Below are 144,179 nucleotides of genomic sequence, written 5' to 3' on the forward strand. Positions count from 1 at the left end.
AACTTTTTCTTGGGGTGCTTGACACGAGTCGCTCCAATCATCATCCTACAATCAACAAGTAAGGCAATTAAGTCTAATGACACATCATGGAATTTAAACATTCTGGATAGTAATAGATCAGCAAAACGAGACATATTAAATTTAGCCATCTTTTTTGAATTTTCAACAAGCACAACATCTTTCCTTCTAGAGCTTAAGGCTAAACCAAACACAAAATCCATGGAAATATCAAGTAATGTTTTAGATGTATTGTGGTGGTAAGTAGCACAATTATGAACATAAGATTCTACATCTTTTTTCTTCTTTGGCCAATGAAAATATCCATGCAAAACATCATCACTCTTTGGAAAACCAAAGTGTCCTTTATGTGAATCAACAATTAAACCATTGCCCAAAACAAAGCAAAAAGTGCAAATCCCATTGACTTTGAACCAAAACCCCTTGAGCAAGTAGTGTTTCACATAAGAAGTTTTCAAATGTGCCTTATAACTTTCCAGTGATTCCTTATCTCTATCAAACAAAGTTTTAGTAAAATCAAAATTAAGGAATCTTGGATGTATGGAGGCAAACAAATTTCTAACACATCTAGCAAGTACGTCATTAATAGAAACGTGGCAAAGAAATCTAGAGAATAATAATGCATGCTTTTGGAATAAAAGTGAGTATAAAGTGACTCCCCTTCCTTTCTCTTGCATACTATCCTTTTTAGTTACCAAGAGATGTTGCACTTTGACACCTTGGGCTGGTCCTTTCCACTGTATCACTGATTGTGGTCCCTTTGTTTGGCTACAAACTGAGTTAGAGGATTGGAGTGGTGATTGCAATTCCAAATATGGAGGTTCCACTTTTCTCTCTATGATTTCTTCATTCTTTGAGGCTGGTTTGAGAGCTTGCATCAATGTCAATTGAATTTCTTCTACTTGTTTAGGATACAAACGAGACAAGAAATATATAACTTCATTCATGTGAAACACATAAGTGTTCCTCATTCCATCAGAACTTATTTTTTTGTCAAATTGCAATGGTCTACCTAACAAGATATGAGCAGCTTGCATTGGGATATTACCACACAAGATTTCATCAGAGTAACTGTTAATGGATAAAGGAATAAGATCCTGTTTGGTTACTCTAGCTTCTCCTACATCAGTTAACCATTGCAAACAATAAGGATTTGGATGATTAAGCAAAGGTAACTGGGGAAATTTAACCATAGCTGCACTAGCCACATTTGTGCAACTTCTAGAATCTATTACCATAGCACAAGCATTCTCTTTAATTGACCCTTTAGTACAAAATATATTTTCTCTTTGAGACTCATCTTCTTTTAAAGGGTGAACATTCAAAACCTCCTTAACAACAACAGTATGAGTAGACTCACTAGCAACATATTTAGAATCAGAATCTAAAGGTATGAATGGTTCTCCCTCAACATGTTCATTGAGAGTTTCAAAATGGTCACATACCTCATCCTTAGACTTATATTCAAGACAAGAAGCAAAATTTTCAGATTGTTTTGTTATCTTAACTACCCTTTTGTTAGGTAATAGGAACCAGTACACGTGGAATCCAGAAAGGGTAAATAGTGGGCTCATCACAAGGCCCATAACGACGACCTTAAAACATCATTGGTGGAAGAAACAACAAAGACCAATAATAAGTCCATTCGATAGAGGAAAATATTATAGTGGCCAATTTCAAGTGATATCATGGATCGAAGACAATGCTTACAAGATTCGAGGTCGAATCATTTTCAAGAAGGGGAGGATGATGCGGCCCAACATATGAAGATCCATTAAGAATACTAATTGGGCCAATCACAAGGCCCAAGTCCAAACAATTCAGGCAACTCTTCATTGGTGATGTTCAAAGATGGTGGAAATCCAAGTCAAGCCCATTTGCAAAATATGAAGAATAACTCAAGGCTTTTTTATAATTGTTTAAGTGCTGATTTTGGTGATTAAATTAGGCCCAAATCAGCCCTATTATTTTTGGTCATCATTAATTTAAATTGTTTGGCATAAAAGAGAAAACACTAGTTGTATTTAGAAAGGATTCCTTAAATCCTATTCTAAATAAAACTCTATTTACTTGTTTTCTAGATTAGGTTTAGGACTCTTTTTCCCATTGTATTTAGATTACAATGCTGCCCTATACCTATAAATAGGGCACATCCATATCAGTTTGAGGGAGGCTTTAATTCAATAAAATTCTTAAGTTTTTCTTTACACTTGTGTAAGAAACCTTATGGCTAATTGTGGACTCAATTAGTGGCTAGTCGTGGACTCGACTAGCAAATTGATTCGTGGACTCGAATCAATCTTACTTTCTTCAACCTTAGATTTAGGTTCGTGGACTCGTTCTTGAATCGAAGGAAACTAGATCCGACTCTAGTTGATTGAAGATTACAACATCGAGGTACTTGAAGCTACATGGGATTCTTCCAAGTCTTTGAGGATTCGAGACAAAGGATTTCTCGTGAGGTTTAAGGTATTTTGATCCATCTCTATCTTCACATTGAGAGCATTCTTGGGACAATATTCCATCTTTATTTGAACCTTGGATTAGGTTCATATCATTAGGGCAATCACGAGCTATGTGGCCTCTCCCATTACATCTATAACAAATCAATTCTCTATCATGTTGAGGTCTCACTGCCTCACTTACCTTTTCCTTACCTTTGTCTTGTGAATCATCTCTTGGAGGGGGATGTTCATCACGCCTTTTAGGGGTGGAACTTGTGTTGTTCCATCTTGATGCACCATTGTTGGACTTGTACAATTTCATCTCTTTGATTTTTGCCTCAGATTTACGTGCAGCATACAAGGCATCATAAAGGGTGTCATATCTCTGAATACTCATTCCACATCGAATTTCTAAGTTCAATCCATGTACGAAACGAGCAACAGTTTTTGTCTCTTCTTCATGTATGTCTCCCTGTTTAAGCAAAATATTTGTAGTTTGGTAGTACTCATCAACTGACTTTTTTCCTTGCACCGTTCCCTGCAATTTTCTTTCAAGATCATAGAAAAAAGATTTAGGACGAAAGGTTAGGCGCATATCTTCCCTCACTTGAACCCAAGATTCATAGGGAATAAAATTAACAACTCTTTCTATATTTCTTTTTCGCCACCAAGATAATGCATACCCCTTAAAAGATGTAGCAACTATCCTAATTTTTGTAAGATCAGAATATTGCTTTAAATAAAAAAGAGTTTCAACAGCATTCTCCCATTCTATGTATTCGGTAGGTCCTTTCTCACCGGTGAAGTTAGGAATTTCATGTTTAATGTTTCCCAACTCCGCATTACGCTGCTGGATCCTTTGACATATAGGATCCACTCTTCCTACTGGTGGCAGGTGTCGCTCATCATTGTGTGGTGGTTGCACTTACTGTGAGCGTTGCTCCAAATTATTCATTCGTTTGAGTAACCTGTCTATCTTTTGTTCTAATGTCTGGGGAAAGTTTGGAACTTGATCAGCCATCTGTATAGGAAACAAAATATCTAAAAAAAAAAAAAAACAAGAAGATGTGTGAGTAATCACGTTAGTGAAGCCAAAAAGTTGGCTCGCTCCCTCACTATTCTCAGCTCGCAGGTAAGAGGTGGATTATATGGCTCTGGGGGTGCACTACAAACTCTTATAAATACACACTCCACTCGTGTATCGCTCAAGGTGGCAGATACTCTCACAAGCCTTTTTCCAAAAAGGAAAATTCTAGTCCGGAACTCAAGTTGGTATGGATTCAACCTCAAAGTTCAAGAAAACGTACCTTGGAAAACTTCACAAGCCTTTGAGAGTAAGGTGTATCGCGAGGTAGGTAATAAAATTGAGAGCAAGAAGCAAAGAAAAAGGACAATACAAGTAAAGAAACTAAGCAAGATTTGAAAGAAAAAAAGGAAACCAAAGAAGGAAGTATGGCAGAAAGATATGCAAGACCAATATCAAAAGATAGAGACAAATAGAATATAAAAGAGGTTCACGTGTACCACAACCAATTAGGAATCTATCAAGAACTCCTTCCAACCTTATACTTTTCCCCTTCCTTGTCCCTCCAAAATTCTCCTACCAGCCAAATTCTTTCCCCAACCTTATTCTTCTTCTTTATAGCTTTCTCTTTTTTTTTGCTTTTTTTTTTTTTCAACTTTCTTAATTTTTTTTTGATTTTTTTTTTGATAAATAACCTCCAAATAATAACTGTAAATATCACCAAAAATTTTGGACCAAGAGAATCCACACAACCCCTTCAAAACAGAATCAAGAATTTCAAGAATCGCCTTGAAAAACAGAAACAATTCCCTGACTTTGAAGATCAATATCTCACTAACCAGAAGGAATTAGACAGTGTATAATATATCAAAAGAACGCCCCAGAAAAGATATACAACATATCCAAATTTCAGATAAAACTAACCAGTGGATCTCGAGATATAGGTAATTCTTTGAAACTGGTCACAGCTCGCGGAAATCTGGACAGGGTGTGATTGAGATGTGATTGCGCGTAAATGCGCTTTGGATATAGGTAAGGGTGAGATTGGGTTGTTTTTTTGACAGAATATATGGTAATATGGTGCTTAGGAGGTGTGAGGTCTCGTTGATATTGGACGGGAAAAATGAAAAACTCTTTCGGGATTGTTTTTCAAGAAACTGGAGAACATGTATCAAGATTCAAGAACACAACCAAGAATGCAAAAGAAAATTTTTTTTGGGGTTTTTTTTTAATGAAAAAGACACGAAAAAAGTAGTATGTAAGATAAGAACGAGATAAACCTAGGGAACCAAAGAAACCAAATTTCCAATGATAATGAGACAAACCTAGGCTCTGAATACCAAATTGATATGAACCTAGTCCAAGATTCAAATAAGATGAGTATTGTCCCAAGAATTGCTCTCAATGTAAAGATAGAGATGGATCGAAATACCTTAAACATCACGAGAAACCCTTTGTCTCGAATCCTCAAAGACTTGGAAGAATCCCATTGTAGCTTTAAGTACCTCGATGATGCAATCTTCAATCAACTAGAGTCGGATCTAGTTTCCTTCGATTCAAGAACGAGTCCACGAACCTAAATCTAAGGTTGAAGAAAGTAAGATTGATTCGAGTCCACGAATCAATTTGCTAGTCGAGTCCACGACTAGCCACTAATTGAGTCCACAATTAGCTATAAGGTTTCTTATACAAGTGTAAAGAAAAACTAAAGAATTTTATTGAATTAAAGTCTCCTCCAAAACTGATATGGATGTGCCCTATTTATAGGTATAGGGCAGCATTGTAATCTAAATACAATGGGAAAAAGAGTCCTAAACCTAATCTAGAAAATAAGTAAATAGAGTTTTATTTAGAAAATGATTTAAGGAATCCTTTCTAAATACAACTAGTGTTTTCTCTTTAATTCTAAACAATTTAAAATAAATGATGACCACAAATAATAAAGCTGATTTGGGCCTCGGATCTTGTGATTGGCCCAATTTGTAATCTTAATGGATCTTCATTATGTTGGGCCGCATCACGGCAAAACCAAATCATGGACGAAGGGTTCTCGTCCTTAATCCACGCGACACGCGCTTTAGATCAGAGGGTGGCAGCAATCGAGACCATCCTGGGCACTCGCGGGGCATCCAGTTCCGGAGCAGGAAACCAAGGTAGACCCGAACTTTCCAATCACCACGTCACCAGAAATCCAGTTTACCCCAGCAAGGACAACACGTGGGGCCACGTTCCTAACCAGGAGGCCAAAATACAGGGTGTCCAGGGATGAAAGAATGGATTAACACACAGGCTTCGGGGATGAAGCCTCTTGTAAGGGGGGGAGAGTGTAACACCCCGTGTTACGACCCCTAAAACCAATTAATCGTTTAATCATTTACCCAAAGAAAAGAATTAAATTCCAGTAATTAATTAAGAAAGGTCCACCATGGTCCATGGGCCCTTATCCCTAAAACCAATCACCTAGTCCTATAGGAAATAGAACTAGCAAACCCATACAACTTGGACCCTAATTAGGACTCTTAAATATATAAATAGGGGGCCTAGGAGGCACTTAGAACCCACACCACAATAATCTCTCACCACACAAGAAGTTCCAAGAAATCCCCTAGGAGAAATCAAGAAAGAAGGAATATTAAAGAAAGACCCTTCATAGCCAAGGAAATTAATTAAGGCTAAAAGGTAACCCATGTCTCAACAAAACCTATTTTCCTTGCTATAATTATCTTCTTTGGCCTCCTCTCTATACTTGTGTCTTGACGAATCGTTTATGATATTGATGATATGTTCTTGATGATTGTGAGATGATTTTATGTGTGATCTTGATGATCTTGATGATGATAAGAGGTTCTTGATGATTATGTGATGTTCTTGACGAATCTTGATGTTTTGATGATTTAAAGATGTACTATGATTTTTTTGATTTGAATATGATTAGAGCCCTAGGATAAAATTGGGAATTTCGTATTGTGTTATTCTTGATATAATTGGGTGGGATTTCGCATGTTCGGGTGTTGATTATGTTTAGAAGTCATGATAGGATATGTGCTATATGATTATTGCTTTTGATCCGTTAATTGCCTACGTGGTGTCATCAATTGCGTTTAAAAGTGTCTAAGCATGGTTTCGGGTTCCACAACGGGTCCCGGGACGTTTATTTTGACAAAGAGTCAGTGGGGGTAGGTGGGGGTAGGGGGACCCGCCACCTACCCGCTGCCCGGGAAGGGCGTCGCCGGCAGCGGGTAGGCGACTGCCCGCCGCGCACCCGCTGCCCGGAGACTTGTCGCCGACGGGTGGTCCTCCACCCGCCGGCTACCCGCTGGAAATTGTCCAACTTGGGACTCCGGCTTCCCCGTTTGACGTTTCCCCGACCCTCGTGGTGTCCCAACGGACTCCGTTTATCGTGCCAAAGTCTAGTTTGATGTTTCGGGTACCGTTCGTAGGATAAATGAGTCTCATATATCGCATGCTAGTGAATTGGTATTCCGTTGACCTAGGTAAAGGAAGTATGAACCCCTTAGGATTATTCCTAGTATGGGGATGACCACGCATAGGTTTCGTTATACGTTTTCTCCCCTTTTCCCAATGTGTTAATGTGGGTTGCATGTGCTTGCTATGTGTTATGTGTGCATGATACCCCAATTTGGTTGTGATCAAATTGGTTATTCCTGAGCAGCGGTTCAGAAGCTGGCTGCGGTCAGAATTACACTCTTGGGCTGCGGTCCACCGTTTGGTTGCGATCAAACGTTTTACATGAGCTACGCTTCATATTCCTGGCTGCGGTCAGATAACTACACTTGGGCTGCAGTCCACTGTTTAGTTGCGATCAAACATTATGATGAGCTGCGGTTCATCGGTCGGTTGCGATCGACCCCTTCGTATTGCGATACGAGGCAGGGTGCTGCGGGGCCGTGTCAGAGCTATATGCGATGACCCTCATGTATGGGCATGCGATTGGTCCTGTGGCGCCACCAAAGTGTGCTTGTGTGTGATGAGATACGAATTGGAATGATGATATGAATGAGATGAAGTGAATCTGTGACCATAGGATATATGCTAGTATCTTTATATGCTTGATTATAACTGTTGAATGTGCTTATCCCTATCTGTCGAGTCTATTCTTGGTTTTAAAACTAGTGTCTCTTAAGTATATATCTTACTGCTTCAAAATGGTTTTTGTATATATATATATATATATATATATATATATATATATATATATATATATATATATATATATATATATATATATATATATATATATATATATATATATATATAATGTATTTCAACGCGTTGGAGTGGGTTACCGGCATCTCTCGCTGAACAGATATATTTGACTTTCAGGCACAGATGAGTAGACACTGGAGCGCGCTAGAGATTTGGAGCGTAGAGTAGATAGTTTTCCTTTCGGCCTGCGTGCCATGCTTACGTATTGACATTATTGAGGATTTTTGTTAGTTAGCCTGTGCACCTCAGTTCTCTAGCTCCGGTGTGGCATAGCGCCATGTACTCTTATGTTATGTTTTGGGATTTAATGAGAATTTACCTTTATTTTATAAGTCTTAAATGTTTTAAAATTTCGGGGTGTTACAATCTCTGTCCCTCTCCCTCTCGCCTCTCCGCCGACCAACGCCACCCAACACCACCAACAGCCATCCCACCAGCCACCGCCACCAGCCAAGCCGCCGACGGTCACCCAGGCGAGCCCACACCATACACCGTCGTCTGCACCGCCTGGAGGCCACCTGCGACAGACCCGCTGCCACCACCGCCCGGAGGCCACCCGGAGAACACCGAGATTGCCGAACCCCCACGCCATCACCTGCATCGCCCAGGCCAGCTGACCCGCGCCGTCGACCCCGGAACAGTAAGCCGCGCCACCGCTCCTCGCCGCCGGAGTTTCGCCGGAATCTCGCCGGAGCCTCACCGAAGAGAGCATCACCCAAGAAACATCACCCAAAGGAGTCTCAAAATGCTGAAGAAGCCCATTGGTATCCGAACCCCGGAAGGGAACAACGCCGATTACACGGTAATCGGAGGTAAAGCCCTCGAACTTGACCAATTCTCTCCGGAGCTGGTCGATATGCTTAAGTTTCAAGGACTCTTGGATACGTATCTCACCATTAAAGGGGATACATACCCCGAATTGGTGAAAGAGTTCTATCATCATTTGGTAGCCGTCAAGCGGGGTGATAAACTGGAAATCACCGCTAAGGTCCTAGGCAAGGAAATCGCGCTTTCTGAGGGCCGCCTGGCCAAACTCTTGTGACTGACCACCATGGGTGGGTCATACTACGACCGGAAGGGGTGGATCGGTACCCAAAACACAGGGTATAAGAATTACCTCGGGTACCTAATCGGAAAGGAAGAAGGCTTCACCTCGGCCACCCGGCCAAACAGGAAATGGCTAACCGCTGAACAAAAGATACTAGTCATGATTGTAACTGATAGCTTGTTGCCTACGAACAACAAAAGCAAAGATGTGGGAAGTTTGGAGTGTACTTTTGCCTACTTCCTAAAGCACAGAATCAAGTTCAATCCACCGGCGCCCGCACAACCAAGGGGAAACCCAAGGGGCCAAAATGAAGAATCCATCAACGAGCGCATCCTCGCATAGCTCACCCGGCAGAACTAAATCATGGACGAAGGGCTCTCATCCCTAATCCATGCAACACGCGCACTAGATCAGAGGGTAGCAGCAATCGAGACCATATTGGGCACTCACGGGGCATCCAGCTCAGGAGCAGGAAACCAAGGTAGACCCGAACTTTCCAACCACCACCTCACCAGAAATCCAGTCTACCCCAACAAATACAACACGTGGAGCCACATTTTCTAATCAGGAGGCCAAAATACGTGACGTCCAAGGGTGAAAGAATGGATCCACGCACCGGCTTCGGGGACGAAGCCTCTTGTATGGGGGGAGAGTGTAACACCTCGTGTTACGACCCCTAAACCGAACTACTTAATTAATTACTTACCCTAAAAAGGGAATTAAAATCCATTAATTAGCTAAAAAGGGTCCACCATAGTCCATGGACCCTTATCCCTAAAACCAACCCCTTAGTCCTATAAGGAATCGTGATTGTTGCTTTTAATCCGTTAATTGCCTATGTGGTGTCGTTATTTACGTTTGAAAGTGTCTAAGCATGGTTTCGGGTCCCGCAAAGGATCCCGGGACGTTTAGTGTGATAAGGAGTCAGTGGGGGTAGGTGGGGGTAGGGGGACCTGCCACTTACCCGCTGCCCAAAGAAGCACCGTCGGCAGCGGACAGCCGACTGCCCGCCGGGCACCCGCTGCCCAGAAAGTTATCGCCGGCGAGCTGCCGGCGGGTGGCCCTCCACCCACCGGCTACCCACTTTGGGTCTTTGGCTTCCCCGATTGATGTTCCCCAATCCCCGTGGTGTCCCAACGGACCCCGTTTGCCGTGCATGAGTCTAGTTTGATGTTCCGGGTGCCATTCGTAGGATAAAAGAGTCTTAGGCATTGCATGATAGTTGAATCGGTAACCCGTTGGCCTAGGAGGAAGATGTATGAACCCCTTAGGACTACTCTTTGTGAATGATCACACAAAAGTTTCTTTATACGTCTCCCCCTTCCCAATGTGCTAATACGTGCTACTATGTGTTATGTGATGCATGATACCCCAATTTGGTTGCGATCAAATGGGTTGTTCCTGAGCTGCGGTTAAGAAGTTGGCTGCGGTCAAATTGGTTACTCATGAGCTGCGATTCATTCTCCTGGCTGCGGTCAGTGATTCACTTCTTGGGCTACAGCCCACATGGGCCTTGTGTGCTATGGTCCACCGACTGAATCGCGCCAGCGGTGTGTAGGGCCACTAGCCTGAGGAAGGCCATATCCCACCGAATGAATGATCAGGCGGTGTGTAGGGCTATGGTCGGTTGCGATCCACCGAGTGATGGGCCAGCGGTGTGTAGGGTCGTAGTATCCGAGGATCATCGCCCACCGAACGAGTCCCTCAGGCGGTGTGTAGGGCTTGATCCGCTACGATCCACCAACTGTGCTCGTCAACGGTGTGTAGGGTCGCAGTCCCCAAAAGAGAATCGCAGTCCACCGACTGAGCGCGTCAGCGGTGTGTAGGGCTGCGATCCGCCGTCGAACTATCGGCGGTCTATACGGTTGGTTGCGATCAACCCCTTCATGCTGCGGTATGAGGTAGGGTGCTGCGGGGCCACGTTAGTGCTATATGCATTAACCCTCATGTTCGGGGCATGCGATTGGTCCCGTGAAGCCACCAGAGTGTGCTTGTGTGACTTAAATGATGATTGAATGATCATGTGAATGATTTGAAAGTGAACCGTGACCTTAGATACATGTTCTTTATGATATTATCTCTATATAACTGTTTATCATTGTTGAATGTGCTTATCCCTACCTGTCGAGTCTATTCCTGGTTTTAAAGCTAGAGTCTCCTAAGTATATATCTTCCTGCTTCAAAATGATTTTCATATATCTGTATATATATCTACATATATTTTATTTCAACGCGTTGGAGTGGGTTACCAGCATCATTCGCTGAACAGATATATTCGGCTTTCATGCACAGATGAGTAGACCCCAGAGCGCGCTAGAGATCCAAAGCGTAGATTAGTTAGTTTCCCTTTCGGCATGCGTGCCATGATTATATACTGACATTGCTTTGAGGATATTTAGTTAGTTTAGCCTGTGCATCTGAGTTCTCCGGCTCAGATGTGGCATAACACCCTGCACTCTTTTGTTTGGTTTCAAGATATAAGAATTCACCTTTGTTTGGTTGTGCGCTCTGGGCGTAGGCAAGCAAAAACGGCATTGGTAGTGCCTTGGCTTCTCCGGCAAACAGAGTCAGCATCCCTCTTCTTCCAAAAGCTCCGGTGACCTCTGTCTTCTCATCTTGATCGACGACGGCAATTGAGCAGAACGACGAGGCCTAACAGACTAGTTCCGGCGGTCCCTTTCTCCCCTCGGCGAACTGCAATTTGACGGCAGCATCACAAAGCAGCGGTGACAACAATCTTCTCCGGTGAGCTCCTCTTCCGGCGGTGGTCGTCTGTTCTTGGAGTGGTGGGATGTCGGCAGTGGTGGCATTGGTTGGCTCTCCGGCAGCGAGCAGGAACCACGGGTAGTGGTGTGTATGACATTCCACCCGCTGCTTCTTGGCATGCAGTTCATCGAAGAAGGAAGTTGAGGTGAGAGCTGTTAGTAGTTTTTGTTGTTTGTTTAGTGTTAAGTAGTTAATTGTTAATTAGGTTCTTAAAAGGTTATCAAGTCTAGTGGTAAGTTTGTGTTTAGCATTAAATTTGACCGGGGTTCAAATCTTACCTTAGCATTTAGTTAGTTTTATTCTATTTTAGCTTAACCATTAGTTTAATAGTTGTGATTAAATTATCAATAGGGTGCTTAGCTTAGTTAGACAGTGGGGGTGGTTATTGCTAATTAGAAGCCAAGGTTTGAATCCCTTATGATTAGTATAGTTTTAATTAGTACCTCCTTTGTTGCTAAAGTGAAGGCCCGGTTTATTTCAATGGTTCCCGGTAGAATGGCTTTATGAGTTGAGCCTATGTTGGCGTTGTTTTGGATGGTTAAGCGGATGAGGTAACCCATGCTTTACAAAACCTATTTTCTTACTTATATGATGATTCTTAGCTTCTATTTGTTGTTCTTGTGTCGATTTGTGAGATTTGATGCATGATCCTGTGGTGATGCATGTTTAGAGCTTGTTCTTAGGGTTCTTGAATGACATTGCTTGGCTATTTCTTGGGTTCAAGTCATATTGTTTTTGTGTGTGAGATTTTGGGTGTTTTGGACTTGAACGTGGCCTTGTTGTTGAAAATCCCCGAAGGGATTATTGTGTACAGGAAGGTGTACCCGCGGGTGGAATGGCGGGCAGGGCCCTACCCGCCGCCCCACCCGCGGGGAACAGGTGTCCTTCGAGTGTGTACCCGCGGGCGGAACCACGGGTGGAGGTCCACCCGTAGCCCCACCCGTGGGGGTACGTTATTGGAGTTGGTCGGGGATTTATTCCCCGTGATTCTTTCGTCTCGGTATTGATGTTTTGACCTCTCGTTGTTGATTTATTGGGCTATTTGTGAGTCTTCTTGATGTTTCGTATGTCTAGAATAGTGTGTTAGGAATCTATGTAGGATTTGGTGTCTTGAATCGTGCTAAGGGTCCAACTTTGTGATTCGTTGGGCTAATGTGTGTCTTGAATGTTCTTTGGAACTAATTTTGGTTTACCCGTTTGACAAGTATGCTAGTTTGATGTTGATATGCTAGTGTGTGTGGTTTTGTTCCTTCTTATTGAGATTGAAAACTTGTGTTGACAATCATTTGGTGTTGGGTTGTAACCCTATGATTGTTGAGTATGGTCTCATGTCTTTATTGTGATCCCTTGATTGATTCCTATGATATGATCGTGTGTAAATCGTTGTACCCTTTGTTGATACTTGATTGAGGCTATTGTTGAGCCTTAGTCTTCTTGGTAATGATGATGACCTTGTGTGACTATGATTGAGATTGGTGGCTTGTTATTTGAGCTTTGCTCACATGTTGGAGGTTGTGTGAATGAAATTAATGGTACCCTCATGTACTTAGAGTTTGGTGGTAATGTGGGTGGTTGTAGGTGGGGGGACGACGGTTCCCGAAGGCAAAAGGTTGGACTCTGAAGTACAAGGTGGCACTAGGAGGTAATGGTTGGAACTGAAATAAGGCCGGGGATAGCCATAAGGTTGGAACATGGCATAAGGTTGGAACTATGAAACTTGTGACATGTAGTTGTCACCAAGTGTTTGTGAATTCCTTGCTTATGAGCATGTCTTGACGTATTCTACTTTGTGATCAGTAGAATGCATCCTGAGTTGTGTTGTCTTTCATGTTTGTGGTCTTGTTGTTGTTGAGAGGATGGTGATCCTCGTTTCGTTTGAGAGTGATTGGTGAGTCTTCAGTGTTGACTTCTCTCTTTTGTTTTAAAATGATATATATATTGTATTCCTGTTCCAAATGGCTTTGATTATATCTATCTATATATGTTATTTAACGCGTATTGATGGGTTACCAGCAATATTCGCTGACCGGGAGTTATCCCCATGTTTTACAAGTTTTGAGTAGATGCCGAGCACGCTAGATGTGGATGCCAGATAGAGTAGCTACCATGTTTAGATGTTACCTTTTGTTAGCCTGTGTGCCTTGACTAGTGGCATGTGTGCCTAGACGTTTTCTGTTTTGATGACTTGATAGTTTTCCGCCTGTGCACCTATGTTTGAGATAGGTGTGACATAACATCTCTCCGATTTTTATTTAAGTTTCTACTATTGTTTATCTTGATGATTAGGTGTTTTCCTTTGATATTAAGTTTTAAAAATGTTGAAAAATCGGGCGTGTTACACAACACCTCGCTACCCATTGGAAAAACAGAACTTCCTACATTTAAATGCACATATCCGATTGGGTGGTTAGCTAGAGCAGAGCAGTAATTTGCCATTCATCATACCCGAGAGGATTGGAAGGTCCCAACAGCTTTCGCTGGTATGGAGGGGGCAGCTCTACATTGGCTCCGATGGCTACAACAACAAAAACCCACTCTTACTTGGACTCAATTCACGCAAGACCTTTTGGAAGAATTTGGTGGAGAATTGCCTAGGCCACCGTTTGAACAACTTGCCGCTCTTCATCAAACGGGCTTGGTGGTTGAATTCATCAGTGCGTTTTGAGCTCGAATTGCCCAAATTCCTAGACTTGCTCCTCACATTCAAATAGGGCTTTTTCTCAATGGCTTGAAACCTGCAATTCGGGTGCGGCTCTGACCGAATGATGTGACAAATCTTCGAACAATGATGCGTGTCGCTCGCGCTACAGAAGGAAAAATTGAATTTCTCTTCACAGGCCAGCTCCTTGGACGCAATCTGCAAGAAGAAAATGCAGCCTTCCAGATAATTCCTTCACATTGTGGGTCTACTTGGTCTAATGGGCATGGGAAGAATTACCAAACCAATTCTTTTTCGAATTATTCACAGCCCAAACGCATTCCAACCCAGTCTCAATTCTCTAGTAGAAATTAAACATCTTCCTATTCCTCCCAAACACAACTTGCGTTTCTTGTTATGCAGTCTTCAGTGCGTAATTACAGCACGTCAAAGTTACGAGCTCCAGCACGACATTATTCTAACAAAGAGTATCTGGACATGCGCACCAAAGGACTTTGCTGCCGTTGTCAACAACCCTACAGTCCGCTTCATGTATGCCAAAAAAAACCTTGCAAACTCTGATTGCAGCAGAGGATGACGAGGACGAAACGAGCGACGATAGCGCCTGGTGTAACTGACGAAATCAAAACCGGACAATATAAGGCAATGTTTCCAACCTAGCCTTGTGGACAAAGCTGTTTCTTTGGTGCGTGGCAATGATACGCACCCAAAATAAGAGATAGTTTACTTAGAAAAAGGAATGAAGAAAATCAGGCAAATCAGAATACATAAGGAAAAGCTTAACTCCAGGAATTTGACAAGAATAAAATCAAAGGCACAATCCTACCAACGATATCTCATTTTCTATAATTATTTATTTCCTAGCACTATAAATTAGAACCTCTAGATGAGAGTAAATTAGCCAATCTTAATCCTTAGTCCTTAAGCTTTAGTAGCTAGGCAAGAGTCTAAAACTCTTGTGGGGCAAGAGCCTAAAACTCTTGTTGGGGAAAGTCTTGTGACTTCCTGTTTCTTTCTTTCAGTTTCTAGTCAATAAAAATACATCATTGTTTTCTTCTCTAACATACATCTACAATTCAGAAATTACAAAACAACCTTAAATATCATCACAGACTATTATACAGTGTGTTCAATTCTTGAATGATATGCATGGGCAGTATACCTTGGAAGAAAGGCATAGGGCAATCTCTAAAAGAAGAACACATACACACAGGAAAAAGACAAATACTACAACATTATATTTTTACTTGTCAAAGAAATGAAATAAAATACCAAAGCAGAAAACAAGAGATTCAATATTAGGCTCATATCAGTATGGGTGACGTCCATCATGTTCATTTCATCTTCTTAAGTTAACAAGCAGGAAAAAAAACCCATGTTTCATTTCTTACATTTTTATCTTACACTTCTAAGATTGCTAGAACAGGCAACTCCATGTTTCAAATAATGTGGATTGAGTATACTATAATACTTAAAGAGTGAACAATATAACAAAGCATAGAAACTGCATGCCATAAAACTTACCAGGAAAGAAGAAGAAAATTATTAAAGGTGAATAAGTAGTGCCAAGAATGTTGTCCAAAAGCCATACTCACCCCTACAAATCAATAGTGTTCAATTTGTTTATTGAAGCTTGGAATTTAATAGCATGCACTCACCATGACGATAAACCACAAAAAAAAATAAGGAGAGAGAGAGGCTTACTTGATCCATGCGATGAGAGTTGAAGGGGCTTGCAAGGCAAACAAAGGAACAAGAAAAGATTTGTGAATAGAAATTCCCTTGGCAAGCATCAAAACCCTAAGGAAGATAATTAAAGAAATTTGAGAATAAAACATATATGCAAGTCTTGGCACTCATATTACTAAACAACATTGACCTAAAAACGAGTATAGCATTGTATTAAGGATATGGCAGTGTTAGGAACAAGTGTATTTAGGTTTTGATGATACCAAATTGTATTAGGATGTAGACCCCTGTTTTTCGTTTAATAGAAAGTCTCGTATGACATAGGCATGAAATGTTAAACCATGCATGAGACTAGTAGGATAGGTCTACATGAAGATTCGAAGATGATCGAAAGATGCTTGCAAACGAAAGAAGGAAGACGAAAGATGAGGACAATCTTTTGTTCCTAAGTAAACAAGTCAAGGACAGACTTGTTGAAAGAAAACTCTCATTGAAGGAAAAGAATGTTGTCTATCAATCAGCTGGGCAAATCATTCGGACAAAAGGTGTCCTAGGAATGATTTTCACTATAGACAAGGAGCATTAAAAGAATTGTACTATTTTGTCAGAGAACAAGGACAAAAGCCATAATGCTTTTTGCTCCAACGTCTACACAGTACAAGTGCATTTAATGTCCAATGCCCACTGAGAAATACACACTGGTTATAAGGTTTGAAATTTTCATCTCCCTCCAACAGATGGATTTTTTCACCTATAAATACCTCTCTTCACCATTGAAGATGGTGCTGGTTAACTCATTCTCTCAATCTAAAAGAACAGCTCTTCAAAGCAGTTCCATCCTCTTAGCTTTTCATAACCAGTGTTTGTTGTGAAGTTTTTTAAAAGGCATATCCATCCTCATACTTCACATCCTGAAGTTGTCTTGTTTGTCTCTCAAGTGAAGATCTGCCAAGACATCAAGACAACCTTCTATCCTTGGAGAAATATCAAATCTCTTTTCCAACAACTCAGCTCAGGAAGTAGTTGATAGAGGCGGAGTAAACTCTAGGAGTTGAAAAACCTTTCAAGTGGCTGTCCGGCTTAGTGATCAAGGAAGCCAGCTTGAAGTAGTTTGTACTAGGAGTGATAATGCAAACCCTTTCACGAGTTGTGAAAGAAGAGTGGAGTAGGCACAGTTGGCCGAACCACTATAAAAATCTCTCTGTCTCTCTTTCTTTTCTTATCGTCTTTACTTTCGTGCTCTGCATATCATATCGACCAAACACGTTATTTTTATAAAACACGAAAGATTGCAAAGAAAACTTAACTAAAAACAATATTTCTGCTGCACACATCTTCGAAAGGAGAAAATTGAGAAGAATCGATTAGAGTCTATTCACCCCGCCCCCCTCTAGACTCTCTCTGACCTTATCGGGACCAACAAGTGGTATCAGAGCGGTTACGTTGTACGGTAACCATTTTGCGTTACTGTCTGGTAGATCCCTTTTTGCAAAAATTTGCATAAGTAAAATTGTAATTTTTCCTTCTTTGCACAAAGTTTTCTTAAAAAAAATTGAAAGAGATCATTCTAACCGTTCAAGGCCTCTTGCCTTTAATCTTTCAAAGTTTGATAACTGGAAAGTGAGAATGCAGGCACATCTTTCGGCTATTCATGACGAAATGTGGGACGTGATAAGCGAAGGTCCCATCGTTGTTATGATGGTAAACACTCAGTGATAAACATTATTTTAGTGTTATTTTTAATAATATTTTTATATTTAATTTACAGTAATTGATTAATTTTATATCTATTTTATTTATTATTGTGATTAGTAGCTTTCTTAATATTATTCAATTTTAGGTTGTTTTACTTATTAAATTTGTTTTATTATTTGAATTTTGTCAGTCTAATAATTCCTTGATCCTAATTTAATAATAATAATAATAATAATAATTTTAGTTGTACATGATCAGTAGGAGTTTAATAAAAGTAGATTAGTTATATATGGACTCTAATAAGATTATTATTATCATTATCATTATCATTATCATGATGAGTGACTCGGGAAAAAGCCACGTACAATTGACAGTGATTAAAGACTAGTTTTTTCAACAATAAGCGAACGTGAGTTAGTGTTTGACCCTGGCTTTTGTTGATAGTCATTGCATATGCTAGCATCAACGGGAATTGTTTACGCTGTAACTTGAACGGCAATCTCGTATCAGAAGGGGTGAGAGACATTTGTGATATAAGAACTTTGTTTCCTTGCTGTGTTCCATTAACTATTCTTGCTTCGACAATATGATCCGCCAATCTTGTAACGATGAAGTGCTATCGTTGCAAAGACCAAGAGAGTTGTCTATGTTCTGCAATAACATAACATGTGCACCAACCTTTATTGTCAATGAATGATTAGGAAGTCCAGACAATCTAAAGGTATTTAAAAATTCAGGAGTGTGTACTTGTGAGAGATTATCACCAACTTATTCTTCCTTACACAAAGAGCCACAGCTTAAATACGCTCGAACTTCTGCAGTGTTCATGTCACACATATACTGATTAATTTGATCAACATCTAAAGTTTGTGAGAGGATCGTTCGTCCTTCTAGGTGCGACTCTTCTAGCATTCTATACTTCGTTGTTGGGAAGATGCTTTCAACTATAGTTGCAATTGGATCAGGTCCACACTTCAACATAAACCTTGGTGGAATATCGATCCCAAACAAACCATTGTTTACAAACCCTGTAATCCCATCTCCGATGTCTGCAATCCATCATGAGAACCAATCAATCGTCTGTCTATCTTCGTTTTAAGCTAAGCTCTGTAGTCTCAAGTTCTTCGTGAGTCTCAATACCTTGAAATTCCTCAGAGGTATGAAGAATTAATAGTGGCTCCCACAACCATTGGTCTCGTTGCTTTTGGAATAACTGGAAGAATCCGTCTAAAATCACCGCCCAATACTACTGTCCTTCCACCAAATGTTTTCTGATCACTACCAGGTATGGTAAACCTCAATATATCCCTCATGGTTTTGTCTAAATGCTCAAAATAGTATTTGTGTGCATGTCATTTGTGCTTCATCTCATATTATCAATTTGCTCCTGACTATAAGTTCGCAAAAGTCACTACATTGCGAGATATTGCATGTAGAATCTTCATTCACTGAAAGTGGTATAGAAAATCGAGAATGCGCCATCCTGCCACCCGGCAATAGCAAAGATGTTATTCCATTTGAAGCAACGTTTAGAACAATAAGGATCTTTTTTTTATTTCCTTTTCCATTTTCCGTGAATTAAGGATCTTTTTTTTTTCCTATTTTACTGCTAACTTTTTAACTGATTATTATTAGTATTATTAATTAGAACGGAGTGACTTTTTTCCTTTTCTATTCTTTGGGCGGGAATGCAAGGAAGGATCATTTTGTTTTTAATAAGAGTATATATAGACTATAGAAATTTTATAAATATATATATCCTAATAATAAAACATCAATTACATTATATGGTTTTAATTTTACATAAAATAGAAAAACATGTTACAGTATATAGACTTTATAGTAAATAGTAAGATATGCTAAAATAAAAATTACCTAATTAAAAAAAATAATTTTCTTTCATGCCTCAACATAATCACATATTATTCCCATCTATAATCAAAATCATATTCACCTTCTTCTTTTTTTGGGACAATCTTGCCTTTCCTTTTCCATTTTCAATGAATTGATGATCCTTATTTATTTTCTTATTTTATTTCTAACCTTTTTATTGATTATTATTAGTATTAATTTATCAATCAATTTGTTTCCTTTTCTATTTTCGGTGAATTATGGATTCTTTTTTATTTTATTATTTTACTGCTAACTGTTTTACTAATTATTATTAGTATTAATTAATTAGTGAATTTCATTTCCTTTTCATATTTCCTGAATTAAGGATCTTTTTTTTTCCTATTTTACTTCTAACTTTTTTACTGATTATTATTAGTATTATTAATTATTAATTAGTAACTTTTTTCCTTTTTTATTCATTGGGCGGAAATGCATGGAAAGATCATTTTGTTTTTAATAAGAGTATATATAGACTATAGAAATTTTTTAAATATATATCTTAATAATAAAAATTCAATTACATTATATGGTTTTTACATAAAATAGAAAAACATGTTACTGTATATAGATTTTATAGTAAATAGTAAGATATGCTAAAATAAAAATTACCTAATTAAAAAAATGATTTTCTTTCGTGCCTCAACACAATCACATATTATTTTCATCAATAATCAAACCATACTCACCCTTTTTTTTTTTAATACTATCATCTTCATTTTCCTAAGCATCCATTTTAATTTTAAGAAAATCAGGATATCACATCAAACTGGAAACTACATAGGAGGATTTATTTTTATTAATAGTATACATTATTATTATTATTATTATTATTATTATTATTATTTTATTAATATTATTAATATTATTATTGTTATTATTAATTTACTTCCATATCCTTATTATTATTATTATTATTATTATTATTATTATTAGTAATTTTTTATAGGATTTTATTTTTTTACTAGTATTCTTATTATGACCTTTTTTTTTCTTTTTCTTTTTTTTTTTTGGTTTTTTTTTTTTGTTTTTTGTTTTTGGTTTGCACAATCTTGCCTTTCCTTTTTCATTTTTTTATGAATTAAGTATCAGTTTTTATTTTCATATTTTACTGATTATTATTAGTATTAATTAATCAGTAAATTTCGTTTCCTTTTCTATTTTCAGTGAATTACGATTCTTTTTTATTTCCTTATTTTACAATTAACTTTTTTACTGATTATTATTAGTATTAATAAATCAATGAATTTCATTTTATTTTTCAATTTTCGTGAATTAAGGATCTTTTTTTATTTTCATATTTTATTGCTAAGTTTTTTTACTGATTACTATTAATATTATTAATTAGTAACTTTTTTCATTTTCTATTCTTTGGGTGGGAATGCAAGAAAGGGGGATTTTGTTTTTAATAAGAGTATAGATAGACTATAGAAATTTTATAAACATATATCTTAATAATAAAAGTTCAGTTACATTATATGGTTTTTACATAAAATAGAAAAACATGTTACAGTATATAGACTTTATGGTAAATATTAAGATATGCTAAAATAAAAATTACCTAATGTAAAAAAATAATTTTTTTTCATACATCAACACAATCACATCTTATTTTTATCTATAATCAAATCCATATTCACCTTCAGTTTTTTTTTTTTTTTTTAATACTATCATCTTCATTTTCCTAATCATCCATTTCAATTTGTAGGAAATCAGGATACCACATCAAACTGGAAACTACATAGGAGGATTTTTTTTTATTAATAGTATACATTATTATTATTATTATTATTATTATTATTATTATTATTATTATTATTATTTTATTATTATTATTAATTTAATTCTATATCCTTATTATTATTAATTAATGATTTTTTTTATAGAATTTTCCATTTTTTACTAGTATCATTATTATGGCCCCATTTTTATGTTTGTTTGACAATCTTGCATTTTCTTTTCTATTTTCAATTAATTAAGGATCTTTTTTTATTTTCCTATTTTATTGATTATTATTAGTTTTAATTAAGTAGTGAATTCCATTTCCTTTAGTATTTTCAGTGAATTACGGATTCTTTTTTATTTTCATATTTTACTGTTAACTTTTTTACTGATTTTGATTAGTATTAATTAATCAGTGAATTTCATATTCCATGAATTAAGGATTTTTTAATTTTCCAATTTTACTACTAACTTTTTACTGATTATTATTAGTCTTATTAATTATTAATTAGTAACTTTTTTCCTTCTCTATTCTTTGGGCGGTAATGCAAGGAAGGAGGATTTTGTTTTTGATAACAGTATAGATAGACTATAGAAATTTTTTAAATATATATCTTAATAATAAAAATTCAATTACATCATATGATTTTTACATGAAATAGAAAAATATGTAACAGTATATAGACTTTATAGTAAATATGAAGATATGCTAAAATAAATATTATCTAATTAAAAAAAATGATTTTCTTTCATGCCTCAACACAATCACGTTTTATTTTTATCTATAATCAAATCCATATTCACCTTCAAAAATTTTTTTTTTTGAATACTATCATCTATATTTTCCTAATCATCCATTTTAATTTGTATGAAATCGGGATACCACATCAAACTGGAAACTAAATAGGAGGATTTTTTTTTATTAATAGTATACATTATTATTATTATTATTATTATTATTATTATTATTATTATTATTATTATTAATAATTTAATTCAATATCCTTATTATTAATAATTAGTAATAATTAGTAATTGTTGATATGATTTTCCTTGTATCCTTAATTATGAGGTGATAATTGGATTTAATAATAATAGTTATGCATATTGATTAGAATGATGATGAATCAATGATAATGGATAGGGATTATTAATAGAAGTTATAGAATAGAAGGTAAGTGTGGTGGAGTGGTTAAAGAGATGTGGTTTAGTAGGAACGAGATTTGAGTTTGATTTTAATCATCAACATTTTAGTTTCCAGCTTATTACTATTATTTTTTGTGTAAATGGACGAAATGATGATTATGGAGATGGTTGAGTGATGATGGGATTTGGACTAAGTTAAGTAAGGATGGGATGATCGAATCATTTATGTTAAGAAGAGAAGCATTGAAGAATTATATTAAAAATGGTTAATACTATTATTGTTGATAATAATAGTATGAGTAACGAAAAACGGTCGGTTGATCTACAGGTTTCCCGTTAAAGTGGTTAGCTCGGGAGTGAGCTCTAGAATCAAGTGCTTGGCTTTGGAGTACGATTAAAGGTATAACTCCATGGATTCCCAATCTCTTTTTGACTCTGTGAAGTCATTGTTATGAAGATAGAAATGTGTAGAAATGATAAAGTATTGTGTGTTTGAGTGCTCCGTTTGTGGTAACCCGTGTAGTGGTTGGGCCCTTGTGGCTCAGCTACCTATTGTTTCGGACCAGGTGTCACGGGCCCTTGTGGCTCGGTACCTCGGGTTCGTCTTGACTCGCGTTTGGGCTTTGATTTCGTTGAATTTGATTTAAAAATGAGCATGTTATGATAGAAATTATTTTGAAATTGTTTACAGTAATGTGCAAGTGAGTTGTATCGGACTTAGATTGCCTATTTGATCTTTTGATGCAATTTGAGTGATAAATAGAGAAGCATGATCATTAAGTGATTAAGAATTATTAGAAAAGCATGAGTAAAATGAGTTGTATGTTCAATGGAATTTGAAGTCTATTTTGATGGTAGAAATATATAGAGTTTGATGTATTGCAAACCGAGCACGATATTGTGTTCTTAAGAGATCTATGTGAGATATATATATGGAATTGAAGCATGTTGTATAGTATTTTGCATTTCCAGTCTATCATGTTTTAAAAGTGCATAAGTAGCCCACGTGAGCCTAAGTATTATTTTCAAAAATTCATGAGCATGTGGTATATCATTGTCTTGATGCATTGAGAAGTTGTTGAGATGTTGCATGCATGAGATCGATGCATGAGAGATATATTTATATATTATCTATATCGGGGGGGTTTTGGAGGACCCCATTTGGACTATGTCCTCTCAGAAGATTATCACGGACATTGCGGTCCCAGTATATGTAACGCGGTGTATTTTCACGTTACGAGCTTGGAAAAAGCCCACCAAGCTTGGAATCCGGGTCAGGGGGTGTGCACGCTAATAGTTCGATATCTGATTCCATAGAGTTTGAGCATAGTTCGACCACCCGCCGTGCACCCGCTGGTACACGGGACGCCCACCAACGGGTGGTTGACCACCCGCCACCCGCTAGTACGGGCGCGGCGGTGCGACGTTTTGTCTCGTTTTGTGTTTTCCCGCGCCCCGTTGTGCCCATTTGATCTTTATGTGTCTCGTTTGATATTTCGGGTAGCGTTTTTGTAACACCCCGAAATTTTGAAACTTTTAAAACTTATATAACAAAGGTCAATTCTCATTAAATCCCAAAATAGAGTAATACTAAATATACGAGTGCGGGGTGCTATACCACATCTGAGCTGGAGAACTCAGATGCACAGGCTAAACTAACTAAATATCCTCAATACATCATCATGGCACGCAGGCTGAAAGGAAAACTATCTATCTACTCCAAGTTCTTCTAGCGTGCTCTGGGAGCTAATCATCTGTGCCTGAAAGCCAAATATATCTGTTCAGCGAATGATGCCGGTAACCCACTCCAACGCGTTGAAATACATTATAGATAGATATATATAGATATATGAAAATCATTTTGAAGCAGGAAGATATATACTTAAGAGACTTCTAGTTTTAATACCAGGAATGGACTCAGCAAATAGGGGTAAGCACAATAATCAATGATAACAGTTATGCAGAATCATCATAAAGAATACGCAACTAAGGCCACAGTCTATTTCCAAATCAATCATATCATCATCCAATAATCATTTGTGACACTCAATCACACTAAGCTGGCGCCACGGGACCAATCGCACGCCCCGAACATGAGGGTTAGCGCATATAGCACTAACACGGCCCCACAGCACCCTACCTCATACCGCAGCATGAATGGAGTTGATCGCAACCAACCCTTTAAAGACCGCTGACGAACTCAACGTCGGACCACAATCCTACACACCGCTGACGCGCCCAGTCTGTGGACTGTGATCCCCTTTACAAGGGGGGACATACGACCCTACACATCGTTGACGGGCACAGTCGGTAGACCGTAGCAGATCAAGCCCTACACACCGCTGAGAGACTCAGTCGGTGGGCGAAGATCTTCGGAGACTACGACCCTACACACCGCTGGCCCATCTCTCGGTGGATCGCAGCCAGCCGTAGCCCTACACACCGCCTGATTACTCAGGTCGGTGGACTATAGCCTTCCTTGGGTTTATTGGCCCTACACACCGCCTGGCGCGTCCAGTTCGGTGGGACATCGTACCCGAGGCCCATGTGGACCGCAGCCCAAGAAGTGAATCACTGACCGCAGCCAGGAGGATGAAGGCTCATAAGTAACCAACAGTGGACCACAGCCCTATATAATATTTATATACTTGACCGATCGCAACCAGCCTGGTTAACAGTTGGGATGGTTCTCAACCCATCCAACTGCCCGTATAGCCAATTTGATCACAACTAAGTTAGGGAATCATGCATCACATAACACACCATAGCACGTAATAGCACATAATAGTACATTGGGAAGGGGGAGATACATAAATAAGCTTACGTGTGATCATTCACATACTAAGAATAGTCCTAAGGGGTTCATACGACTTCCACCTAGGTCAACGGGTTACCGATTCAACTAGCATGCAATCCCTAAGACTCTTTTATCCTACGAACGGTACCCAAAACATCAAACTAGACTCAAGTACGACAAACGGGGTCCGTTGGAACACCACGGGGAATGTGGAACATCAAATGGGGGAAGCCAAAGACCCGGGGTGGGTACGGACCAGCAGGTAACTGGTGAGTGGGGGTCACCCGCCGGCTGCCCGTCGGAGATCATCGCCCGGGCAGCGGGTTGCTGGCGGGCGAATGCCTGCCCGGCGCCTACCCGCTGCCTGGCGGTGATTTTCGGGAAGCGGGTAGGTGGCGGGTACCCTACCAATCATCTTATCAATCATCAAGAATATATCACAAATATCATAGGGGAATTAATCAAGACACAAGCATATAGAAGGAGGCCAAGGAAGGAGATTATAGCGAAGAAAATAGGTTTTGTTGAGACATGGGTTACCTCTTAGCTATGAAGGATCTTTCCTTTAAGATTTCTTCTTTCTTGATTTCTCCTATGGGAATCCTTGGGAATTCTTGTGTGGTGAAAGTTATTATGGTGTGAGTTCTAGGTGCCTCCTATGTCCCTATTTATATATCTAAGAGTCATACTTAGGATCTAAATAGTTTGGATTTAGCTAATTCTATTTCCTATAGGAGTAAGGGTTAGTTTTAGGGATAAGGGTCCATGGGCTTATGGTGGACCCTTCCTAATTAATTAATGAAATTTAATTCTTCTTTTTGGGTAAACGTTTAAATAATTAATTGGTTTAGGGGCCGTAACACGGGGTGTTACACTCTCCCCCCCCCCCCTCCCCCACCCTTAACGGGAAGCTTCGTCCCCGAAGCTTTGGTCCTTGCTAAGTGACCTCTTCCCTTATCCTATGCTTTCGCCTTGGTTACCTTGTGTGAAGAGTTCGGGATAGCGTTCCTTCATTGTGTCTTTGAGTTCCCATATTGCCTCTTCGATCCCGTGGTTGGTCCAGAGGATTTTTACCATTTCTATTGTTCGCTGGCGGGTGGTTCTTGTCTTGGTGTCCAGGATCCTTACGGGTTTCTCTTCGTAAGTTAGTGTGTCGTCAAGGTCCACGGCCTCGGGTTGTAGCACGTGGCTTGGATCGTGTATATATTTCTTTAGTAGGGATATGTGGAATACGTTGTGTACCCGCTCCAGTTCGTGTTTTCACGTATGCATGTAACTCAAACCTTCCGTACTTAACTTTTGAATTATTCTAAGCAAGTTTGACGTATTGCATGTAACATTTATCATACGGTCGACGTGACACGAAATCTTATTTATAGTCTTAAATATTATTGTTAAATATTGAGTGAACCATCTCCTTTAAATATTCAAGATATTCATGTCATCCTTACACCTCATCTGAGCATTAATTCCACACGTGCATATGATTTAAATTACTGTTTGGACATAACTCTTTACACCTATTTATTCCGCTGTGCATTTCACTTTAATTACTTCTCTATTTACTTGTTACTTAGAGATGAAATTACCAAAGAGTTATTCATTGTGAAAAAGTTTAAAAAGTCTATTCACCCCCGCCCCCCTCTAGACTTTTTACCACCCTATCGGGACCAACAATTGGTATCAAAGCAGTTGTCTATTTGAGTCAATTTTGACTGCTAGACAGATCTCGAAAAATCAAGATGATGAAAAGAGATATGGCTCTTGCCCAAAATCTATTGTTTTCCTTAGAAAAATTTGATGATTGGAAAATTCGCATGCAGGTACATTTATCCGCATTACATGATGAAATGTGGGAAGTAATCACCAGTGGTCCTATTGAAATTTTGCAAGTCAACACTTCATCCGTACAAACAAGTGAGACTCCGCAATACATTCCAAAACCGAAAGTGGAATGGTCTCGTGAAGATAGAACTAGAAATAACTTGGACAATATTGCCAAGGATATTTCTTTTAAGGCTATCGATGACACGATATTCCCAAAAGTTCGAAAATGTCAATCCGCGAAAGAAGTTTGGGAAACGCTCATTCAAATTGGTGAAGGAGACGAGCAAGAAAAGGATAATAAGCTCACCATAGTGTGCGCAAATTCTTTGGATGAAACAACAACTGAAGGATTATGGTGTGAATTGTGAAAATGTCAACATACTGTGTGACAATACAAGTGCCATAGCCATAACACATAATCCCGTGTTACATTCAAGAACAAAACACATTGATGTGAGACATCATTTTATCCGGGATCATGTTGAAAAGAAAGAATTGACAATTGAATACATCCCGACCGAAAATCAAATAGCTGATATTCTCACAAAGTCTCTGTGTGAATCAAGATTTTCTAAACTGAGACACGAGATGGGCATGATTGAATTGAGCTAAGTTTCTAAACTCTATTTAAATTAAAAGCTCAATTTTTCATCTGAAAAAAAAAAAAATTGTTACTTTTCATGCCTATGTGTCCCACATGCAAAATATGTCACATCTTGGCATTTATGTCTACCTATCTTAATTGCATGTTGATAAAGCACATAATGCATGCATGCCTCTCTAACCGTGTATATATATATATATATATATATATATATATATATATATATATATATATATATATATATATATATATATATATATATATATATATGGACAAATAAAATTTAATTAGATTTACAAAATCTTTACCATTTAAGAGTGACAAGTTAGTATGATGATGATTTTATCTTAAATGAGAACACCTTTTTATGGCAGTTGCACATAATAAATTTTCTAAAAAGAATCAATTTTCTTTTTCTCCCAACTACATAAACGTGTATATATGTACATGCATATATTATTTTCGGAACAGATTTAGTACTTTGTGAATTTTATTTCAGGTAAAATCAGTCCGAGTATCTAAATTTTTTGCGCCACATTAGCAGACATATTGGATGGAGAATATATAACCTAAACTAACTACCAGTTAGGTCAAAGTTTGGAAACCCTTGGAATCTCAAAAATAACCCTCACCTCTTAAAGTCAAAAATTTAATTTTGAGGATATTTTTGTAAAGACACCCCCTTTCCACCCAACCGGTCGAAAAGCCACCTTTCCACTCAACATTCTCCAAAACTTTCCATCTTCCATAGCCGAAATTTCTCTCAAGCTCCATCTCTCTCAATCTCAATCAAAAATACCAAACACATTATGGCAACCATTGGAGATTCTAGCTCTCAACCGAATGAGGAACAATCTACACAACTTAATCTCACCAAGCTAGCAATTGGAATCAAAGCCAGAGGAAGCTTTGACCCTCACGGATTTCTCAAGGAGGCTAAGAACTCCGAACTAGCACAAAAAATCATCCATGCACTTCAAAGTAGCTATCTAATGAGGTTATGTTCCTATCCATACTCTAGATTTTATGATGAAGATGTAGCAGATTTTTATGTGAATGCCAAAGTTGTTGGTTCGACCATTGAGTCCACCATAGCATGGGTTCGAACCAGCATTGTTCTTCGTTTACGTTTTTTTTGGAGGCAGCAAATAAGGTTTTAAGGAAAGAGTGTTTCGTTCAACTCGTACAAAAACATTTTCCCTTCATCTTCTTCTTTCGGTTCAAATGGGATTATGCTTTTAAGCAATAAACCCTTATTTTGTTTCCTTTGGTTGGAATTATAACCTGTAGGATTATAAATTCCATTTTGGTTTATATATATATATATATATATATATATATATATATATATATATATATATATATATATATATATATATATATAGGCTTCAAGTGAGAGCCTTTTGTTAGGTAGGAACCTAAGAACTAATTTAAGCCATCCAAAAATTGGTAATCAATGAACAAGATCATATTACAATTTAATTAGCCGTATAACCATATTCAATTACAAGGTTAATGATGTAATTCTCTTCAACATCCACTTAAAAGGAAAGATTTGATCTTCATATTTTCCTAGATTTTTGGTGCCGAAACTAAGGAAGTATTAGTTAGGAGTTTGGAATCAATTAGGAGAATACATCTGGATTGCGTGCGTAGGCGTAGACATGAATGATCCTCTCTTTCCGTTTGGGTTTGGACTCACCAGTGAAGTATAGGCTAAGGCCTAAGGGGTTAGAGTTTTAGCATTCATTATAGTTAAAATATTAATGAGCAGAATAATTTGAGTTAGGTTACAGTGTGCTTTTGGGTTAAAATGTGTGTGCCATAATGAGCAGAAGTAATGTGTTCATAAAAAGATATAAAACAGTTTGATGTGGTAGACTACGGTATGCACTTGGATTGTGTTGTGTGCACTTGGGTCAACGAATTTGTGCATATGCACCAAAACCAGATTGGTATTAAATACTATGATGTGCACTTGGGTTAAACCGTGTGTGCCGTAACGTCAATAATGAGTATGTGGATTAAAAGACGCAAAACAAGTTGGTGCGCACTTGGGTTGAACTATGTGCACTTGGATTGATAGATGAGGGTGTGCACTTGGGGTTGAACTGTGTGCACTTAGGGGGTTGAACTATGTGCACTTGGGTCACACTGTGCGAGCCATAATTTGCAGAATTAGTTTGAGTAGTTCGAGTATGAAAAGATGTAAAACATTGTGGTGTGCACTTGGAGTGTGTTATGTGTGCCATAATGTGAAAAAATACTGAAAGAATGAATTCACGAAAATCAGATTGATGTTAAAGACTATGTTGTATACTTGGGTTAAACTTCATGTGCCATAACGTAAATAATGAGTGTGGATGAAAATACATAAAACAAGTTGGTGTGCATCACTTGGGTTGACTGTGTGCACTTGGGTTACACTGTGTGTGCCATAATTTGCAGAATTAGTTTGTGTATGAAAAGATGTTAAACATTTTGGTGTGCAGTTGGATTGTGTAGGGTGTGCAATTAGATAGAACTGTGTGTGCACTTGAGTTAACGAGTTTGTGCCATGATACTCAAGAAAACTAATATACGAAATATTGTGAGGTTAGCGAATGTGGTGCATGCACATGTATAGGACTGTGCATGCACCAATACCCCCTAAACATGTTTAAAAGTAAACGCGTGACAAACGTTAATGATCAATCATTGGTATGCGAATAGATACCTAGGTTACACTCAAAAAATTAAAAAATAAAATAAAATTCATGTCATCCTATGAATAGTAAACGTGTTTGTATATGGTACATTCAGCAAATAATTAATATAGTACATTACTATTATTATTATTATTATTATTATTATTATTATTATTATTATTATTATTATTATTATATTATTATTATTATTATTATTATTATTATTATTATTATTATTATTATATTATTATTATTATTATTATTATTATTATTATTATTATTATTATTTTATTATTATTATTATTATTATTACTGTAAGTCATCACCGTCATCCAGATCATCATCTTCAATCAACCAACAACAACCCAAAATCATTTTCCTCAAATCTCCAGCCATCATCTTTATCATTCATTCCAGGCAAACATCTTCGTCCAATCACAACACCACCGTCTTCAACTATACCACCATCATCTTTATTCTTAATCACCTCATCATCTTTCATAAAGAAGACGGCCATTTGCTGAGCCGTTCTCCGTGGTCTGCTACTCCGAAAAGATGTTGGTAGTAACGAAAAAGCAGCAGCGATAGCCCACTTGGCTAGTAGATACTGTGACTAGATAGATAAGGCTATCGGCTAGTTTCTTCTCTCCAACGCAATACGGAACTAATGTTCGAATGGGAAGAGAATCCGTTTATCAGTCACCCACACCAACCGATCAGGACTAAAAAGTCTAAAATACCCCCCTATTTTCCTTAAATAAAACCCCTCCGCATAAATTAATCCCATTAAATGTATTAAAAATATAAACCATTGATTAATCAAGATTAAAGACTAAGATTAGTTCCTTGGTTCCTACCTAAAAATGGGTTCCTACCCCCGATTTTACCCGAAGGTGTATAGTAAATAAACTCCGGCCTGTGAAACTTGTCGGCAAAGATTGGGATTCGAACTCAACATTGTAGTTACAATTAATTTTGTATCATTAGCTATATTGGCAAGGATTACCGGATTCTAGTCATTTTAATTTCTCTATTGGTTGTTTCAAATTACACCCATACACATTTACAATATATAAATTATTAAAATAGTTATATGTACACACATGTGTGTGTTGTGATTTTCATCCCTTGAACAACGAAACCAACCGCGATTAGCCTATAAAAAAAATCAAATATATGTAATTTTTATTAAAACAATTACTAATCAAACAAGTAATATGAATCAAATTGCATTCGAGAATCACGGTTTTGTTGTTTGAAAGACGAAATGACAATTTTTTTTTGTAATGATGAAAGTGTTAAGAAATCAGAGAGATAATGGAGAAAGAGGGATCATCTCTTCATTCCTCATCCATCGCAGTACAATGATATGTGTTCAAGATACAATAAACACATACAATAATGAAGGATAATTACATTTGTTACATACGTTACAAAACTATTATTAATGTCCACCATAAATCTATTTATAACACTCCCCCTTGCACATTATTCGACTATTATCTTGCCTCTTTAAAAGCTTGCTAGGAAAACCATGTGGGAAAAACCTAGACAAGAAAAGAGTTCAATAGATAGTATATTTAAATATATTCATGTCTCATTAAAAACTTCACTAGAAAAACCACATGAGAAAAACCTAGTTGAAGAAAATAGTACATATATGATATATGTAAAACATGTATTGGTTGCCTCATTAAAAACCTTAACTTAAGAAAATCCGGTGGGAAAAAACTTAGTTAAGGGAAAAAGAGTACAACCATAAGCCTTCAAGGCACAATCTGCATAATCTTTAGGATTTTGGGATTTGTCCATTTAAGCAATTATTTTGCAACGTTTCCCTATAGTTATTACTATATCATACTCATGCCTCGTTAAAAACCTCATTAGAAAAATCCAGTGGGAAAAATTAGTTTAGGAAAAGAGTGCATGATGTATGTGTATTCTTGTTTTAGATTAGCTGCCTCATTAAAAACCTTAGATTTAAAGAAAAACCCATGGGAAAAAAACCTTATCTAAGGAAAAAAAGTACAGCCGTTAGTCATCAATCTTCAGGATTGATTCATGTAAAATTATACTCCCCCTCAAAATAACAATCTTTAAGTCCTATACATTAAATTTCCAAAATGTATAGAGAAATTGTGTAAATAAATATGTACAACTGTCAATGGAATTTCATACTCTATAATAATCTCTAACTCTTCTGGAGCTCACGTGAGTATAACATTGACATCATAATGTCTATTCAAAAGTATTTCATTATATATCCTTTTATCATTTCTGCAACATAATCTTTATTGTCCCTTTATAGAACAATGAGGTAAATATAGTACAACCAGTTTTGGAACTTGGCATTATGGGGATACAAAAATAATAGTCAGAACCCAAGTAGCCCATTGTATATTGACTTGTCTAAGTATCCAATAAAAATTCATATATTGGCTAACTGATGTATAAAAATTCTTTAAGGAAAAACTCGATCTTCAAGTCGAGGTAATACTTAGCTTTCACAAGCTTTTATTTCAAAAATCTCCGTCTTTAGACATGAACTGATATCATCAAGCTCTTTAGATATTTCATTGATGCTTATACCATCAATATTGACAGAGATAATAAATAAGTCATGTATCAACTCTTTATTGAGCACATAATGGTACATATTATTCCTTCTACATGAGGATAATAACCTCATTCGCAACTCTTTTAAAGAGTAAATAATGGAACATCAAAATATTTAAATAAATCCTCATTTTGAGAATTATAAATCCATCAGGGATTTCTCAAGATAAATTTAACTGCATATCTAAATTTATCATTCTACCAATTGTATTATGTATCGGAACTTAATGCCACTAAAGATAAGAAGTTAAGACTTCTTCCATGCATGAGTCATAAGTCATGAGCCATTAGTTATCCAAAGATTATATAATCCTCTTATGAAAAGGCTATGAACTTATAGTATATTCCCACACAAACTAAGTTTTAGATGTATTTTTTTAAAATGCAATGACACTCAAAATTAATGGTAGTCTTGGATATTGTAAAAGTCATTTGTGATTTAAAACATGTGTTTATTGGAATTTGTAAGAATTCTAGATTTGTTGCAGTAGATGTAAACACAATAAATGCCATCTGACTTGCTAATCTTGTTTGTATCAATCAATAATCAATAATTCTACAAATTCATCAAAACTACGTAGTTTTAACTAGGCGGGAAATTGAAAATTATTTTTATTTACCAAAAGTTGTGGCTTTATTATATATATATAATATATATATATATATATATATATATATATATATATATATATATATATAGATTTATATATATTGAGAAGAAGAGAGAGGAATGAATGCTTTGTGATTCAAATTGATAATTAAAATAATTGAATACATAGCCTATTTATAGTAAAATAATAAAGCTAAATTTTAGGAAATAAAGCCCATGATTCCACATTTTCATGTACTCTATTTCCATGTACTGCTGCACATGTATTGCATACATAACCCACTTACTCATTTGTCTTATTGACTTGGTTTAATATATTATAATAATATTATTATAACAAAAATATATGGTCCATATTATACTAGATTACGGAAATCATTATTTGATTAATTTATTTCCCAAGTTACAGTGATTGTTTTTTTCGTTTCAAAGGAAAAAAAATAGTGATTTCAATTTTATATATCCATGTTATGTTATACAAACTCTAAGAAACAAAATCCACTATGAGAACAAACTTAATAGGGATTAGGACAAATTATACAGCAGTGTTTTGATTATAAATAATGTATATTACGTTTTAGAATAATGTACATTATATGTTAGAATAATGTAAATTACGTGTTAGAATAATGTACATTATGTATTAAAATAATATACATTACGTATTAAAATAATGAAACATCTGGGTAATATAATATACATTATGTTTTAAAATAATGTACATTATGCTTTAGAATAATGTAACCACAATAGTCAGAGGACCATTTGTGGTATTAACTCTTTTAAAAATAAAAAGTAATGAAAGAGGAATGACAAGTCGTATTATGCGTGGGATGGAAAGAAGGTTGGGAATGAAGATTCCCGTGGTTGTCGTTGTCAAAGGATGGAAAATCGGAATCAAATGTCGTGAGGTCAAACACAAGTCCACAAGTGCAATGGGAAACTACGGGAGAGCATTGTGCAAGGGGGAGAATGCTAAGCAAAGAAATGAAACTAGTGAGATGGTGTTAGGTGAATTGGATTCCCATCCCTTGTGTGTGTGAAGTGAATCAACCTAGGAGTGCAACTAGTGGTGCATAGCCTATGTTAGATGACTTCCAATACTGTTCACCACTCGGTTTACTAAGCTTTTCCTTAGTATGGAGCACCTTTAAGTGACTATGGTCCTAAGGGCATTTCTACAAACACCTTGTCTACACCTTCCCAACTCCGGCCTTTAGGATCTTAGAGAGGGGCAATGCAAGAAGGAGGAGCTTAGGATCAAGCTACAATCTCTTGCTAGCTCAATCCTTCTCAAACCTACATGAATGTGGTGCACTCACATCCAATGAGTCCATAAAAGGTTCTCTTACAACAAGGCAACAACACATCATCACAAATCCATAGATCAATACACATTAAACACAAGAGAATAAGATCTAATTCACAAGGGATTCAAGCCAAGCATAGCTAAATAAATCAACATTGCAATATGAAATCAATCAAAAATTAGAGAATGAAAGCTATAAGAGACTACCAAATTAGATTGCAATAGTTTATCTCTTCTAGTAGTAACAACAAATTAGTAGTAACAACAAAAAATAATACATATACATTTAATTAATTTAGAATTAGATGTCTATATTGCTTTGTTTTTAAAAAGTATTGATTATTAAAAAATTTAAAAGAAATATAATTTCATTAGTTATATTATCTTTATTTTCTACAATTAAAAGATTCCTTACCTTCAAATTTATTAATTTATTATATTCACTACATTGTCCATTGTCATCTTTTTACATTATCTTCTAATTAAATCAAAGTTATAATACAAAACATGTTATATAAATTTATTTACCAAGTATTTTATACAAATATAATAAATATTAATATTTTGTTCAATACTTTCACATGATAACCTATGACACACATCTCACAACACATGAAACATGTAGGGGAAAAACTACCAGTACTAAATATCAATAGGTGTTTGTAAGATAAAGAGTTCATATTCTAACTGAAATATCCGTCATATACATAGCAAGACAAATCTAAAGCTCCCTACACCATAATCTGGCATGATGAATCTTTCTATTTTGTCACCAATTCCAATAACCTAATTGCACATGACACAATACTAATAAAAAAAAAGGGCATGTACTAAAGATGAAAACAATGACAATGTTACCCAAAATAGAATTAAGAAGAATTAGAGAAATTTAAACCAAAAGTAGTATTTATTTAGACCATCGCTTAAAGAGTAAGTATTTAGACTAACGTTATTACAAAGTTGCAAACATTTATTTTAGTGACAATTCTAATCAATCTCTCATATATTATATTGAATTTATATACTTTAAATTACCGATTTAAATAAACAAATTGAATATTGATTTACCTATGCATAAACATCTCCTATATAATATTGCATTGATATTTTTTGAAATACTCATAGTGATTATCTCATTCGCGTAACAAAAATAATCATTGAGCATTATCTCATTCGCGTAAAAAAACTAGTAATAATAATAAAAAGTGATTGCAATAAATGTTTACCAAGTAAGTCTATATAATATAGATTCTTATACCATAAATGCATTATTATATCTTTTACGACTTTACCGAAATTAGTAATTGATTAAATTATTTTCCATATAATAGTGATTTCCTTTTTAAATGGAATGCCAGAATGGAAATTAAAATATATGGTCCATATCTAAGTCTATATTATTAGGATTATATTATTTATAGTAGACTAAGCTAGGACATATTATTCGTGTTAGACTAAGATTCTATCTAGCTTCTATATATTCGCTCTCTGTACTCTTAGACATCATTATTGAATACAACACTGTTAGGAACACTTGTATTAAGATTTTGATGATACCAATGTAATCTAGAAAGTAGACCCCTAACCATTATTATTTTTGATCGCTGCTTTCGTTCTAGACGAAAGTTGCCATAACTCATTTGTAATTCGTGTTAAGCTAGCCAAACACACGAAGGCGAGTTATGATTAGTTGTTAGGGTAATCAAGATGAATGAAGACACGGAGCATGAAGCTGTTCAACGAGAGTTTAAGAGGAGTTGTCATTTAACACGAAAGGAAAGTCTTGTTAACGACAATCCTTCAAAGACATCTCTTCTCACCAATAGCAAGAAGAATGTCTCCTCTGTCTGACTTGACAACATCCTAGGATAAAAAGGACCTCAACTTGTGGGACACGCATATCAAGGAACATTAAATGAAGATGTACTATTTCCTGGAGCTAAAGGACAAAACCCCAAGACTCTCCATGCCATCAACGGCTACAAAGTACAAGGTCATTAATGGAGCATTTAATGCAAGAAGCTCCCAGGTCCTTACCCACTGGTCAATAGGTTTGAAAATTTCATCTCCCTCCAACGGGTGGAATTTTCCTCACCTATAAAAGCCCACCTTCATCAACTTAGAAGGTGCTGGTTCTTATCACTCAATCTATCTATGCGCAAAATCTCTTAAACGCTCTCAGATCTCTCAAGCTTTTGTCAACCAGTGTTAAGGTGTAAAGATACTTGAAGAAGTTCACTGATACTCATCTTACACCTTAAGAAAGTCTTGCTATTTGTACGAAGCAATCATCCCTCTCAGTCAAGACTTCATTACGTTGGAGAAATCAGAAATCATTTTCTACCAACCTCAACTCAGAAGAAGAAGTTGATAGAGGCGGAGTAAACCCGAGGAGTTGAAAAACCTACGAAGGCTGTCCGACTTAGTGATCAAGGAAGTCTTTGTGTAATTTTACTAAAGAGTGATAGTGCAATCCTTCCATAAGTTGTGAAAGAAGAGTGGAGTAGGCAAAGTTGGTCGAACCACTATAAAAATCTCGTCTCCCTATCTCTTTACTTTTGCTTTCTATTTCTGCATCATTTTATCTTTCGCATCACTACCAAAACCTTCGTTATAACCAAAAACTGTGCAAAGAAAATAAACGAAGTTAACATTTCCGCTGCGCCAAAAACACCGAAAGGTCGTTTTTAGGGAAAAACACGAAAAGAGTCTATTCACCCCCCCCCCCTCCCCCCCCCCCCCCTTCGTGATATGAACCTAGTCCAAGGTTCAAATAAATATGAAATATTGTCCCAAGATTACTCTCAGTGCAAGATAGAGATGGATCAAAATACCTTAAACCCTCACGAGAAACCCTTTGTCTCGAATCCTCAAAGACTTGGAAGAATCCCATTGTAGCTTCAAGTACCTCGATGATGCAATCTTCAATCAACTAGAGTCGGATCTAGTTTCCTTCGATTCAAGAACGAGTCCACGACCCTAAATCTAAGGCTGAAGAAAGGAAGATTGATTCGAGTCCACGAATCAATTTGCAAGTCGAGTCCACGACTAGCCACTAATTGAGTCCACAATTAGCCATAAGGTTTCTTACACAAGTGTAAAGAAAAACTTAAGAATTTTATTGAATTAAAGCCTCCCCAAAACTGATATGGATGTGCCCTATTTATAGGTATAGGGCAGCATTGTAATCTAAATACAATGGGAAAAAGAGTCCTAAACCTAATCTAGAAAACAAGTAAATAGAGTTTTATTTAGAAAAGGATTTAAGAAAATCCTTTCTAAATACAACTAGTGTTTTCTCTTTACTTCCAAACAATTTAAAATAATGATGACCACAAATAATAAAGCTAATTTGGGCCTTGAATCTTGTGATTGGCCCAATTTGTACTCTTAATGGATCTTCATTATGTTGGGCCGCATCATCCTCCCCTTCTTGAAAAATGATTCGACCTCGAATCTTCTAAACATTGTCTTCGATCTGTGGCATCACTTGAAACGGGCCACTATAATACTTTCCTCTATCGAATGGAATTATTATTGGACTTCCTTGATTCTTCCACCAATGGTGCTTTGAAGATGTAGTTATGGACTTTTTAATGAGCCTACTATGTTCCCTTATTGGATTCCGTGTGAGCTGGTTCCTATTATTCTCCCCTTCTTGAAAAGGATTCGTCCTCGAATCCAAATCTTCAATGAAAGACAAATTAGCAAGCTCACTTTGTGTTTTATCACGCTCATGGAAATTTTTCATGGGATGCTTGACACGAGTAGCTCCAATCATCATCCTACAATCAACAAGTAAGGGAATTAAGTCTAACAACACAGCATGGACTTTAAACATTCTGAATGGTAATAGTTCAGCAAAATGAGACATATTAAATTCAGACATATTGTTTGAATTGTCAACAAGCACAACAAATTTCCTCCTAGAGCTTAAGGCTAAACCAAACACAAAATCCATGGAAATATCAATTAATGATTTAGATGCATTGTGGTGGTAAGTAGCACAATTATGAACATAAGATTCTATATCTTTTTTCTTCTTTGGCCAATGAAAATATCCATGCAAAACATCATCACTCTTTGGAAAACCAAATTGTCCCTTATGTGAATCAACAATTAAACCATTGGTCAAATCAAAGCAAAAAGTGCCAATCCCATTGGCTTTGAACCAAAACCCCTTGTGCAAGTAGTATTTTCCATAAGAAGTTTTCAAATGTGCCTTATAACTTCCAAGTGATTCCTTATCTCTATCAAATAAAGTTTTAGTAAAATCAAAATTAAAGAATCCTGGATGTATGGAGGCAAACAAATTTCTAACACATCTAGCAAGTAGGTCATTAATAGAAACATGGAAAACAAATCTAGAGAATTTTAATGCATGCTTTTGAAATAAAAGTGAGTAAATAGTTACTCCCCTTCTTTTCTCTTGCTTATTATCCTTTTTTGTTAGCAAGCGAGGCTGCACTTTGATAGCTCTGGCTGGTTCTTTCCACTGTAACACTGATAGCGGTTCCTTTGTTTGGCTACAATCTAAGTTAGAGGACTGGAGTGGTGACTCCAATTCTAAACGTGGAGGTTCCAGTTTGCTCTCTTTGATTTCTTCTTTCTTCAAGGCTGGTTTGAGAACTTGCTTCGATCTCAATTGAATTTCTTCTACTTGTTTTGGAAGTAGAGGCTTAAGCACATGTATAAATCTATTATAGGTGACATTGCATGTGTTGTTGAGTGCATTATAATAAAAATGTCTATCATGTTGCCATGACCTTCCAAGTGAAACATGTGCAGTACGCATTGGCACAATATCGCATAGAACCTCATCATAATACTTGCCAATACAAAAAGGAATAAAAACTTGTTTAGTCACTCTCACATCCCCAGAATCAATAAGATTATATGGTTGGGGGTGATTGATAAGAGGTAACTTAAGGTAGTCCACCATGGCTGCACTAGCAAAATTCATACAGCGATCCGAATTTCTAATGATAATGCATCCCTTTCCATGAATGTTTCCCCTAGTATAGAGTGGCAGTTGCACTCGCTTAGGGTGTTGCTCTAGATTAGTCATTCGAGTGCTTAAACCTTCCATGGCAAAGGCTAGAGTATCTATTTTATGCTCTAATCTCTTACGTGTGTTTGGAACCTCTTCAGCCATCTGTGATATGAATCTAATCCAAGATTCAAATAAGATGGAGTATTGTCCCAAGAATGCTCTCAATGTAAAGATAGAGATGGATCGAAATACCTTAAATCTCACGAGAAACCCTTTGTCTCGAATCCTCAAAGACTTGGAAGAATCCCATGTAGCTTCAAGTACCTCGATGTTGCAATCTTCAATCAACTAGAGTCGGATCTAGTTTCCTTCGATTCAAGAACGAGTCCACGAACCTAAATCTAAGGTTGAAGAAAGTAAGGTTGATTCGAGTCTACGAATCAATTTGCTAGTCGAGTCCACGACTAGCCACTAATTGAGTCCACAATTAGCCATAAGGTTTCTTACACAAGTGTAAAGAAAAACTTAAGAATTTTATTGAATTAAAGCCTGTTTAAAACTGATATGGATGTGCCCTATTTATAGGTATAGGGCAGCATTGTAATCTAAATACAATGGGAAAAAGAGTCCTAAACCTAATCTAGAAAACAAGTAAATAGAGTTTTATTTAGAAAAGGATTTAAGGAATCCTTTCTAAATACAACTAGTGTTTTCTCTTTTATGCCAAACAATTTAAATTAATGATGACCAAAAATAATAGGGCTGATTTGGGCCTAATTTAATCTCCAAAATCAGCACTTAAACAATTATAAAAAAGCCTTGAGTTCTTCTTCATATTTTGCAAATGGGCTTGACTTGGATTTCCACCATCTTTGAACATCACCAATGAAGAGTTGCCTTAATTGTTTGGACTTGGGCCTTGTGATTGGCCCAATTAGTACTCTTAATGGATCTTCATATGTTGGGCCGCATCATCCTCCCCTTCTTGAAAATGATTCGACCTCGAATCTTGTAAGCATTGTCTTCGATCCATGATATCACTTGAAATTGGCCACTATAATATTTTCCTCTATCGAATGGACTTATTATTGGTCTTTGTTGTTTGTTCCACCAATGATGTTTTAAGGTCGTAGTTATGGGCCTTGTGATGAGCCCACTATTTACCGATACTGGATTCCATGTGTACTGGTTCCTATTATTCTCCCATTCTTGAAAAGGATTCGTCCTCGAATCCAAATCTTTAGTGAAAGACAAGGTAGCAAGCTCACTTTCTGTTTTATCACGCTCATGGAACTTTTTCTTGGGATGCTTGACACGAGTCGCTCCAATCATCATCCTACAATCAACAAGTAAGGCAATTAAGTCTAATGACACATCAAGGAATTTAAACATTCTGGATGGTAATAATTCAACAAAATGAGACATATAAAATTTATGCATCTTATTTGAATTGTCAACAAGCACAAAATCTTTCCTCCTAGAGCTTAAGGTAATCAAACAGAAAATTCATGGAAATATCAAGTAATGATTTAGATGTATTATGGTGGTAAGTAGCACAATTCTGAACATAAGATTCTACATCTTTTTTCTTCTTTGGCCAATGAAAATATTCATGCAAAAGATCATTACTCTTTAGAAAATCAAAATGTCCCGTATGTGAATCAACAATTAAATCATTGCCCAAAACAAAGCAAAAAGTGTCAATCCCATTGACTTTGAACCAAAACCCCTTGTGCAAGTGGTATTTGCCATAAGAAGTTTTCAAATGTGCCTTATAACTTCCAAGTGATTCCTTATCTCTATCAAATAAAGTTTTAGTAAAATCAAAATTAAGGAATCTTGGATGTATTGATGCAAACAAATTTCTAGCACATCTGGCAAGTAGGTCATTAATAGAAACATGGCAAACAAATCTAGAGAATTTTAATGCATGCTTTTGAAATAAAAGTGAGTAAATAGTTACTCCCCTTCTTTTCTCTTGCTTATTATCTTTTTTTGTTAGCAAGCGAGGCTGCACTTTGATAGCTCTGGCTGGTTCTTTCCACTGTACCACTGATAGCGGTTCCTTTGTTTGGCTACAATCTAAGTTAGAGGACTGGAGTGGTGACTCCAATTCTAAACGTGGAGGTTCCAGTTTGCTCTCTTTGATTTCTTCTTTCTTCAAGGCTGGTTTGAGAACTTGCTTCGATCTCAATTGAATTTCTTCTACTTGTTTTGGAAGTAGAGGCTTAAGCACATGTATAAATCTATTATAGGTGACATTGCATGTGTTGTTGAGTGCATTATAATAAAAATGTCTATCATGTTGCCATGACCTTCCAAGTGAAACATGTGCAGTACGCATTGGCACAATATCGCATAGAACCTCATCATAATACTTGCCAATACAAAAAGAAATAAAAACTTGTTTAGTCACTCTCACATCCCCAGAATCAATAAGATTGTATGGTTGGGGGTGATTGATAAGAGGTAACTTAAGGTAGTCCACCATGGCTGCACTAGCTAAATTCATACAACGATCCGAATTGATAACGATAATGCATCCCTTTCCATGAATGTTTCCCCTAGTATAGAGTGGCAGTTGCACTCGCTTAGGGTGTTGCTCTAGATTAGTCATTCGAGTGCTTAAACCTTCCATGGCAAAGGCTAGAGCATCTATTTTATGCTCTAATCTCTTACGTGTGGTTGGAACCTCTTCAGCCATCTGTAGATGAGAAACAAAATCTAAAAACAAGAAGATATGTGAGTATTCATGTTAGTGAAACCAAAAAGTTGGCTCGCTCCCTCTCTATTCTCAGCTCACAGGTAAGAGGTGGATTATATGGCTCGGGGGTGCACTACACACTCTTACAAACACACACTCCACTCGTGTATCGCTCAAGGTAGCAGATACTCTCACAAGCCTTTTTCCAAAAAGGAAAATTCTAGTCCGGAACTCAAGTTGATATGGATTCAACCTCAAAGTTCAAGAAAACGTACCTTGGAAAACTTCACAAGCCTTTGAGAGTAAGGTGTATCGCGAGGTAGGTAATAAAATTGAGAGCAAGAAGCAAAGAAAAAGGACTATACGAGCAAAGAAACTAAATAGGATTTGAAAGAAAAAGGAAACCAAAGAAGGAAGTATGGCAGAAAGATATGCAAGACCAATATCAAAAGATAGAGACAAATAGACTATAAAAGGGGTTCACGTGTACCACAACCAATTAGGAATCTATCAAGAACTCCTTCCAACCTTATACTTTTCCCCTTCCTTGTCCCTCCAAAATTCTCCTACCAGCCAAATTCTTTCCCCAACCTTATTCTTCTTCTTTATTGCTTTCTCTCTTTTTTTTTTTCAACTTTCTTGATTTTTTTTATTTTTTTTGATAGATAACCTCCAAATAACTACTGTAAATAACAACAAAAATTTCGGACCAAGAGGAACCACACAACCCCTTCAAAACAGAATCAAGAATTTCAAGAATCGCCCAGAAAAACAGAAACAATGTTCTTACTTCGAAGATCAATATCTCAATGACCGTAAGGAATTAGCAAGTGTATAATATATCAATAGAACGCCCCAGAAGAGATTTAAAACATATCAAAATATCAGATAAAACTAACTAGTGGATCTTGAGATATAGGTAATTCTTTGAAACTGGTCACAGCTCGCGGAAATCTGGACAGGGTGTGATTGAGACGTGATTGCGCGTAAATGCGCTTTGGATATAGGTAAGGGTGAGATGGGGTTGTTTTCTTTACAGAATATGTGGTAATATGGTGCTTAGGAGGTGTGAGGTCTCGTTGATATTGGACGAGAAAAAGGAAAAACTCTTTCGGGATAGGTTTTCAGGAAACTAAAGAACATGTATCAAGAGTCAAGAAAATAATCAAGAATGCTAAGAAAAATATTTTTGGGGGTTTTTTAATGAATAAGACACGAAAAAAAAAACTATATAAGATAAGAACGAGATAAACCTAGGGAACCAAAGAAATCAAATTTCTAACGATAATGAGACAAACCTAGGCTCTGAATACCAAATTGATATGAACCTAGTCCAAGGTTCAAATAAAATGGAATATTGTCCCAAGAATGATCTCAATGTAAAGATAGAGATGGATCGAAATACCTTAAACCTCACGAGAAACCCTTTGTCTCGAATCCTCAAAGACTTGGAAGAATCCCATGTAGCTTCAAGTACCTCGATGTTGCAATCTTCAATCAACTAGAGTCGGATCTAGTTTCCTTCGATTCAAGAACGAGTCCACGAACCTAAATCTAAGGTTGAAGAGTAAGGGCGTATACAAGCCTTTGAGAGTAGGTAATAAAATTGAGAGCAAGAAGCAAAGAAAAAGGACAATACGAGCAAAGAAACTAAATAAGATTTGAAAGAAAAAAGGAAACCAAAGAAGGAAGTATGGCAGAAAGATGTGCAAGACCAATATCAAAAGATAGAGACCAATTAGGAATCTATCAATAACTCCTTCCAACCTTATACTTTCCCCTTCCTTGTCCCTCCAAAATTCTCCTACCAGCCAAATTCTTTCCCCAACCTTATTCTTCTTCTTTATTGCTTTCTCTTTTTTTGCTTTTTTTTTTTTCAAAATTATTGATTTTTTTTTTTATTTTTTTGATAATTAACCTCCAAATAACTACTGTAAATATCAACAAAAATTTCGGACCAAGAGGATCCACACAACACCTTCAAAATAGAATCAAGAATTTCAAGAATCACCCAGAAAAACAGAAACGCTGTCCTTACTTCAAAGATGAATATCTCAATGACTGTAAGTGATATGAATCTAGTCCAAGATTCAAATAAGATGAGTATTGTCCCAAGAATTGCTCTCAATGTAAAGATAGAGATGGATCGAAATACCTTAAACCTCACGAGAAACCCTTTGTCTCGAATCCTCAAAGACTTGGAAGAATCCCATTGTAGCTTCAAGTACCTTGATGATGCAATCTTCAATCAACTAGAGTCGGATCTAGTTTCCTTCGATTCAAGAACGAGTCCACGAACCTAAATCTAAGGTTGAAGAAAGTAAGATTGATTCGACTCCACGAATCAATTTGTTAGTCGAGTCCACGACTAGTCACTAATTGAGTCCACAATTAGCTATAGGGTTTCTTACACAAGTGTAAAGAAAAACTTAAGAATTTTATTGAATTAAAGTCTGCCTGAAACTGATATGGATGCACCCTATTTATAGGTATAGGGGCAGCATTATAATTCTAAATACAATGGAAAAAAGAGTCCTAAACCTAATCTAGAAAACAAGTAAATAGAGTTTTATTTAGAAAAGGATTTAAGGAATCCTTTCTAAATACAACTAGTGTTTTCTCTTTAATTCCAAACAATTTAAATTAATGATGACAAAAAATAATAGGGCTGATTTGGGCCTAATTTAATCACCAAAATCAGCACTTAAACAATTATAAAAAAGCCTTGAGTTCTTCTTCATATTTTGCAAATAGGCTTGACTTGGATTTCTACCATCTTTGAACATCACCAATGAAGAGTTGCCTTAATTGTTTGGACTTGGGCCTTGTGATTGGCCCAATTAGTACTCTTAATGGATCTTCATATGTTGGGCCGCATCATCTTCCCCTTCTTGAAAATGATTCGACCTCGAATCTTGTAAGCATTGTCTTCGATCCATGATATCACTTGAAATTGACCACTATAATATTTTCCTCTATCGAATGGACTTATTATTGGTCTTTGTTGTTTGTTCCACCAATGATGTTTTAAGGTCGTAGTTATGGGCCTTGTGATGAGCCCACTATTTACGCTTACTGGATTCCATGTGTACTGGTTCCTATTATTCTCCCATTCTTGAAAAGGATTCGTCCTCGAATCCAAATCTTCAGTGAAAGACAAAGTAGCAAGCTCACTTTCTGTTTTATCACGCTCATGGAACTTTTTCTTGGGATGCTTGACACGAGTCGTTCCAATCATCATCCTACAATCAACAAGTAAGGCAATTAAGTCTAATGACACATCATGAAATTTAAACATTCTGGACGGTAATAATTCATCAAAATGAGACATATTAAATTTAGGCATCTTGTTTGAATTGTCAACAAGCACAAAATCTTTCCTCCTAGAGCTTAAGGGTAAACCAAACACAAAATCCATGGAAATATCAAGTAATGATTTAGATGCATTGTGGTGGTAAGCAGCACAATTATGAACATAAGATTCTACATCTTTTTTCTTCTTTGGCCAATGAAAATATCCATGCAAAACATCATCACTCTTTGGAAAACCATTGCTCAAATCCAAGCAAAAAAAGCCAATCCCATTGACTTTGAACGAAAACCCCTTGAGCAAGTAGTATTTCACATAAGAAGTTTTCAAATGTGCCTTATAACTTCCTAGTGGTTCCTTATCTCTATCAAATAAAGTTTTAGTAAAATCAAAATTAAGGAATCTTGGATGTATGGAGGCAAACAAATTTCTAACACATCTAGCAAGTAGCTCATTAATAGAAACATGACAAACAAATCTAGAGAATTTTAATGCATGCTTTTGAAATAAAAATGAGTAAATAGTTACTCCCCTTCTTTTCTCTCGCTTACTATCCTTTTTTGTTACCAAGCGAGGCTGCACTTTGATAGGTATGGCTGGTTCTTTGCACTGTACCACTGATAGCGGTTCCTTTGTTTGGCTACAAACTAAGTTAGAGGACTGGAGTGGTGAATGCAATTCCAAACATGGAGGTTCCACTTTTCTCTCTATGATTTCTTCATTCTTTGAGGCTGGTTTGAGAGCTTGCATCAATGTCAATTGAATTTCTTCTACTTGTTTAGGATACAAACGAGACAAGAAATATGTAACTCCATTCATGTGAAACACATAAGTGTTCCTCATTCCATCAGAACTTATTTTTCTGTCAAATTGCAATGGTCTACCTAACAAGATATGAGCAGCCTGCATTGGGATATTATCACACAAGATTTCATCAGAGTAACTGTTAATAGATAAAGGAATAAGATCCTGTTTGGTTACTCTAGCTTCTCCAGTTAACCATTGCAAACAATAAGGATTTGGATGATTAAGCAAAGGTAACTGGGGAAATTTAACCATAGCTGCACTAGCCACATTTGTGCAACTTCTAGAATCTATTACCATAGCACAAGCATTCTCTTTAATTGACCCTTTAGTACAAAATATATTTTCTCTTTGAGACTCATCTTCTTTTAAAGGGTGAACATTCAAAACCTCCTTAACAACAACAGTATGACTAGACTCACTAGCAACATATTTAGAATCAGAATCTAAAGGTATGAATGGTTCTCCCTCAACATGTTCATTGAGAGTTTCAAAATGGTCACATACCTCATCCTTAGACTTATATTCAAGACAAGAAGCAAAATTTTCAGATTGTTTTGTTATCTTAACTACCCTTTTGTTAGGGCAATCACGAGCTATGTGGCCTCTCCCATTACATCTATAACAAATCAATTCTCTATCATGTTGAGGCCTCACTGCCTCACTTACCTTTTCCTTACCTTTTTCTTGTGAATCATCTCTTGGAGGGGGATGTTCATCACGCCTTTTAGGGGTGGAACTTGTGTTGTTCCATCTTGATGCACCATTGTTGGACTTGTACAATTTCATCTCTTTGATTTTTGCCTCAGATTCACGTGCAGCATACAAGGCATCATAAACGGTGTCATATCTCTGAATACTCATTCCACATCGAATTTCTAAGTTCAATCCATGTACGAAACGAGCAACAGTTTTTGTCTCTTCTTCATGTATGTCTCCCTGTTTAAGCAAAATATTTGTAGTTTGGTAGTACTCATCAACTGACTTTTTTCCTTGCACCGTTCCCTGCAATTTTCTTTCAAGATCATAGAAAAAAGATTTAGGACGAAAAGTTAGGCGCATATCTTCCCTCACTTGAACCCAAGATTCATAGGGAATAAAATTAGCAACTCTTTCTATATTTCTTTTTCGCCACCAAGATAATGCATACCCCTTAAAAGATGTAGCAACTATCCTAATTTTTTGTAAGATCAGAATATTGCTTTAAATAAAAAAGAGTTTCAATAGCATTCTCCCATTCTATGTATTCGGTAGGTCCTTTCTCACCAGTGAAGTTAGGAATTTCATGTTTAATGTTTCCCAACTCCGCATTACGCTGCTGGATCCTTTGACATATAGGATCCACTCTTCCTACTGGTGGCAGGTGTCGCTCATCATTGTGTGGTGGTTGCACTTGCTGTGAGCGTTGCTCCAAATTATTCATTCGTTTGAGTAACCTGTCTATCTTTTGTTCTAATGTCTCAGGCAGGTTTGGAACTTTTTCAGCCATCTGTATAGGAAAAAAAAATCTAAAAACAAGAAGATGTGTGAGTAATCACGTTAGTGAAACCAAAAAGTTGGCTCGCTCCCTCTCTATTCTCAGCTCACGGGTAAGAGGTGGATTATATGGCCCTGGGGGTACACTACACTCTTACAAACACACACTCCACTCGTGTATCACTCCAAGTGGCAGATACTCTCACAAGCCTTTTTCCAAAAAGGAAAATTCTAGTCCGGAACTCAAGTTGATATGGATTCAACCTCAAAGTTCAAGAAAACGTACCTTGGAAAACTTCACAAGCCTTTCAGAGTAAGGGTGTATCGCGAGATAGGTAATAAAATTGAGAGCAAGAAGCAAAGAAAAAGGACAATACGAGCAAAGAAACTAAATAAGATTTGAAAGAAAAAGGAAACTAAAGAAGGAAGTATGGCAGAAAGATATTCAAGACCAATATCAAAAGATAGAGACAAATGGATTCACGTGTACCACAACCAATTAGGAATCATTAAAGAACTCCTTCCAACCTTATACTTTTCCCCTTCCTTGTCCCTCCAAAATTCTCCTACCAGCCAAATTCTTTCCCCAACCTTATTCTTCTTCTTTATTGCTTTCTCTTTTTTTCTTTTTTTTTTTCAACTTTCTTGATTTTTTTTGATAAGTAACCTCCAAATAACTATTGTAAATATCAACAAAAATTTCGGACCAAGAGGATCCACACAACACCTTCAAAACAGAATCAAGAATTTCAAGAATCACCCAGAAAAACAGAAACGCTGCCCTTACTTCGAATATGAATATCTCAATGACCGTAAGGAATTAGCACGTGTATAATATATCAAAAGAACTCCCCAGAAGAGATCTACAACATATCCAAATATTAGATAAAACTAACCAGTGGATCTCGAGATATAAGTCATTCTTTGAAACTGGTCACAGAACGCGGAAATCTAGACAGGGTGTGATTGAGACGTAATTGCGCGTAAATGCGCTTTGGATATAGGTAAGGGTGAGATGAGGTTATTTTCCTATCAGAATTTGTGGTAATATGGTGCTTAGGAGGTGTGAGGTCTCGTTGATATTGGACGGGAAAAAAGGAAAACTCTTTCGGGATTGTTTTTCAAGAAACTGGAGAACATGTATCAAGATTCAAGAACACAATCAAGAATGCAAAGGAAATTTTTTTAGGGTTTTTTATGAATAAGACACGAAAAAAAGTAGTATGTAAGATAAAAATGAGATAAACCTAGGGAACCAAAGAAACCAAATTTCTAACGATAAAGAGATAAACCTAGGCTCTGAATACCAAATTGATATGAATCTAGTCCAAGATTCAAATAAGATGAGTATTGTCCCAAGAATTGCTCTCAATGTAAAGATAGAGATGGATTGAAATACCTTAAACCTCACAAGAAACCCTTTGTCTCGAATCCTCAAAGACTTGGAAGAATCCCATTGTAGCTTCAAGTACCTCGATGATGCAATCTTCAATCAACTAGAGTCGGATCTAGTTTCCTTCGATTCAAGAACGAGTCCACGAACCTAAATCTAAGGTTGAAGAAAGTAAGATTGATTCGAGTCCACGAATCAATTTGCTAGTCGAGTCCACGACTAGTCACTAATTGAGTCCACAATTAGCTATAGGGTTTCTTACACAAGTGTAAAGAAAAACTTAAGAATTTTATTGAATTAAAGTCTGCCTAAAACTGATATGGATGCACCCTATTTATAGGTATAGGGGCAGCATTATAATTCTAAATACAATGGAAAAAAGAGTCCTAAACCTAATCTAGAAAACAAGTAAATAGAGTTTTATTTAGAAAAGGATTTAAGGGATCCTTTCTAAATACAACTAGTGTTTTCTCTTTAATTCCAAACAATTTAAATTAATGATGACCAAAAATAATAGGGCTGATTTGGGCCTAATTTAATCACCAAAATTAGCACTTAAACAATTATAAAAAAGCCATGAGTTCTTCTTCATATTTTGCAAATAGGCTTGACTTGGATTTCCACCATCTTTGAACATCACCAATGAAGAGTTGCCTTAATTGTTTGGACTTGGGCCTTGTGATTGGCCCAATTAGTACTCTTAATGGATCTTCATATGTTGGGCCGCATCAGTAAGGAATTAGCACTTGTATAATATATCAAAAGAACGCCCCAGAAGTGATCTACATCATATCAAAATTTCAGATAAAACTAACCAGTGGATATCGAGATATAAGTCATTCTTTGAAACTGGTCACAGAACGCGGAAATCTGGACAGGGTGTGATTGAGACGTAATTGCGCGTAAATGCGCTTTGGATATAGGTATGGGTGAGATGGGGTTATTTTGCTGACAGAATTTGTGGTAAAATGGGGCTTAGGAGGTGTGAGGTCTCGTTGATATTGGACGGGAAAGAAGGAAAACTCTTTCGGGATTGTTTTTCAAGAAACTGGAGAACATGTATCAAGATTCAAGAACACAATCAAGAATGCAAAGGAAAATTTTTTGGGTGTTTTTAATGAATAAGACACGAATAAAAGTAGTATGTAAGATAAGAACGAGATAAACCTTGGGAACTAAAGAAATCAAATTTCTAACGATAATGAGATAAACCTAGGCTCTGATACCAAATTGATATGAACCTAGTCCAAGGTTCAAATAAATATGGAATATTGTCCCAAGATTACTCTCAGTGCAAGATAGAGATGGATCAAAATACCTTAAACCTCACGAGAAACCCTTTGTCTCGAATCCTCAAAGACTTGGAAGAATCCCATTGTAGCTTCAAGTACCTCGATGATGCAATCTTCAATCAACTAGAGTCGGATCTAGTTTCCTTCGATTCAAGAACGAGTCCACGACCCTAAATCTAAGGCTGAAGAAAGGAAGATTGATTCGAGTCCACGAATCAATTTGCTAGTCGAGTCCACGACTAGCCACTAATTGAGTCCACAATTAGCCATAAAGGTTTCTTACACAAGTGTTAAGAAAAACTTAAGAATTTTATTGAATTAAAGCCTCCCCAAAACTGATATGGATGTGCCCTATTTATAGGTATAGGGCAGCATTGTAATCTAAATACAATGGGAAAAAGAGTCCTAAACCTTAGCTAGAAAACAAGTAAATAGAGTTTTATTTAGAAAAGGATTTAAGAAATCCTTTCTAAATACAACTAGTGTTTTCTCTTTACTTCCAAACAATTTAAAATAATGATGACCACAAATAATAAAGCTAATTTGGGCCTTGAATCTTGTGATTGGCCCAATTTGTACTCTTAATGGATCTTCATTATGTTGGGCCGCATCATCAATAATAAGAACCAGTACACATGGAATCCAATAAGGGTCTATAGTGGGCTCATCACAAGGCCCATAACTACATCCTTAAAGAATCATTGGTGGGAGAAACAAGAAGGCCCAATAATAATTCCATTCGATAGAGGAAAGTATTATAGTGGTCCATTTCAAGTGATATCATGGATCGAAGACAATGCTTACAAGATTCGAGGTCGAATCATTTTCAAGAAGGTGAGGATGATGCGGCCCAACATAATGAAGATCCATCAAGAGTACCAATTGGGCCAATCACAAGGCCCAAGTCCAAACGATTAAGACAACTCTTCATTGGTAATATTCATAGAAGGTGGAAATCCAAGTCAAGCCCATTTGCAAAAGATGAAGAAGATTTCAAGGCTTTTTTATAATTGTTTAAGTGCTGATTTTGGTGATTAAATTAGGCCCAAATCAGCCCTATTATTTTTTGTCATCATTAATTTAAATTGTTTGGAATAAAAGAGAAAACACTAGTTGTATTTAGAAAGGATTCCTTAAATCCTTTTCAAAATAAAACTCTATTTACTTGTTTTCTAGATTAGGTTTAGGACTCTTTTTCCGATTGTATTTAGATTACAATGCTGCCCTATACCTATAAATAGGGCACATCCATATCAGTTTGAAGGAGGCTTTAATTCAATAAAATTCTTAAGTTTTTCTTTACACTTGTGTAAGAAACCTTATGGCTAATTGTTGACTCAATTAGTGGCTAGTCGTGGACTCGACTAGCAAATTGATTCGTGGACTCGAATCAATCTTACTTTCTTCAACCTTAGATTTAGGTTCGTGGACTCGTTCTTGAATCGAAGGAAACTAGATCCGACTCTAGTTGATTGAAGATTGCAACATCGAGGTACTTGAAGCTACATGTGATTCTTCCAAGTCTTTGAGGATTCGAGACAAAGGGGTTCTCGTGAGGTTTAAGGTATTTCGATCCATCTCTATCTTTACATTGAGAGCAATTCTTGGGACAATACTCATCTTATTTGAATCTTGGACTAGATTCATATCAATTTGGTATTCAGAGCCTAGGTTTGTCTCATTATCATTGGAAATTTGGTTTCTTTGGTTCCCTAGGTTTATCTCGTTCTTATCTTACATACTACTTTTTTCGTGTCTTTTTCATTAAAAAAAAAACCCCCAAAAAAAATTTTCTTTTGCATTCTTGGTTGTGTTCTTGAATCTTGATACATGTTCTCCAGTTTCTTGAAAAACAATCCCGAAAGAGTTTTCCCTTTTTCCCATCCAATATCAACGAGACCTCACACCTCCTAAGCACCATATTACCATATATTCTTTCAAGAAAACAACCCCATCTCACTTTTACCTATATCCAAAGCGCATTTACGCGCAATCACGTCGCAATCACACCCTGTCCAGATTTCCGCATTCTGTGACCAGTTTCAAAGAATGGCCTATATCTCGAGATCCACTAGTTAGTTTTATCTGAAATTTGGATATGTTTTAGATATCTTCTGGAGCGTTCTATTGATATATTATACACTTGCTAATTCCTTACGGTCATTGAGATATTGATCTTCGAAGTAAGGGCAGTGTTTCTGTTTTTCTGGGTGATTCTTGAAATTCTTGATTCTATTTTGAAGTGCTTGTGTGGAACCACTTGGTCTGAAATTTTTGGTGATATTTACAGTAATTATTTGGAGGTTATTTACCAAAAAAATCAAAAAAAAATCAAGAAAGTTGAAAAAAAAAAAGCAAAAAAGAGAAAGCAATAAAGAAGAAGAATAAGGTTGGGGAAAGAATTTGGCTGGTAGGAGAATTTTGGAGGGACAAGGAAGGGGAAAACTATAAGGTTGGAAGGAGTTCTTTAATGATTCCTAATTGGTTGTGGTACACGTGAACCCATTTTATATTCTATTTGTCTCTATCTTTTGATATTGGTCTTGCATATCTTTCTGCCATACTTCCTTCTTTAGTTTCCTTTTTCTTTCAAATCTTATTTAGTTTCTTTGCTCGTATTGTCCTTTTTCTTTGCTTCTTGCTCTAAATTTTATTACCTATCTCGCGATACACCCTTACTCTCAAAGGCTTGTGAAGTTTTCCAAGGTACGTTTTCTTGAACTTTGAGGTTTAATCCATATCAACTTGAGTTCCGGACTAGAATTTTCCTTTTTGGAAAAAGGCTTGTGAGAGTATCTGCCACTTGGAGTGATACACGAGAGGAGTGTGTGTTTGTAAGAGTGTAGTGTACCCCCAGAGCCATATAATCCACCTCTTACCCGTGAGCTGAGAATAGAGAGGGAGCGACCCAACTTTTTGGTTTCACTAACGTGATTACTCACACATCTTCTTGTTTTTAAATTTTTTTTCCTATACAGATGGCTAAACAAGTTCCAAACCTGCCCCAGACATTAGAACAAAAGATAGACAGGTTACTCAAACGAATGAATAATTTGGAGCAACGCTCACAGCAAGTGCAACCACCACACAATGATGAGCGATACCTGCCACCAGCAGGAAGAGTGGATCCTAGATGGCAAAGGATCCAGCAGCGTAATGCGGAGTTAGGAAACATTAAATATGAAATTCCTAACTTCACTGGTGAGAAAGGACCTACCGAATACATAGAATGGGAGAATTCTGTTGAAACTCTTTTTTATTTAAATCAATATTCTGATCTTACAAAAATTAGGCTAGTTGCTACATCTTTTAAGGGGTATGCATTATCTTGGTGGCGAAAAAGAAATAGAGAGAGAGTTGCTAATTTTATTCCCTATGAATCTTGGGTTCAAGTGAGGGAAGATATGCGCCTAACCTTTCGTCCTAAATCTTTTTTCTATGATCTTGAAAGAAAATTGCAGGGAACGGTGCAAGGAAAAAAGTCAGTTGATGAGTACTACCAAACTACAAATATTTTGCTTAAACAGGGAGACATACATGAAGAAGAGACAAAAACTGTTGCTCGTTTCGTATATGGATTGAACTTAGAAATTCGATGTGGAATGAGTATTCAGAGATATGACACCCTTTATGATGCCTTGTATGCTGCACGTGAATCTGAGCCAAAAATCAAAGAGATGAAATTGTACAAGTCCAACAATGGTGCATCAAGATGGAACATCACAAGTTCCACCCCTAAAAGGCGTGATGAACATCCCCCTCCAAGAGATGATTCACGAGACAAAGGTAAGGAAAAGGTAAGTGAGGCAGTGAGGCCTCAACATGATAGAGAATTGATTTGTTATAGATGTAATGGGAGATGCCACATAGCTCGTGATTGCCCTAACAAGAGGGTAGTTAAGATAACAAAACAATCTGAAAATTTTGCTTCTTGTCTTGAATATAAGTCTAAGGATGAGGTATGTGACCATTTTGAAACTCTCAATGAACATGTTGAGGGAGAACCATTCATACCTTTAGATTCTGATTCTAAATATGTTGCTAGTGAGTCTAGTCATACTGTTGTTGTTAAGGAGGTTTTGAATGTTCACCCTTTAAAAGAAGATGAGTCTCAAAGAGAAAATATATTTTGTACTAAAGGGTCAATTAGAGAGAATGCTTGTGCTATGGTAATAGATTCTAGAAGTTGCACAAATATGGCTAGTGCAGTTATGGGTAAATTTCTCCAGTTACCTTTGCTTAATCATCCAAATGCTTATTGTTTGCAATGGTTAACTGATGCAGGAGAAGCTAGAGTAACCAAACAAGATCTTATTCCTTTATCTATTAACAGTTACTCTGATGAAATCTTGTGTGATAATATCCCAATGCAGGCTGCTCATATCTTGTTAGGTAGACCATGGCAATTTGACAGAAAAATAAGTTATGATGGAATGAGGAACACTTATGTGTTTCACATGAATGGAGTTACATATGTCTTGCCTCGTTTGTATCCTAAACAAGTAGAAGAAATTCAATTGACATTGATGCAAGCTCTCAAACCAGCCTCAAAGAAGGAAGAAATCAAAGAGAGAAAAGTGGAACCTCCATGTTTGGAATTGCAATCACCACTCCAATCCTCTAACTCAGTTTGTAGCCAAACAAAGGGACCACAATCAGTGATACAGTGGAAAGGACCAGCCCAAGGTGTCAAAGTGCAACCTCTCTTGGTCACTACAAAAGATATTAAGCAAGAGAAAAGAAGGGGAGTAACTATTTACTCACTTTTATTTCAAAAGCATGCATTAAAATTCTCTAGATTTGTTTGCCATGTTTCTATTAATGATCTACTTGCTAGATGTGTTAGAAATTTGTTTGCATCCATACATCCGAGATTCCTTAACTTTGATTTTACTAAAACTTTATTTGATAGAGATAAGGAATCACTGGAAAGTTATAAGGCACATTTGAAAACTTCTTATGGCAAATACTACTTGCTCAAGGAGTTTTGGTTCAAAGTCAATGGGATTGACACTTTTTGCTTGGATTTGAGCAATGGTTTAATTATTGATTCACATAAGGGACAATTTGGTTTTCCAAAGAATGATGATGTTTTGCATGGATATTTTCATTGGCCAAAGAAGAAAAAAGATGTAGAATCTTATGTTCATAATTGTGCTACTTACCACCACAATGCATCTAAATCATTACTTGATATTTCTATGGATTTTGTGTTTGGTTTAGCCTTAAGCTCTAGGAGGAAAGATGTTGTGCTTGTTGATAATTCAAACAAAATGGCTAAATTTTATATGTCTAATTTTGTTGAACTATTACCATTCAGAATGTTTAAATTTTATGTTGTGTCATTAGACTTAATCGCCTTACTTGTTTATTGTTGGATGAAGATTGGAGCAACTCGTGTCAAGCATCCCAAGAAGAAGTTCAATGAGTTCCATGAGCGTGATAAAACAGAAAGTGAGCTTCCTACTTTGTCTTTCATTGAAGATTTGGATTCGAGGACGAATCCTTTTCAAGAAGGAGAGAATAATAAGAACCAGTACACATGGAATCCAATAAGGGTCTATAGTGGGCTCATCACAAGGCCCATAACTACATCCTTAAAGAATCATTGGTGGGAGAAACAAGAAGGCCCAATAATAATTCCATTCGATAGAGGAAAGTATTATAGTGGCCCATTTCAAGTGATATCATGGATCGAAGACAATGCTTACAAGATTCGAGGTCGAATCATTTTCAAGAAGGTGAGGATGATGCGGCCCAACATAATGAAGATCCATCAAGAGTACCAATTGGGCCAATCAGAAGGCCCAAGTCCAAACGATTAAGACAACTCTTGTTGTGGACAACCAAAGGCTTGGAGACCCACTTCAAATAAGAGAAGGTCCAATTACTCGTTCAAGAGCCAAAAACTTACAAGAGGCCATGAATGGACTGATCCATACACTTAGGCAAGAAGATGGCACCAAGATACTTGATGGACTTAACATGGAAGATACCAAGTGGGTCAATATCTTAACCTTGCATTTGGAGGCCTTAGAAGTTGCCATTTAAATACCAACAAAGAATCAAGGCCCAACTAGAATTTGAAGACCAAATTGTTGAAGAATGTGCCAAGCTGGTTGTGCTGAATTGAAATAATAAGTTGGGCATAAAATAAGTGGGGAAATCCTTTAAGAGTGGTCCAATTTCGTGGCTCAAGCTTAGGAGAAGACAAAAGGAACTAAACTCAAGTCACATGGAAGAATTAAGTGTCATTTACTTCAAAATTCAATAGTAGTAAATTTCTGAATTTAAGTATTTTTATGTTACAAGCTAATGAGTAAATGCACCTTCTTTGAACGTGTATAGCCCTTTTTAAAGGGCTAAAGAACTCATTTTATGGTAGATTATTGAAGTTGAATTCATTTGGATATGTGATTTGCACTTCCATTTCCTTTCTAGCATTCTAGGAAGAATTTCTGACTTATCAAGGATATTACCCTCCTTGTGGCGTCCCAATTGGCCTTATCACCCTTCAACCCGGTGTGGCGGCTTCCCTATTCATCCATACACGTGCTTCAACCATTTCCCATACCCTACATCAACCACAATCCACAAAAACAACCCCTTCACTTCAAGAAATCAGTAGACAGAAATTGGGAAAACGGATCGTGACTTGAGCTGTGGAGTTCTAGGCCTTTAAATCCAATATCAAGCCGGTGGAATCCACATCATTTTGGTATCAGTTTTTGCCAAAGAATAGGAGAAGAACTCAATTTTTCTTTTAAAATTTTAAAAGCTTCATCTTGCCTCTCTCCCCAAATAAACCCAACATTCTTTTTTATCACCTCGGTTAGTGGAGCAGCAATAGTACTAAAGTCTTTCACAAAACGGCAATAGAAACTAGCTAGACCGTGAAAGCTTCGTACCTCACTAACTGTCCTCGGTGTTGGCCATTCAAGGATAGCCTTAACTTTAGCTCCATCAACCTCAATTCCATTTGCACTCACAATATAGCCAAGAAAATGAATTGAAGATGTACAAAATTCACACTTTTCAAAGTTGGCATATAGTTTATGCTTCCTTAAAATGGTGAATATTTTGTGCAAGTGTGTGGCATGTTCATTCAAATCATGGCTGTAAATAAGAATATCATCAAAGTAAACCACCACAAACTCACCAATATACTCCCGTAGCACATGATTCATGAGCCTCATGAAAGTGCTAGGAGCATTTGTGAGTCCAAATGGCATGACAAGCCATTCATATAGACCTTGTTTGGTCTTGAATGCTGTCTTCCATTCATCACCCTCACGGATTCTAATTTGGTGATAACCAGATTTTAAGTCCACTTTAGAAAACACGCAAGCACCACAAAGTTCATCAAGCATATCATCTAAACGGGGGATGGGAAATCTATATTTCACCGTAATCCTGTTGATTGCTCGACAATCAACACACATCCTCCATGTTCCATCCTTCTTTGGCACTAGTAGTACGGGCACTGCACATGGACTAAGGCTTTCTCGAATTTGCCCCTTAGCTAAAAGTTCCTCCACTTGCCTTTGAATCTCCTTAGTCTCCTCAGGACTACATCTATAGGCTGGACGATTTGCAATTGGTGCCCCAGGTACCAAATCAATATGGTGCTCGATTCCTCTCAAAGGGGGCAATCCCTTAGGAAGTTCCTTTGGAAAAACATCACCAAATTCCTGCAAAAGAGAAGATATTTCCTTGGGCATATGTTCAAGGCTAGTATTTTCAAGGTTAGCCTCTTTAAAAAGTATTAAGTAAATAGGTCTCCCCTCTCTCAAAACTTTTTCCACGGTTTTTCCAGTACAAAAGAAATTTTGTTTCTTCTTTTTCTCCTCTCTTTTTTGTGCACTCATTTCTTTTATCGCGCCTTGTTTTCCACTCAATTCTTTTTCACTCAATTTTTCTATTTCACTCATTCTTTCATTTCCATTCTTTTTTTCTTTTTCTCTCTCTTTCTTTTCATCCTCAAAAATCTGTTTTGGAGATAAAGGTACAAGTACAATTTTTCTACCATTATGAAAGAAAGAATATATGTTGGTGTGTCCTTCGTGAGTTGTCTTCTTGTCAAATTGCCAAGGACGCCCCAACAACACATGAGCAGCTTGCATAGGCACCACATCACACAAAATGCTATCTTCATATTTTCCAATAGACATGGGCACCATCACTTGCTTGTCCACTTTAATCTCCCCCGTTTTGTTTAACCATTGCAAAGAATATGGGGTAGGGTGTGATCTAGTTTGCAAACCAAGCTTATTTGCCAATTCAGTGCTAGCAACATTAGCACAACTTCCACCATCAATGATCACCTTGCAAACTTTCCCATGAACATGACAACGTGTGTGGAAGATGTTCTCCCTTTGTGCCTCATCTTCTTTGGCTTGAGCATTCAACATTCTCCTCACCATCAAGAACTCCCCTTCTACAGCTTCTTGAATTTCAGCACTTTCTCCTTGTGAATCCTCATCGCTCAGTTCTTGATCTTGGTCAGATTCAGTTTGAATATCACCAAAATCATTAATTATCATTGTTTTCTTATTAGGACAGTCTTTGGCAATGTGTCCTCTTCCTTGGCACCTAAAACAACGAACACCACTTGGTTTAGTTGAAGAAAATTCAACTTTACCTTTACCTTTATCAATAGCTTCTTTCGGTTTGCCAGCTTCTCCTTTGGAGTCATTTTTCCATTCCTTTTGTCCCTTGCTAGCTTTCCAATTTGAAGTGTTGGATTGGGCCCTCTTTTTCCTCTTCATGAGCTTTTTCTCAATTTGGACAGCCTTTTGAACCATCTCCTCATAGTCCACAAAATCATGCATTTCCATCTCCTCACGGATGTCCCAATTTAGCCCCTTGATGAAACGGGCAATGGTGCTTTGTGGATCCTCCTCCAAACCAAGCTTTGTCATCAACTTCTCATTTTCATGGTCATATTCAGCTACGGACATCCTCCCTTGCACCAAATCTTGGAGTTGTTGATAGAGCTCACGGTAGTACCAAGTTGGAATGAATTTCTTGCGCATGGCTATCTTCATTTCTCTCCATGATTCAATAGGACGGTCTCCACTTCTTCTCCTTGTCAACACTAACTTATCCCACCATAAAGTGGCATAATCAGTGAATTCCAAGGCTGCCAATTTCACCTTCTTCCTCTCTGAATAATTGTGACAATCAAACACCCTCTCTACCTTACTCTCCCACTCTAGATAGGCATCCGGATCACTCTTCCCCTGGAAATTAGGCATACTCATTTTAATGTTGCCCAAATCATCATCTACATCCCTTCTTGCTGCCCTCCTTCTCCCTCTTTCTCTCCTTCCCATTTCTATCTCACTATCCTCAATCTCCTCACTATCATAACCCGTAGAAGACTCAATTCCCTCTCTCACATTCCCTTGGGCTCTCAAATTATTTCTCCTCTGTTCTCCCTCATTCCCTTGTGCCCTTTGATCATTTCCTCCCTCATTTCTATTTTGTTCCCTCTCCAATTCTAACCTCTCCAAACGGTCAGCCAGTCCACTCATTAAATTACCAAGCCTAGTAAACTCCCCTTTCATAGCATCCACCATAAACTTTGTATTTGGACTCATGCTTGACTCATTATTAGATTGGCCAGACCCCGACATATTGAGCTGCAAATAGAAACAAAAGTGCAACAACAAGATAAAAGATTAAGTTGGACCTCACTTCTCTCCCTCACACTCACTCTTTTTAGGGGGGGTGATCACTCAAATTTTACCACTCGTGTATGAACACTCACTATGCTCACAAGTTGAATTCAAGGACCTTTCTTGGAATTCTAAGAACAATTTCAACTCAAACAAGGAGATACCACACACAAGGACGTAAGATGACAAGAATAAGAAAAGATAGGCATGAAAAAAAAGTGGATAGACAAAGTATATTTTATGTGTGGCAACAAAAAAAAATGAACAAAACTCAAAAGACAAAACTAGAAGATGATAGTCTCCAGAAAAACCAGATTCTGCCAGTGTATTTCTCAGAATTTTCTGTGTTTGTGTATGGATTATTTTGGCAAAATTTTTTCGTGGAAGGGAATATTGATGAGTTATCTATTACCACAAAAAAATTCAGATCAAATAAACAAGAGGAACTATTTTTTCAGATTTTTTTTTCTAGCAGCGCAAATAGGTCAATTCTGGTAGATGTAGACTATAGGAAGGTTTGATGTGACTTTCAGTGTCTATAAACATATATGGATCTTTTTGAATGAGTTTAGACACTAAGAGATATATAGGAGAAACAATATATATAGAACAATTGACAACAAACCAAGAAAAGAAAGTTTTTCATGCAAACTTGCATTCAATTCACAGATTTTGACGTGGAACAAATTGGCACAAGAAACTAAAGAAAACAAGTATTTCGTGACCTGATTTTGATGAGGATGACAACCAAAGCTCTGATACCAAAATGATGTGGATTCCACCGGCTTGATATTGGATTTAAAGGCCTAGAACTCCACAGCTCAAGTCACGATCCGTTTTCCCAATTTCTGTCTACTGATTTCTTGAAGTGAAGGGGTTGTTTTTGTGGATTGTGGTTGATGTAGGGTATGGGAAATGGTTGAAGCACGTGTATGGATGAATAGGGAAGCCGCCACACCGGGTTGAAGGGTGATAAGGCCAATTGGGACGCCACAAGGAGGGTAATATCCTTGATAAGTCAGAAATTCTTCCTAGAATGCTAGAAAGGAAATGGAAGTGCAAAGCACATATCCAAATGAATTCAACTTCAATAATCTACCATAAAATGAGTTCTTTAGCCCTTTAAAAAGGGCTATACACGTTCAAAGAAGGTGCATTTACTCATTAGCTTGTAACATAAAAATACTTAAATTCAGAAATTTACTACTATTGAATTTTGAAGTAAATGACACTTAATTCTTCCATGTGACTTGAGTTTAGTTCCTTTTGTCTTCTCCTAAGCTTGAGCCACGAAATTGGACCACTCTTAAAGGATTTCCCCACTTATTTTATGCCCAACTTATTATTTCAATTTAGCACACCCAGCTTGGCACATTTCTTCAACAATTTGGTCTTCAAATTCTAGTTGGGCCTTGATTCTTTGTTGGTATTTAAATGGCAACTTCTAAGGCCTCCAAATGCAAGGTTAAGATATTGACCCACTTGGTATCTTCCATGTTAAGTCCATCAAGTATCTTGGTGCCATCTTCTTGCCAAAGTGTATGGATCAGTCCATTCATGGCCTCTTGTAAGTTTTTGGCTCTTGAACGAGTAATTGGACCTTCTCTTATTTGAAGTGGGTCTCCAAGCCTTTGGTTGTCCACAACAACTCTTCATTGGTAATATTCATAGAAGGTGGAAATCCAAGTCAAGCCCATTTGCAAAAGATGAAGAAGATTTCAAGGCTTTTTATAATTGTTTAAGTGCTGATTTTGGTGATTAAATTAGGCCCAAATCAGCCCTATTATTTTTTGTCATCATTAATTTAAATTGTTTGGAATAAAAGAGAAAACACTAGTTGTATTTAGAAAGGATTCCTTAAATCCTTTTCTAAATAAAACTCTATTTACTTGTTTTCTAGATTAGGTTTAGGACTCTTTTTCCGATTGTATTTAGATTACAATGCTGCCCTATACCTATAAATAGGGCACATCCATATCAGTTTGAAGGATGCTTTAATTCAATAAAATTCTTAAGTTTTTCTTTACACTTGTGTAAGAAACCTTATGGCCAATTGTGGACTCAATTAGTGGCTAGTCGTGGACTCGACTAGCAAATTGATTCGTGGACTCGAATCAATCTTACTTTCTTCAACCTTAGATTTAGGTTCGTGGACTCGTTCTTGAATTGAAGGAAACTAGATCCGACTCTAGTTGATTGAAGATTGCAACATCGAGGTACTTGAAGCTACATGTGATTCTTCCAAGTCTTTGAGGATTCGAGACAAAGGGGTTCTCGTGAGGTTTAAGGTATTTCGATCCATCTCTATCTTTACATTGAGAGCAATTCTTGGGACAATACTCATCTTATTTGAATCTTGGACTAGATTCATATCAATTTTATTGAATTAAAGCCTCCCCAAAACTGATATGGATGTGCCCTATTTATAGGTATAGGGCAGCATTGTAATCTAAATACAATGGGAAAAAGAGTCCTAAACCTAATCTAGAAAACAAGTAAATAGAGTTTTATTTAGAAAAGGATTTAAGAAATCCTTTCTAAATACAACTAGTGTTTTCTCTTTACTTCCAAACAATTTAAAATAATGATGACCACAAATAATAAAGCTAATTTGGGCCTTGAATCTTGTGATTGGCCCAATTTGTACTCTTAATGGATCTTCATTATGTTGGGCCGCATCATCCTCCCCTTCTTGAAAAATGATTCGACCTCGAATCTTCTAAACATTGTCTTCGATCTGTGGCATCACTTGAAACGGGCCACTATAATACTTTCCTCTATCGAATGGAATTATTATTGGACTTCCTTGATTCTTCCACCAATGGTGCTTTGAAGATGTAGTTATGGACTTTTTAATGAGCCTACTATGTTCCCTTATTGGATTCCGTGTGAGCTGGTTCCTATTACTTCTAGACTCTCACTACAACTCTATCGGGACCAACAAGTGGTATCAGAGCCAAATACCTTGAACGGTAAAGGCTTTGCATTTACTGCCTGGTAGATCCCCATCAAAATTCTGAAAAATTGCACATTTTCAGCTTTGCACGAATTTTTGCAAAATGGAAAAGGATCATGCTAACCGCTCCAAACAGCTTGCTCTTAGTCTTGCTAAATTTGATGACTGTAAGATAAGAATGCAGGCCCTTCTTTGCTCCATACATGACGAAATGTGGGACGTCATAACAACAGGACCAATAACAGTCATGATGGTGAACACACAAGCCGCAGCACAAGGAGAGGGTGTCGAGCAGATGATACCGAAACCAAAAGATCAATATATCTCGGAAGAAAGAACAAGGGAAAATATGGACAATGTAGCCCGAAACATCCTCTACAACTCTCTTGACGATTCTCTGTTCCCCAGAGTTCGGAAATGCAAGAATGCCATGGAAATATGGAAAGTTCTGATGGAACTGGGAGAAGGTGATGAACAGGAGAAAGATAACAAACTGACTGTAGCTATGAAGAAGTTTGAAGACTTCAAAATGCTTCCAAATGAAACAATAGTGGATATGGAGCTGAGGTTCACCAGACTCATGGGAGATCTGACAGATCTCGGGAAGGAACTATCTGAAAAGGAAAAGAATCTGAAGGTACTTCATGGTCTGCCAAAATCTTGGGAAATGAAAGTCATCACAATGAGAGACAATCGAGATATAAAGATGACGAGCACAGCCAAAATTTTCAGTGATCTCAAGGCAAACGAGTTTGAGCATGAACCAAAAGATGTCGAAGAATTAGAAACCAGAAATGTAGCTCTCGTGGCCAGCCAACAAACAACATCATCTAACAGGTCAAAATCTAACTCTTGTGATTTCTTATCTAATGAACAGTATGCACTATTTGTCAGGAAAATGAAGAGGTTCATGAGGAAGAACAACTTCCAAGACTCACATCGTTCGGGCCACTGATAGCAACACGAAAGTTCACCTCAAACCTCAAAAGCAGAAACCTCGGACTCGCAATTGATGTGTTACAACTGTCGAAAACCAGGGCACTTCAAGGCCAACTGTCCTCATCCAATAGGGAGCAAACATCAAGACAGCAACACTACCAAAAGCCCATCCAAGGAGACTGGAGAAAGATACAAAAGAAATGATAAGCCAGAATCATCAAGCTCCAGAAACGAGAGAAGAAGAAAGGCGATGATAGTGAACGAAACCTCTGACAGTGTTGAGGCCGAAAGTAGCTCCTCGAGCTCGAGCTCCGATGACGAGAGCACTGAAGAGGAAAAAGGACTACTATGCCTGTTCAGCCAAGAATCTGAAGATCTATGTTTTATGGCTGACGAAGATGAGGTAAAATCTCACTCATCCTCTTGTTATTCAGCTGAGTCAGTTCTGTAGGGAGTCAAACCTCCAATGAATATGTTACAGAAATGATGAGGAGGTTCAAAGTGATCAAAAGCACATACTCTAAACTTAAGGAGGAGAACTCTCGGCTCATGATTAGCTATAATGCGCTAAGGCAAGTTCGAGTTGAGAACATAATGCTGGCCATTGCTAAGGAGAAACTTGAGAAAAATGTTCTCGCTCTGAAGGAGCAGTGCACAACAAGAGAAAAGAGAGAGCAAGAACTGCTTGAAGTCTTGGACAAATTCAATAACTCATCCAATCTAATGGATCGAATGATGAATGAATCCAGACTGCCCGGGGAAAGAACGGGAATTTGTTTTGACCCTAGCTCCTCTTCACAAACCTGCTTGAACAAATCCACGAATGCATATTCACACGAAAGCTTTCAAGCTGCATTTGTTCAAGGTACAACCCAGGTGTCTGAGCCAATGACGAAAGTTAACTACGATGCCACACCACAATTAACAAGCCTACCGAGAGGAAAGGCTGTACAAAGAATTGTGGATCCTCGAAATGAAAAATCTTACAAAGGCAATCCTAGACAAAAATATGTCAAAAGGAATGGACCAAATGGAAATAGACAGAATCTACACCATAAGAAAGGTCAGCCTGCTAAGAATATTCAATCAAGGAAAAGGCCGAATGTTGACCAGAGGCAATATCGTCCTAAAACAACACGAGAGAATACTGATCAAGGGAACCCGAAAAATGGACGAATCAGACAACCCGAAAGATCCGTCAAAAGATCTGGCTATGGCAATGGATGGACTGGGCTTTCAGAAGAAGATTGGTTTTATTACCCAGAACCTTTGTCTAAAGTTGAACTACAAAGAATTCATCTGCGTAAACAAACCAATCATCTCAAGTATTATGAAAATCCCCCTCAAGAATACTTGCGCGAGAGGTATAATGCTAAAAACTTTGCCAAAATCCACTATGATTATCGCACATCTAATGGATATAGAGGACGAAGGATGAGTCGTGGATGCTCTAGGTGGATGTGGGTACCTAAGTTGACATCTAACCCTCAAGGACCCAAAACTCAAGGGGTACCTAAGAACATATAATCTTTGGTGCAGGACAAACAAGTCATATGGTATGTAGATAGTGGATGCTAAGACATATGACTGGTGACAAAACAATATTAAGTAACTTCACGGAAGTAGATGGACCTAAAGTTATTTTTTGAGGAAAAAATAGTGGCAAAACCCGTGGAAATGGAGACATCATCAAACAGGGAATAACAATACAAGATGTATCATACGTTGATGGACTAAAGTTCAATCTACTTAGTACAAGCCAATTTTGCGACAGGCTACAAAGTTGAATTCTCCAAAAACGAGTGCAAAATCGTGAACACGAAGGATGGAAAAACGGCATTGACTGGTCAACGAAAGAAAAACATGTACGTAATCTCGTGGAATTCTTCCAACACTAATGTTTGTTTTGTGGCAAAAAGTAATGCACATCTTAGTCAAGAATGGCACAACAAGCTGAGCCATCTCAATCTGAAAACAATCAACAAACTTGCAAGGAATAATCTTGTGAGAGATCTGCCTGAAGCATCCTACATAAAAGATAAAATCTGTGAGGCATGTCAGAAGGGAAAACAAATCAAATCATCCTTCAAATCCAAAGATGTGGAGTCTAACTCTCGCTCATTAAGTCTTCTACACATGGATCTCTTCGGACCAGTTGATCCAGCAAGTCCTAGTGGAAGAAAGTATACTCTCGTCATAGTAGATGATTACACGAGATACACTTGGGTGCTTTTCTTAAAGAAAAAGAACGAAACAGAAGTCGTTCTCCCCAATCTCCTGAGACAACTTCATACTGAAAAGGAAGTCAAGATCATTCGGATAAGATCAGATCAAGGAACAGAATTTGTAAACAAAATCATAAAAGAGTACTGTGCACAGAATGGAATCTTTCATCAACTCTCGGCAGCACGAACTCCTCAACAAAACGGAGTAGCCGAACGGAGAAACAGAACTCTGAAAGAAGCATCGGGAACTATGATCGCACATTCTGGTCTACCAAAGCGTTTCTGGGCCGAAGCCATAAATACCGCATGCTACACACAAAACAGATCTTTAATCAACAAATTCTACAACAAAACCCCATATGAATTATGGAAAGGTAAAGTACCTAGTATCGGTTATTTTCATGTCTTTGGTTGCAGGTGCTTTATTCACAACAATGGAAAGAGTCATTTGAGAGCCTTTGATGAAAGAGCATACGAAGGATTGTTCATGGGTTACTCCTCAGTCAGCAAGGCCTTTAGAGTGTTAAATAAACGAACAATGGTTATTGAGGAATCTATTCATGTCAAATTTGATGAACTATCTAAGAAAAATCCAGCTGGTATTATACCATCAAGCAATCCTCAACAAAACTCTAAATCAAATGAAGAAGAGCTTTCAAATGATGAAGAAGATATACTATCCTCCCACACGAAATATCAACTGAAGATTTCTGAGCCCGAAACTACAATACAGGAAATGAGCAACGTATAACAAGTCAACCCTAACGTTCAAACACCATCCGAACCTATGATCTACGTACAGCTCCCTGATATTCCTGAAATAGATGCGCAGGCTCAGCAAAATACTCTTGAACCCGATCTTAGATGGTTAAAAGATCATCCTCTGAATCAAGTGATAGGAAATATTCAAGAAGGTGTACGAACAAGAGCCTCTCTACACGAAAGCATGATGGCATGTTTCTTATCACAAATGGAACCCAATACCATAGAAGAAGCCTTAAGTGATCCTGACTGGGTAATCGCCATGCAAGAAGAGCTTCATCAGTTTGAACGAAATGATGTGCGGGAACTTGTGTCGAGACCAACCCATCAGAATGTTATTGGAACTAAATGGGTCTTTAGAAACAAAATGAGTGAAGATGGGCTCATTGTTAGGAACAAAGCTCGTCTTGTAGCCAAGGGATACTGCCAAGAAGAAGGAATCGATTTTGATGAAACCTTTGCCCCTGTGGCAAGACTTGAAGCCATACGAATATTTCTGGCCTTTGCAGCTCATAAGAACTTCAAAATCTATCAAATGGACGTAAAAAGTGCTTTCTTAAATGGGCTCCTTGAAGAAGAGGTGTATGTTGAGCAACCGCCTGGTTTCGCGGTTGACAATGAACATGGAAAGGTCTATCATCTCAAAAAGGTCCTATATGGCTTAAAACAAGCTCCAAGAGCCTGGTATGATACACTCTCACACTTCCTTATCAACTGTGGATTTATGAAAGGAATTGTAGACAAAACACTCTTTCGTATCAAAGACAATGATCACATTCTTCTAGTACAAATCTATGTTGATGACATTATTTTCGGGAGTACGAATCCTGTGCTTTGTGAAAGTTCTCAATTCTCATGCAAGGCAAGTTTGAAATGAGCATGATGGGAGAACTTAACTACTTTCTGGGATTGCAAGTAAAGCAATGCTCAGATGGAATATTTATCAGTCAAGCCAAATACACTAAGGATCTAATTCGAAAATTTGGCGTTGATGGAAAAACATCTGTCAAGATTCCTATGAGCACATCTCTCATAATGGACATTGACAATGAAGGCAAAGATGTGGATCAGAAAAACTTTCGTGGCATAATTGGATATCTTCTATATCTAACAGCAAGCAGACCTGACATTTCATTCGTTGTTGGTGTATGTGCACGGTTTCAAGCGAAACCAAAAGAAAGTCACTTGAGTGCAACTAAAAAGATCTTGAGATATCTTAAAGGGACGCAAAGTGTTGGACTTTGGTACCCGAAAGGAGGATCTTTCGATCTTGTTGGCTATTCAGATGCCGACTTTGCAGGATGCCGAATTGATAGAAAAAGCACCTCAGGAACGTGCCAGTTCCTAGGGGGAAGACTTGTGTCATGGTTTAGCAAGAAACAACACTCTATTTCTACTAGTACGGCTGAAGCTGAATACATAGCAGCTGGAAGTTGTTGTGCTCAAATTTTATGGAAGTCACATCAATTAAAAGATTATGGCATAAATGCACGAGAAGTGAGCATTAAGTGTGACAACACGAGTGCAATTGCTATCACACATAATCCTGTCTTACATTCACGAACTAAACATATTGATATTAAGTATCATTTTATCCGTGATCATGTTGAGAGAAAGGATATATCTCTTGAGTATGTCAACACTGACGATCAACTTGCGGACATCCTCACGAAACCCTTAAGTGAGGCAAGGTTCTCCACTCTGAGGCATGAGATAGGAATGATTGAGATGACATAAAGCCTTGAGAATCAAATCTGCAAAGATTCTCACAATATTCCTCGATATTCTGCCCAGAAAGATTGTATTCATACCACACAAAAGATCTCTATAAAAGGAGGTATATATTGTCATCAAATTCTTATAACTAACAAGAAATCTAGTTTTTGTCTTTGTATGTGCAGATATGAGTACTGGAAGTGAAACGAAGACAACAATCACTGAGAAAATAAGGGAAGAAATCGAAATATTTAATGACCCTCTAGTGAATGAGGAAGATCTAAACAACTTTCTTGCATACTCTCAGAACATTCAAAATATGTTACGAGATCCTATGGAAGATAAATCACGTGAATCATTTCACTCCGTCGGTAATGCTATAGGGTATGCAAAGGAAGATAGCGTGTTGGAACGAAGTGACAGTTTTGACTACTCACCATCTAGCACTCCTCCAAGACTACCATCTCCCCTCAAATCCACAGCAAGTATCAAAAAGAAAAGGGCCTGAAAATCCCATTAGGCCACAATGATAAGATGTGCCTTGTTATATCTGTTCACATCATGTTTCTTAAATAAATCGCCTTAATTTCTCATTTTTCATGAATTTTTCTAATAGCGTTCCCAACACGTAATGAGGATTCAGTATCCAAAATATTTTAACAAGTCTCACACGCAACATTTGTGACTATAAATTGAAGTTTCTTGTCACAATTCTTTCTCACATATTCGATTCTTTAGTAAGAAAATTTCTCAGGTATGGATAAGGGTAAAGAGAAGATGTGTTAGGAATAAATTGTAAATTTTGATGAGCCGAATGTATTTTTGAAAAATCAAGTAGTCCCCATTTTTATTCTATTTGAGTCAGTTTAAGTCTACGGAGTATGGTGCACCCATATCATGCAACCCATGTACAAGTCTGGAAGATCATAATTCAATTGAAGAAGTTAAGCGGGATTATAGCTTAACATAATTATGATGCGGATGAATCACTAGAACTGTGCTAGAGGAGTTGGAAGAAACGCGTGTGAGATATGCCAAGTGATCTTAAGTTCGAATCTCAAGTGAGTATTTTTAACTTGCTTGGGAGACTAACCTCCACCGTATGGGAGACTAACCTCCACCGTATGGGAGACTAGCCCAAACCGTATTGGAGACTGGCTGGGAGACTCCTCCAGACTAGCTAGGGAGACTAACCAAAGCGAATACACAAGTCTCACAAGAACCATGCACCAGATGGAGAAACACACCAAGTATGGTGGACCAAGCTTAAAATCGAAACATAGCATCTCACCATGAACAACTATGAAGTTTTTAACAAGGATCATGAAGGAGAAAATATCTGATATATTTTCATCTGAACATCAAGTTTTTACGATGGAACCAGAGACGCTCAAAGAAGGATGATTCGCGGAGAAATTATTTTATACTCAAGCAAGAATCAACAGATAAATTATTTGATCAACTTGACATCTCAGAGCATTTATGAAGGACAAGAAATATCAAGATTGCCGCGCCGAACTTATTCAAATTTTGGAGGCTACAAATAGACGATCGAGATCGAAAGTTGATCAACTACAATTCAAAATGGACGATCGAGATCGAAAGTTGATCAACGGGCAAATAGCTTTCACTGGCTATAAATTGTCCAAGCAGACTTGAAGACAAGCACGACTTGAATACGACTGAAAAATAGAGATATACAAGCAAGAGAAAAGTAAGCAATATTCATATCAGCCAAGAAGCAATATATTGAGCTATACACGATTAAATTCAAGTCTGAGTGAGAGTAAAAATTTTATCTCTTTGTAGATTTCTCTACTGAGTGTAGAAAGAGGGCGGAGTAACTAGAGAGAGTGAAAAACCCTGGTTGAGTGTAGCTTTGTGCGTAGCACTCGGTGTAAAGGGCAGAGTAACAAGAGGAGCTTGTGAAAACCCTGTGAGGACGTAGCTTTGTGCTTAGTTCTCGTGGTGTAGGAGTACAGCTTGGTGCGAAGTACTCGGGAAGGCGGAGTAACAAGAGGAGCTTGCGAAAAACCTTGGAGGAGTGTAGCTTTGTGCGAAGCACTCGGAGAAGTGTCAGTGGACACTTATTCACTATTGTATCTGGGTGATAGAAGAATAGTGAATTTCCTCATTGAAGTGAAAGGAGAAGAGTGGACTAGGAGGATTACACCACCTCTGAACCACTATAAATCTCTCTCTCTATTTACATACTGCTCATATATTTTGTGCATGCTTATTCTAACTGTGAACTAACCCGATTACGATTAATCGCATATCTTTATCTGTCTGGGTTTGATAGTTCCCATGTTTGCATGCAAGCCAAACTTTACGTACATCATCCTTGAATTATATCAAGTGTTTCTAACGTGTTGCATGTTTAGAATCTCTCTTTGAGCACCGCACTATTAAGCATAACACTTTACCGCTACCTATTCCGCTGCACACTCTAAGTTGTTTATCTTGTTAATGCTTGTTACTTAGAGTTGAAATTACCAAAGTGTTATTTGCCTTGTGTGTTTTCGAAGAAAGTTGAAAAAGTTAGAGAAGTCTATTCACCCCCCCCCCCCCCTCTAGACTTCTCGCCACCCTTTCGGGACCAACAAGTGGTATCAGAGCAGTTGTCTATTTGAGTCAATTTTGACTGCTAGATAGATCTCAAAATCTTCAAGATGAAGAGAGATATGGCTTGATGCGGCCCAACATATGAAGATCCATTAAGAATACTAATTGGGCCAATCACAAGGCCCAAGTCCAAACAATTAAGGCAACTCTTCATTGGTTATGTTCAAAGATGGTGGAAATCCAAGTCAAGCCCATTTGCAAAATATGAAGAATAACTCAAGGCTTTTTTATAATTGTTTAAGTGCTGATTTTGGTGATTAAATTAGGCCCAAATCAGCCCTATTATTTTTTGTCATCATTAATTTAAATTGTTTGGCATAAAAGAGAAAACACTAGTTGTATTTAGAAAGGATTCCTTAAATCCTATTCTAAATAAAACTCTATTTACTTGTTTTCTAGATTAGGTTTAGGACTCTTTTTCCCATTGTATTTAGATTACAATGCTGCCCTATACCTATAAATAGGGCACATCCATATCAGTTTTAGACAGGCTTTAATTCAATAAAATTCTTAAGTTTTTCTTTACACTTGTGTAAGAAACCTTATGGCTAATTGTGGACTCAATTAGTGGCTAGTCGTGGACTCGACTAGCAAATTGATTCGTGGACTCGAATCAATCTTACTTTCTTCAACCTTAGATTTAGGTTCGTGGACTCGTTCTTGAATCGAAGGAAACTAGATCCGACTCTAGTTGATTGAAGATTGCAACATTGAGGTACTTGAAGCTACATGGGATTCTTCCAAGTCTTTGAGGATTCGAGACAAAGGGTTTCTCGTGAAGTCTAAGGTATTTTGATCCATCTCTATCTTTAGTTTTGAGAGCATTCTTGGGACAATATTCTATATTTATTTGAACCCAGGACTAGGTTCATATCAATTTTGTATTCAGAGCCTAGGTTTATCTCATTATCATTAGAAATTTGGTATTCAGAGCCTAGGTTTATCTCATTTTTATCTTACATACTACTTCTTTTTTCGTGTCTTATTCATAAAAAACCCTAAAAAAATTTCCTTTACATTCTTGATTGTGTTCTTGAATCTTGATACATGTTCTCCAGTTTCTTGAAAAACAATCCCCCCCGAAAGAGTTTTCCCTTTTTCCCGTCCAATATCAATGAGACCTCACACCTCCTAAGCAGCATATTACCATATATTCTGTCAAGAAAACAACCCATCTCACTCTTACCTATATCCAAAGCGCATTTACGCGCAATCACGTCGCAATCACACCCTGTCCAGATTTCCACATTTTGTGACCAGTTTCAAAGAATGACCTATATCTCGAGATACACCAGTTAGTTTTATCTGAAATTTGGATATGTTTTAGATATCTTCTGGGGCGTTCTATTGATATATTATACACTTGCTAATTCCTTACGGTCATTGAGATATTGATCTTCGAAGTAAGGGCAGCGTTTCTGTTTTTCTGGGTGATTCTTGAAATTCTTGATTCTGTTTTGAAGTGCTTGTGTGGAACCACTTGGTCTGAAATTTTTGGTGATATTTACAGTAATTATTTGGAGGTTATTTATCCAAAAAATCAAAAAAAAATCAAGAAAGTTGAAAAAAAAAAAGCAAAAAAGAGAAAGCAATAAAGAAGAAGAATAAGGTTGGGGAAAGAATTTGGCTGGTAGGAGAATTTTGGAGGGACAAGGAAGGGGAAAAGTATAAGGTTGGAAGGAGTTTTTTAATGATTCCTAATTGGTTGTGGTACACGTGAACCCATTTTATATTCTATTTGTCTCTATCTTTTGATATTGGTCTTGCATATCTTTCTGCCATACTTCCTTCTTTAGTTTCCATTTTCTTTCAAATCTTATTTAGTTTCTTTGCTCGTATTGTCCTTTTCTTTGCTTCTTGCTCTCAATTTTATTATCTATCTCACGATACACCCTTACTCTCAAAGGCTTGTGAAGTCTTCCAAGGTACGTTTTCTTGAACTTTGAGGTTGAATCCATATCAACTTGAGTACCGGACTAGAATTTTTCTTTTTGGAAAAAGGTTTGTGAGAGTATCTGCCATCTTGAGCGATACACGAGTGGAGTGTGTGTTTGTAAGAGTGTGTAGCACACCACCAGAGCCATATAATCCACCTCTTACCTGCGAGTTGAGAATAGTGAGGGAGCGAGCCAACTTTTTGGTTTCACTAACGTGATTACTCACACATCTTTTTTTTTTTTTTTTAGATATTTTTTTTCCTATACAGATGGCTGATCAAGTTCCAAACTTTCCCCAGACATTAGAACAAAAGATAGACAGGTTACTCAAACGAATGAATAATTTGGAGCAACGCTCACAGCAAGTGCAACCACCACACAATGATGAGCGACACCTGCCACCAGTAGGAAGAGTGGATCCTATATGTCAAAGGATCCAGCAGCGTAATGCGGAGTTAGGAAACATTAAACATGAAATTCCTAACTTCACCGGTGAGAAAGGACCTACCGAATACATAGAATGGGAGAATGCTGTTGAAACTCTTTTTTATTTAAAGCAATATTCTGATCTTACAAAAATTAGGATAGCTGCTACATCTTTTAAGGGGTATGCATTATCTTGGTGGCGAAAAAGAAATATAGAAGGAGTTGCTAATTTTATTCCCTATGAATCTTGGGTTCAAGTGAGGGAAGATATGCGCCTAACCTTTCGTCCTAAATCTTTTTTCAATGATCTTGAAAGAAAATTGCAGGGAACGGTGCAAGGAAATAAGTCAGTTGATGAGTACTACCAAACTATAAGTATTTTGCTTAAACAGGGAGACATACATGAAGAAGAGACAAAAACTGTTGCTCGTTTCGTACATGGATTGAACTTAGAAATTCGGTGTGGAATGAGTATTCAGAGATATGACACCCTTTATGATGCCCTGTATGCTGCACGTGAATCTGAGGCAAAAATCAAAGAGATGAAAATGTACAAGTCCAAAAATGGTGCATCAAGATGGAACAACACTTGTTCCACCCCTCAAAGGCGTGATGAACATCCTCCTCCAAGAGATGATTCACGAGACAAAGGTAAGGAAAAGGTAAGTGAGGCAGTAAGGCCTCAACATGATAGAGAATTGATTTGTTATAGATGTAATGGGAGAGGCCACATAGCTCGTGATTGCCCTAACAAGAGGGTAGTTAAGATAACAACACAATCTGAAAATTTTACTTCTTGTCTTGAATATAAATCTGAGGATGAGGTTTGTGACCATTTTGAAACCCCCAATGAACATGTTGAGAGAGAACCATCCATACCTTTAGATTCTGATTCTAAATATGTTGATAGTGAGTCTAGTCATATTGTTGTTGTTAAGGAGGTTTTGAATGTTCACCCTTTAAAAGAAGATCAGTCTCAAAGAGAAAATATATTTTGTGCTAAAGGGTCAATTAGAGAGAATGTGTGTGCATTTTCAAAAAAAAAAAAAAGAGAGAATGTGTGTGCCATGGTAATAGATTCTAGAAGTTACACAAATGTGGCTAGTGCAACTATGGTTAAATTTCTTCAGTTACCTTTGCTTAATCATCTAAATCCTTATTGTTTGCAATGGTTAACTGATGTAGGAGAAGCTAGAGTAACCAAACAGGCTCTTATTCCTTTATCTATTAACAGTTACTCTGATGAAATCTTGTGTGATAATATCCCAATGCAGGATGCTCATATCTTGTTAGGTAGACCATGGCAATTTGACAGAAAAATAAGTTATGATGGAATGAGGAACACTTATGTGTTTCACATGAATGGAGTTACATATGTCTTGCCTCGTTTGTATCTTAAACAAGTAGAAGAAATTCAATTGACATTGATGCAAGCTCTCAAACCAGCATCAAAGGAAGAAATCAAAGAGAGAAAAGTGGAACCTCCATGTTTGGAATTGCAATCACCACTCCAATCTTCTATTTCGGTTTGTAGCCAAACAAAGGGACCACAATCAGTGATACAGTGGAAAGGACCAGCCCAAGGTGTCAAAGTGCAACCTCTCTTGGTAACTACAAAGGATATTAAGCAAGAGAAAAGAAGGGGAGTAACTATTTACTCATTTTTATTTCAAAAGCATGCATTAAAATTCTCTAGATTTGTTTGTCATGTTTCTATTAATGAGCTCCTTGCTAGATGTGTTAGAAATTTGTTTGCGCCCATACATCCGAGATTCCTTAATTTTGATTTTACTAAAACTTTATTTGATAGAGATAAGGAATCACTGGGAAGTTATAAGGCACATTTGAAAACTTCTTATGTGAAATACTACTTGCTCAAGGGGTTTTCGTTCAAAGTCAATGGGATTGGCACTTTTTGCTTGGATTTGAGCAATGGTTTAATTATTGATTCACATAAGGGACAATTTGGTTTTCCAAAGAATGATGATGTTTTGCATGGATATTTTCATTGGCCAAAGAAGAAAAAAGATGTAGAATCTTATGTTCATAATTGTGCTACTTACCACCACAATGCATCTAAATCATTACTTGATATTTTCGTGGATTTTGTGTTTGGTTTAGCCTTAAGCTCTAGGCGGAAAGATTTTGTGCTTATTGACAATTCAAACAAGATGCATAAATTTAATATGTCTCATTTTGTTGAATTATTACCATCCAGAATGTTTAAATTCCCTGATGTGTCATTAGACTTAATTGCCTTACTTGTTGATTGTAGGATGATGATTGGAGCGACTCATGTCAAGCATCCGAAGAAAAAGTTCCATGAGCGTGATAAAACAGAAAGTGAGCTTGCTACTTTGTCTTTCACTGAAGATTTGGATTCGAGGATGAATCCTTTTCAAGAATGGGAGAATAATAGGAACCAGTACACATGGAATCCAGAAAGGGTAAATAGTGGGCTCATCACAAGGCCCATAACGACGACCTTAAAACATCATTGGTGGAAGAAACAACAATGACCAATAATAAGTCCATTCGATAGAGGAAAATATTATAGTGGCCAATTTCAAGTGATATCATGGACCGAAGACAATGCTTACAAGATTCGAGGTCGAATAATTTTCAAGAAGGGGAGGATGATGCGGCCCAACATATGAAGATCCATTAAGAATACTAATTGGGCCAATCACAAGGCCCAAGTCCAAACAATTAAGGCAACTCTTCATTGGTTATGTTCAAAGATGGTGGAAATCCAAGTCAAGCCCATTTGCAAAATATGAAGAATAACTCAAGGCTTTTTTATAATTGTTTAAGTGCTGATTTTGGTGATTAAATTAGGCCCAAATCAGCCCTATTATTTTTGGTCATCATTAATTTAAATTGTTTGGCATAAAAGAGAAAACACTAGTTGTATTTAGAAAGGATTCCTTAAATCCTATTCTAAATAAAACTCTATTTACTTGTTTTCTAGATTAGGTTTAGGACTCTTTTTCCCATTGTATTTAGATTACAATGCTGCCCTATACCTATAAATAGGGCACATCCATATCAGTTTTAGACAGGCTTTAATTCAATAAAATTCTTAAGTTTTTCTTTACACTTGTGTAAGAAACCTTATGGCTAATTGTGGACTCAATTAGTGGCTAGTCGTGGACTCGACTAGCAAATTGATTTGTGGACTCGAATCAATCTTACTTTCTTCAACCTTAGATTTAGGTTCGTGGACTCGTTCTTGAATCGAAGGAAACTAGATCCGACTCTAGTTGATTGAAGATTGCAACATTGACGTACTTGAAGCTACATGGGATTCTTCCAAGTCTTTGAGGATTCGAGACAAAGGGTTTCTCGTGAAGTCTAAGGTATTTTGATCCATCTCTATCTTTAGTTTTGAGAGCATTCTTGGGACAATATTCTATATTTATTTGAACCCAGGACTAGGTTCATATGATGGCTCTTGCTCAAAATTTGCTTTTCTCACTTGATAAATTTGATGATAGGAAAATACGTATGCAGGTGCACTTATCTGCTTTAAATGATGAAATGTGGGAAGTCATCACCACTGGTCCTATCCAAATCATGGAAGCTAATACTGCTACCCCACGAGATCCAAATGCTCCACGATATATTTCAAAGCCAAAAATGGAGTGGACAAAGGAAGATAGAGGGCGAAATAACTTGGACAATATTGCCAATGACATTTTGTTCAAAACGGTCGATGACACCATATTCCCAAAGATTCGAAAGTGCACCACGGCAAAAGAAATATGGGATACTCTCATTAGTATCGGTGAAGATTATGAACAAGAAAAAGACAACAAACTAACCATTGCCATGAAGAGGTACGAAGATTTCAAAATGCTACCGAACGAAAGCATCACCGACATGGAAGCTCGATTGATCAAAATTCTTGGAGAAATCACGGATCTGGGAAAGACCATTACCCAGAAGGAAATATCGCTCAAAGTGTTACGCGGACTACCTACAAATTGGGATATGAAGGTGACCGCAATGCGCGATCGTAGAGATCTAAGGACATTATCTACGGATAAACTCTTTAGTGATCTTAAGGCGTATATGTTCGAAATGAAGACACGAGTCGAGGAAGAACGTGATAAACGAACATCCGCATTGATGGCCGAACAACCTTCGACATCAAGGTCAGTAGGAAATAATGATTTTTTATCTAACGAACAATTTTCCTTATTTGTTAGGAAATTCAAGAAGTTCATGCGAAAGAGCAAAGGATCACCACAAGGAAATTTCTTTCGAGAAAATAGAAGATCAAGAAGGGAACCGGTCGAAGATAACACAAACATGTGTTACAATTGTAGAAAGCCTGGACATTTTATGGCCGAATGTCCACACCCCAAGGCGGACAAAAATTCGAATACTTCTCCACAGGTGGAATACAAATCCAAAGAGAAGAAATTCAAAAAGGGAAAACGGAAGGCACTAATAAGCGATCCGCTAGAAGCAAGTGAATCTAAAGAATCATCTAGCGACGAGAGTGATTCATCACAAGAAGATACGGCGCTACTATGCCTAGTGGGCAAAACATCCGAAAATGAGGAATGTTATATGGCGCGTGAAATCGACGAAGAGGTATCTTCTAGCTCTTTTAGTTCTTTTAGTTCAGTTGACACTTCTTTCCAGACTCAAGAATCATTTCAAAGTCTTATGGAAAATTGTCAAAAAGTCATGGCCACTCATACTCAAATCAAAGAGCGCAATAATACGTTAATTCTTGAAAAGGAAGAAATGTCACAAAAATTGCAAAATGCTCTGTGAAACTGACTAATTCTACTACTACTTTAATTAATAAAGTTTCAGTGGTAAAATTTGTGAAAAGTCAGTATAGCACAATGAGACAAGGAGTTGGTAAACAAATAAATGCCCAGAAAAATGTTGCAAGGCCGAATCCAAAAATTAATATCTCGGATAGGCAACAAAATTTTAAAAGGCAAAAATTTGTATATCCAAAGAGAGCCAACGAGTCTAGTGCAATAAAACCTCATAGGAATATGGGAAGAATTCCTAGAATTGGTGCTGGGAGATTATATCCCTCAGAACAAGATTGGTCGCTTGAAGACAAACCATGGACCAAGTCCATATTTGCTCTTTTTCATAGAATCAAGCAACTATCTGCTTCCAAACCCGCACCAAAGCATTATACGCAAGTGCGTTATGATTATAGAGTCTTTAATGGTTACAAATCACCTACTCTTGGATCATTGGGATCTAGGTGGCTTTGGATGCCAAAAATTACTAACACAAAAGGACCCAATCAAGCATGGGTACCTAAAAATAATTAATCTTTCTTGCACGAAGTTTGGTATTTCGATAGCGGTTGCTCTTGACATATGACCGGCAATAAAGCTAGTCTAGTTGAGTTTAAAAGTATCGAAGGACCAAAAGTAGTGTTCGGTGGAAACGATCAATATGGAATGACAAAAGGAACCGGCGTAATTGTGAAAAATGGTCTACGAATTGATGACGTATCTTATGTCGAAGGATTAAAATTTAACTTGTTTAGTACAAGTCAATTTTGCGACAAAGGATATCTCGTAGAATTTTACAAAGGCAAATGTCAAGTCAAAGACGAATCCACGAATGAAGTCGTACTTGTCGGATCAAGAAAGAAAAGCATGTATGTTGTAGATTGGAGCACAACAAAAGAATCTGTATGCTTGATGGCTAATAATTCGAATGAAGCCAGTTGGGAATGGCACAGAAGGCTAAATCATTTGAATTTCAAAACCATCAACAAGCTTGCAAGAAATAATTTAGTCGAAGGACTACTCAACATTGTGTTCAAGAAAAATCAAATTTGTGATGCATGCCAGAAAAGAAAACAAATCAAAGCATCATTCAAAGCCAAAGCTCTAGAGTCAACATCAAGACCCTTAAGTCTACTGCACATGGATTTATTCAGTCCAGTAGACCCAGTAAGTATAAGTGGTAAGAAATATACTTTGGTTGTTGTTGATGATTTTTCCAGGTACACATGGACAATATTCATCAAGAAAAAGGATGAAGTCTTATCAAAGTTGCCAGAGCTATTAAAGCTACTACAAGTCGAAAAGGACATGAAGATTGCAACAATACGAACCGATCAAGGAACAGAATTCGTGAACAGGGTGATTCAATCGTACTGCAATTCACAAGGAATTTTACATCAATTATCTGCCGCACGAACGCCGCAACAAAATGGTGTAGCTGAAAGAAGAAATCGAACACTCAAGGAAGCCGCACGAGTCATGATATCAGCCGCCGGATTACCAAAGAGATTTTGGGCAGAAGCAATCAATACGGCGTGCTATACTCAAAATCGCAGTCTTATCCACAAGTCTTATAACAAAACACCATATGAATTATGGAAAGGGAGAAAACCCAATCTCACCTATTTTCATACATTTGGGTGTAAATGTTTTGTACTTGTTAATGGAAAGTCTCAATTAAAGACTTTTGACGAGCGAGCGAACGAAGGAACATTCTTGGGATATTCATCTACCAGCAAGGCATATAGAATATTCAACAAATCAACCATGGTGGTAGAAGAATCGATTCACGTTGTGTTCGATGAAAATCACGACAATAATGGGAAAAATGATGAAGGTAATCGTGATTTAATTATTTCTAATGACAATTTCGAAGATAATGTGTTGCAGGAAGTAGAAGAATCAAGTGATATGGGTGTTCACCAAATTGAGGCAATATCCAATGTGATACCCGAAATGTCACGAACACCTACAACCGAAATTGCACCCAGAATTCAAGAAGAAGAAATTCCAGTAGATGAACAAGAAGATGCACCCGTCAATAATTTGCAACAAATGGATTCACACCAATTGACTTTGCAACAAGAAGGAAACTCTGAGAATCCAATGAGCTTTCAACCGAATCGAAAATGGCTAAGAAGCCACACACACGACTTAGTCATTGGAGATCCAAGTGACGGAGTGAAAACGCGATCATCTACTAGGAACCAACAACAAGATGCAATGTTCTCATGCTTTCTATCACAACTGGAGCCAGAAGAAATTGATGAAGCTTTAGCCGATCCAAGTTGGATAGATGCCATGCAAGAGGAATTAGATCAATTCAAGCGCAACGACGTATGGAAACTTTTTCTAAGACCAACGCACCAAAATGTAATTGGCACTAAATGGGTCTTTAGGAACAAAGCAAATGAAGACGGCGTCATTGTTAGGAATAAAGCAAGATTAGTTGCGAAGGGGTATTCACAAGAAGAATGCATTGATTTTGATGAGACATTCGCCCCCGTCGCACGACTCGAAGCAATCAGGATATTCCTAGCATATGCAGCGCACAAGAATTTCATTGTTTATCAAATGGACGTAAAGAGCGCATTTCTTAATGGCTTACTTGAAGAAGAAGTTTACATCGAACAACCACCCGGTTTTGAGGTAAAAGACGTTGGTGATCAAGTCTACAAATTAAAGAAGGCATTGTACGGGTTAAAACAAGCTCCGCGAGCTTGGTATGACACCTTGTCAATGTTCTTAATAGGTTGTGGATTCACCAAAGGTCTAGTCGATAAAACCCTTTTAGAATTCAAGAAAATAATCACATTTTATTAGTACAAATTTATGTTGATGATATTATTTTTGGAAGTACTAATAAATCTTTATGTGAGAAATTTTCTAAGCTCATGTAGAACATGTTCGAGATGAGTATGATGGGAGAATTAAATTACTTTTTAGGACTGCAAGTCAAGCAACTTGAAGAAGGAATTTTCATAAATCAAGCCAAGTACACAAGAGATCTTATCAAGAAATTTGGCATAGATGGAAAATCCTCAGTCAAAATTCCCATGAGTACATCTCAAAAATTGGATAAAGATGAAGAAGGAAAAGATGTCGATCAAACGATGTATCGAGGGATGATTGGATCGTTACTATACTTAACCGCAAGCAGACCGGACATATCCTACTCGGTTGGCGTATGTGCAAGATTCCAATCAAAGCCCAAAGAAAGTCATCTGATTGCAACCAAGAAGATAATTCGATATCTCAAAGGAACAATCAATGTGGGATTATGGTATCCCAAAGAAGGAGATTTTACACTAACTGGTTATTCAGATGCAGATTTTGCAGGTTGTAAAATAGACCGAAAAAGTACCTCAAGGACATGCCAGTTCTTAGGGGGAAGATTGGTCTCTTGGTTCAGCAAAAAGTAAAACTCCATAGCTACAAGCACTGCCGAAGCCGAATATATTGCAGCTGGGAGTTGTTGTGCACAAATCTTGTGGATGAAGCAACAATTATTGGACTATGGGATTAAGTGCGAAAATGTTAGCATTTTATGCGATAATACTAGTGCAATTGCCATAACCCAAAATCCGGTGCTTCATTCGCGAACCAAGCATATCGACGTTCGACACCATTTTATCCGAGACCACGTCGAAAAGAAAGATTTGAAAATCGATCATGTTCCCACGGAGAATCAAATTGCCGACATTCTCACAAAGCCGTTGTGTGAATCACGTTTTGCAACTCTAAGGCATGAAATGGGAATGATCGAAATGAGCTAAGCAATTTCTAAACTCTTTATTTTTGTTAATATGTTCGCACTATGCATGTTGCATGAAATTTATGTGATCTACGCGCTTAATTTAATTTTGTATGTACATGTGATATATGTTTAATTATGTACATGTTTTGGTAAAATTTATATGTACCTATATGATATAATTTTATCTTACGAAATATGCGTACCTACATATGCGATTTATTTATATGATACGTATGTTTATTAATTTGTCACGTTTAATTTGTGTAATTTATTTGCCTAATTTGCTTATTTGAGATTAGTATGCAATTTAGGGGGAATATTCTTTTAATTGGGTTGATTTTGTTAAGTATATGTTTAGGGGGAATTTAGATTTTATGTGCCTAATTGGGTTTGCATGTCAAAGAAACTAATTCTGATGAAAAATTGCCCATATCTTGCAATCCATATGTCAAAAAAGGTTAGGCCCATTTGCAAAAGTCAAAATTCTTTTAAATGTTTTGGGAACTTGAAATTCTTTACAGATATTAGGTATCTGTCTGATCAATTTATTTTTATCAGGTTTCTTTTCAGAAAATCGGCTTTATTGAAATATGAAATTGAAATAATAATATTTATCTAGAGAATATTTATTGGTCTAACAGATTATTTTCGAGATTTTTTTATCTGATTTGCTCCAGGTTGGCGGTTATTTGAAGCACAATTTTTGGCGCCATGTACTCACAAATGGAGTATATAAATCTGAGCTGCCAAATTTAAATCATGTGGAAGGTCGAATTTATCCCCAAGGAGATCAATACTCTCTCTCTACCCACTAGAGGGCAAAGGAGTAATTTCGCACTTATTCTCCCTCAATCCTAACGGGTAGAAGTGGAAATCAAGAAGAACACAAATCCTCTTCTTCTCTCTCTCTCGCCGGCCGGAAAAACGCACAAGAAGAAAGCCAAAAACTCCCAATGCTTAAACACCCACTCTAAATCTTCTACACAAAACTCTTCTACACACAAAAACCAATCACCCAAATATCCACTAAATCCAAATACCCATTCCCATCACCCTCTTTTCGGACCTCACTGCCGAAACAAGCTAAAATCTCACCCAAAATTCCAAAACTCAATTTCTATGGAGGTTAATCAAGTGGAGATGGAGACAATCACCACCGAAGGTCCAAGGAGATCAAGTCGTGTGCTAAGTGGAATGATATTGGATGTTGCCAATTTCAACAAGCAAGTGGAGGACAAATCTATTGGGGTAAAAATTATCAACTCTCTCGAATCTTGTGGGTTGTTAAATTTTTGCACCTTTAGATATGTTGGATTTTATAAAGATGAGGTGACCGAATTTTACATGCATGCTGGAATAGAAAATGGCTCAATTATTTCTATGATCAAAGGAGTTGATGTAGAAACAAAACTCGATAATTTTCGGAGAATGTTTAATCTTGTTGAAACGAGTTTAAGAGTCGAAAATTATGAGCATGATGTTAATGCCATTTGGGCCGAGATTCGCGATGCAAACGCACCGCTAAATCCGAGGATTAATGGAAACAAAAAGGATTTGAAGAAGGACTACGGGTTATTGTTGGATATTGTGCATAAATGTGTAGATTCCCGGTATCATTGCCGTGACAAATTGTCGGGGGATAAATTGTTGATTATGGATATTATCTTGAACAATGTTTGTGTGGATTGGGGTGCTTTTATGTTTTGAAGGTTGTGTGAGTCTTTGAAGAAGGCGAAACCTTTGGTAGATGGATGGTTTCAACAGGAGATTGGTTACGGGTTTGCAATTGGTGAAATTTTGAGGACTAAGAATGTTACCCTTTCCAAAGCCAAACATATCACAAACCATAGCTATCTCTTTCGGCCACCCAACTCCAATGAACCAAAAAATTCCACCTTACCCACAAGCCTACCAAAACCCACCTGAAAAAGAAAATTGCCTAACCCCTTCCAAAACCTTAAACAGTTTATCCGAGAACCAAGCCATGAAGGATAAAACACTCATGCCGTCCGATCCAACGAAGAACAATCAAGCCATCCAATCTCAAGATCCTTAACCATTCAAAATCCGAACCCTCCTATCCTTGAAAGTCACGGGTTTATTGAGGAAAATAGAGTGGAAGTTGATGTTGTTGTGAGTGACATAGTTGAAGTTGGAAGTGATGATGAGATATCAACAATTGGGGCGGATAGTGCACTTTTGGAGGAGTATAAACGTGCACTTGAATGGAGAGTATGGAGATTAGGTGACCACAACATGTTGGCCGAAACAATTGGGCCAAATACCTTGGAGCGGGAAGAACTAGTGTTGAGTTGGTTAGGTTCACGTGACCTTGCTAGAGCTACTCGTCTTTCGGTGATTAATTCATGCTTTTTGACTAAGCTTGCTAAGAGGAAGAGGACCGAAAAAGGGGCTATAGTTGAAGCCACATCCGAAGTGCCCATAGGTGAATTTGATCCAAATGAAATTCGCCGGGCAACGATTGCATCTTTGGAGGATAGCCGAAGAGGACCCGGAGAGGGATCTTTGGTACGAATTGATGGTGGAAGCTTGCCGGAGATTGATCCTTATCCTTCTACTATTGGGGATGAGAATTTGAGTTATGAAGTCTTGTTTTCCACATCCCGCAACGGAGGTTACGGGGTCTATTCATGAGGATGGGAATGCACCAAGTCAAGGGATTTCTTTAAACTTGGATGAGACAAGGAACTTGCCTACTTTCCCATCTTCTTATGAGTTCTATGATCGAGATCATTCAAGAAACCGTTCTACATTGTTACTTTGCTACAATACCGAGGAAGCCGAACCAAACCTTGTTGACACAATGATCACCACACCGCAAAATGATTTTGCACACCCATTGCCGATTCCAACACCACCCGTACAAAGTGAACCAATGCTCAATGCTCAAGCCTTAAGGGAAGAAATTGTTGGGGACGCTAAGGCTATTCTACAAGAATCTACGGGTAAATTGAACTCTAAAATGGATGCAATGGATACCAAGCTTGATGAGTTATCACAAGGAGATGGTGGACCGTGCACAACAATTGTTTAATAGGCAGGGCCTATTGAAGAACGAAATTGACACGGCAAGGAATGAGTTGAAGTGATGTAATGAAGTTGTTCAATGAAATGGGAAAACATGGGTCCGAGACTACGTCAAGGCTCAAACTTTTGGAACAACAAGTGCAAGGATTACTTCAACAATCACGTATCAACAGGGATCTTCTTGAAGGAGTTCGTGACAATCAAGATTCTTCCACCAAAAGCTTTCAAAGATTCGTGGCTGCTGCCGAAAAGGGGGAAGGATTAGCACGTCATTTTGTGCCACAAGCTTATGCCTTTACACAGCCGAGAGCTCCAAGAGGACCACTAGTTGAACTTGTTCGACCGATGTCATCACCAAGAGGTCAAAGCCGAGGAAGCATGATGGACTATCTTAGAGGTACTTGTCCTAGCTCGAGTTCAACTTCTCATGGTGTGTTGCCACCTACGCCGATTGCACCAATGCCACCAATGCCGAAGCCAATTGCTACAAGGATACAAAAATTGCAAGAGCTTCAAACGGAGTTCGGACACCGAAGTGAGCAAATGAGCGATGGCCGAACACTTGATGAGTGCATCTTTTGGCATGAAGCTGGAGTGTTGAAAGGAGACAATATAAGAGAAGCTTATGGCAACTACATCACCGGACAAGTGACCGCACCCTATCAACATAAAGGACTAGAGAAGGACTTCAAGAAGTTGAGAGAATTCATCAATGCCAAGCTGAAAGGGAGGTAACAAATTTGATTGACAAACTCAATTTTTGGTGTATAAATTATTTTAGCTAGCACATTACTTTTTGATATCATATCTATGCTAAGCTAAAATGGGTTCAAAAATGCATGACAATATTTCGTACCATACTAGTATGTGTCTTAGTTAATTTATTTATTTTGTGTTCTTATGTCACAAGATTTAAATTTGGACCTAGAATTAATTTTGTAACACGTATAAAATGAGAATATAAAATTTAGGGAGAAGAAAAATTCAGGCTAAAAAGAAAAATGAACACCCCACGATCAAAGTCTTATATATACGTTTAGGTTGTCCAAATTTTAAAATCTCTAAGTCACAATTTTTGTTAAACCCGTCAATTGGCTAGTCGAAATAAAAGCAATTAAAAAGAAATTATTTTTCAAAATTGACAAAGCCAAAATGACTTGGGTATAAGTTTCGGCATCATCAAAAAGAGGGAAATTGTTAGGAATAAATTGTAAATTTTGATGAGCCGAATGTATTTTTGAAAAATCAAGTAGTCCCCATTTTTATTCTATTTGAGTCAGTTTAAGTCTACGGAGTATGGTGCACCCATATCATGTAACCCATGTACAAGTCTGGAAGATCATAATTTATTTGAAGAAGTTAAGCGGGATTATAGCTTAACATAATTATGATGCGGAAAAATCACCAAGAACCATGCTAGAGGAGTTGGAAGAAATGCGTGTGAGCTATGCCAAGTGATCCTTAGTTCAAATCTCAAGTGAAGCATTTTTAACTTGCTTGGGAGACTAGCTCCACCGTATGGGAGACTAACCTCCACCGTATGGGAGACTAGCTGATGTGGATTCCACCGGCTTGATATTGGATTTAAAGGCCTAGAACTCCACAGCTCAAGTCACGATCCGTTTTCCCAATTTCTGTCTACTGATTTCTTGAAGTGAAGGGGTTGTTTTTGTGGATTGTGGTTGATGTAGGGTATGGGAAATGGTTGAAGCACGTGTATGGATGAATAGGGAAGCCGCCACACCGGGTTGAAGGGTGATAAGGCCAATTGGGACGCCACAAGGAGGGTAATATCCTTGATAAGTCAGAAATTCTTCCTAGAATGCTAGAAAGGAAATGGAAGTGCAAAGCACATATCCAAATGAATTCAACTTCAATAATCTACCCAAAAATGAGTTCTTTAGCCCTTTAAAAAGGGCTATACACGTTCAAAGAAGATGCATTTACTCCTTAGCTTGTAACATAAAAATACTTAAATTCAGAAATTACTACTATTGAATTTTGAAGTAAATGACACTTAATTCTTCCATGTGACTTGAGTTTAGCTCCTTTTGTATTCTCCTAAGCTTAAGCCACGAAATTGGACCACTCTTAAAGGATTTCCCCACTTATTTTATGCCCAACTTATTGTTTCAATTCAGCACAACCAGCTTGGCACATTTCTTCAACAATTTGGTCTTCAAATTCTAGTTGGGCCTTGATTCTTTGTTGGTATTTAAATGGCAGCTTCTAAGGCCTCCAAATGCAAGGTTAAGATATTGACCCACTTGGTATCTTCCATGTTAAGTCCATCAAGTATCTTGGTGCCATCTTCTTGCCAAAGTGTATGGATCAGTCCATTCATGGCCTCTTGTAAGTTTTTGGCTCTTGAACGAGTAATTGGACCTTCTCTTATTTGAAGTGGGTCTCCAAGCCTTTGGTTGTCCACAACACTAGCTAAGCTTGGAGACTAGCTAGGGAGACTAACGAAAGTAAATACACAAGTCTCACAAGAACCATGCACCAGATGGAGAAACACACCAAGTATGGTGGACCAAGCTTAAATTCGAAACAGAGCATCTCACCATGAACAACTATGAAGTTTTTACAGAGGTTCCAGTATATTATTTTACAAGGATCATGAAGGAGAAAATATATGATATATTTTCATCTGAACATCAAGTTTTTACGATGGAACCGGAGACGCTCAAAGAAGGCTGATTCGCGGAGAAATTATTTTATACTCAAGCAAGAATCAGCAGATAAATTATTTGATCAACTTGACATGTCAGAGCATTTATGAAGGACAAGAAATATCAAGATTGCCGCGCCGAACTTATTCAAATTTTGGAGGCTACAAAATTCAAGACAAGGCAACGGGCAAATTATTCAAATCATCTGACAAAAGGAGAAATGACATCTACCTAATATTTCAGATCAAGTTGACAATATCTTTTGATCAACTACAATTCAAATTTGACGATCGAGATCGAAAGTTGATCAACGGGCAAATAGCTTTCACTGGCTATAAATTGTCCAAGCAGACTTAAAGACAAGCACGACTTGAATACGGCTGAAAAATAGAGATATACAAGCAAGAGAAAAGCAAGCAATATTCATATCAGCCAAGAAGAAATATATTGAGCTATACACGATTAAATTCAAGTTTGAGTGTGAGTAAAAATTTTATCTCTTTGTAGATTTCTCTACTGAGTGTAGAAAGAGGGCAGAGTAACTAGAGAGAGTGAAAAACCCTGGTTGAGTGTAGCTTTGTGCGTAGCACTCGGTGTAAAGGGCAGAGTAACAAGAGGAGCTTGTGAAAACCCTGTGAGGACGTAGCTTTGTCCGCCCTCTTTGCTCCATCTGTATTCAACACTTCCTTAATAGGCAAAGGAATTAAATCCAATGGGGTTAGTGGTTGAAATCCATAAACAATTTCAAAAGGAGATAACCCAGTGGTGCTATTAACATGGCGATTGTAAGCAAATTCAGCAAATGGCAAGCAATTTTCCCAAGTCTTTAAATTTTTCTTAACTAAAACCCTTAGTAAGGTTCCTAAAGTCCTATTTACTACTTCAGTTTGCCCATCAGTTTGAGGGTGACAAGTAGTAGAAAATAAGAGTTTAGTTCCTAGTTTTCCCCATAGGGTTTTCCAAAAATAGCTAAGAAACTTCACATCACGATCTGAAACAATTGACTTAGGCATGCCATGCAATCGCACAATTTCTCTAAAGAAAATATCAGCCACATATTTAGCATCATCAGTTTTATGGCAAGGAACAAAGTGTGCCATTTTTGAAAAGCGGTCCACCACAACATATATAGAATCATGTCCCTTTTGTGTTCTAGGCAGCCCAAGGACAAAATCCATTGAGATATCAATCCAAGGATGTTCAGCCACAGGTAAGGGTTGATAAAGTCCATGAGGCATGCTTTTAGACTTAGCTTGCCTACACACTATGCATCTAGAACAAACCCTATGAACGTCTCGTTTCATTTTAGGCCAATAAAAATGTTCACATAAGACATCATAAGTCTTATGGATCCCATAATGCCCCATAAGGCCTCCTCCATGGGCTTCCTTGACTAGCAATTCCCTTAAAGAGCACATAGGAATGCATAGTCTATCAGCCTTAAACAAAAACCCTTCATGCACATAGAATTTGTCATGAGAACTATTTTTGCATGCATGAAAGATATTGGCAAAGTAATGATCATTTGCATACAAGTCTTTAATATGCTCAAAACCCAGAAATCGTGTATGCAAAGAGGTAAGTAAGGAGTATCTACGGGAAAGTGCATCAGCAACCACATTATCCCTACCATGCTTATATTGGATCACATAAGGAAAAGATTCAATATATTCAACCCACTTAGCATGGAGCCTATTGAGTTTTCCTTGACCTCGCAAATATTTCAAAGATTCATGGTCAGTATGAATGACAAACTCTTTAGGTCTCAAATAGTGCTCCCAATGTTCCAACGCTCTAACTAGAGCAAGGAACTCCTTATCATAAGTTGGATAATTTAGGCTTGCCCCATTTAGTTTTTCACTAAAATAGGAAATTGGTTTGCCACCTTGCATGAGGACAGCCCCAATACCAACTCCAGAAGCATCACAATCAATCTCAAAGGCTGCTTCAAAATTTGGAAGAGTAAGAATAGGAGAAGAACTCAATTTTTCTTTTAAAATTTTAAAAGCTTCATCTTGCCTCTCTCCCCAAATAAACCCAACATTCTTTTTTATCACCTCGGTTAGTGGAGCAGCAATAGTACTAAAGTCTTTCACAAAACGGCGATAGAAACTAGCTAGACCGTGAAAGCTTCGTACCTCACTAACTGTCCTTGGTGTTGGCCATTCAAGGATAGCCTTAACTTTAGCTCCATCAACCTCAATTCCATTTGCACTCACAATATAGCCAAGAAAGTGAATTGAAGATGTACAAAATTCACACTTTTCAAGGTTGGCATATAGTTTATGCTTCCTTAAAATGGTGAATATTTTGTGCAAGTGTGTGACATGTTCATTCAAATCATGGCTGTAAATAAGAATATCATCAAAGTAAACCACCACAAACTCACCAATATACTCCCGTAGCACATGATTCATGAGCCTCATGAAAGTGCTAGGAGCATTTGTGAGTCCAAATGGCATGACAAGCCATTCATATAGACCTTGTTTGGTCTTGAATGCTGTCTTCCATTCATCACCCTCACGGATTCTAATTTGGTGATAACCAGATTTTAAGTCCACTTTAGAAAACACGCAAGCACCACAAAGTTCATCAAGCATATCATCTAAACGGGGGATGGGAAATCTATATTTCACCGTAATCCTGTTGATTGCTCGACAATCAACACACATCCTCCATGTTCCATCCTTCTTTGGCACTAGTAGTACGGGCACTGCACATGGACTAAGGCTTTCTCGAATTTGCCCCTTAGCTAAAAGTTCCTCCACTTGCCTTTGAATCTCCTTAGTCTCCTCAGGACTACATCTATAGGCTGGACGATTTGCAATTGGTGCCCCAGGTACCAAATCAATATGGTGCTCGATTCCTCTCAAAGAGGGCAATCCCTTAGGAAGTTCCTTTGGAAAAACATCACCAAATTCCTGCAAAAGAGAAGATATTTCCTTGGGCATATGTTCAAGGCTAGTATTTTCAAGGTTAGCCTCTTTAAAAAGTATTAAGTAAATAGGTCTCCCCTCTCTCAAAACTTTTTCCACGGTTTTTCCAGTACAAAAGAAATTTTGTTTCTTCTTTTTCTCCTCTCTTTTTTGTGCACTCATTTCTTTTATCGCGCCTTGTTTTCCACTCAATTCTTTTTCACTCAATTTTTCTATTTCACTCATTCTTTCATTTCCATTCTTTTTTTCTTTTTCTCTCTCTTTCTTTTCATCCTCAAAAATCTGTTTTGGAGATAAAGGTACAAGTACAATTTTTCTACCATTATGAAAGAAAGAATATCTGTTGGTGTGTCCTTCGTGAGTTGTCTTCTTGTCAAATTGCCAAGGACGCCCCAACAACACATGAGCAGCTTGCATAGGCACCACATCACACAAAATGCTATCTTCATATTTTCCAATAGACATGGGCACCATCACTTGCTTGTCCACTTTAATCTCCCCCGTTTTGTTTAACCATTGCAAAGAATATGGGGTAGGGTGTGATCTAGTTTGCAAACCAAGCTTATTTGCCAATTCAGTGCTAGCAACATTAGCACAACTTCCACCATCAATGATCACCTTGCAAACTTTCCCATGAACATGACAACGTGTGTGGAAGATGTTCTCCCTTTGTGCCTCATCTTCTTTGGCTTGAGCATTCAACATTCTCCTCACCATCAAGAACTCCCCTTCTACAGCTTCTTGAATTTCAGCACTTTCTCCTTGTGAATCCTCATCGCTCAGTTCTTGATCTTGGTCAGATTCAGTTTGAATATCACCAAAATCATTAATTATCATTGTTTTCTTATTAGGACAGTCTTTGGCAATGTGTCCTCTTCCTTGGCACCTAAAACAACGAACACCACTTGGTTTAGTTGAAGAAAATTCAACTTTACCTTTACCTTTATCAATAGCTTCTTTCGGTTTGCCAGCTTCTCCTTTGGAGTCATTTTTCCATTCCTTTTGTCCCTTGCTAGCTTTCCAATTTGAAGTGTTGGATTGGGCCCTCTTTTTCCTCTTCATGAGCTTTTTCTCAATTTGGACAGCCTTTTGAACCATCTCTTCATAGTCCACAAAATCATGCATTTCCATCTCCTCACGGATGTCCCAATTTAGCCCCTTGATGAAACGGGCAATGGTGCTTTGTGGATCCTCCTCCAAACCCAGCTTTGTCATCAACTTCTCATTTTCATGGTCATATTCAGCTACGGACAGCCTCCCTTTCACCAAATCTTGGAGTTGTTGATAGAGCTCACGGTAGTACCAAGTTGGAATGAACTTCTTGCGCATGGCTATCTTCATTTCTCTCCATGATTCAATAGGACGGTCTCCACTTCTTCTCCTTGTCAACACTAACTTATCCCACCATAAAGTGGCATAATCAGTGAATTCCAAGGATGCCAATTTCACCTTCTTCCTCTCCGAATAATTGTGACAATCAAACACCCTCTCTACCTTACTCTCCCACTCTAGATAGGCATCTGGATCACTCTTCCCCTGGAAATTAGGCATACTCATTTTAATGTTGCCCAAATCATCATCTACATCCCTTCTTGCTGCCCTCCTTCTCCCTCTTTCTCTCCTTCCCATTTCTATCTCACTATCCTCAATCTCCTCACTATCATAACCCGTAGAAGACTCAATTCCCTCTCTCACATTCCCTTGGGCTCTCAAATTATTTCTCCTCTGTTCTCCCTCATTCCCTTGTGCCCTTTGATCATTTCCTCCCTCATTTCTATTTTGTTCCCTCTCCAATTCTAACCTCTCCAAACGGTCAGCCAGTCCACTCATTAAATTACCAAGCCTAGTAAACTCCCCTTTCATAGCATCCACCATAAACTTTGTATTTGGACTCATGCTTGACTCATTATTAGATTGGCCAGACCCCGACATATTGAGCTGCAAATAGAAACAAAAGTGCAACAACAAGATAAAAGATTAAGTTGGACCTCACTTCTCTCCCTCTCACTCACTCTTTTTAGGGGGGGTGATCACTCAAATTTTACCACTCGTGTATGAACACTCTACTATGCTCACAAGTTCAAATCACACACAAGTTGAATTCAAGGACCTTTCTTGGAATTCTAAGAACAATTTCAACTCAAACAAGGAGATACCACACACAAGGACGTAAGATGACAAGAATAAGAAAAGATAGGCATGAAAAAAAAGTGGATAGACAAAGTATATTTTATGTGTGGCAACAAAAAAAAAATGAACAAAACTCAAAAGACTCCTAGAAGATGATAGTCTCCAGAAAAACCAGATTCTGCCAGTGTATTTCTCAGAATTTTCTGTGTTTGTGTATGGATTATTTTGGCAAAATTTTTTTGTGGAAGGGAATATTGATGAGTTATCTATTACCACAAAAAAATTCAGATCAAATAAACAAGAGGAACTATTTTTTTCAGATTTTTTTTTCTAGCAGCGCAAATAGGTCAATTCTGGTAGATCTAGACTATAGGAAGGTTTGATGTGACTTTCAGTGTCTATAAACATATATGGATCTTTTTGAATGAGTTTAGACACTAAGAGATATATAGGAGAAACAATATATATAGAACAATTGACAACAAACCAAGAAAAGAAAGTTTTTCATGCAAACTTGCATTCAATTCACAGATATTGACGTGGAACAAATTGGCACAAGAAACTAAAGAAAACAAGTATTTCGTGACCTGATTTTGATGAGGATGACAACCAAAGCTCTGATACCAAAATGATGTGGATTCCACCGACTTGATATTGGATTTAAAGGCCTAGAACTCCACAGCTCAAGTCACGATCCGTTTTCCCAATTTCTGTCTACTGATTTCTTGAAGTGAAGGGGTTGTTTTTGTGGATTGTGGTTGATGTAGGGTATGGGAAATGGTTGAAGCACGTGTATGGATGAATAGGGAAGCCGCCACACCGGGTTGAAGGGTGATAAGGCCAATTGGGACGCCACAAGGAGGGTAATATCCTTGATAAGTCAGAAATTCTTCCTAGAATGCTAGAAAGGAAATGGAAGTGCAAAGCACATATCCAAATGAATTCAACTTCAATAATCTACCCAAAAATGAGTTCTTTAGCCCTTTAAAAAGGGCTATACACGTTCAAAGAAGATGCATTTACTCCTTAGCTTGTAACATAAAAATACTTAAATTCAGAAATTACTACTATTGAATTTTGAAGTAAATGACACTTAATTCTTCCATGTGACTTGAGTTTAGCTCCTTTTGTATTCTCCTAAGCTTAAGCCACGAAATTGGACCACTCTTAAAGGATTTCCCCACTTGTTTTATGCCCAACTTATTGTTTCAATTCAGCACAACCAGCTTGGCACATTTCTTCAACAATTTGGTCTTCAAATTCTAGTTGGGCCTTGATTCTTTGTTGGTATTTAAATGGCAGCTTCTAAGGCCTCCAAATGCAAGGTTAAGATATTGACCCACTTGGTATCTTCCATGTTAAGTCCATCAAGTATCTTGGTGCCATCTTCTTGCCAAAGTGTATGGATCAGTCCATTCATGGCCTCTTGTAAGTTTTTGGCTCTTGAACGAGTAATTGGACCTTCTCTTATTTGAAGTGGGTCTCCAAGCCTTTGGTTGTCCACAACACTAGCTAAGCTTGGAGACTAGCTAGGGAGACTAACGAAAGTAAATACACAAGTCTCACAAGAACCATGCACCAGATGGAGAAACACACCAAGTATGGTGGACCAAGCTTAAATTCGAAACAGAGCATCTCACCATGAACAACTATGAAGTTTTTACAGAGGTTCCAGTATATTATTTTACAAGGATCATGAAGGAGAAAATATATGATATATTTTCATCTGAACATCAAGTTTTTACGATGGAACCGGAGACGCTCAAAGAAGGCTGATTCGCGGAGAAATTATTTTATACTCAAGCAAGAATCAGCAGATAAATTATTTGATCAACTTGACATGTCAGAGCATTTATGAAGGACAAGAAATATCAAGATTGCCGCGCCGAACTTATTCAAATTTTGGAGGCTACAAAATTCAAGACAAGGCAACGGGCAAATTATTCAAATCATCTGACAAAAGGAGAAATGACATCTACCTAATATTTCAGATCAAGTTGACAATATCTTTTGATCAACTACAATTCAAATTTGACGATCGAGATCGAAAGTTGATCAACGGGCAAATAGCTTTCACTGGCTATAAATTGTCCAAGCAGACTTAAAGACAAGCACGACTTGAATACGGCTGAAAAATAGAGATATACAAGCAAGAGAAAAGCAAGCAATATTCATATCAGCCAAGAAGAAATATATTGAGCTATACACGATTAAATTCAAGTTTGAGTGTGAGTAAAAATTTTATCTCTTTGTAGATTTCTCTACTGAGTGTAGAAAGAGGGCAGAGTAACTAGAGAGAGTGAAAAACCCTGGTTGAGTGTAGCTTTGTGCGTAGCACTCGGTGTAAAGGGCAGAGTAACAAGAGGAGCTTGTGAAAACCCTGTGAGGACGTAGCTTTGTCCGTAGTTCTCGTGGGGTAGGAGTACAGCTTGGTGCGAAGTACTCGGGAAGGCGGAGTAACAAGAGGAGCTTGCGAAAAACCTTGGAGGAGTGTAGCTTTGTGCGAAGCACTCAGAGAAGTGTCGGTAGACACTTATTCACTATTGTATCTGGGTGATAGAAGAATAGTGAATTTCCTCCTTGAAGTGAAAGGAGAAGAGTGGACTAGGATGATTACACCACCTCTGAACCACTATAAATCTCTCTCTCTATTTACATACTGCTCATATATTTTGTGCGCATATTCTAACTGCGAACTAACCCGATTACGATTTATCGCATATCTTTATCTGTCTGGGTTTGATAGTTCCCATGTTTGCATGCAAGCCAAACTTTACATACATCATCCTTGAATCATATCAAGTGTTTCTAACGTGTTGCATGTTTAGATCTCTTTGAGCACCGCACTATTAAGCATAACACTTTACCGCTACCTATTCCGCTGCACACTCTAAGTTGTTTATCTTGTTAATGCTTGTTACTTAGAGTTGAAATTACCAAAGTGTTATTTGCCTTGTGTGTTTTCGAAGAAAGTTGAAAAAGTTAGAGAAGTCTATTCACCCCCCCCCCCCCCCCTCTAGACTTCTCGCCACCCTTTCGGGACCAACAAGATGGATGAAGCTGAGGTTCGAGCTATCCATCATCTTCGAGAAACAGGCAAATTAACAAGTGCTACAATAACGAAGATAGTGGAAGATGGTGATAAGGTCCACATAACGTTCACTATGCCAAACTCGGCCACTCCGAAAGATGAGGCCAAGAGAAGAGCCATTCGTCTAAATCATCATTTCCAGAAAGCAAGTTTGCCCAATGCGACTGTCATCAAGCTGGAGGAAGACGGTGAAAGGGTCAATGTGACATACTCCATGCCCAACACAGCAAATCCTAAAGAAAATAAGATACTGGACAATGTTGTCAACGAATCTCGGGCAAAGAAGGCATATTACTTGGAGCAAGCCAAATGGCTTGCCAACGAAAGGATAATGATGTTGAAGAGCGCTAACAAGCACTCAACAAATCCACCTAACTTTCGTTGGTACCCTATTCCTGAAGTTCCACAACAAAGTGATAAAACCTACGAAGATCTCACTTTGGTTCACTCTCAGTCACCCATTAACCCAAACACGCCTACCCTCACACTTGAGGAACTGGACGAATATTCAAACAGGGCTAATCTGCCGATGTGACTGATGAGTTTACTCGTCTGGAACTTCACATGCCCTATCGCTTTATCTGAATATTGCTTGTCTTACTTGTATGGTTTGAAATATCTCTGCACGAATCTCTTTAATGAAATTTCCTGTTTATTTGTGCCATTACTAATTACTCTCTTGACCTTGATACTTTTATGTCAGATTATCTATCTCTCGGGTCAAAGATGGAATTATTTCTTAAAGTATGACACATGAGTTTAGTGCTAATTGACTCTTCGGAAATCATAGACTCCCCTATTGATCAACATTTGGATAAGGGATTAATTCTCATCTCAAATTGCTATAAAAGAAGAGCAGTGGCTTTGCCAAAATGCATCCCTCTTATCACCCATGGCTCCTAAAGTCTCAATCACCAAAAAGGTGTCAAGAAAGACCCGAACTCATCCAGACGAGGGTGAACGAGGCATTCACAATCTTGGAAACAATCCTATCAATCCCCTGAACATCTCATCTGATTCTAAAATTGAAGATTTTGATGAATTCATCAATAGAGATGCTGATAGAAATGTAAGATATTTTGATCCAAATGAGGAACCCCCTCTAATTGTTAAAAAGGGCTTCTTAACATTGGAAGCTTGGAATGATATCACTATGGATAGAGATCTCAGGGAGTTCTATCGTCATTATGATTGCAAATCTGAACTTGTGGGGCATGTTGAAGGAGAATCTGATGAAGAAATACATCCTGATGGTGGACCATTGCGCCAAAAAGCTCCTACTTCTAAGAGAACCACTAAGGTCACCAAGGGCGAAACCAGTAACACGAAGAAGGGAAAAGGAAAGAAATGAAAATTTCTTTGTCATGTATTCAAATTGTCTTTAATATATGTATTTCTGTTCATCTATGTTTCGTGATCTGTCTTTGAATTAATGAAGGTTTTCGTCATGAATCTCTGACTACCTGACATTCACACATCTTGAAGTCATATCTCTGACCCTAAAATTATGACATTCTTGAAAATGTTCATTCAAAGTCTTCCACAACATTAATGGTCAGTTGAAGAAATACATGGTCATTAATTGCAGCATTGAATGCTGAGAACAGTTTCACACCGTTATCTCTTCAAAATCTGCCTATAAAAGGGGACTATATCTCGCTTTTCTCTACCATTCTTATCCTCACAAATGGCTCCTAAAAAACCCTTTACAAGGGGAGATTCTCGTAAACTACGAGAACTCACCAGGCAAATAAGAGAAGAGCAAGGAGACATGTATCCAGGCAATAGCCTTCAAGCACCATTGGAGATCTCGTCTGATACTGAAGAATCATCTCTGTATGATGATATGGCTGGGTTCATTGTTGAAGAGCCCCCTCAGAGAGAAGCTGTCTCATCACTCCCGAAATCCCCTGATGATCCCAGTAAGTACTATGATCAAGACTACATGGACTATCTGAAAGAAGAAGAACTCAAGCATGTACCGAAAGCTGATGAATCCAAAACTGAAGAAGTGCCGGAGTCAACTACGGACTCCAACTTTCTGCGTACCGGAAAATGGTACAAGCGCATGTGGGCTGATCTGAATAAGCCGAAAGTTGGACCATCTGGGGGCAAGGGAAACGAGAGCAAGAAAAACTAGTCCTTTGGATTACATGTTTCAATTATCTGTATCTGGTTCTCTCGTTTTTTAATGAATAATAATTTCTTGGTGTTTATTATCTTGAAACTACTATCAACTACGGACTCCAACTTTATTTGTTTTGTTCATTCCTATCAAAGTACATCTCTGGCTAAGTTCACTCTTCTTGGAAATGAAAATATTCCCTCAAGCATGATCTTTATAACTATGACTAGTCATTCGGGTCACATCTTTTGATATGATAAATATGTCACTCTATATAAAGAACTCCCTCAGGAATTATGGATTCATTCTTCTCAACTGAGAATATCATGGACAAAGGGAAGGAAATAGCTCTTATAACTGGAAGTCTATCTGAGTTCAAAAATGACTCTTGTCAAAAACCCGAGAGTTCACTGGTGAAGGGAACATCATTTGATGAATCTGTCAAATCACCAAGCGTCTCTGAATTCTTCTCCCTTGTACAACTTGCACCACAGCTGAAGCACGACGAACCATATCGGACCTTTTATGCCGGTGCAAAAGCCAAAGTCATAGCTGAACTCGATAACTTGGAGAGACAAGGTCTCTCAAGGGATTCAATGGGAACGGATCACGACACCATCATTGCTGAAGTCTTTGCACATGAGGTGCGCAAAAAGGAGTACTTTATCAATGCTCGAAAGAAGAAGGATGTCAAGGAGTAAAATCTCATGTTGGACTTATTTCACGAGAGATGCAGTCACCACTCTTACAATTATCATTTCATGTAATAATTCATCTCTCGGGTTATGAAAATTGACTATATGCTTTGTACTAGATTTGTTTGACTTTATTTGTCTTACAAATCTTTTGTTATGTGAAGCTTATCTTCTTTCGGTCTACAATAGTATCTTAGACGCTTCCCAATCTCTCATCTGAACTGTTTACACGTTTCATCATGGGGATCATGTGGCCGAGAAAAATGGTCCACTACCCCACAACCTCTGACAGATGATGTGACGGCAATTTATTGCCTGTACAGGCACTTGAGTGAAATTCTCTCTCCTCATTTAATATGAAATGATCAAAACTGATCTGAGCGTGATCTTATCACTTTCCCATAAGCTGATATGTTACCATTTGAGGAAGAGAAACCGGTTGTTTATTTGAAATTTAAATCCTACATCCCAAATACGGGTTGACCCATATTTAAGTACCTAGCAACGAATGAAACCCTACATAACCTCCCCATTCTACATTTTTCACCTCTCTCATTCACTCTCCATCTCAAAACCACTCTACCATCTCAGCTCTCACACAACACTTAACAATGGCGGAGAAAATCCAAGAAACCCTCTCCAATGAAGAACCAGAAACACCAGCCCCCTTGGAAATCCCTTCCTTTCCTACCGAAGATATACGTTTCATTGAATCTAGGGCTCCACTCATTATCGGAGGGAGCATGTGGGATGCTCATGGGTTCCTAGAATATGTCCTTGATCGCAAGTTTGGAGAAGACATCATTGATCTACTCACAGAGACTCGGCTATACAGGTTCATCACTCACCTTTATACATTATGGTATCCCATTGACGTTGGGCAATTTTATATGAATGCAACTGTCTCTTCCGATTCTCTAACCATTACTTCAAGAGTTCACAACCATCAAGTGGTTATAACATCAGAGGACATACGAGCAGCGTATGGATTTCCTCAGAGAGATGACACATACAAGGGAAATCTCTCTTTCTACCACTATGACTCGAGTGCATTTTACGATACCATAAAAAACGCTCATGCACCATCGAAAACCGAGATTTCATGGCCCTTGAAGAAGAAGTGGTTCCGGCTAGATTATGAGTTCACTGTAGACATCTTCAATAAGATCGTCGATCACAAAACATCTGGAACTGATGATGTGACAAAGGAGAAGCTCAAGATGCTGCATGCATTTCTTAACAAGCACAAAGTTAACTGGTCGAAGGTCATCTTCAACAACCTTGTTCATACAGTTATCTTCAACAGACAAAGCCCCGGTGATATCACAAAGAAACTAGGCTATGGATTTTTAGTCAGTCACTTACTTGTCTCAAAAGATGTTCTCATGAGACCAGGAATTCGTCCAGGACAAAAAGCTTGCCACATGAAGCAGAAACCCTCCGGATATGACAAGCAGAAAGCTTTGGAGTTGGGTGTTCCTTTAGAAATTGTGAAATCTAAACGGAAGTCAAGGACACCGAAAGGATCAGAAGATGACCAACCAAAGCCGAAAAGACAGAAGAAAGAAAAGCTCTCCTCTCGGATTAAGTCAACAAAGGAAGCCATCAGTGCACCAACACCCACTCCCATCTCACCAAAGTCTCCCGCAGAGAAAAATGTTCTTGCCTCAACTATTCCTCCTCCAGACACAATTGTCGTCGAAGATTCCTCTAATGAAGACAAATTGATTTTGTCAAACCTTGGCAAATCAGGACACTTTCATTCTCCCATCAAACTGAAGATTGGTGCATCTTCGTCCCCGAAAGAATACGAAATACCTAGAGAAACACTCTCTCAGGGGGAAGAAGACACGAGAGAAGCATTCTCTCAGCGGGAAGATCAGTCTAAAGAACCCGCTCCAGAGAAACCTTCTGATCAACACGAGCCAAACCTTGGCCTCTCTTCTCCTCAAGTCCTTCATACACAAGAACCCATTTCAGCAGAGCGAAACATTCAAGGCTCGACACAAGAACCTGTTGCTATGGACATGGAGGCCGGTCACTTAAGTCTTCCCCAAGAACCTGGCTTGCCAGCAAAGACGAAAGAAGTGGCTGCTGAATTGAGTGAAATTCCATCTCTTCCACAAAAACCTGCCAGTGCAGAACATATAACAAAACATCTGACACAATAACCTGAATTGGTAGATGAATCAGCCATTGTACCAGTTGGAACTCATGATCTTCCGAAGACATCAACACTTGTTCCCGAAGTCACAACAAAACCACCAGCTGCTGCGCCTATTCCTCCATCTCTAGATCAACTGCTTCGCGAATCCATTGAAAATGATTACACCAGAGTGTTGCAGTGGCAAAAATGGCGCACAGCCCCTCTGACCACATTCATCGAAACCTTTGAAGTCATGAAAGATGAAGAAGAGTTCGCTCTTGGGTGGCTTGAGACCAAGGATCTCAATGAAGCACTGCGTCTTGAGAAGATAAGACAAGTGTTTTCTTACAAAATGACCAATCGTTCTCTTGGAAAGGACAAAGCTCCGATTTGCATAGAGCTCCACAAACCTCTCTTGGACCCAGCTTTTGAGGAAGAAATGAAGATTGTTCGGTATGCCATTCTGATATCCAAAGTCAAAACCATCCTCGAGAAGGAACATCAAAATGATCCTAACTGTAGTGTCAGTGGATTGAAAGATGAGCAAGGCCAAGAGATTAACACGACCGAAGATGAAGATGACGAAGATAGAGATGATGATGTCGAGGATGCAGATGACGAAAACGATGACAATGATGATGACAATAATGATGATGACAATGATGGTAACAATGGAGCAAATCTAATGTATGACAGTCCATCTCCTCTCTTGGTAGGTCCTGATTATGACACTGTTCACGAAAGATCTCCAGCTCAGAAATCATCTTCCAACAGTGATAGCACAAGGGAAGCATCACAACAAGATGAAGACGTCTCAACTAATCATCCTGAAGATCTGTCTCGAGCTCTCGTTCCACATGTTCAACCCATGGACGAAACTCCAATAAAACGAGAGGAGGCAGTTGTAAATGAGGGTAAACTGGAAGCCTCCCCAATCCTCCTAAGTTCGGGAAGTGGTGGCAAAAAGGATGCACCACTTCAAGGAGACCAAGTTGAGACTCCACAAACCAACATAGAAGAAGACTCTCCCCCAGTCTCTCCACGAGTAGTCATGAATCTCATGAGGGAAACCGTCCATGCAACCGAAACCATACACCAGCAGTACTTAATTCTAAGGCAAAGAGACACCAAGGTCTTAGAAGATTTGTCCAAGAAAGTGGATCAGTTGATGGCTGCACAAGCTCAACCTCGACCACCACCACCTGAACCATCTCAACCTCTACGGCAAGCCAATCCTGACCAACAATTTCACAAGCGGATGGCCAAGGAGCTCCATGAACTTCACACTGCTGTCAACAAAGTGGTTCGTCAACAGCACGAACTCAAGCATTCTCACTTCAGTCTTAAAGAACGTGTTGACTCAGCCTGCTCCAAGATCGACACTACCCAGGACAACTCATACCAACTAGGACAATATGCTCTTCAATCTCTTGGATATGCACAAGACATTCTGACTGCAATTAAACAACTCCCCACTGTTCCTCCTACCACATGTGCCGATGATGCCAAAAAGGGGGAAAAGCGACATCATGAAGATGATAAGGATGACGATCATCCGAGGGAGAACACGAGAGAACGAGAACGATCTCCATCTCATGCACCAGGAAAAGATGAACGAAGAAGTACAAATCCTCCATCCAGATCTCGGGGCCACCATCCCTCTCAGTCGAGACATTATTCAAATCATGGCCATTCTCAACCTAGATCACAGTCCCTCAAGCCTCGTCAATCTTATGGCTCTGAATCAAAATTTGTATTTGCTGGTCTCTCCAAGAGAGAAAAGGCAAGCCGATGGCAGAAATTCATGAGGGACAGAAAGATAACTATGGATGGAGTCGGTAACTTTGTTGAATACAAACCTTATGAAGAAGGTAGTGGAAAACGTTTTGAGGGTTGCAATGTCCCCCCTACTTGGCTGAAGACAAGGGACAACCACACCAGACAAGATCATATAAGCACCCAAGATGAAAGAATAAAGAGACAAAACAGAGAACTATGGGAGAAACATGAAGAAGAAGCCCGGATAAGAGAACATGAACTGAAGGAAAGAGAGAGGGTAAAGAAGCTTATTGAAGATCTGTCGAATGTAACCAAACACTCGGAGGATGGTATTATCTACAATGCAGCTTTCAAAGTGCACACCGAGTCTGGAAAAAGTTACAAAGAAGGAATGAATTCTTTTGAACTCATCTCATGGTGGAAAGCTGGAATAATTGCGGGTACAGACATTCGGGAGGCTTACAACAATTACATAAGTCTCAACATTCGAGGAAAATATGAAGATCTAGTCAAGACAAATCCAATCAAGATCTTCAGAGCACGAATCAACAAAGATATCGACACCAACAGAATGCTCAAGCAGCAAGAAGAAAGGGAGACTCGTGAAAAAGAAAAAGCCAAGTCATAAAAGCATAACCTCTACATCAGTAAGCAGTTCTTCTTTTTGTCTATCTTAAAAGTTTTTGCAATCTTCTTTATCCATATATAAAGTACTCATTGTTACACATCTCGTGTTACTTGTCTGAGTTACTTGTCCTTGTCTCTCTTATTAATGGCTTTTATCTAGAAAAGACTTGTAAACTCTCGTGTAAGGCTGACTTATAATAGAAAATCCGTTGTGGAACATTTTATCAGCCTTATAAGAAGAGTATAGGTTTTGGCATCATTAAAAAGGGGGAAATTGTTAGGAACACTTGTATTAAGATTTTGATGATACCAATGTAATCTAGAAAGTAGACCCCTAACCGTTATTATTTTTTATCGCTGCTTTCGTTCTAGACGAAAGTTGCCATAACTCACTTGTAATTCGTGTTAAGCTAGCCAAACACACGTAGGCGAGTTATGATTAGTTGTTAGGGTAATCAAGACGAAGGAAGACACGGAGCATGAAGCTGTTCAACGAGAGTTTAAGAGGAGTTGTCATATAACACGAAAGGAAAGTCTTGTTAACGACAATCCTTCAAAGACATCTCTTCTCACCAACAACAAGAAGAATGTCTCCTCTGTCTGACTTGTGGGACGAGCATATCAAGTAACATTAAATGAAGATGTACTATTTCCTGGAGCTAAAGGACAAAACCCCAAGACTCTCCATGCCATCAACGGCTACAAAGTACAAGATCATTAATGGAGCATTTAATGCAAGAAGATCCCAGGTCCTTACCCATTGGTCAATAGGTTTGAAAATTTCATCTCCCTCCAACGGGTGGAATTTTCCTCACCTATAAAAGCCCACCTTCATCAACTTAGAAGGTGCTGGTTCTTATCACTCAATCTATCTATGCGCAAAAGCTCTTAAACGCTCTCAGATCTCTCAAGCTTTTGTCAACCAGTGTTAAGGTGTAAAGATACTTGAAGAAGTTCACTGATCCTCATCTTACACCTTAAGAAAGTCTTGCTATTTGTACGAAGCAATCATCCCTCTCAGTCAAGACTTCATTACGTTGGAGAAATCAGAAATAATTTTCTACCAACCTCAACTCAGAAGAAGAAGTTGATAGAGGCGGAGTAAACTCGAGGAGTTGAAAAACCTACGAAGGCTGTCCGGCTTAGTGATCAAGGAAGTCTTTGTGTAATTGTACTAAAGAGTGATAGTGCAATCCTTCCATAAGTTGTGGAAGAAGAGTGGAGTAGGCAAAGTTGGCCGAACCACTATAAAAATCTCATCTCCCTATCTCTTTACTTTTGCTTTCTATTTCTGCATCATTTTATCTTTCGCATCACTACCAAAACCTTCGTTATAACCAAAAACTATGCAAAGCAAATAAACGAAGTTAACATTTCCGCTGCGCCAAAAACACCGAAAGGTCGTTTTTAGGGCAAAACACGAAAAGAGTCTATTCACCCCCCCCCCCCCTTCTAGACTCTCACTACAACTCTATCGGGACCAACAAGCACAATTATATTCTTATCTGGTATCAGTTAACTAGGATTCCTGTCTAAAATTTTCTTCTCTAGAATTTGCTGTCGTCATCCATCACTGCCTTTCTTCTCAAGACGTGAAAATAAACAAAAGAATTGAAAAAGGAGCACTTCAATTGAAAGAAAGAATTCAAGAATTGTAGCTACACCATTGTACATGCAGTGGTGGGAAGTATTCCAACTTGTCGCATTCCGAATCAATTTTTGCCTCTGCAGATGAAAAGCAACCAAAACGATGGTCATTTTAAAGTTTCTACAAATATTCATGGCAATCGTACTTATAGTGGCATACATGGTTTTAATGTCCAGTGTCAAATTTGTAAAGATTTCGGCCACATGGGAGCCAATTGTTTTTGGCGTTATGATAATCCGTGTCAAATTTGTAAACGTTTTGGCCACACGGGAGCCAATTGTTTTTGGCGCTATGATGATCCTTGTCAAATTTGTAAATGTTTTGGTCACACGGGAGCCATCTGTTTTTGGCGATATTCAGGGGCTCCGGGTTTTCAGGCTAATGTGTCCGTCTCTAGTGATAAGGGTGATTCCAGCGGTCCTCATCAGTGGTTCCCTGACACTGGTGCTACAAATCATGCTACATCTGATTCTTCTTTGATGACTTCTGCGACAAGTTATGATGACCCGGAGACTCTGCGAGTCGACAGTGGTACAGGTTTGCCTATTGTTAATGTTGGTTCCACTTCGTTAGCTACTAATTCTAGTTCCTTTAAGTTACATGATGTTTTGCATGTCCCTGGTCTCTCTTCTTCTTTCTCATCTGTTCAGCGCTTTGCGAAAGACAATAATGTTTTCTTTGAGTTTCACCCTCTTTGTTTCTATGTGAAAGACATTTTGACGAAGAAGGATTTTTTTAAGGGACATGCGTCTGGAGGTCTCTACACATGGCCTGCATCTTCTACATCCCCCACTTCATTTTTTGTTGCTCGATCCTCTTACGTTTGGCACATGCGGTTGGGGCACCCTCATTCTCGAATCTTACGTAAAATTTTAGCGTCTTCGTCTGTTGGTACATTTAATTCTAGTGATCTTCCCAATGTATGTTCCTCTTTTCAATTGGGAAATCCTCCCGTTTTCGTTTGTCTCGTGTCGAAACTACTAATATGCATCCTTTGGAATTAATATATTCAGATATTTGGGGCCCTGCACCACTACTTTCTGCGTCTGGCTTTAAATATTTTGTTTTGTTTATGGATGATTACACTCGTTATATGTGGTATTATCCCATGCGTGCTAAATCTGATTTGTATGCTATATTTGATAAGTTTCGGTCACTTGTTGAACGTTCTTTTTCTCGCAAGATTATTTCTTTTCAATCTGATTTAGGGGGAAAATATAAAAAGCTTGGTTCCACTCTCGCTTCGCTTGTGTCAACATATGCATGCTCCCACTACTACGGACCGGGCCTCTCTAAAAAGAGTCTTGCAGTATGTCAGAGGAACCTTGAATCTTGTTTTGCGTATTTCTCGGTCTACTTCTATGGATATTCACGCGTATTCTGACTCAGATTGGGCTGGGGATCGAATGATCGCAAATCTACTAGAGGTTTTGCTGTGTTCTTGGGCAGTAAACTTATATCTTGGGTTTGTCGGAAGCAACGGACTGTGGTACGTTCTTCGACTTAATTAATAAAGCTTATTTGGTAAGCAAATGTAAAATGAAAATTTTGTAATATCAATATTATGATTTAATTAGGAATAATATTAATTAGGAATATTAATATAATAAATTGATTAGGAATATCAATATAATGAATTGATTAGGGTAATACCTTAAATAAATAAATACACTTTCCTTTTGAAAAATCTTACAAATTTATAATTCTCTTATTTTTCACCTATAAATACAATGAGTTGATGACTAAAAAAATTATAAGTGTTCATTTTACATTGCATCCCTCTTTTCCCATGCAGGTGACCCTCTCATTCTTTTCTTCCACCACCCGTTAAAAAATCATATTACAACATTATAATTGACATGTAATATGCACAATGTAACCGCTTTCGTGGAGGACCACATGCTGAAGCACGTCACAGACGTCAAGAGTAAGTAGTTGGTCCTTTGGATCATGCTCACCCATATTTCTATTCCTAATTCGAACGCCGGTAAAATCACCTTCTCGATTGTGGTTGGACTCTCTCGCTCGTATCCCGTTTTTGCCTTTGAAGAGGGCGCTGCCACCGCGAGCCTGAAGAAATGAGTGATTTGGCTGGCATTGTTTTTTGAAATCAATAAAGTAATAGTATTTTTTTTAATTGTAATATCGCAATGTTTTCTACAATATTTCCTTTATTTGATTTTAAAGTAATTATTAAATTTTTTATCAATTTGCCTTATGTAAGATATTGTATGACATCTATATATGCTTTCCTCTTTTGTTTTCCTCTTCTTTTTGTTTGTCTTTTTTAATGCCTAATAATTATCATAAATAATTATTAATAATTGTAGATTTATATTAGTCAATTATATTAATAATTAATTATTAAAGCAAGTATAATTTATTCTTTATTTTTAATAATTTTGATTTAATCTATTCAAGTTTCTATAATTTTCATATACAAAGCTATAATTGTAACTGAGTCAGTAGTACTCAAAAAAAAAAGAAGAAGCTTTATAATTGTAAATTTATAATTGTATTACTTTTCTAATAATATTGAATAAATATTAGCCATGTGTATATATTTAATAATAAATTTTATTAAAAGAATTGTATATTAATCTAATATAGTGATAGTTAATACTGGTAAACCATATATATATATATATATATATATATATATATATATATATATATATATATATATATATATATATATATATATATATATATATATATAAGCATTGGAAAATATTCATTATTAACCATAGATAACTTTGGGAATAACTAAACTTATTGAAACTTAATTATGTATAACTTCTCCTTTCATATAAATGTATAATTTTTTTGGAAGTATAAATATATACTTTTAATATCCAAAACTAATAAGATTTTTCTTAATGTGAATCTATATATTTTAAATAATTTCGATTTAATAATAGTTGATTATAAAATCTTTTGTTCGACACATTATTTTTTATTATTTCAGTTTAAAAATATTATAATTTATTTTTAAAATTTCAAAGTAATAGTTGTAGTACAAAGTTTTCATAATCTCATCTACGAATATAGAGAATCAGAATATTGATTCCTTAAAACAAGGTTAGAATAATTCATTTATAGCTGCAAATATTGAGAATATTTACAAAATCTCATTTTCAAATATGTGAATTAGAATATTAATTTCTTAAAATAAAGTTACAGATTCAAATTATATGAATAGAATAAGAAAATATTTTTAAAAAATCATTTATATGGAAAATATAGAGATAATTTGCGAAATCTCATTTTCAAATATCGTGAACTAAAATATTTTGATTTCTTAAAATAATGTTACGAATTCAACACAAATGTAATTTTAATAGGCTATTCCATACTAGAATTTTCATAAAAAATTTGATTTTAAATCATCAATATTTGTTCTCACATTACTATTTAATTATTTGAAATTGTAAACATATAGGTCAAAAACTTTGGGGAGTTAGCCAAGATTGTGGCTATTGAAACTGTTGGAAATTGCAGTAAGTATTGGGTCAATCGTACCTTTAAACATAAAGTTACCATAAGAGTCACTGATACCAGTGGAAATGCACCGTTACCGTTACGGGATCGTGAATGCACTAAGTTATTTGGAAAATCTGCATCTGAATTAAAAAAATCTTATGTGGAAGTTAGAAATAATTATTATATTATATTTAACTTCTTTTACACCATTACTGTTATGGGGTCGTGAAGGCACGGAGTTACTTGAAAAATCTGCATCTGAATTAAAAAAATCTTATTTGGAGGTTAGAAAAAATCATTGTATTATATTCAACTTCTTTTATATATATATATATATATATATATATATATATATATATATATATATATATATATATATATATATATATATATATATATATATATATATATATATATATATATATATATATATATATATATATATATATGTATATATAATCTATACTATAATTAAAAACAAAATCCTATTTACTTGATTTCTCGTCTAAACAACAGTACATACTAAATAGTAAAGGTCAATTAAAAAGGGAAGGAAATATTTCATAAAAATATTCTACATCATAAATTAAAAAAGAAATAGAAATTAGGTAAATTGAAAAAAGAAATGAATATAAATAATTGACTAAAAATTAAAAAGGAAAAGAAGAACAAAAATTAGGTTAATTAGAAAAGAAAATGAATATTAATAATTGACTGAAAATAAAAAATGATCCATAATTGACTAAAATGAAAAAGGAAATTGTCAAATCATTGCATTTTAATTTTTCACAATAATATTACACAGTATAATACATGAAATCACAATTATGCCATAAATCTGATCTTTCAAAATTTTAAACAATAAAGCATAAATTAAAAATGAAACGGGAATATTTCAATAATAATATTCTACATCATCAAGCTAAGGTAGATTAAAAATGAAATGGAAATATTTCAATAGTAATATTCTACATCGTCAATAGTAAATGAATAATCTAAACAATAGTAAATGTAAATTAGAAATGCAACGAAAATTAAAAATGAAACAGAAATATTTCAATAATAATATTCTACATCATCAATTAAAAATGGAACAAAAATTAGATTAAAATATCACTGCATCTATATTCTAATTGACTAATTGAGTGAAAATAAAAAAAAAAAGAATAATTGGCTGGTTTTTTTTTTTTTTTTTTGGTGAGATTATGTAAATAATTGGCTGAAAATGAATATAATAGTACTAATTAACTGAAAATATAAAAGGAAATTAATATTAATAGTTGACTTCAAATAAAAAATGATCCATACTTGACTAATATGAACAAATAAATGGTTAGATCATTGCATTTTAATTAAAAATGGAACGGAAATTAAAAATGGGCGGAAATATTTCAATAATAATATTTTACATCATAAATAGTAAATTCATATTTTAAACAATATTAAAAGTAAATTAAAAATGAAACGGAAATATTTCAACAATAACATTATACATCATCAATTAAAAATGGAACGGAAATAAAGTAAAGTTATCACTGCATATGAAATTCTAATTGACTAAAAATAAAAAAGAATAATTGACTGAAAATGATTCTGATATTACTAATTGACTTGAAATATAAAAAGGATCGCTAATTGACAAATATTCTATCATTATATATTTTCACCGAGTCAACCACCCTGATGGACTAAACGTGTTAGCTCTAGACGATGATGTATAAGATTGTGTTGCTACTATCAATGTCTTCTACAAATAGGTTTCAATCGTTGATATTATGTTTCTTTTTAAAGGACAAAATTGCTATATATCTAGACAATATATATATATATATATATATATATATATATATATATATATATATATATATATATATATATATATATATATTCCATACAAAAGAATTAAGATAGAAATTCATTCATATAACTGAGTTGCTAGGAGAACGAGCACATTTGCCTACTTTATAAAAAAAATACTAAACAATGATAAATAAAATCTTCAAATTTTTGCACCGCATGCGTACATCTACACATTAGCTATTAATTTGAGCAATTATTTGCTCAAATTCAATCAATGAAAACAGAAAAACACATAAATGATAAAAACCATATCTTCAATTGCACTTATATATTTGATGTTCTAATTTAAATAATTATATATCAATCTAAATATTCTTAATATATTACCATTCCGTGCCTCACACGAGCAAAAATACTAGTTAATCAAATAATAATTTCAGTAATCTAGTATAATATGTATCATATATTTTAATTTTCCATTCTGGTATAGTGGAATATAAAAATGAAATCACTATTATATGGAAAATAAATTAATCAATTAATAATTTCAGTAAATTAAACTAGTAATAAAAGACATAATCATGCATTTCTGGTATAAAAAGCTGTATTATATAGACTTAGGTATGGACCATATATTTTAATTTCCATTCTGGCATTCCATATAAAACGGAAAATATTATTTTGTCTGGCAAGTTGACAATCAAATTAAAATTGAATATCTACTGTTGTCAACAATATCAGGCTATGAAGGTTCAAATTTCAAATATCAAATTATCCCACTCCAATGGATATATTTGGTTATCTATAAAAGGGTCATGAAGACTTGAAGAAAGAATAGAGGTGAATACAAAAAAAGAAGACGTGAATACACACGGATAAACAAGTGCAAAATTCGAAAAGTGTAAGTGCTCAAATATTCATTAGAGACTTAGTGACAATTTTATTGAAGTTCAAAATCATATAAATCATGTGCTTGAAGAAAGGAGAAACAGAATCATCAAGTGATTTGTATGATTGTCACATTTTTTTTTTGGTGTATGGTCCACGAACTTGAACTCATGATCATGGAACAATTTGAAATGGTTCGAATTATCTGTTTATGATGCTATTAAGTTTTCCTTGTTATCTATTGTTATTTTATTTGTCTTGAAAGGTAATATTTTACCTTAGATTGTATCAAATCGCATAAATTGGAAAAATTACAAAATTCATTATCATTAAACTCCAAAAATGCGTATAGGAACATAGTGGCTAAAAATACCTTTCCTAGAGTCAAAATCAATTGTTAAACTCGTCTTGGCTATGTCAAAAATTAATAAAATCTTTTGAAAAATAATTTTTTTTTAAAGACAAGCCAAATGACTGAGTATAGGTTTTGGCGTCATCAAAAAGGGGGAAAATTGATAGAAATATTTTTGTAAGTTTTGATGAGCCAAATGTACTTTAGATCCCCTTGGTTTTTAGGTCTTTTAGTACAAGCATCATAAATCAGAATATCGAGTCAAAAGGAATCTACCATAGGAAGAACAAAATTAATTTGGGGAATTAATTTGGGAAATTAATTTTGGTCCTACGAGTATTCATCCGAGAAAGAAGCATAAAGGAATGGCGTTGCATAAAATGATTGGATGAGCCTAACGGCGAAATGGTAGAGGTCCTTATTCAAAACAATCACACCTGAGATCGATTCCCCCTAAGGACTTATTTTTTACAAGTCAAGTTTTCGAACAAGCACAATGTTCTCTAAGTAGCACAATGTTCTCAAAGTAGCACGATGCGGACAAACACAATGTTCCAAAAGAGCACAATGTCCTTAAGGAGCACAATGTTCCTAAAGGAACACGATGCGGACAAGCACAATGTGCCCAAGGAGCACAATGTTCTAAAAGAGCACAATGTGAACAAGCACAACGTGTTCAAAGGAGCACAATGTGACCAAATCAGAAAGAGCACAATGTTCAAGTCAAACAAGCAAAAAGTGCCCAAGTCAAAGGAGCACAATGTGGCAAAGAAGCACGATGTTCAGAAAATGAATAAATTCGAAGGAATTTATTTTGGATCAGCCCACATGCCACAAGAGTCCAAAATTGCCTGAAGATATTTGATCAGAACAGAAAAATATTTATGAAGACATTAATATAAAAACTTATCCTAGAAATAAATTCTATCAGATGAATTTATTTCAAAGATTCGTTGGATATTCAAATTGACAACAAAAATAATATTTTAAGAAACAACTAGAAAATCAAGTTGAGTTAAAATATTATTTTTTCAGGCAAGTTGACAATCAAATCAAAATTGAAGATCTACTACTGTCAACAATATCAGGCTATGAAGATTCAAATTTCAAATATCAAATTATCCCACTCAAACGGATACATTTGATTGCCTATAAAAAGCCATGAAGACTTGAAGATGAAATATAGAGGTGCAATACACACGGATAAACAAAGTGCAAAATTCAAAAGTGCAAGTGCTCAAATATTCTTAGAGACTTGGTCTGAATAGTCTCAAATCTAGTTGGAGAAAGATACAATTACCTTTGTATTTGTAATTGTAAAAAGAGTATAGCTGTGTGCAAAATACTCTAGTGAGTGTAGCTGTGTGCGAAACACTCGTAGTTAATTGCTAAGTGTAGCTGTGTGCAAGACACTTAGTCGGCGTTGAGTATAGCTGTGTGCGAAATACTCGGAGTTGAGTGTAGCTGTGTGCGAGACACTCGGAGTTGGGTGTAGCTGTGTGCAAGACATCCGGAAGAAGTGCTTGTGTAGCGCTTATTCACTATTGTAACTGTGTGTGGAAAATAGTGAATTACTCCTAGAAGTGAATGGAGTAAAGTGGACAAGGAAGATTACGCCACTTCCGAACCACTATAAATTGCCTCTCTCATTTACATACCGCACTTACATAATTTGCTCTATCTATCTATCTTATCCGACTAACCCGTTTACTATTCACAGTTTATCTTAACCGTTCGGGTTTAGTGTGTTTTCACGTATGCATGTGACTCAAACTTCACGAGCTTAAATATTGAATTATTCTAAGCAAGTTTGGCGTGTTGCATGTAACGTTCGTCACACGATCGACGTGACACGATAATTATTTACAATCTTGAATATTATTATTATATATTGAGTGCACCATCTCCTTTACATATTCAAGATATCTCTGTCACTTTACATATCATCTGTACCCATCTTACATGCGCATTTAGATTATTGGTTGGGCATAACTCTTTACATACTATTATTCCGCTGTGCAGTTTAAACTTACTCTATTTACTTGTTACTTAGAGTTGAAGTTACCAAAGAGTTATTTATTTTGGAAAAGCTTGAAAGTCTATTCACCCCCCCCCCCCCTCTCTAGACTTTCACCACCCTATCGGGACCAACAATTGGTATCAGAGCAGTTGTCTATTTGAGTTAACTTTGACTGCTAGACAGATCTCAAAAAATCAAGATGATGAAAAGAGATATGGCTCTTGCCCAAAATCTATTGTTTTCCTTAGAGAAATTTGATGATTGGAAAATTCGCATGCAGGTACATTTATCCGCACTACATGATGAAATGTGGGAAGTAGTTACGAGTGGTCCTATTGAGATTTTACAAGTCAACACTTCATCCGTACAAACAAGCGACACTCCACAATACATTCCAAAACCGAAAGCGGAATGGTCTCGAGAAGATAGAACAAGAAATAACTTGGACAATATTGCCAAGGATATTTTGTTTAAATCTATCGATGACACGATATTTCCAAAAGTTCGAAAGTGTCAATCCGCGAAGGAATTTTGGGAAACACTCATTCAAATTGGTGAAGGAGACGAGCAAGAAAAGGATAATAAGCTCACCATAGCATTGAAGAAATTCGAGGATTTCAAAATGCTAAACGGCGAGAATATTACCGACACGGAAACAAGATTTGCCAAAATCTTAGGAGAGGTTAATGATCTTGAAAAGATATTAATCAAAAAGAAATCTCACTCAAAATTCTACGTGGTCTACCATCTACATGGGACATGAAGGTCACGGCCATGAGAGATCATAGGGATCTAAAAACTCTATCAACCGATAATCTCTTTAGTGATCTAAAAGCTTATGAATTTGATATGAAATCAAGATTAGAGAAAGATCATGATGAAAAGAACAATGCGCTTGTAGCTGAGCAACCATCAACTTGAAGGTTAGTACAAATGTTGAATTATTGCCTAATGATCAATTTGCTCTCTTTGTCAAGAAATTTAGGAAATTCATGAAGAGAAGCAACTACAAGAAAAATCCACAAGGGAAATCATGGAATGCAACAAAGAACTCAAAGAAAGAAATAGTTGAGGAAGACTCAAATTTGTGCTACAACGGTAGAAAGCCTGGACACTTTGCAGCTAGTTGTCCACACCCCAAGGTAAGTAAAAATCAATATACAAATATTTCAAACTCTCAACAGGAAGAATTCAAGACCAAAGATAAAAGGTTCACAAAGGAGAGGAGAAAAACACTTATTAGTGACCCACTTGAGATAAGTGAGTCAGAAGAATCTTCAAGTGATGAAAGTGACACCTCAAAGGATGACAATGCAATGTTTTGCATGAGCATCTCCAACAACACACCCTACGAGGACATGTGTCTTATGGAAAATGGAAATGAAGAAAATGAGGTAACATCTAATTCTTATGATTCTGTGAATTCTTCATTTTCTAGAGAGTCCTTCTTTCACTTAATGGAAGAATGTCAAACCGTAATGGACACTCACTCTCAACTCAAAGAGCGCAATTGTCTTTTGATTCTTGAAAAAGATCAAATAAATGAAAAATTGCAAAATGCTCTACTTGAAGTGAAAGACTTGAAAGATAAAATTATTTATCTTCAAGAAGAGTGTAAATCAAGGGAAGTGAGAGAACACAACCTTAGAGAGGTTATAGCAACATTTACACATTCATCCAAGATAATGGACAAAATGGTAAATATGCAAAAACCCTCAAGTGATAAAACCGGACTCGGTTATGATCCATCGTGTTCTCAAGCCTCCAAAAACTTGGCCAATTCTACTATTACTTTAAATAATAAAGTCCAAGTAGTAAAATTTGTAAAAGGTCAAGAATGCACAGTGAGACAAGGAATTGGTCACCAAACTAATGTCAAAATAAATACTGTTAGGCGGAAGCCTCAAAGAAACAATATTTCACCTAAACAGTATGGAAAAAGACAAAAGTTTGTTCCTAAATGGAAATACACCAATGAGTCTAGTGCACAAAGCCCTCATAGGAGAATGGGAAGGAATCCAAGAATTGAGGCAGGGAGATTTTATCCCTCTAAACAAGATTGGTTTGATGATATTAAACCATGGACTAAGTCCAGATTTAATGCCTACCATAGGCTCAAACAATCTACCTCCCATGTGCCAAAAAATCGAGTAAATTTTCAAAAACCGGCACAAAAATTGTTTTCAAAAATTAGATATGATTATAATATGTTTAATGGTTACTAATCACCTAGACTTAGATCAGTGAGTTCAAGGTGGATTTGGGTACAAAAAATGACTAACACCCAAGGACCCAAATCAAGTTGGGTACCTAAAAATGTGTAATTTATTTGCAGGAAGTCTGGTACTTCGATAGTGGATGCTCTAGACACATGACTGGAAATAAATCTAGTCTTGTGAATCTTAAAAATATCGAAGGACCAAAAGTCGTATTCGGTAGAAATGAACGATACGACATAACAAAAGGAATTGGTACAATATTTCGAAATGGCTTGAAAATCGAAGATGTTATCCCTCTAAACAAGATTGGTTTGATGATATTAAACCATGGACTAAGTCCAGATTTAATGCCTACCATAGGCTCAAACAATCTACCTCCCACGTGCCAAAAAATCGAGTAAATTTTCAAAAACCGGCACAAAAATTGTTTTCAAAAATTAGATATGATTATAATGTGTTTAATGGTTACTAATCACCTAGACTTAGATCAGTGAGTTCAAGGTGGATTTGGGTACAAAAAATGACTAACACCCAAGGACCCAAATCAAGTTGGGTACCTAAAAATGTGTAATTTATTTGCAGGAAGTCTGGTACTTCGATAGTGGATGCTCTAGACACATGACTGGAAATAAATCTAGTCTTGTGAATCTTAAAAATATCGAAGGACCAAAAGTCGTATTCGGTAGAAATGAACGATACGACATAACAAAAGGAATTGGTACAATATTTCGAAATGGCTTGAAAATCGAAGATGTATCCTTTGTTGAAGGTCTAAAATTCAACTTGTTAAGTACAAGTCAATTTTGTGACAAAGGATATCTAGTAGAGTTCTTCAAAGATAAATGCCAAGTGAAGAATAATTCCTCGGGAGAAGTTGTGCTCGAAGGAATAAGGAAGAAAAATATGTATGTTGTGGATTGGAACACAACCAAAGAATCAGTGTGCCTACTAGCAAACAACTCACACGTGACAAGTTGGGAATGGCATAAGAAGTTGAATTATCTAAACTTCAAGACTATCAACAAGCTAGCAAGAAACAAACTCATTAAAGGTCTACCCGACATTGTCTACAAGAAAGATCAAATACGTGATGCTTGCCAAAGAGGAAAGCAAGTCAAGTCATCTTTCAAATCCAAAGCTCAAGAATCTACAACAAGACCGCTAAGTCTACTACACATGAATCTATTCGGTCCAGTAGACCTAGTAAGTCTAAGTGGTAAGAAATATACACTAGTTGTTGTTGATGATTTTTCCAGGTACACATGGACGATATTTCTCAAGAAGAAAAATGAAGTGGAGCAAAAGTTGCCAGAATTACTCAAGGTACTACAAAACGAGAAAGACTTGAAAATTGCAAAGATCCGAACTGATCGTGGAACTGAGTTCGTGAATCAAGTAATTGAAGCCTACTGCAATTCTCAAAGAATTCTACATCAATTATCTGCCGCACGTACACCTCAACAAAATGGTGTAGCCGAAAGAAGAAATAGAACGCTAAAAGAAGCCGCACGAGTAATGATTACATCAGCCGAGCTACCTAAAAGATATTGGGTTGAAGCAATCAACACCGCTTGCTATACGCAAAATCGAAGCTTGATACACAAGTCTTACAATAAGACTCCGTACGAATTATGGAAAGGGAGAAAACCTAAATTTAGTTATTTCCATACTTTTGGCATCAAATGTTTTATTCTTAATAATGGCAAAACATATCTAAAGACTTTTGATGAGCGTGCAGATGAAGGAATATTTTTGGGATATTCATCTACCAGCAAAGCTTTCAGAGTATTGAACAAGAAATCAATGGTGGTAGAAGAATCAATTCATGTTACATTTGATGAAGCTCATAAGAAGGAAACCCGGAGCAACAAAGATAATCAGGAAAGATGTCAAGTTGAAAAATCATTTAATTATACTGACATATCTTTTAAAGATCAAACTATACAGGGTATGGAGCAATTGGACATTGATTGCAATAGTGAAGGACACGTGCAAGCTAATGAAGATTCACACGTGGAAAATCAAAATTCTCAAGTTGAAACACAAGTTGGAGAACAATCTGATGAGCAAAATGTGCCTACCTCCAACTTACCTACTGAGCAAGGGAACGTGGAAAGCCCATGCAACCTACAACCTGACTTGAGATGGCTGAAAAATCACCCTCCAGAGCTGGTGATTGGAGATCCACGAGAAGGAGTTAAAACAAGGTCGTCAAATATACATACTTTATTTTCTTGTTTTCTTTCTCAGGTGGAGCCCACAAGCATTGAAGAAGCTCTAAGTGATCCAGATTGGATTAATGCAATGCAAGAAGAACTTGATCAATTTAAAAGAAGTGACGTATGGGAATTAGTTCCAAGACCTGAAAATTACAATGTAATTGGAACAAAATGGGTCTTTCGGAACAAGGCAAATGAGGATGGAATCATCATTCGAAATAAAGCACGATTAGTGGCAAAAGGATATTCACAAGAAGAAGGCATAGACTTCGACGAAACGTTTGCACCCGTTGCAAGACTAGAGGCCATCAGAATATTTCTAGCTTATGCCGCGTACAAAAATTTCACTGTCTATCAAATGGACGTGAAAAGTGCATTTCTAAATGACTTACTTGAAGAAGAAGTCTACGTTGAGCAACCACCCGGTTTCGAGGTAAAAGGTGATATTGATAAGGTTTACAGATTAAAGAAGGCGTTATATGGGTTAAAACAAGCACCGAGAGCTTGGTATGACACCCTATCAACGTTCCTAATTAACTGTGGTTTCACAAAAGGCCTTGTTGATAAAACCTTGTTTAGAATTCAAGAAAATGATCACATTTTATTGGTACAAATTTATGTTGATGATATTATCTTTGGTAGTACTAATAAAACATTATGTGAGAAATTTTCCAAGCTAATGCAGAATAAGTTCGAGATGAGCATGATGGGAGAGTTGAACTACTTTCTTGGATTACAAGTAAAGCAACTCAGCGAAGGAATATTCATCAATCAGGCCAAATACACGAAAGATCTTATAAAGAAATTCGGTCAAGATGGAAATTCCTCAATGAAGATCCCGATGAGCACATCTTTAAGATTGGATAAAGATGATGAAGGCAAGGACGTTGATGAAACAAAATATCGAGGAATGATTGGATCATTACTATATCTCACTGCAAGTCGACCAGATATATCTTATTCAGTGGGAGTATGTGCTAGGTTCCAGTCAAAGCCAAAAGAAAGTCATTTTCTTGCTACAAAGAAAATCATCCGATACCTAAAAGGAACAGTCAATGTGGGATTATGGTATCCCAAGGAAGGTAATTTTACACTAACTGGTTTCTCAGATGCAGATTTTGCAGGATGTAAAATCGATCAAAAAAGTACCTCAGGGACATGCCAGTTCTTAGGGGGAAGATTGGTATCATGGTTTAGCAAAAAGCAAAACTCCATAGCTACAAGTACAGCCGAAGCTGAATATATAGCTGCTGGGAGTTGTTGTGCGCAAATTCTTTGGATGAAACAACAACTGAAAGATTATGGCGTGAATTATGAAAATGTCAACATATTGTGTGACAATACAAGTGCCATAGCCATAACACACAATCCCGTGTTACATTCAAGAACAAAACACATTGATGTGAGACATCATTTTTTTCGGGATAATGTCGAAAAGAAGGAATTGTCAATTGAATACATCCCGACCGAAAATCAAATAGCTGATATTCTCACAAAGCCTCTGTGTGAATCATGATTTTCAAAATTAAGACACGAGATGGGCATGGTTGAATTGAGCTAAGTTTCTAAACTCTATTTAAATTAAAAGCTCAAATTTCATATGAAAAATTCATTACTTTATCTGATTTAATCATTTTTGTGCCTATGTGTCTGTAACACCCCGTGTTACGACCCCTAAGATCAATTAAATCATTTAATCAATTACCCAAAAGAAAGAATTAAATCACAATAATTAATTAGGAAGGCCCACCATAGTCCACGGGCCCTTATCCCTAAACCCAATCCTTAGTCCCAAAAGAAATAGAACTAGCAAGCCCATAATATTAGTTCCTAACTAGGACTTCTAAATATATAAATAGGGGACTTAAGAGGCACCTAGAAACCCCCCCACAAGAATAACGCCCCACCTCCCCAAAGAGCTCCAAGAATCCCCCTAGAAGAAATCAAGAAAGCCTAAAGAAAGACCCTTCATAGCCAATGAATTAATTAAGGCTAAGAGGTAACCCATGTCTCAACAAAACCTATTTTCGTAGCTATGATTTCCCCCGTAGGATTTCCCCATATTATTGTGTATTAATGACTTGTGACGATTATGATTGATGATTGATGTGATGATCCCATGGGGGATCTTGATAATCTTGATATTGGGAGATTCTTGATAATTATGATGTTCTTGATGATTATATGGAGTTCTTGATGATTATGTGTTGTTCTTGATAATTGTGTGATGCCCTTGATGCTTATGTGTTATTCTTACCGAATCTTGCAATTAGAAGGCGAATCGTATTCTTGTTGATATAAAAGTGATTAGAACCCTAGGTTGTATCGTATGATATTATTCTTGGATTATCGGGTGGGGTAATCGCATGTTTGGGTGTTGATTATGTTTAGAAAAGCATGATAGGTTATGTGCCATTCGTTTCTCGTATTTGATCCGTTAATTGTCTACGTGTTGTTGTTGATTGCGTTGTAAAGTGTCTAAGCATGGTTTCGGGTTCCACAATGGTTCCCGGGGCGAAATTGTGTGATAAGAGTCAGTGGGGGGTAGGTGACCCGCCACCTACCCACGGCCGGAATGGTGATCCCGGCAGCGGTCAGCTGCCCGCCGGCGACCCGCTGCCCGGAATAGTGAATCCGGCGGGCAGCCGGCGGGTGGCCCCCACCCACCGGCTACCCGCTGGAATTTTCCCCATCTTGGGTTCCCGGCTTCCCCGTTTGATGTTTCCCCATCCCCGTGGTGTCCCAACGGACTCCGTTTATCGTGCCTATCTCTAGTTTGATATTTCGGGTACCGTTCGTAGGTTTATGAGTCTATTATATTGCATGCTAGTTGAATTGGTGTCCCGTTGACCTAGGTGGAAGAAGTATGAACCCCTTAGGACTATTCTTAGTATGTGATGGATCACGCATAGGTTTTGTTATACGTTTTCTCCCCCTTCCCAATGTGTTAATGTGGGTTGCATGTACTTGCTATGTGTTATGTGTGCATGTAACTCCGAGTTGGTTAAGATCAATCGGGCTATACGGGCAGTCGGGTGGGCTGAGAACCATACCGGCTGTTAACCAGGCTGGTAGAGACCGGTCAGGTATCTAAATATTATATAGGACTAAGTTCCACTATACGGGCAGTCGGATGGGCTGAGAACCATACCGGCTGTTAACCAGGCTGGTAGAGACCGGTCAGGTATATAAATATTATATAGGACAAAGGTCCACTATACGGGCAGTTGAATGGGCTGAGAATCATCCCAACTGTTAACCAGGCTGGTAAAGACCGGTCAGGTATATAAATATTATGTAGGACAAAGGTCCATCAGTCGGTTATGATCAGCTCCTCGGTAATGTGAGACGGGGCAGGGTGCTGCGGGGCCGTGTCAGAGCTATATGCGCTGACCCTCATGTATGGGCATGCGATTGGTCCTGTGGCGCCAACAAAGTATGCTATATGATGAGATATGGAGGAGTTGTGTTTATGAGTATATTGGGGGATGTGACTAAGGGATTTATGCTGGGGATTGTTTATGTTGGGTTATGAATATTAATTATGCTCAGCTTTATCTGTCTTGCCTGTTGTGGATTGTATACGCCTGTTATAACTGTTGCTTGTGTCTAGCCTTATCTGTCGAGTCATTCCCGGTTTTAAAAGCTAGAGTCTCATAGGATATGTCTTCATGCCTTAAAATGGTTTTCGTATATCTATATATATCTCTATACGTATTGTATTTCAACGCGTTGGAGTGGGTTACCAGCATCTCTCGCTGAACAGATATATTTGGCTTTCAGGCACAGAAGATTAAGTCACTGGAGTGCGCTAGAGCTTGGAACATAGAAGTAGTTAGTTTCCCTTCCGGCCTGCGTGCCATGTTTATACATTCATATCATTGAGACATAGCACCCCGTACACTCGTACTCTGTTTGGGATTTAATGAGATTTCACCTTTATTTATAAGTTTTAAATATCTTGAAAATCTGGGGTGTTACAGTTGGTATCAGAGCCTAAAGTTGACCCTAGGATAAGACTCTTAAGATCAGACCTTAGGACATTAAGCTTAAACACTAGGTACTTAGGAACATAGGATTTAGGAATCTTAGGACGCGCGGTGAGATTGTGAAACCTACACATAACCTCTCCTCACTTTATCCCTCTCTAACTTAAAGAAACCCCCCCCCCCCCCCCTTCGCTTATTGTATCAAGGTAAGGACGCAAAATAACATCGACCTATGAACTCCAGGATGGCACCGAGAAGAAGACAGGTACGAACACCGAAACTCCCCACCGAGGAATTCCTGACTCAGAATCTACAACGCCTGGCCCAAATTGCCCAGGCACTAAGTACTACCGCTCCGCAACCTTTACCAAACGAGAACTTGGAGATCCACTAACAAATCTCGACGCACCAACCACCCACCCTCTCAGGAAACGAAGATCCCACGACCCTCGAGGAGTGGATCGGGACTTTCGACAAGATATTCAGGGCAACTAAATGCCCCGAAGACCACCAAGTAAGAATGGCCTCCTTCTACTTCAGACACGAGACCGACACCTGGTGGGCTCACGAAGGACCCACCTGCGAACAAGACCCCGGATTCAACTGGGAAACCCTAAAAGCGCGGCTACGAGAACAATTCTATCCCAACCACCTAAGAGCCACCATATACGAAGAATTCCTCCACCTAAGACAAGGTGCAACCTCGATCACGGAATACTACCAACAATTCCGCCAACTGGCTCGCCTCATCCCCGAGCTAGTACCCACCGAGAGGATCAGGATCGAAAGGTTTATAACAGGCCTTGACCCCGAATATCAAAAAGGCCCTGGCCACACAAGAGCCAGGAACCCTCAGGGAAGCCTATGCCAAGGCATCCCAACTACAACAAGTGCCAAACCAACCCCGGGAAACACGCCTGGGAAACAAAAGGAAATCAGAAGGAAATCACATGAACCCCACCCGCGGCCTTAAAAGCCCCAGGGCCGCCTCGCCCCGCCAAGTCACAACACCAACCGCTCTAGGAAGAATCCTTACTCTAAGCAAAGCCAAAATTGGGGATAGCAACATAGTCTCCGGAACCTTCCTAGTACACGCCACCCCCGCCACAGTGTTATTTGACTCGGGGGCTACCAACTCGTTTATAGCAACCGAGTTTGCCACTCGGCTCGGCCTCAACACCAGCACCAAGGTCCGACTCCAGGTCAAAGTGGCCTCCGGCGAAATCCTAGAATGCGACCGCATGTACGAAAATATAATGATCACCATACAAGGGGTGGAATTTCTCAGCAACTTAATCCGATTCAAACTGGATGGGGTACAAGTGATTTTGGGCATGGATTGGCTAGGGAAATACCAAGCACAAATCCTATGCGGAGAACAAAAAGTGGTCCTACGGGGACCAAACGGTAAGAGGGTATCTTACCATGGAACCCACCAGGAAGCCGGGATCAAAGTGGTGAACATGATGAAAATGAAGAAATACCTAAACAAGGGAAGCGAGGCCTTCCTATGTTCGGTCGAGGACCTCAACACCAAAACCCCCGAACCACAAACCATCCCAGTGGTAAACGAATTCACCGACGTCTTCCCGGACGAAATCCCCGGGGCACCCCCAGTCAGAGAAGTCGAGTTCACCATAGATCTCGTACCGGGCGCTGCCCCAATTTCTAAACCTCCCTACCAATTAGCTCCAAAAGAAATGAAGGAACTAAACACGCAACTGCAAGAATTGCTAGACAAGGACTACATCCGTTCTAGCACCTCCCTATGGGGAGCGCCAGTGTTGTTTGTTAAAAAGAAGGATGGGAGCATGCGCCTATGCATCGACTACAGGGAACTTAACCAAGTCACGATAAAGAATAAGTACCCCCTTCCCCGAATCGACGACTTGTTCGACCAACTTAAAGGGGCAGGGGTATTCTCAAAGATTGATCTAAGATCCGGGTATCACCAAATACAGGTGGCCAAACCGGACATTCAGAAAACAGCTTTCCGGACACGTTACGGTCACTATGAATTCACCGTAATGCCCTTCGGACTCACCAACGCGCCTGCCATATTCATGGACCTCATGAACCGAGTATTCCGACCCCACTTGGATGACTTCGTCATTGTATTCATTGATGACATCCTAGTCTACTCCCGAAACAAGGAAGAACATGAAAGACACCTCCGCATTACCCTGCAAACTCTAAGGGAGCACCAACTATACGCCAAGTTCTCTAAATGCGAATTTTGGAAAGACAGCGTGGCCTTCCTGGGTCATGTGATAACCAAGGAAGGGATTAAGGTGGACCCCGCCAAGATCCGTGCCGTTAAAGAATGGACCACACCAAGCTCACTCACCGAAGTCCGAAGCTTCCTAGGCTTGGCGGGCTACTACAGGAGATTTGTACCCGACTTCACCAGGATAACCCAACCCCTCAACAAGCTCATGAAAAAGGAAACCCCCTTCCAATGGGACAACGACTGCGTCTCGGCCTTTCAAGAATTGAAGGATAAGTTAACCACGGCACCTGTACTCGCCATCCCCTCCGGGGAAGAAGGATTCGAGGTCTTCAGTGACGCATCCAAGAAGGGGTTGGGGTGCGTGCTAATGCAAAAAGGCCGAGTAATAGCCTACGCATCCAGGCAGCTCAAAACCCACGAGGAAAACTACCCCACCCACGACCTCGAGCTAGCCGCCATCGTGTTCGCACTAAAAAAAAAAAAATTTGGAGGCATTACTTATACGGGGTGCAATGCAAGATTTACACGGACCATAAGAGCCTAAAGTACATCTTCACCCAAAAAGACCTAAACATGAGACAACGGAGGTGGTTAGAACTCATAAAGGATTACGACCTGGACATCCAATACCATGAGGGAAAGGCTAACATGGTGGCGGATGCACTAAGCAGGAAGACTAACCACTCCCTCAACACCACTTGGATCCTACCGGACCAACTGTACAGGGACTTCCAAAGACTGAATTTGGAAATAATAAAACAAGGTCAAAACCACCCCAACATCCACTTATTCAACGCACAAGTCGTGCCTACGCTCTTCAAGGAAAGCAAAATAGGGCAACAGCAGGATCCGGAACTAGATAAAATCCGCCTCGACCTAACCCAAGGGAAGGAAGGACCCTTCAAAATACACGAAGACGGCAGTCTCCGTTACCAAGATAGGTGGTGCGTGCCCTCAACGCACCCCCACTTGAAGCAACAAATCTTGGAGGAAGGACACAACTCCCCATACTCGGTTCACCCAGGGGGTGACAAACTATACCAAGATGTAAAAAGGTCGTTTTGGTGGCCCAACATGAAAAAGGAAATCGCGGATTTCGTGGCCAGGTGCCTAAATTGCCAAAGGGTGAAGGCCGAACGATGCAAGCCCAAGGGACTCGTACAACCCCTTGAGATACCACAAGGAAAGTGGGATTCCATATCCATGGATTTCGTCGGAGGACTACCCCCAACGAAGACCGGCAAGGATAAGATTTGGGTCATAGTGGACCGACTAACCAAAATAGCGCGATTCATCGCCATGAAGGAAACGTGGACAATGACACAACTGGCCCAAGCCTACTTGAGCCGGGTAGTGAAGTATCACGGAGTCCCCCGAAACATCGTATCCGATAGAGACTCCAGGTTCCTCTCACAATTCTGGAAATCACTGCAACTAGCCTTGGGGACACAACTAAAACTAAGCACTGCTTTCCACCCCACTACGGACGGCCAAACCGAGAGGACCATTCAGACCCTCGAAGACATGCTAAGAGCCTGCGTGTTGGACTTTCAAGGGACATGGGAGGAACACACCTAGACCTTATTGAATTCTCATACAACAACAGTTACCACGCGAGCATTCGTATGGCACCCTACGAAGCTCTATACGGACAAAAGTGCAGAACCCCCTTATGTTGGGAAGACATGGTCGACCCAATAACACTAGGGCCCCAACACCTACAGGACACAATCACCAAGGTCAAGCACATCCGGGAGAGGATGAAGGCTGCCCAAGACCGCCAAAAGTCCTACGCCGAATTCAACACCGGGGACAAGGTCTGGTTGAGAATCTCACCCACGCGAGGGGTGATGAGATTCGGAAGGAAAGGAAAGCTCAGCTCTCGATTTATCGGTCCCTATGAAATCATAGAAAAAGTTGGGAACCTAGCCTATCGCCTCGCCTTACCCGTCGAACTAGAACGAGTACACAACGTATTCCACATATCCCAGCTAAAAAAATACGTACACGACCCGAGCCACGTGCTTCAACCCGAGGTCGTGAACCTCGACGAGTCACTAGTATACGAAGAAAGACCCGTGAGGATCCTGGACACCAAGACAAGAAACACCCGTCGCCGAGCCATAGAAATGGTGAAAGTCCTCTGGACCAACCATGGGACCGAGGAAGCAACGTGGGAGCTCAAAGACACAATGAGGGAACGCTACCCCAAACTTTTCACACCAGGTAACTAAGAGAAAGTCACTCGGCAATGATCCCGATAAGGGGAGGAGAGTGTAACACCCCGTGTTACGACCCCTAAGATCAATTAAATCATTTAATCAATTACCCAAAAGAAAGAATTAAATCACAATAATTAATTAGGAAGGCCCACCATAGTCCACGTGCCCTTATCCCTAAACCCAATCCTTAGTCCCAAAAGAAATAGAACTAGCAAGCCCATAATATTAGTTCCTAACTAGGACTCCTAAATATATAAATAGGGGACTTAAGAGGCACCTAGAAACCCCCCACAAGAATAACGCCCCACCTCCCCAAAGAGCTCCAAGAATCCCCCTAGAAGAAATCAAGAAAGCCTAAAGAAAGACCCTTCATAGCCAAAGAATTAATTAAGGCTAAGAGGTAACCCATGTCTCAACAAAACCTATTTTCGTAGCTATGATTTCCCCATATTATTGTGTATTAATGACTTGTGACGATTATGATTGATGATTGATGTGATGATCCCATGGGGGATCTTGATAATCTTGATATTGGGGGATTCTTGATAATTATGATGTTCTTGATGATTATATGGAGTTCTTGATGATTATGTGTTGTTCTTGATAATTGTGTGATGCCCTTGATGCTTATGTGTTATTCTTACCGAATCTTGCAATTAGAAGGCGAATCGTATTCTTGTTGATATAAAAGTGATTAGAACCCTAGGTTGTATCGTATGATATTATTCTTGGATTATCGGGTGGGTAATCGCATGTTTGGGTGTTGATTATGTTTAGAAAAGCATGATAGGTTATGTGCCGTTCGTTTCTTGTATTTGATCCGTTAATTGTCTACGTGTTGTCGTTGATTGCGTTGTAAAGTGTCTAAGCATGGTTTCGGGTTCCACAATGGTTCCCGGGGCGAAATTGTGTGATAAGAGTCAGTGGGGGGTAGGGGACCCGCCACCTACCCACGGCCGAAATGGTGATCCCGGCAGCGGTCAGACGGCGGGCGGGCAGCTGCCCGCCGGCGACCCGCTGCCCGGAATAGTGAATCCGGCGGGCAGCCGGCGGGTGGTCCCCCACCGGCTACCCGCTGGAATTTTCCCCATCTTGGGTTCCCGGCTTCCCCGTTTGATATTTCCCCGTCCCCCGTGGTGTCCCAACGGACTCCGTTTATCGTGCCTATCTCTAGTTTGATATTTCGGGTACCGTTCGTAGGTTTATGAGTCTATTATATTGCATGCTAGTTGAATTGGTGTACCGTTGACCTTGGTGGAAGAAGTATGAACCCCTTATGACTATTCTTAGTATGTGATGGATCACGCATAGGTTTTGTTATACGTTCTCTCCCCCTTCCCAATGTGTTAATGTGGGTTGCATGTACTTGCTATGTGTTATGTGTGCATGTAACCCCGAGTTGGTTAAGATCAATCGGGCTATACAGGCAGTCGGGTGGGTTGAGAACCATACCGACTGTTAACCAGGCTGGTAGAGACCGGTCGGGTATATAAATATTATATAGGACTAAGTTCCACTATACGGGCAGTCGGATGGGCTGAGAACCATACCGGCTGTTAACCAGGCTGGCAGAGACCGGTCAGGTATATAAATATTATATAGGACAAAGGTCCACTATACGGGCAGTTGAATGGGCTGAGAACCATCCCAACTGTTAACCAGGCTGGTAAAGACCGGTCAGGTATATAAATATTATGTAGGACAAAGGTCCATCAGTCGGTTGCGATCGCCTCCTCCGTAATGTGAGACGGGGCAGGGTGCTGCGGGGCCGTGTCAGAGCTATATGCGCTGACCCTCATGTATGGGCATGCGATTGGTCCTGTGGCGCCAACAAAGTATGCTATATGATGAGATATGGAGGAGTTGTGTTTATGAGTATATTGGGGGATGTGACTAAGGGATTTATGCTGGGGATTGTTTATGTTGGGTTATGAATATTAATTATGCTCAGCTTTATCTGTCTTGCCTGTTGTGGATTGTATACGCCTGTTATAACTGTTGCTTGTGTCTAGCCTTATCTGTCGAGTCATTCCCGGTTTTAAAAGCTAGAGTCTCATAGGATATGTCTTCATGCCTTAAAATGGTTTTCGTATATCTATATATATCTCTATACGTATTGTATTTCAACGCGTTGGAGTGGGTTACCAGCATCTCTCGCTGAACAGATATATTTGGCTTTCAGGCACAGAAGATTAAGTCACTGGAGTGCGCTAGAGCTTGGAACATAGAAGTAGTTAGTTTCCCTTCCGGCCTGCGTGCCATGTTTATACATTCATATCATTGAGTCATTAGTTAGTTAGCCTGTGCACCTGAGTTCTCTAGCTCAGGTGTGGCATAGCACCCCGTACACTCGTACCCTGTTTGGGATTTAATGAGATTTCACCTTTATTTATAAGTTTTAAATATCTTGAAAATCTGGGGTGTTACAGTGTCACACATGCAAATTTGTCACATCTTAACATTTAAGTCTACAATAAATATTAGAAAAGCACATATTGCATGCATGTCTAACCGTGTATCTATTTACCTATATGAAAATTATTTAGATTTACAAAATCTCACCATTTAAAGAAGACAAGATGGTATGATGATGAGTTATCTTAAATGAGAGCATCTTTTTATGGTAGTTGCACATAATAAATAGTCTACAAAGAATCAATTTCTTTTTCTTTCTCCCAATTACATTTAACGTGTATATATACATGCACATATTATTTTCGGAACAGATTTAGTGCTCTATGAATTTTATTTCAGGTAAAATCAGTACGAGCATCTAAATTTTTGGCACCACATCAGCAGACAAATTGGATGGAGAATATATAACCTAAACTAACTATCAGTTAGGTCAAAGTTTGGAAATCATTGGAATTTCAAAAATACCCCTCACTTATTAAAAGTCAAAATTCAATTGTGGGGATATTTTTGTAAAGGCACCTCCTTTTTCACCCAACCGGTCGAAAAGCGACCATTCCACTCAAAACTCTCCAAAACCTTTACACCTTCCATAGCCGAAACCTCTCAAGCTTCATCTCTCTCAATCGCAAATCCAAAAAAAAAAAAATACCAAACACATTATGGCTGCCATTGGAGATTCAAGCGCTCACCCAATTGAAGAACAACTAAATCTCACCAAACTAGCAGTTGGAATCAAGGCAGGGGGAAGTTTTGACCCTCACGGATTTCTCAAAGAAGCCAAGAACTCCCAACTAGCACAAAGGATCATCCATGCACTTCAACAAAGCAATCTCATGAGGTTATGTTCTTATCCATACTCAGGATTTTATGATGAAGATGTAGCAGATTTTTATGTGAATGCCAAGGTTGTTGGATGGACCATTGAGTCCACCGTGAATGGAACTCTCATCACCATTGATGAACAAGAGTTGCACGCAATTTTTGGACTTCCTATATCTAGTCCAGAACAACCACTGTTGGACTTAGATATACACACATATGATCAAACGGAAGTTTGGACAGAAATTCAAAATGAGAATGCCTCTCTCGAACCAAATCTTTCCGGTAAAAAACTGATTTGAAGTTAGAGTATGAAATGCTAGTCAAAATCCTGTACAAATGTGTTTTATGCAAACTGAATAGTATGGAGGATATTTCACCTGTGAGAATTGGATATTTGCATGCTGTGATGAATGATGTTAGGGGTGACTGGATTAAGCTTATTTTGAGCCGGATCGCACATTTTGTGAAAGGTGCAAAGATTAGGAATGGCAAGTTCAACCACATTCTAGGGTTCGGGTTACTTATTGGAGAAATTCTAAAAAGAAAAGGATTGCCAATGAGGTCTAGAAAGCCATTTGGAAACAACCGGATTTTGTTTAAAGATCATGAATTGTCAACCGAGTTGAATTCCAAAAGAAAAAGGAAACCGAGAGGAATTCCTGCTAGGAAACGGCCAGTAGCAGAAATTCTTGGTTTAGCTTCTCAACCATCAATCCAACCCCATGAAAACCCAACCTCTAGTCACGAACCAAACTCAAGCCAAAATCCTAACTCAAGCCAAAATCCTACCACAAGCCTAAATCCCACCATGAGTCACAATCCCACATCAAACCTTAATACCAACATAAGCCCAAATGTTTTGAACCCTTTTTCCCGAATAGCCGAAATAGAGACAGTGTTGAATGAGGAAATTTATCAAGTTGATGGACTTGATTTGATATTGGTGAATGAATACCGAAGAGTTCTCAATTGGAGAAATTGGAGACTTGGTTCTTATCAAGAGTTGATGACAAGAGGACCGAGTATGCAAGAAGAGGAAATATTTTCTTTGAATTGGATTGGCAGTTTTGATATTGGCCATGCAACATTGATTTCTACCGTAAATGGAGCTTTTGTGAGCAAATTAAAAGCCAAGATGGTCGAGACTTCTCATGATGACACAGTCCAAAGAAACATGCCAACTGAAGATGATTTTTTAGTTGACATTGATGAGTTTGTTCAAAGAAACGAAGAAGAAAATGTCACACATGGTGCACATTTGATGGACAGTGGTCTATATGATGTTAGTGTGTTGAATCAAACAGAAATTAGCCAAGAACATCATGCCATGCAAGTTAGCCACCATACGGAGGAAATTCAATCAATTCATGCAGAAAGTATGCAAGGTGACACACACGTGTTACACACGCCAAAAAGAGAAGGGAATTTACTAGAAAATCAAGCACAATCTCACATGCTTGGAGACAATTCTGCTCAAGAAGGAGCAAGGTGTATTCCCGCAACCCAAGAAGATCAAAACATTGATGGCACAACCTCAAATGAAAAATTGAAAAATCTGGAAAATGTTGTACTAAGCCTTGTTGACCGAATGGAGAGTATGTTTCAAGGAATCTACACTCATGTGGATAATGTTGTCAATACTCAAGGAGGAAAATTCGAAGCATCAGTTGATGAAAACCGAAGGAGTCAACAACACCTGATTGACGCACATCATGCACTTGAGAGACAAGTTGGTGGATTGAACACAAATGTCAAAGGGCAACTCAATGAATTCTACATCCAACTATCTCATATCCTCAATTCTGGAAAAGCAAATGAAGCAATTCCAGTGAATCAAAGTCAAGGAATTCTCAATGTGGTTCATCAACTTGAGAAGCAGATTAGTGATGTCCACACAGATCTCATCTCCATCAACACCAAAGTGGGCTGCCTTCGAGGTTCATATGAAAACATATCCGAATCTGTTTCATCTCTTCGTGAGTCAGTTTATACACTCATTGATTATGCCAAAAAGGGGGAAGAGAGATTCAGTCATTTGGAAGGCATGCTTGAAATGATGATGACTGTCATGGCTACCCAAAATGTTGGTACAAGCAGTAGTAGAGGAGGAGGAGGCAGATCTGCTGGCAGAAACATTGCTAGAAGAGGAGGATTGGAATATTGGTTCGGTGGTGGTGAGGTTGGCAGTCCAGGAGGATCAAGCAGTGCAAATACCACTAACCGTTTATTTCGTGACATTGTTTGTGCAGGTGGAAATGTTGAGCAAATCAACTGGTGCAACAAAGCAGCTCTCTATTTGGAATCCACACCAAGAGATGGTAGAGTTGAAATGCCAAGATTGGTAAGCTTGAATGAACTGCCAAAGGGAATGAAGAAAAGTTGTCCAAGTGACAAAAATCTGTGGGTTTCGAATGAGAACTTCAGGAGGATCAAAAGCTATGCTAGAGCTTTGATGATCATGGTTCTTAAGGATTATATAAAGGTCAATGATGCCGAGCTTCAAGGAGGAAGGAGTCTAGAAGAGTGCATCATATGGTATGAAGAAGGAATACTGCCCGGGGATAACATTATTGAAGCATTCAACTATTATGTGATTGGGCAGGTATGCAACAATTATGCCATTAGTGACAATTTTATTGAAGTTCAAAATCATATAAATTATGTGCTTGAAGAAAGGAGAAACAGAATCATCAAGTGATTTGTATGATTGTCACATTTTTTTTGGTGTATGGTCCACGAACTTGAACTCATGATCATGGAACAATTTGAAATGGTTCGAATTATCTGTTTATGATGCTATTAAGTTTTCCTTGTTATCTATTGTTATTTTATTTGCCTTAAAAGGTAACATTTTAGCTTAGATTGTATCAAATCGCATCAATTGGTCATTAAACTCCAAAAATGCGTATAGGAACATAGTGGCTAAAAATACCTTTCCTAGAGTCAAAATCAATTGTTAAACTCGTCTTGGCTATGTCAAAAATTAATAAAATCTTTTGAAAAATAATTGTTTTTAAAAGACAAGCCAAATGACTGAGTATATGTTTTGGCGTCATCAAAAAGGGGGAAAATTGATAGGAATATTTTTGTAAGTTTTGATGAGCCAAATGTACTTTAGATCCCCTTGGTTTTTAGGTCTTTTAGTACAAGCATCATAAATCAGAATATCGAGTCAAAAGGAATCTACCATAGGAAGAACAAAATTAATTTGGGAAATTAATTTTGGTCCTACGAGTATTCATCCGATAAAGAAGTATAAAGGAATGGCGTTGCAAAGAATGATCGGATGAGCCTAATGGCGAAATGGTAGAAGTCCTTACTCAAAATGATCACACCTGAGATTGATTCCCCCTAAGGATTTATTTTTTACAAGTCAAGTTTTCAGACAAGCACAATGTCCTTAAAGAGCACAATGTTCCTAAAGGAGCACGATGCGGACAAGCACAATGTGCCCAAGGAGCACAATGTCTGAAAAGGAGCACAATGTTCTAAAAGAGCACAATGTGATCAGGAGCACAATGTCTGAAGAGGAGCACAATGTTCTAAAAGAGCACAATGTGATCAAGCACGATGTGTTCAAAGGAGCACAATGTGACCAAATCAGAAAGAGCACAATGTTCAAGTCAAACAAGCAAGAAGTGCCCAAGTCAAAGGAGCACAATGTGGCAAAGAAGCAAGATGTTCAGAAAATGAATAAATTCGAAGGAATTTATTTTGGATCAGCCCACATGCCACAAGAGTCCAAAATTGCTTGAAGATATTTGATCAGAACGGAAAAATATTTATGAAGACATGAATATAAAAACTTATCCTATAAATAAATTCTATCAGATGAATTTATTTCAAAGATTCGTTGGATATTCAAATTGACAACAAAAATAATATTTTAAGAAACAACTAGAAAATCAAGTTGAGATAAAATATTATTTTGTCAGGCAAGTTGACAATCAAATCAAAATTGAAGATCTACTACTGTCAACAATATCTGGCTATGAAGAATCAAATTTCAAATATCAAATTATCCCACTCCAACGGATACATTTGATTGCCTATAAAAAGTCATGAAGACTTGAAGATGAAATATAGAGGTGCAATACACACGGATAAACAAAGTGCAAAATTCAAAAGTGCAAGTGCTCGAATATTCTTAGAGACTTAGTTTGAATAGTCTCAAATCTAGTTGGAGAGAGATACAATTACCTTTGTATTTGTAATTGTAAAAAAAGAGTATAGCTGTGTGCAAAATACTCTAGTGAGTGTAGCTGTGTGCGAAACACTCGTAGTTGCTAAGTGTAGCTGTGTGCAAGACACTTAGTTGGCGTTGAGTATAGCTGTGTGCGAAATACTCGGAGTTGAGTGTAGCTGTGTGCGAGACACTTGGAGTTGGGTGTAGCTGTGTGCAAGACATCCGGAAGAAGTGCTTGTGTAGCGCTTATTCACTATTGTAACTGTGTGTGGAAAATAGTGAATTACTCCTAGAAGTGAATGGAGTAAAGTGGACTAGGAAGAGTACGCCACTTCAGAACCACTATAAATTGCCTCTCTCATTTACATACCGCACTTACATAATTTGCTCTATCTATATATCTTATCCGACTAACCCGTTTACTATTCACAGTTAATCTTAACTGTTCGGGTTTAGTGTGTTTTCACGTATGCATGTGACTCAAACTTCTCGAGCTTAAATATTGAATTATTCTAAGCAAGTTTGACATGTTGAATATTATTATTATATATCGAGTGCACCATCTCCTTTACATATTCAAGATATCTCTGTCACTTTACATATCATCTGTACCCATCTTACATGCGCATTTAGATTATTGGTTGGGCATAACTCTTTACATACTATTATTCCGCTGTGCAGTTTAAACTTACTCTATTTACTTGTTACTTAGAGTTGAAGTTACCAAAGAGTTATTTATTTTGAAAAAGCTTGAAAGTTTATTCAACCCCCCCCCCCCCCCCCCTCTAGACTTTCACCACCCTATCGGGACCAACAAAGATTACGCCACTTCCGAACCACTATAAAAAGCCTCTCCCATTTACATACCGCACTTACATAATTCGCTCTATCTATCTTATTCGACTAACCCGTTTACTATTCACTGTTCATCTTAATCCTTCGGGTTTAGCATGTTTTCACGTATGTATGTAACTCAAACCTTCCATGCTTAACTTTTGAATTATTCTAAGCAAGTTTGACGTATTGCATGTAACATTTATCATACGGTCGACGTTACACGAAATCTTATTTATAGTCTTGAATATTATTGTTAAATATTGAGTGAACCATCTCCTTTAAATATTCAAGATATTCATGTCATCCTTACACCTCATCTGAGCATTAATTCCACACGTGCATATGATTTAAATTACTGTTTGGGCATAACTCTTTACACCTATTTATTCCGCTGTGCATTTCACTTTAATTACTTCTCTATTTACTTGTTACTTAGAGATGAAATTACCAAAGAGTTATTCATTGTGAAAAAGTTTTAAAAGTCTATTCACCCCCCCCCCCTTCTAGACTTTTTACCACCCTATCGGGACCAACAATTGGTATCAGAGCGATTGTCTATTTGAGTCAATTTTGACTGCTAGACAGATCTCAAAAATTCAAGATGATGAAAAGAGATATGGCTCTTGCCCAAAATCTATTGTTTTCCTTAGAAAAATTTGATGATTGGAAAATTCGCTTGCATGTGCATTTATCCGCATTACATGATGAAATGTGGGAAGTAATCACCAGTGGTCCTATTGAAATTTTGCAAGTCAACACTTCATTCGTACAAACAAGTGAGACTCCGCAATACATTTCAAAACCAAAAGTGGAATGGTCTCGTGAAGATAGAACTAGAAATAACTTGGACAATATTGCCAAGGATATTTTGTTTAAGTCTATCGATGACAAGATATTCCCAAAAGTTCGAAAATGTCAATCCGCGAAGGAAGTTTGGGAAACGCTTATTCAAATTGGTGAAGGAGACGAGCAAGAAAAGGATAATAAGCTCACCATAGCATTAAAAAATTCGAGGATTTCAAAATGCTAGACGGCGAGAATATTACCGACATGGAAACAAGATTTGCTAAAATCTTAGGAGAGATTAATGATCTTGGAAAAGATATTAATCAAAAGGAAATTTCACTCAAAATTCTTCGTGGTCTACCATCTACATGGGACATGAAGGTCACGGCCATTAGAGATCACAGGGATCTAAAAACCCTATCAACTGATAAGTTATTTAGTGATCTAAAAGCTTTCGAATTTGAGATGAAATCAAGAATAGAGGAAGATCATGAAGAAAAGAACAACGCACTCGTAGCCGAGCAACCATCAACTTCAAGGTCAGTACAAAATGTTGAATTATTGCCTAATGATCAATTTGCTCTCTTTGTCAAGAAATTTAGGAAATTCATGAAGAGAAGCAACTACAAGAAAAATCCACAAGGAAAATCGTGGAACGCAACAAAGAATTCGAAGAAAGAAATAGTTGAGGAAGATTCAAATTTGTGTTACAATTGTAGAAAGCCTGGACATTTTGCAGCAAGTTGTCCACACCCCAAGGTAAGTAAAAGTCAATACACAAATACTTCTAACTCTCAACAGGAAGAATTCAAGACCAAAGATAAAAGATTTACAAAGGAGAGAAGAAAATCACTCATTAGTGACCCACTTGAGACTAGTGAGTCAGAGGAATCTTCAAGTGATGAAAGTGACACCTCAAAAGATGACAATGCAATGTTTCGCATGAGTATCTCCAACAACTCACCCTACGAGGACATGTGTCTTATGGCAAAAGAAAATGAAGAAAATGAGGTAACATCTAACTCTTATGACTCTGTAAATTCTTCATTCTCTAGAGAGTCCTTCTTTCACTTAATGGAAGAATGTCAAACCGTAATGGACACTCACTCTCAACTCAAAGAGCGCAATAATCTTTTGATTCTTGAAAAAGATTAATTAAGTGAAAAATTGCAAAATGCTCTACTTGAAGTGAAAGACTTGAAAGATAAAATTATTTGTCTTCAAGAAGAGTGTAAATCAAGAGAAGTGAGAGAACACAACCTTAGAGAGGTTATAGCAACATTTACACATTCATCCAAAATAATGGACAAAATGGTAAATATGCAAAAACCCTCAAGTGATAAAACTGGACTTGGTTATGATCCATCGTGTTCTCGAGCCTCTAAGAAATTGACCAATTCTACTACCACTTTAAATAATAAAGTCCAAGTAGTAAAATTTGTAAAAGGTCAAGAAAGCACAGTGAGACAAGGAATTGGTTATCAAACTAATGTCAAATTAAATGCTGTTAGGCCGAAGCCTCAAAAAACAATATTTCGCCTAAACTTGTAACACCCCCATTTTCATAACCAAATTTTCCTTACAATATTTCCCTTTCTCAATTGAAAATTAACTAATAAATCATAGCGGAAGCATTACTACCAAAATAAAATGGGTGTTACCGCCACGCTCAGGCATTTCTCTTATACCCAAACGCTAAGGCTAAAATACAACTTCCAATTAAACAATCCAAAACTATCTTAATAATACAATAAGTGTAAATAATTATACAACCATATTTTCCTAAATATCAATTCAAATATCCGATATGCCTATTCTTGAAAGACTAAACTCGTTCTCAACTTGAATTCATCTTGAATCCTTTTATCCACGTTCACCTGTAAATAATCATTTGCAACAAAATAGGGTGTAGACAAAAATTAGCATAAGCTAAATAAGTTTCACTTCACCCCGTAAAATAATGACTTGGTTTGTATATTTCAAAAATAATATATACTTTTTTTCTCTTCCAAAATACATGTGAAGTTATACTTTTCCTTGTATAGAGAATTAATATTTATAAATGGAGAATTAACAAATGTCATCGAAATCCACTCAGAATCTGGACTAAAACCTATGTGCACACCCCCAGAGGATTCCAAGCCACTGAGTAGTATATAATCCAAGTAGTCAGGTTTTCCTACCTACTACCACTCAAGCAATTTGGAAACTGGATCATAACCTATGTGTTACACTCTCATGGGATTCCAAGCCCAATGAGTAGTAATAAGTCCCAGTGAACAATACTCACATTTACTGAACACCTCACAATATATTGTTTCCTGAAAATTTCATTATTTATCCATAAATAAATACCCATCTCCAAAAATAACATTTTCTCCAAAATATATTATTTCTCCAAAATATATCATTTCTCCAAAAATATAATTTTCTCCACATAATTTATCCAAAATCATTTTTCCTCCACAAGGTAAAACAAATTTCACCACGTGTATATACACCAAAATTTTCCAAGCCAACGATTTAAACACACAGGGCTCGACACGTCGAAGCCCATTCTCGATAGCTCGAGAATCACTACTCATAATATTACAATGCACTTGTGATCACATGAACATTATAACTCACATCATAGATATCATACTCATATTCACACAACGTACAATATTTACGGGAAAAAGGTAATTTTTGGTGAACATAAAATCTTACCATTGAAGTCAAAACTTTATTAACCCTTGATCCAATCCCCTTGATAGAGAACCTGTGAATCAGTTAAACCTAGTTTATATACTGTAACTATTGTTATTATTATTAAGCTTATTTGCCGCAAGCATCAATATCAATATAAACTCTAATTAGCAGACCATTTCTTCATTTCTTCAATATCATTCGTATGTCATCATCATTTAATCATTACTCACATCATCATCACAATATCCTTATTCTTCATTTTTTTTATCAAAATTGAACCAGACAACTAGTTCATCATCATCACCCTAATCGTCCAGAACCTTCTCAATTCTCATCATCAATATCATCATTCCACACAATCATTATAATATTATTAACAATCATACCCTAATAATCATCATTCTCAATAACTTAAAATTAAATAAAAACATCACCTGATCATACCATCATCATCTCTCACAGTCATTACCCATCATATCCATCAACACCACACATCCTCATCTGCTAATCATCGTCGACAACTTCTTCATAAATCCCCGCCGTACGTCCACACCAAGGGTTGGTCCGAAAGAGAGAAAAAGAATAGTGGGTCGGCTAAATGTGTTTAAGAGAAGGGAAGAAATCATGGAGTACTTCTCTGTGTATGGATATATATTGTATACATGTATCTATATAGATGGAGGGAGAGAGATGGCCGAACAAAAATGAGAGATGAAGATGCCTGCACGTTTGGATCCCTAACTTATAGCGTTAGGAATATGATTAGTAACTGTAAAATGATTATGATAACTTAAATATATATGGATAGAGATTGGCCATGAATTAAGGTAAAAATAATAATATATTTAAGTTAGATAATAATAGTTACTTTGGTAGGTATATAATGTACATATATATACGTATCACATTATTATTAATTTATAACAATAATAATAATAATAAAGTATATTATATAGCATATATATCTATTAAATTTAGAAAATCAGTAGGCTCAATATAATATTTAAATGTAACTTGGGTTTAGGATGATATAAGGTCAAATTTGGAGTCCAAAGAATAAAATTAGATAACAAGGATAGGAGAATTTAATAAGATTAACTCCGTACGCACATACAGTCCTCATGTAGTGCCCAGAAAATATGGGGTATCACAAAGCAGTATATAAAAAGGCAAAAGTTTGTTCCTAAATGGAAATACACCAATGAGTCTAGTGCACAAAGCCCTCATATGAGAATGGGAAGAAATCTGAGAATTGGGGCAGGGAGATTTCATCCCTCTAAACAAGATTGGTTTGATTATATTAAACCATGGACTAAGTCTAGATTTAATGCCTATCATAGGCTCAAACAATCTACTTCCCAGGTGCCAAAAAATCGAGTCAATTTTCAAAAACCGGCACCAAAAATGTTTTCAAAAATTAGTTATGATTATAATGTGTTTAATGGTTACCAATCACCTAAACTTAGATCAGTGAGTACAAGGTGAATTTGGGTACCAAAAATGACTAACACCCAAGGACCCAAATCATGTTGGGTACCTAAAAATGTGCAATTTATTTGCAGAAAGTTTGGTACTTCGATAGTGGATGTTCTAGACACATGACTGGAAATAAATCTAGTCTTGTGGACTTTAAAAATATCGAAGGACCAAAAGTCGTATTCGGTGGAAATGAACGATACGGCATAACCAAAGGAATTGGTACAATATTTCACAATGGCTTGAGAATTGAAGATGTATCCTTTGTTGAAGGCCTAAAATTCAACTTGTTAAGTACAAGTCAATTTTGTGACAAAGGATATCTAGTAGAATTCTTCAAAGACAAATGTCAAGTGAAGGATAATTCCTCGGGAGAAGTTGTGCTCGAAGGAAAAAGGAAGAAAAATATGTACGTGGTTGATTGGAACACGACAAAAGATTCAGTATGTCTACTAGCAAACAACGCACAAACAACAAGTTGGGAATGGCACAGAAAGTTGAATCATCTAAACTTCAAGACCATCAACAAGCTAGCAAGAAACAAACTAGTTGAAGGTCTACCCAATATTGTTTACAGGAAAGATCAAATATGTGATGCTTGCCAAAGAGGAAAGCAAATCAAGTCATCATTCAAATCCAAAGCTCAAGAATCTTCAACAAGACCGCTAAGCCTACTACACATGGATCTATTTGGTCCAGTAGACCCAGTAAGTCTAAGTGGTAAGAAATATACACTAGTTGTCGTTGATGATTTTTCCAGGTACACATGGACGATATTTGTCAAAAAGAAAAACGAAGTGGAGCAAAAGTTGCCAGAACTACTTAAGCTACTACAAAACGAGAAAGACTTGAAGATTGCAAAAATCCGAACTGATCGTGGAACAGAGTTCGTGAATCAAGTAATTGATGCCTACTGCAATTCTCAAGGAATTCTACATCAATTATCTGCCGCACGTACACCACAACAAAATGGTGTAGCCGAAAGAAGAAATAGAACGCTAAAAGAAGCCGCACGTGTGATGATTACGTCAGCCGAGTTACCTAAAAGATATTGGGCTGAAGCAATCAACACCGCATGTTATACGCAAAATCCAAGCTTGATACACAAGTCGTACAATAAGACTCCGTACGAATTATGGAAAGGGAGAAAACCTAAACTTAATTATTTCCATACTTTTGGTATCAAATGTTTTATACTTAATAATGGTAAAACATATCTAAAGACTTTTGATGAGCGTGCAGATGGAGGAATATTTTTGGGATATTCATCTACCAGTAAAGCCTTCAGGGTATTTAACAAAAGATCAATGGTTGTAGAAGAATCAATCCATGTTACATTTGATGAAGTCCACAAGAAGGAAACCCAGAGCAACAAAAATGATCAGAAAAGTTGTCAAGTTGAAAAATCATTTAATGATACTGACATATCTTTTAAAGATCATATTGTGCAAGGAATAGAGCAATTGGACATTGATTGCAATAGTGAAGGACACGTAGCAGCAAATGAAGATCCACACTTGGGAAATCAAAATTCTCAAGTTGAAACACAAGTTGGAGAACAATCTGATGAGCAAAACGTGTCTACCTCCAACTTACCTACTGAGCAAGGAAACGTGGAAAATCCATGCAATCTACAACCTGACTTGAGATGGCTCAAAAATCACCCTCCAAAGCTAGTAATTGGAGATCCACGAGAAGGAGTAAAAATAAGGTCCTCAACTATAGATACTTTATTTTCTTGTTTTCATTCTCAGGTGGAGCCCACAAGCATTGAAGAAGCTCTAAGTGATCCAGACTGGATTAATGCAATGCAAGAAGAGCTTGATCAATTTAAAAGAAATGACGTATGGGAATTAGTTCCAAGACCCGAAAATTACAATGTAATTGGAACCAAATGGGTCTTCCGGAACAAAGCCAATGAAGAAGGAATTGTTGTTCGAAATAAAGCAAGATTAGTGGCAAAAGGATATTCACAAGAAGGAATAGACTTCGATGAAACATTTGCACCCGTTGCAAGACTTGAAGCCATCATAATATTTCTAGCATATGCCGCATACAAAAATTTCACTTTCTAAATGGTTTACTTGAAGAAGAAGTCTACGTCGAACAACCACCCGGTTTTGAGGTAAAAGGTGATATTAATAAGGTCTAAAGATTAAAGAAGGCGTTATATGGTTTAAAACAAGCACCGAGAGCTTGGTATGACACCTTATCAACGTTCTTAATTAACTGTATTTTCACAAAAGACCTTGTTGATAAAACCTTGTTTAGAATTCAAGAAAATGATCACATTTTATTGGTACAAATTTATGTCGATGATATTATTTTTGGTAGTACTAATAAAACTTTATGTGAGAAATTTCCAAGCTAATGCAGAATAAGTTTGAGATGAGCATGATGGGAGAGTTGAACTACTTTCTTGGTTTACAAGTAAAGCAACTCAACGAAGGAATATTCATCAATCAGGCCAAATACACAAAAGATCTTATAAAGAAATTCGGTCAAGATGGAAAATCCTCAATCAAGATCCCGATGAGCGCGTCCTTAAGATTGGATAAAGATGATGAAGGCAAGGACGTTGAAGAAATAAAATATCGAGGAATGATTGGATCATTACTATAGCTCACTGCAAGTCGACCAGACATATCCTATTCAGTGGGAGTGTGTGCCAGGTTCCAATCATAGCCAAAAGAAAGTCATTTTCTTGCCACCAAAAAAATCATTCGATACCTAAAAGAAACAGTCAATGTGGGATTATGGTATCGCAAAGAAGGTAATTTTACACTAACTGGTTTCTCAGATGCAGATTTTGCAGGATGTAAAATCGATCGAAAAAGTACCTCAGGGACATGCCAGTTCTTAGGGGGAAGATTGGTATCATGGTTTAGCAAAAAGCAAAACTCCATAGCTACAAGCACATCCGAAGCTGAATATATAGCTGCTGGGAGTTGTTGTGCGCAAATTCTTTGGATGAAACAACAACTGAAGGATTATGGTGTGAATTGTGAAAATGTCAACATACTGTGTGACAATACAAGTGCCATAGCCATAACACAAAAATCCCGTGTTACATTCAAAAACAAAACACATTGATGTGAGACATCATTTTATCCGGGATCATGTTGAAAAGAAAGAATTGACAATTGAATACATCCCGACCGAAAATCAAATAGCTGATATTCTCAAAAAGCCTCTGTGTGAATCAAGATTTTCTAAACTGAGACACGAGATGGGCATGATTGAATTGAGCTAAGTTTCTAAACTCTATTTAAATTAAAAGCTCAATTTTTCATCTGAAAAAAAAAAGTTGTTACTTTTCGTGCCAATGTGTCCCACATGCAAAATATGTCACATCTTAGCATTTATGTCTACCGATCTTAATTGCATGTTGATAAAGCACATAATGCATGCATGCCTCTCTAATCGTGTATCAATATATATATATATATATATATATATATATATATATATATATATATATATATATATATATATATATATATATATATATATATATATATATATGCACAAATAAAATTTAATTAGATATACAAAATCTTTACCATTTAAGAGTGACAAGATAGTATGATGATGATTTTATCTTAAATGAGAACACCTTTTTATGGTAGTTGCACATAATAAATTTTCTAAAAAGAATCAATTTTCTTTTTCTCCCAACTACATAAACGTGTATATATGTACATGCATATATTATTTTCGGAACAGATTTAGTGCTCTATGAATTTTATTTCAGGTAAAATCAGTCCGAGTATTAAAGTTTTTGCGCCACATCAGCAGACAAATTGGATGGAGAATATATAACCTAAACTAACTACCAGTTAGGTCAAAGGTTGGAAACCCTTGGAATCTCAAAAATAACCATCACCTCTTAAAGTCAAAAAATAAATTTTGAGGATATTTTTGTAAAGACACCCCCTTTCCACCCAACCGGTCGAAAAGCCACCTTTCCACTCAATATTCTCCAAAACTTTCCATCTTCCATAGCCGAAATTTCTCTCAAGCTCCATCTCTCTCAATCTCAATCTCAATCAAAAATACCAAACACATTATGGCAACCACTGGAGATTCTAGCTCT

Source organism: Ipomoea nil, unplaced genomic scaffold, assembly GCF_001879475.1.
Source record: "Ipomoea nil cultivar Tokyo-kokei standard unplaced genomic scaffold, Asagao_1.1 scaffold1900, whole genome shotgun sequence".
NCBI classification, from domain to species: Eukaryota; Viridiplantae; Streptophyta; class Magnoliopsida; order Solanales; family Convolvulaceae; genus Ipomoea; species Ipomoea nil.